This window comes from Nelumbo nucifera, chromosome 5 (assembly GCF_055504915.1).
Source record: "Nelumbo nucifera cultivar China Antique chromosome 5, China Antique-T2T, whole genome shotgun sequence".
Taxonomy (NCBI): domain Eukaryota; kingdom Viridiplantae; phylum Streptophyta; class Magnoliopsida; order Proteales; family Nelumbonaceae; genus Nelumbo; species Nelumbo nucifera.
In genome coordinates this window covers 46,340,399-46,443,092 of record NC_142653.1, presented here as the reverse complement: position 1 = coordinate 46,443,092, position 102,694 = coordinate 46,340,399, and the positions used below count along the sequence as shown (strand labels likewise).

Here is a 102,694-nt window from a genome sequence, read left to right as displayed (position 1 = left end):
AATTTTGCATGATTTATAGGGTGTTAAGGCTACGGAGGTTGGTCAGTCTCCGAAGGTCTCACGGGGATGGCTGTGGGGAGAGAGGAAGGGAGAGGATGACGGTTGCTGAGGATAGTGGGAGGAGAGAGGAGAGAAGTAAGAGTCTTCCTTGTGAAAAACCCTAGGTTAGAGTTATGATTACATTCTCTTTGGGGAAGAATTGCTCTCCCACTTTTATAGAGAGAAAGTTAAGGTTGCGAAGGAAGAAATTCTTTCCTGTTAAGACAGGAGATCTTTTCTGTTAGGAAAGGAGATCTTTCTTTTTGTTTGACTATTAAGGGATTTAGAGAATCTTATCCCTTATGAATTCTCTCCATATGTGACCCTAGTATTCCGACATGGCACGGGTGACATCATCATTTGGTGTGCGTACCCGCATGTGTAATTAAAAGATGTACGTGTAATTGGCATTTATTCCCGATCTACTATGATTCTGCAATTCTTGTAATGGTGTTGGGTTCACCGCAACTCTGTGTGTGTTCATGGTTTATCATAAATTCATGCATGTTCAAGGTTCATTGCAAACCAGCACGTGTCTTAGTTTTATCGCAAATTCGTGCTATCCGAAATTTATCACAACTTGTCTTGGGTATGATGTGCAATGAACTTATTGCAAACATGCGATAGGTTATGGATTCATCACAGGCGTCCACGTAACGTCGGCTTGACACCCTCTGTACTCTATTGGTCTTAGTGACCACTATGTACCTATACATGCTTTCCTAGTTTCGACGTCATAAGATAAATAGTATGGAAATACAAAAGAAACACAAGATTTATAGAAGATGATTCAAGTAGAAGATAACTTGGATTATAAGTAAATTGGTTGGAAATTGGTAATGGTGGTCCTCACTTCACTATTAAAAACTCTCCCCCTTTCCTTCCAAATAGAAAGAGAAAGAAGAAATAAAGATAGAACAATATGATGAAGTGGCAAGTTAAATGTGTCTTGAGTGGTGGAGAAGGGCTCACTTGGAAGGTTTCTTACCAATTATCTTTGGGTCACCCCTATATATAAGTTTTAGGTAGGGATAGTGGGGGCAAAGTGTCTAAAGGTTGTAAGAATATGGGTGTTTAAGGAAAAAGGGAGAGTGAGTGTATTTTGGGTATTTCAAGGGTTCTCAAGTGTAAAGTCCAAATGAGATGAACTTAGGGATATTAGAAGAAGGGGGGGGGGGGGGGGGGGGGGGGGGGTATTGAGGATTCTTAGGGATGAAACAACCCAAATGGTATGAACTTGGGAATATCATACTTGGGAATGTTCTAGGTGAGAGGAAAGGTGAGGGTGGTATATTTTGGATAGTTCAAGGGTTCTGGGGATATTTTTGTAAAAGCTATAAGAAGGAAATATACTTAAGGGTTGGAAAATTTGGGTGGCCAATATTACTTCTAGACAAGTTATTGTGTCAAATCTACACTACAAAAAAATTGTGCAGGCCAATGATAACTTGTAAAATGAAATGTTGTCCGATTTGAAGATCAGAGAAGGAATTTTATGTGAAGGTCTAATTGGTCTAAAGAAGGATACAAGAGATTCAAGGGTCATAGGTCCCAATTAATAAGAAAAAAAATCTTGACTCGATCAAGGGATAAACAAAAGTGTTTTAAGATAAAACTTGATAGGCAAGGGTTTTAGGGCATTTGGATTCTTTTGGTGGTGTCTAATTGGTTAAGTGGGGTTTTCTGATGAGAAATTTGCAATTTAAAGGTTGTGTCCAATTTTGGGGGTCGATAACCCAAAAGAAACATATGCATAGAAAAATGTCAAATGATAAGAAACACATTGTTAATGTTCCCTTGTCAGCAATCAACCTACCCAATCAAAATTAAAAACTATCCACACAGCTGCATAGTTTGACAATGTCATTGCAATCCCATCACCTCATGATGGAAAGACTTTCCAATCTTCACTATCTCATAATGTTTTAATGCTAGTACATTCCATGACAAAGTGGTTTTCTTATAATTTCAGATGCGAAAGTAATTTGGGCGCATAGTTGTGTAAGTCTAGACACGTTAGGCCGGGTTGTGCTTAACCCTTACCTAACCCAAGTTGTTAAACCCCCAACAATGACCCTCAACCCAATGACTTCAGGTTGGGTTCAGGTTGGACCAGCTTCTTCACTTTTTGTTGTTAAAATCTTTCTACTTCTTATCTCACTTTGATATTATTATGTACACAAACACTTGCTATCCCCACCCTTAGATTGTGTAGTCTCATAAAACAATAAGTTTTAAGCCCTCCCTAACATCCTTTTTCCATGCATCCCATGGGGCCCGATAGGTAATAATATAATTAGTGAAAATCTATGTTATGGGAAAGATATGGTACATGAAGAGTTTTAACCAATCAAAACCCACTCATGAATTTTTATAAGTAACACCTAATTGGCTATCACGTTTGTGATACCAATTGATTGGTCAAAAAGTTTTTAAACATCATATCTTCCCTATATCATAATCGAACCCAATTAATTGTAATTTACTGGAAAATGTGGTTTCAATGGAGATGCCAACTACTATACATGTTGTAAACAGTATATAAATTAGGGGTTGTTTAGCAAGTCATTTTTGAAAGATCTTTTGGAAGCTTTGACGATCAAACGACAATGTGAGCTTTTACATCAAGATTTTAACAGTTTGAAGACTATTTGGTTAAAGCGCATTTGTCTGCATGTCCTTCTGCACAAAGATGAATTGAAAAAAAGGGCACAAAACTCCATTTGGGACTGTGTTTTTTTACAGTTAACCAAATAGCCTGAAATGGGCTTTCCGTGTCTTTTTGGGGCTGTGGTTTTTTACAGTTAGATCTTTTTCCAATTAAAATGGGAAAAGACCAAAATGCAGACTATTGGGCTTCTAAAAATTTGACAGCTCGCACAAAAAAGACACCAAACAGAGGCTAATCTAGGAAAAAACAAGAGTATGCATGTTCGTCATAATGGGTGGAGTAAACAAATAATTGCTTACCATTTTCTCTTGACCAAAAAGACAAGTAGGGGGCTGAAAAAAAAACTACCAAATTTCCTCAATGAGTGTTTAATATCCACTTACAAAACTGAATTGCATGCAATCCTTCATATGGTATAAACTAAAAGGTAGGGCTACGATCAAATCAAATCAGATGTAGAAGGATTCAAATTTGATTTGTCTTTATTTAAATTCAAATCAAATATCTATATAAATTTTGTATTCAATTCGGATTACAATCAAATATTGAATAGTATAAATAGATTAAACCATAAATGATCAAATAGTGTATATTATTAATAAAATGAACTGAAAATGACTACGATTAATGTACATTTAATGAATAAAATGAAAGGAGAATGACGGTTCAGCCCAAGGTCAGAATTTTGTAACCTAAAGTATTGTTGGGTAGGTGCCAGGTCGAAATTGATGCCAATTCATGAACAGACATTAGAGCATAGAGTGTGGATTGTTGACATATTGAATATTTATAACTCTGTAGTGAAAATCAAAAATCTGCATTGGGCCTGTCTACACTTTTCCATAAAATGAATAGAAAATCAATTATATGAATCTTGAACCTATGACAACATCTAAACCCATCTTTCATTTACACTTTTTTCCATTTGTTCCTTCTAATATTTATTGCTTTTACCTTGGCACCTTCAAAATCACTTTCTTTTCTTCACTTATACACACTAAAATAGATGTCCTTTTGATGAATACTCAACATCTCTATTCAATTCTTTGTTCTTCTTCAAATCCCATGCATTTTGTTTTATTGCTCCTCTTCCTCTTTCTTTACCTAACTAAAATTCTCTTCATTTCTTCATCCTTTACGTACCCTGCCTTGTCTCTACCTCTCTCTCTCTCTCTCTTCTTGGCTGCCATGTGTTTTCGCACAAAGCATCCAAGAGGGGAAATCTCTCTCTAGTTACATTCACTCACCAAAACCCGAAACCCCATTTAATTCAGCCTAGTTCTTTGCTACTCGCTACACACAGCAAGTGACAAAGAGGGACAATTGTAAATATAAAAACATTTTAATTCTTTTTTTCTTTTTCTTATGGGCCCCACCCCTCCTTTCTTTTTACATTTTCCTTTCCTTTCTCCCCTGATCCCTCTTCCTTCCCTTTCCCTTCTCCGCTCCCTCCTCTCCTCTCCCATATATTTCCTTCCTTTCATTCTCCCTCTCTTTATCACCATATCTTCTTTGTTTTTTTTTTTCTTATTTTAATTTCCCTCATGCTTGCCATTCTTGCTCCCAAATTTTCTCTCATCTTCCCCCTTCCTTTTCTTGCTTCCCTCCCCAATGTCTCTTAACAACCATCTTAAAATCCCTAAAATCAGCCCTGAAGAAAAAAAAAAAAAAGGTTGGGAACTTCTCCAATACTCTTCCATACAACAGAGCAACACAAAGTTCATTTTAGATCCCAATATCATCATTTTCGATTTCAGATCGGCACCAAGTGATTAACATCCTTGCAGTAGCAATCCACTTTTTTTCTTGTTTCACTTGGGTAAGCAACTATAGCAACCATCATTAACAACTTCACAACAGGGCTTCTGTAGCCCACCGTCAACCATTCGCATCCATTAGCAATGCATGCCAGAGAAGAAGCTTGCCGTTGGCATGAGCAACAACTTATCACTGATAATCAGGAAAGATCTAAACCATTCTATTTAATACTTCTTCATTTGCTTCATTTATTCTAACTGTGCTACCACTCATTGTCATTGTTAAAATCATTTTGATTGGGCTGTATGCAGATAGTTTGCAGATAGCTAGGCAGTCTTAGAATGCTGTTTTGTTGTTGATTTGCAACCCCATTGTCTAAAAACCTTATGATTCAAACACACCAATAACATCAAGAATCAAAAAATATATTCTTGGCTTAGCTACACTTCATATGTACGGTTTTAGACTTGATTCTGCCTTATAATATTGTGCATATTAGGAATAGATTTTATTTCTTGTCTTCATTTGTTAATCCTTTCCCTTTTCTCATGACTATCTTAGACTATTCATTTCTGAATATCCGAATTATTGCTCTTTTACTATAACAATTCAAATCTTCATTCTAATTGCTTCGCTTGTTGTATATTATACTTGTTATCTTAATGTCATTTGAACTCTAGATTTGTTGTATCTGCACCTTTGTTGACAAGTTTCATTTATTTTACTGCCTCTTTGCTCTAAATCCCAATTTATTGTGTTCTTTTCTTCGGTTTTTTCCTGACACAAAGATGCGCACTAAATTTAACTTAGCCATACTAGCTCTTTCCTAAACTCGATTACTTTAAATGTGACACAAAGTAGTCTCGTTAATGCAAGACTCCTCTAGAATCTAAATCTCTTCTAGACCCCTGGTGTTTTCAGTCTTGACCAAGACGAGGGAGATTGCCGAGGCGTATATGGGTCAGAGAGTCAAGAACATTGTCATCATTGTGCCAGCCTATTTCAATGATTCACAGAGGCAGGTGACGAAGGACGCCAGAGCCATTGCTTATGGTTTGGATAAGAAGGCTTCAAGTTTGGTGAAAAGAACATTTTCATCTTTGATTTAGGTGGTGGAACCTTCGATGTTTCGCTGCTAACCATCGATGAAGGAATTTTTTAGGTGAATGCCACTATCGGAGATACCCATCTCGAGGGTGAGGACTTTGACAACCAGCATATTTCAACCACAATGGAGAATTATGCATATAGCATGAAGAATATGATCAGGGATGAGAAGTTTGTTGGGAAATTGAACATTGTAGATAAGCAAAAGATGGAGAAGGCAATTGATGAGACAATGGGTTAGCTTAACAAAAATCAGTTGGCGCAGGTGGATGAATTGGAGTACAAACAGAAGGAGTTGGAGGGTTTGTGCAATCCAATTATAGCGAAGATGTACCACAATACCAGGGGAGTGGGGGTGACATGCCTGGAGGTATGGGCGGTGGTGCCAACATGCCGGATGGAGGGTATGGCTATGGCCAAAGCAACAATGGAACTGGTACAGGAGTTGGGCCTAAAACCGAGGAGGTTGATTGAAGTTCGAATGAAATCCTAAATTTTAAAATAAGATTTTTCATTTTTTTTTTTTTGTCTTTTTAGTGTCTGGTTCAACCAATCCGGACTCATACACTATATCCATATTTGTTCCTATTATTAACGGATGAAATTTAGATTGTAAGATTGATGGGATTGAATTCAAATTCAATCAATTAGATGCTATTTGCAGCCCTACTAAAAATCAGGATCCATTTCATTCATAGTATAGTGGGAATTGGAATTGGAATTGGAATTGGAATTGGAATCAAAGTCCATTGAAATCAGGTTACATTCCCTAGGGACGGGAGAGAATGATCATTTCCTCAAATAAACAAATGAAATTTCCACTAGGAATCACCAATAATGTAATTGAAATTCTAATTCTGCTCGATCAAACAATTAGAATCAAATTAAAAGTTACAATTCTGATTCCAGACCCATTCCCGCAACCAAACGGACCCTCAGTTACCATTAGGCGTAATTTGCACGCACACGCTGAGACGCAGTCCATGGTAAATATGCACGGGTCGTGCAACCCGTTGTTTTTGTTTTTGACTTTTTCCTAACATTCTAGTGACTTGTGCAACCCGTCGATAGCTTGACTTGCTTTGTGCAGCTAATTGAAGTCTGAAAGCTTGGTTTCACCTTGATTCTTACCAAACCCCGTCCCGATGCTGGACACGTTGCAGCCAGCTGGGCTGAATTTCAAAGCGAAGCCCACCAGTCATTGCCAATGAGAAGACTATACTCCAGGTCAAGTCAAGTCTTCTTCTCCTCAACATTTTTATTTCAGTGCTACTGCTACAAGTCACATCACAACCAAATAAAATTGTGTCTTTCAATCTCTATTGCACTGCATCCGCCTCTAGCCCACCAGTTTTAAATCGTCATGGCTGAGCTAGTCCTGTAACACACATGGCCTCCCATCTATATCATTCTAGCCCGGCCATATCGGCATAGTTCGGCCACATTAGCCTAATTCGGCATATACGCCTTGAAACGGTTAATATCGATCAAGAGCTGATTTAGGGACTGTTCGTTTGACAGACCTGTATTTGCCCAATGTTTAGAATTCCTTCAACTTCTCTTGGAATCCCATTCCATGTCCTCCTGCTCTCCCTGTTCTTACTCTTGCTGGGGAACTCGCAAGCCAGGAGCTTAAAAGAAAAAGAACAAGAGATTCTACTGAAAATGAAGCAAGAATGGAGGAATCCACCATCCCTCAGCTCTTGGAATTCATCAACCAGTCACTGCAGCTGGACGGGAATTTCCTGTGTCCAAGGTTTCATCACCCATATTTCACTCTTTAACATGAGCATCACAGGAGCAATTCCACTACCCATCGCCAATCTCAGGAACCTCACCTACATTGACTTCTCCTACAACTATATGACTGGGGAATTCCCAGCCGTACTCTACAGTTGTTCCAAGCTTCAGTATCTTGATCTCAGCCACAACAGATTTGCTGGCGTTATTCCAGACGATATCCAAAGCCTTTCTGGTCTCATGTTCCTCAATCTTGGCTTCAACAATTTCTCAGGACAAATCCCAGTGGGAATTGGACGATTAGTGGCATTGCAGGCGCTCTATCTTGATTCTAACAAGTTTAATGGAACCTTTCCGGTAGAAATCGGCAACTTATATAACCTGGAAGAACTGTACTTGTCTCATAATGAGTTTGAGCCGTCAAGGATCCCATCGGAATTCACTCAGTTGAAGAAGCTTGTTCTTTTGGATATCTCAAATACCGGTCTGATTGGAGAAATTCCACATTCAATGGGTAATCTGTCACAACTTGAACTTTTGAAACTTTCATACAACAATTTGAACGGAACGATCCCCGATAACTTGTTTCAGTTGAATAAACTGAAGTTTTTGTTTCTTGGTAGTAATAGATTGTCTGGAGAGATCCCATGGTCAATAGGTAATCTGACGGATATTGAATGGTTGGTTCTCCAGGAAAACAAATTGAGCGGGACTATCCCTGCTGACAATCTGTTTCAGTTGAAGAAACTGAAAACTTTCTCTCTTTTTAATAACAGATTGTCCGGACATATCCCACAATCAATCGGTAATCTGACAGAGCTTGAATGGTTGACTCTCTCAAAAAACAAATTGAATGGGATGATTCCTAGTAATTTGTTTGAATTAAAGAATCTGCAGCTTCTGTCTCTTCATACCAACAGATTGGCTGGAGAGATCCCACAAACAGTCGGCAATGCGACAGAGCTGCTTGGCCTCGATCTCAGGCACAACAAGTTGAGTGGGACAATCTCCGGAAATTTGTTTCAGCTGAAGAAACTACAAGAATTGTATCTTTCTAATAACAGATTGTCAGGAGAGATTCCACAGTCAATCGGAGGCGTGATGGAGCTCAAAATATTGGACCTCTCCGAGAACAATTTGAACGGGACGATCCCAACTAATTTAGTTATGTTAAAGAAATTAGAGATTTTGATTCTTCATCAGAACATATTATCTGGAGAGATACCACAATCAATCGATAATTTGACAGAGCTCAACACCTTGGATCTCTCGCACAACAAGTTGAACGGGACGATCCCCAGAAATTTGTTTAAGTTGAAGAACCTACAAAATTTGCATCTAGCTGAGAACAGCTTGTCTGGAGAGATCCCACGACAAGTTGAGGCTTTGAATTTGATCAGAATTTATCTCTACAACAACAATTTGACGGGTACAATTCCAGAAGACTTTGGGAGATTGAACAAGTTGGAGATCTTATCTTTGCATTCTAACCAGTTACACGGAGAGATATGAAGCAATATCAGACCCAGACATCCCTCATGTTGGTCTGAAAATAAAAGAAAATTAAAACATCTTTATTTGATCTTGTATGTTTCATTTATATAATTTTAGAACACTGCTAAGAGAGAAACCATGCTGCATTTTCAACCCCAATAGAGACAGAAATAAGGGGGAAAGGGAAGGATATTGTTTAAACAAGAGTTAGAAGCAGTGCTGCCATATAGGCTGTTTTCTGTGAAAATAGCACTGATTTTGTTTGGTAACAGTGCTGTAAAACCGTTTTTAGCATTGGTCAATATTATCCAACATCCAAGATGATGCCACATCATTGTACCGCTGGCACCAATTAACTGTTTTCTGAGAAAATGTTGAATTTGTCGTTTCTTCATACCACACTTACCTGACTTCCAAGGTGTAATCTGAAGCAACGTTTTTTTTTCTAAAAAACAGTACCAAATAAGATGTCATTTTCTAAAGCACTGCTTTTTCTGATATGGTGCCTACATGGTGCTGTTTTCTCAGAAAACGGTATTGATGATAAACACCACCTTAGTTGAGTGCATTTCTTTTCTACTTTTCCTTGCTGGAGCACCGCTTTATGTGATGTGGTGCCTACATGACGCATCGATGCCAAACACTGCCTTACTTGAATGCGTTTCTTTTCTACTTTTCCTGACTTTATCTTTTTGGGCCCCAACAAGATGTTACCAACACAGCTTCCAACGTGCATGGCCTATATAGGCACATCTCATATTTCATGGAAATCATTTCTGAGATGTATTGTTATAGATTATGCCAGAAGCTTTGTTGGTAGCGTCTTATTGATAGCATATCCAAACTCTTATGACAAATCAAGAAATTAGACAAAAAAATGTGGTTAATCAAAATGCAAACTTCAAAAGCCTATAATTTTCGAGATCTATGGTTGCAAGGAACCAAAAACACCTTGTGCCATTATTTGTACCCAAAAGTCCAAAACCCCTTTTCTAGACAAATCCCAATTTTAATATTTTTATAAATAAAAAATATTTATGTATATTTAATTATAATTTATACCAAGTATGAATAAGTTGTTGAAGTTTCTGGAATTTTTTTAGGGAAAATTCTTAATTAGTATCCTTGTACTTTGGGTCTAATGTCACTTTGGTCCCCCAACTTTAAAATGCGATAATTCAGCATCCAAATTTTTAAAACGCAACAATCTAATAACTGTTGTTAACTAGCCGTTAAGTAGTATTTGAAAAAGACACAAATGCCCTTCAAATGTTATTTAATTTTCTTTATCAACCATCTAAACGTTGACAAAAAAATTAACAGTCCCAAATCTTTGCTTTTTCCATTCAAAAAGTTGTCACATTTGAGTGGCCATTCGGGTGACCCCAACTTTCTTGAATAGAAGATGAGACTGTTAATTTTTTTTTCATTGTTTTGATGATTAATAAAGAAAATTAAATAACACTCGAAGGGCATTTGTGTCTTTTTCAAATGCTACTTAACGACTAGTTAACAGGTAGTTAACCTGCTGGATTGTCATGTTTTAAAAATTCAGGTACTGAATTATCGCATTTTAAGGTTCAGAGACCATAGTGGCACTAGGCCCAAAGTACAATATGTTAATTGGGAATTTTCCCATTATTTTACAATTATGACAATTTAATCTATAGCACTATAAAAATATTTATGTATATTTATTTATAATTGCCCATCATACTCCCTATTTAAATAGAAGGGCAAAAATGTCAATTTAATCAATATGACATTTATTTATGGGGTAATTTGAGTTAATCCACCTGAGAATTCATAATGCGATCGTACAGGTCGAATAAGTGTCAAGAGAGGATTTCCATTTCATCGGGGACGATGCTATTTATAAGGGGGGATAAATACATTTAAAGGAATTAATAAATGAATTTAGAGGTAGAGTGGATTATAAAAATGCTTTTATTTTTCATTAAATCTATGGTACATGACGCCCCTGCTTTCCAAGTTGATCCTATTTACCTAATTGCCAAAAGTGTAAAATGCAAAATTCATTTATAATGGCATTAAAATGCTACTATTATCATTTTATTAGCGCACCCTAATAAGCAATTCATTAATGTGATAATAAGGTAATGATGTGATTTCTTTGGAATCTAGATCTTATCCCAACAAATAACTCTCTCAACACTCTTTAACATGATGTTTATTCCAGCGTTTTCAACCCGCCATTCACCCAATCGGTTGATTTGTTTAAACTGTTATTTGGTTAGGATTTTAGGTTTGGTTTAGTCAAACCCATTAAACGGTCAAAAACCATTGATTTGGTAAGAACCATCTGATTCGGCCTGTTCAACCGTTGACCCATTCAACCCAGTCACCGGATTACAGGTTGTAAATTCAATGCAAGTAAACTTTCAAAGGCCATAACTTTGCACTCCAATGTTTGATTATGGTGATCTTTTTCTATTATAGGTAACTTTTCAAGATCTCTGTGTACGTGCCTTACTCCACTATTGTTGCAAAAAGAAACTCCTTTTTTGGTCTCAAATTGCGATTTTTAATATTTTTATAAATAAAAAATTTAAAACTGAATTAAAAAACATAAATTAAATATAAAAATACATATAACAATATAAAACATAATTATACATTATTTATTAATAATATATACCTTATATATATATTTACCTTAAATACATGTGAGACGGTCTAACCCATTCAATCTGTACAATTAAACCGGTGACTCGTGACCCAGAGACAAAAATAGTTTACCTTCTAAATCGGTTTTTAAAACATTGATTTATCCACATATTAGATGTGTGCGACTCATGTTGAAACCGTATTAGGGAAAGTTTTTGTTAGAGGAGATCCCAACTCAACTTTTTGGGGCTACTTTATGTTTTGAGTCTCACTAAAAATTGAGCTTTGCTTGTTACAAGAAAAATGGTTTATCCCTAATTGCTAGTCTTAACACTCTTTCAGAGCAATTGGGTAAAACCGTAAAACTCTAATAAAAGAACAAGGAAAATGGAAAAAAAAAATACATACAACTATTTGCTTTCTTGATTATTCTTAATTAATCATTCTTAACTAATCATTGTATCTTCCAATGCAAATTTGGATACCAACAAACTTGACGCATCTTGGTGATATTTGACTTGGGCTTCTCTTATAAACTATATATAGTTGGTGGTTGAATGAATGCAAACAACATAAGGCCCTCCTCCCTTAGACATTTCCTTAGAATAACTAAGGCTTCATCATCAAAACTGGAAACCTGAAAGTGTAAAGACTTGATAAGATTCTTGTCCAAAGAAATTTAATTAAGAACGTTGCACAAAAGCAGGGTTGAGAATCTTTCATAAAAGAACTACAAGTAAGAAAATTGCTTATATGGTGGAACTTTTTAAGGGGAGAAATGACTCCCAAAACCTCTGGATTAGCATTTTAATACTGCCACCTTAGGCCTATGTTGGTAATTTTGCAACTGCCGGCTTTGTCTATCTGACTTTTTGTATGTCCTTTTCGTGTAGTACATTTTTTATACTTTTATCTTAAAGAAGACGTATTCTCTTTGAATCCCACTTATGACATGACCGGGTCTTTATATATAAACAATTAATGAAAAAATCTATTCTGCCACCCCCAAGTGAATTTGATAAAAAAACACCTGATTAATTATTGGGTACCGCTTTAATGATAACAGTTGTTTGGTTACAAGTTTTTTTTTTTTTTCAATATCATAGTCAAACCCTTGAGCAAATATGATAGTTCTTAAATTGTCATGTGCAATACTAGTACATATTATAAATATAAAAAAATTAAAATTAAAAATTGAACCGATCAACCAATTAACCGACTGATTCAGTTTGATACTTTATATGAATCAAAAGTACTGGTTCAGTTTCAAATATTCAGTTCACCAAATCGTGAGTACCCTTGAAAGGAGTTTGGGGCATGTTAAAAAGAAACCCGGTTGAACTTTGAAGTAATAAGAAATAATTTAAGCATCATTTAACAAAGAACATGACACTGAACAGAATAGAATGGCAAAATAGTGTTCATGTAATAGATCTCATCTAATTGCGACAAAAATTAGATGTTATGTTGATTTTTCAATTTGCAAGCTTAGCCTTCTGGATGCCCGAGTTTAAGCTTTCAAAGTTCTGAACCACTTATTCCAGTCTGAGAAAAACTTGTATCCCTCCACACCAAATGCTGAACCTAAATTGAAGATAACCCCATCCATTCTATGAAACCAACAAAATTATCTTACAATATATTTTGAAAAGAAAATGTTGGGGAAGAAAGTTTGAATTTTTCAATGCATTGATCACTATCCCACCATGTGTAGTAAGTACTTCACCACACTGCCTCAACACCAGTCACCATGTTCATGAAATTTGCCTAATCGTTTCATCCATGGCTCGCTTGAACCCTTGTCCTCTTAAAAGATAATAAACCAAGTTCTAAGTCTCGCAAGGTTTAAGATCAATCACTGTTGAGGCATTGTGGAATCATGGAACACTTCTTTGATAAATAGCTAGAGAATGACCCCGTACTAAGTTCAGATGGCCAAGGGAATTTACAAAAGCACCCCACGTCTTAAGCTCAGATGGCCAAATTTTCTATGGACTGTCTTATTGGTGGAATGTTCCACCTGGATGGCTCGAAGCCTCGAACCTTTCTGTTGTATTCCGTTTTGTTAGTCTAATATATTTTCATTTATCAAAACAAAAAATAAATATTGGTCCTTAGTTTATGGAATACGCAGGAAATTACCTCCCTTTTCAGAAAGAAGAAAACTAGCAAAGCAATAATGGATTTCATGATAATGTTAAAGAAACCACCAACTCCCTCGTCTGTATGCTCCTATTCCTATGAATTCTAAAGCAATATGGAACGATAATAGAAGTGCACTTCAGCACTTGCTTGATTATCTATCCAGACAAAGGTTTTAGTTCAAAGTTTTCTTTTTTTTTTTTTTTTTTTGCTTCGTATTTTAGAGAACTTGATGGCTGATATTTTTTGACGATCTACATAAGAAAAGATGAACAAAAAAATGGAAATGGTAGAAGTCTTAATGCTGGAAAATGAATACCATATTTGTTCGCAAGCGCCAAATGTTGATCATCCTAGGGTCTCCTTGTTCAAAACCATACAAGACCAAAAGTGCTCTCTAAATGCCCAACAAGATTAGAACCAATCCACAGAAGAAATACTGCACAGTTTTCTGATGCCACCGTGTTCCTCACCTCATGATACTTCAAACTCGGCCTTCCTCTCCTCCAGAAGCCTTAGCTCTTGACGCCAACCTTCCAATTTTGCCACCTTCTCTAACTGCTCGGGATTCATATCCTTCTGGTCAGTTTTCTGCTGTTGAGCTTCTGTGAATCGAATCTGCAAAATTTACAACTTCCAGTGAAAAGCAATCCCAAATACCATTTGCTAGAACTTTATGGGCGCGTTCGTTTTTTGTGAAATGAAGGGGGAAGGTTTGGTCATACCCAAACCATGTTCGGATTTCAAGAATAAGTGAGACCCACGGTAAATTTTATTTCCCGAGGTATTACTTAAAAGGTTCGCCGTTCTAGAGCTTCTCCCCTTCTACTGTTCCTTCTCCAAAACTTGACGAGCATAGAGGAGTTGCAGCAGCAGTGACCTCCCCAAACTCTTTCTCTTTCTCTCATTCTCTTCCCTCTCTCTCTTCTTTCACTTCTCTTCTCTCCCTCTATCTCTCTCTACATCATCCTCAACATCTACCGCTGTCAATCTAGATCCAGCAGCCACTACTATTTTCATAGCCACACCTGTTTCATCTAGTACTCTCGCCTGAAATCAACTATCCGATGGTTTTCCTTTCATCCTCACGATAGTGACCCACTTCACGTAGCACTATACATCGATTTCAGAGCGGTCCCCTGTTTCAATATTCCCAATCATCGATTTCAGTTTCAGAGCTACTCTTTTCGTTGCTGGTAGCACTATACATCAAAGAGTTTAGGAAATAGTAAGAAAAGGAGGATTCGATTGCTACTTGTAATCCCATTGCTACAGATCTGGGCGTCCCATTGTGAAGTGATTCTCGACAACAAACAGGTGTCATTCTTGCTTCTGACTTTAATTGGAGATGCCAGGATCCTCAGATATCCCCTTGAATGATTGATTTGAACCTATTGAAACCTCCTATATCTATTAATCCATATCAACAATATTGTTCTTGCTTTGCTTCAATTCCTTATGATATCCCTTGGCTACATATGACCTTCACTATATGATTTAGATCGTTGACAGTAGAATTTATGCAATTTGTTTTTCTATATTTTACGTGTCTTGATGTTTGTTTTGATGTTAAAACTATTGATGATGCATGGACCATAGGGGGAATATGGACTTACTGTTAAGGGTTGGGATTGTTAAACAGCCAAACTTCTTTCAATATTAATTGAATTCTTTAAACATAAGTTGGGGAAAAATTTATGGAGATGTGGTGATTAGTTTCCTAAATTGAGTAAAATAACCCAATAATCCAAAAAATAAGAAAAATAATGATAGAAGTAAAAATAATAAATAGGTAGAAAATAAAAATGGAAAATATGAATAGAATAAAATAATTTAATTAATTTAAATGGTTAGTTAAATAACAAAAGTAATAAACTAATGCAAAATGGGAAACATGATTTTTTTAGGGGGGAGGGAGATGGACAACATGAAACAGGAAATTTCATCTAGTTCCCCCAAGAAGAGAAAAATTATGCACACATCCCACTAAAAGAACTTTGTATTCTTACAGTAATTGTTTAAGAAGAATGGCTTATTCATTTTGCAGAAATTGTTTAAAAAGAACTGTTCTTAAGCACCGAAAACAACTCTAATTGCTCCTTGTTTAAGAAATGATCTTGAGGTAACATTTCTGTTTGGTTGTACAAAAACAATTTTCATGTTTGATTACATAAAGAAAATTAAAACGAAATTGATCTATTTGGTAAATAGAACATGAAATCATTGTCTTTTTTGATTAAGAGATGCTCACAGCATATTGACCTAAAAGCATATATGAAGCTTGGGTATCCAATTTGAACCCAACTAAGCCTAGCCTGAGCTTCTGCACAGGTTGGACTGGGATTTGGTCATGTCCTTCCTAATAGCCAAAGCAGATTCATCCCTATCATGATAGAACAAGTTACTAGGAGTATGGGAAGGGAGAGGAATAACTGGAAATCCCATTTTTTTCAATCCATTTTACTGCTAAAATCCATTAAAATAGAATGTATATATACCAGGAAGCAAAATGACAAGGAGAACATCAAAGAAAACACAAAACCATTTCACTGTGATATGGTGCAATTCACAATTGCCATTCTGTTATGTGTGTGTGTAATGAGATGGATAAGGGCCAACGTAGATATTTGAATAAAACAAGAAAACTATTGAAGAAGTGCAAACCTGTTATTGTCAACAGCAAGGTTGAAAAGTGCCATAACTCCAAATTCCACAGCTTTCTCGTTAAGATCATGAACAACCAACCCCAAAAACCGACAAGGGCCTCAACAAACCCATTGGTTCCCATAAAAATTCCGGCCTCTTCATCATCCTTCAACAAGTGTCGTATATGTTCCACTAGTTTGAATTACATCCTTAGGTCATTTCCTCCATACAAGACAGTCAGGAAATTCTCATACATCTGAAACAGGTCTAGTTCAGAGTTTTCTTTTGGGTCAGGCACATTTTCAATCTCATTTCTTTCAATCTTCTCAACAATCCTATTCTCCTCAACAGGCACTACCTTGATTCTCTTCAACTTATAGGAGTAACACTCTCTATGGATCTAGAATTAGTTGATTCGCACTCAGATAATGCAAGCCTCCAGTAGTTTAAATCAAGACTTGTGAATTTTCTTGTTCCAGGTATCACTAAAATGTGGCAGCTGCAAGGCTTGCACAACACATTGAGAAGGGAAATGAAAATGGGCTATTTATCAGCATTGTGGCATCATGTTCAAATCTATGGGTCCTTATTCTAGATGCAAGCATTGGTTTCACTACTCAATTTTATGAGCTTTCACCTTATTTTCTTCATAAAGCAAGTAACTACTTGCACCTTATTTTATGAGCTTCCACTGTTTCATGTTCATGTTTGGGTATGCTTGGGCATGGACAAGTGGGTTGGTGCGTGAGGGGCAAGGAGTGTGCCTGTGGCTTGACTCAATTAATTTCTTGAACTTGTGACAATATCATGGAATGCCATCAAGAAACTATTAAATTGACATAGCTTATATTCCCATTGACATATTATCAGAAGAATTTCAAAGAAATCTCTACTTCCAACTTTACCTTCTCTAGATATGGTTATTATGTTTCTCACTAGTATTAAAAAAATCACATTCCTTGAGTAAAGCACAAAAGTAGAGTTGATTCAGTTCCTAATTTTCAAGCCTTGTCTTCTGTTAAGTTGATTTGTTTCATATGGATGGAATTTGTTAAGCTTGTTAAGTGAAAATTCTGCAACTGGGAAAACCAATATAGTTATTTATGTTTTTTTTCCCTTTTCTTACAGGTTTGTAGCAGATGCCTATATAGGGAAGTGTGACAGGGTTTGGCCTACTGACCATATGCTGATCAAATATTGGGATTTTCTCTGGTTATTAAGAAAATACCAAGATTGAGACTTAGTGAATGGAAAATGATTTGGTTGTTTACATGGTACATAAATTTAAGAATGTCAGATTTTTGTGTTGTTTGAAAAATGTGAGAGCTAGATCTATATGATGTTCTGGTTCCTTGATCGCTGAACCTTGAACCACAGAATACAGAATCCATGTTTATATTCAGAGTACACAAAATGTGAGAGATGGTTGTTTACATGGTTCCTGGGTTGGCTTCTATCCAATCACCCCCAATCTTATGACAATCCATCTACAACTACAGGGGAAAAGGAGAAAAGGGGGAAACCGTAGAAATAAGGGACACAATGTGTATGATTTGTATCACATGGACTTAAGCTCAAAGGATAAAATTGGCAAGAGGTGAAAATGATAACAAACTTACCCAGGAAAGTAGGTGTTGCAAAAGAACATGGGAAAGTAAGGAAACTCACTTACCTGGATAAATTAAACAAAAAAATAACATGGGTAAGTGCACTTACCCAGGTAAATGTATTTCCGAAAAAAGAACAGGGCCTATATGTCAACATTACCAATTATTATAGGCAATCCGGATAAATGAAATATGTTTGTGTGTGTGTGCACGTGCGCGCACGTGTGTGTCTGTACATATGTGTATGTGAGAGAGAGAGAGAGAGTAGAAAGAGAAAGAGAAAGAGAGGCTACACCCTACCAGTGACATTGTGCAATAACCATACACGGCAGGAGGAAAATTTTCTCAATCATGTCATTTCAAAGTAATCTACAAAACTCAATGTCCTTTTTGGATGCAGAAAATGTGATACATGGTTCAGGTATGGGGGAGAGGCATAGACTGGACCATTATATGTATTGTTGATCCAAAGGATCCACAATGTCAGTCCACGTTGTGTTAAATTAGTCACCATAAGTGTCACATGCATACATGTACAACTGTATAAACACAGTCCACGTTGCAGAAAACTGTTTACCAATGGCCATTAATCAATCTTCCTAATTTTGCATCAAAACGGCTAATGAAACTGAATGCAACTGGTTAAACTGTTTACCACGTTGCAGAAATTCACTGTTCTTACAATGCCACTGGTTAAACTCCTAATTTAACTCTAATAATCCTTTGTTAATCCTAATGAAACTGAATGCAAAGAAATTAAAAATCAAAGTAGCAATTCATATTTGTACCGTTTATAGTAATTATAAAAATAGTAACATTGTTTTTAATAAGAACAGTGAATTTCTCGAAGATTGAAACTTAACCCAATTCTTAAAACACCAATAAACTAGAAAATAAATTTGAAAAAGTCAAAAATACCATATAGTAGAATATAAATCACCCAAAATTTCAGAAATTGCTTTTAGTTCAGGAATATTAAAAAACAAAAAAGTTTATTTCTTCTTCTGTGGTTTCTTTTCTTGCTTCCCATTTGCATCAGAAATGTTTTTTTATAAGTATATTTGCATCAGAAATGTTGATGGTTTAATGGTCCCTACTAGTTTGGCAGTGTAAATCTATAGAGCATATCTCATGCACATTTTTTTTGGATAAAACGTAATATACACAGTTACCTTACCTTAAAAAAAAAAAAAAAAAAAAAGTTTTGTATAGGGAAAATTCCCGATTAGTACCCTGTACTTTGGGCCTAGTGCCACTTTGGTCCCCAAACTTTAAAACACGACAATTCAGTACCAGAACTGTCAAAAATGTGCCAATCCAGTACCTGCCATTAACCGGCTGTTAAGTGACATTTGAAAAGACACGAATGCCCTTTGAGTGTCATCTTATTCTCTTTATCAACCATCCAAACATTGACAAAAAATCAACAGTCTCAAATCCTTGCCTCTTCTATTCAAGAAAGTTGGGGTCACCAGAATGCTCACTGAGACGTGACCCCAACTTTCTTGAACAGAAGAGGCAAGGATTTGGGACTGTTCATTTTTTATCAACGTTTGGATGGTTGATAAAGAAAATTTGATGACACTCAAAGGGCATTTTTGTCTTTTCAAATCCCACTTAATGGCTGGTTAATGGCAGGTACTGGACTGGCACGTTTTGAAAGTTCGGGTATTGAGTTGTCATGTTTTATAATTCGGGGACCAAAGTGGCACTAGGCCCAAAGTACATGGTACTAATTGGGAATTTTCCCTTTTGTATATTGGCTCTCTAATTTTGGACTGGTAGCCAGTACATCCTTAATTTCAAGACTGGGAAATTCAGGGATGGACTTGGGTTGTATTAGAATTATACAGGGATGTACGTACCTTTATCAGAAGAAAATGAAACATTTTTCCAGACTTGTATCATACATTTTCCATGTAATGAAACACTGATTGCAATGTCTTAGTTTCTTCCATTTCTATGTGGAGAGATGGAGGATGACTTGAACTGTGTGATCAGTTGCATGCAATCTTCATAAAGGGGTTGGGGTTGGTGGAGTTTCTCATAAGCTTTGTTTTCTGATCAGTAAGTTCCTTACAAACTTAGAGAGGCTTTTGCTTTCAGGATGACCATATTATATTCTTGGCTTGCTAAATTTGTCATTGAATAAACACATAACATTTTAACCAAACCTGAGGTCAAGGAATGTTTTCGCAAAAGTAAATCATAAATTTTCATTGTAACCTGTAAGCTTCCTATCGTAGATTGCACCCCTATTGTCTTTTTAGTTGCCTCTTATATCCCCTTTCTACTACTTTCAATTAAATGTTCCTAATATCAAATAAAAATGAAGAAGAAATTATGACAAGTAAAAAGATAGATGTGGTTAATGTTTCTGCTGATTCTAGAATTGCCTGCTGTCTATTCAACTAGATGTGGTGTGATAAAGAAATAAAGATATAGTATAGAAGACTAAAAGGGTGCTACTGTACACAAACTTAGGCAGCCCCTTGTTTTGTAGCCACAAACTTTTGCATATTGGAATTTGAATAAAGAGAGTTCTTTCTACTTTCTTCCATCTCCATAGCCAATTGATATTGAGTGAACTCTTCATTTTTTTTAACTCCATATTCTTCACACAATTGGTGGTAGGTGGTACTCTTTCTACTATTAGTTTGTTGTTTGTGAAACTTCTGGGTGATTCAATTTCAAAAAGAAGTTATTATATTGGCAACAACGTCCCTACCTTATAATTCCTAGATGTAAACAACATGCATATGTCAGAGTGAAAAAGACAGTCCTCTTCCTGTAAAACGGAGCTTTTGTTCCTTTCACACATTAAAGCAATAAAAATGTACTTTTAACTATCAAAAAGATACTGATACGAATAGGAAAAGGAAACTTGGAGGAAGAAAGTAAAAATTAAATAACAGAACTAACTAGTAAGAGTTTTATCAAACATAATAAAATGAGTACAAGAAACTGATTGACTTGGATGAATGAAATAGTTATCTTTCCTCAAAAAAAAAAAACAAAAAAAGCAAAAGTAAAAGTAAAAAACAAGACAACTCCTCTTGCACTTCAGCTCTCTAATGGTGCAATTTGCAAGAAAATACTGTAGAGTTAAATGATGAAGGTATTATCAGAAAAGAGATTGATCATCCACTTGATTTGAAACTACTTATTTGTCCAAAACAATGAGATTAAAGCCCTGTTCAATAGCGCTTAAGTCTTAACTCTTAAAATCCTCCATAGTCTCACCCCTCCTCATGCAAGTGAATCAGCCAGGGAATTAGTCAATCTACGGAGTTAAACAAGCTCTTCAACCTAGACAGGAAAGCTGTTGCCTCTCTAATGATTCAATTTATGATGGTCACTCTATAGGATAGGCCATTTGGGCTTTCTGCTATTACCAGGGTTCAGATAAATGACAAGCTACACAATTTATGCACTTTCAGATCAGATAAATCATGGAGGTTCTAACATGTTTGAGTCCACCTCCCTTCTTGAGGACCTTAGGACCATCAAATAACTAGGCTTCCTCTATATCATCCTTGAAGATGCTAAAAATGCAATTTCACTGGATCTGAACAAACCATGTACAGACAGAAGATGTACAAAGGGAAACAAAAAACTTTCCCGAAACACCAAACAAAGTCCCAAACCCTTGAAAGTTTACAAACATACTATCCTTAGACTCTTTACGAAAAGACTCCCCATCTCTAAAAAGGTACTATAATTTCTTCCTTTAAATTCTCCATGAACACTCAACCATGAAAGCATCTTTCCAACTACTCTTTGAAGAACTGTATCTAAAGAATTATGCTGATTATGGAAGATTCTTCTATTCCTTTCTCCAATCACCCAGAAGATTGCTGCTGGGATTACACTCCAAATGATTTTCCCTCTCCAAGTTAAGCCCTCTAAATTCCAACCCTTTAAGAAATCCTCCACTGAACTTGGACAATAATTTCTCACCCCAAATGTGGTCATAATTCTGTTCCTGATTAAAGAGAAAAAGGTGCAATGAAGGAGTAGGTGATCAGTTGACTCCTCAGCAACATCACGAAAGACACACCTTGTCTCATATAAGGTCATCTCCCCTTCTCAACAAATTGTCCTTCGTTACGATTTTATTCAACAAGGCTGTCCAAACAAAAAAAAAAAAAAAAAAACGCCTTGGACAGTACATTTCTGCACCAAATCCTGTTGACAGGCACTTCTTGCCCCCATGGATCAAACAAAGCATTGTAAAAAGATCTGACAGAGAAGGAAATTTGGTGTAAACCTATCCCGCCTAAAGTTTAAGAATTGTGTTGGGAAGTACTCCTTGGTAAGATAAACACCTGCGGGCCTGACCTCGGGCCTAACGCAGTAAGCCCGACTGTGTTACGGGCCAGGCTCGGGATTTGTCAAAAAAGCCCGGCCCAAGCCCGACCCGGCCCGACTCAGCATTATATATTTTATAAAATACATAATATGTATTTTATATATTATACAAAATATATAAATAATATAATATTTATTGAAATATATATATTTATAATTTAATATACATTTTTTATTTTTTTCTTTATAGTTTCTCTCTCTCTCTCTCTCAGTAGTAACAACATGGGATAAATTTCGGGCTCGGGCCCAGGCCCAGGCTTCGGGCTTTTTATGAGGGCCGGGCTCGGGCCCAAGTTGTAGGCCCGATGGTCGGGCCGGACTCAGGCTCGGGCCTTAGAAAAATCTGTTAATACAGACTGAAAGCCCGGCCCGGCCCATGAACAGGTCTACCTGTGACATACTACAGAAAAGGAGGCCAAACCCTTGTCTCTCTCCTCATGTGTGTTCTCTATAAGGCTAGTGATGAAACCTTGTCTCATTTATTAATCTTCTGTCCTCTTGTGGTTTGTCTTTGGGAATATTTCTGTTCTCTCTTTGGTTGCAGATGGTAAACCTTTCCAAACCCAACTTCCTAAAGACCCAAGGAAAAGAAAGGGAAAATCATGTGGAGGACCTTAAGAGCTGCCTTGGTTTGGACGGTCTAGGAGGAAAGAAACAGCAGAATTTTCAATGAGAAAAGTAGGTCCAAAGAGGAGATTATGGAAGCTATCTCAATGAAAACCACTCACTAGGTAAAAACATTGGAAATGTTCAAAGTCTCCAGTTAATAATATTATTAGAGCTTAGCCTGAAGTGGCGTAATCAGATAGACATACTGAAGAGGTAAGAATGGACTGGAAGCCCCTAACTGAAAATAAACTGAAGCTGAACTTCAATGGTAGCTCTATGGGCAACCCAGAAAGAGCAGGTATTGGGGGAGTTATCAGAGACCATCTAGGTTCAATGGTGGCTTTATATTCAGGACCAATCAGCATGGGAGATTCGATAAAGGCAGAAACTTTGGCGTTGTTACAAGGCTTGAGATTAGCACAGCAGCTTGGCCTTAGAGATTTGGAAGTGGAGAGTGACTCACAATTAGTGATCCATTGGTAAAGCAGCTCAAGGCAGCACCTTGGAAATACAAACATGCTTTCATGGAAATTGATGTTATTGCAAAGCAATTGAACTCACATTTCAGCTGGGTGAGAAGGTCTGCAAACGGGATGGCAAATGTACTAAGCTAAACAGGGAGTTTAGAGGCAAAATCCTTTTTGGGAAAACTTGTAAAATGTTACCAAAGGGTATTCGTATATTCAACAATTGTACAACTTTAATCTTCATCTTTAATGAAATCATTTGCTGATAAAAAAAGATCTGACAGAGAACTGTCCAGTCTTTTCCCACCTCTAAACCCTCTTATCCCTCCTATCCAGGCAGACCTGGATACTGTATAACAGGAGTAGATCAAGCATGGCATTAACCTCCTAATTGTTTAGATTTAACTATTTCATTTAAATTGAATCTCACAATGAGTTGATAAGGTGGGATATTAACTCACTATGGACAAGCTGTTAGAGAGAAGTTCTGCAAAGGATCAGGTCTTCAAACATAATTTCCTCTTTTAGTAAGTGCTTCTAGCCCTTCTAATTGGGTTCATGCTTTCCTCTTTCGATGAAATTTCCTTTTTACATACATTAAAGGACAAAAAGAAATAGAGGATTGAAGATTTCACCACTATGGGAGTTTGTAATAAACTCAGGAAATTACCTTCTTTTTTAGTGCCCGAATTCTTTTATCAAGATCTGGACCAGGACACCCTGGATTTAAGCTCTCCACTGAATCTGCAGGAGACATTGCTGGAGAGTTTTCTGAAACAGATAGCATGTTAATTTGATTTGCTGCCAATTCAACAGCTTCAGGTCTGTCATTCAAATCCTCAGAAGGAAGCACCTCTCCAGTTTTCTTCTCCACCTCGGTCTTCAAAGTTACATGCTTTTCCTTCTCAAGAGCAGCCTGCAACACATACTTGGTCAATCAAAGAAATAATAGAAATAAACTACAAGTAACCAGACTATGTCCATAAACATAACCTTCAAATATCTACTTTATCATATGAAACACCTTGAAACTTATGCAACAATCTAAGACTTCTGAAATTCACTGTCACTTGGTTTAGAATCTCACTCAGCATAAACATATATGTTTCTAAACTGAAAAAGGAAATGTGTACTTCAGATTGTCCTATTCTTCATCTTGATCATGAGATATTTAGTTAAACTATAAAAGACCCAGGGGTAAAACTTTAGTAACCTTAAGCACTGTATCAAGATGTTATGTGCCAATTTTTTTATAGTATAAAGAAATTTGTTAAAATAAAAAAGGTCAGCCCACCCTGACACTGAAAACCCTGTTCAGAATTGACGCCTTATAAATGAATCCCCTAAACCCAACCAAACTAACAGATTGAAACATAATGGAATCCATCAAAAAAACCAAACTCAAAGCTGAAAGACCCAACCAAGAGGAACAACCAATACCCTGCAAGAGCCATCCAACAGCCCAACCAGCACCCACCAACAAACACCAGTGACCCACATCAAAAACAGCCAACCCAACTCCATGATGCAGTAGCATGTGCACAGCTAGATTAATTTGATCCTCAATGGAAGCCCAGAAGAAAGTCATCAGATCTGAAAACACGAAAGAAAAGGCCTGAAAATAACTTTGGTCTCATGCCAAGCTCGTGAGAGAGCCTTGGGAGAAAACTGACAAAAACAGTAACTTGAGCCTACAGCTCAGGTAGGACCAGGCGACCAGCTACCTCAGCTGCCCCCTAAGGCATGCCTAGTTGAGTATTGCAATGCAATGAGACCAAGAAAACTTTCATCATTCATTTCAGAGTTGATTTCTTTAGAAATTTGCATTTAGTGACAATTCTGTAATTATTGACATATGTAGCTAGGGTTGAATCTCTCTAAATTTAAATATTTATGGGTGTTTATTAGTGTACCAGGGCCAGAAAGGTTTTTTTTTCCTTTTTTTATAAGTAGGGCCAAAAAAGTGTTATAGAAGTTTTGTTCAAGTTGTCTTAGTCAGGTTTGGTGGTTAGGTTCACTTATGTGACAAGGACCAATAGAAATGTTTCTTTTCAAAGTTGTAGTAAGATAAGGAAACAGTCTAGGGGTTTCTGACGCTCCTTTTATTTTAAATAACTAGTGGAAGGCCATCAGAAATTAGAACAAATCAGTACAAGAAATGAAGGTGAAAATTAAGACTAAATATGATGGTTGAATGTTTTATTGGGTAAAGCAATGGGAGAGTTAGAGTTTGCAAGGAGAGGGAAAGATGAGGGAAAGATTCTCTAAAGATTAGAGAAACAAGGAGAGAAACTGTGATTCTGGAAAATGGTGCAGCAAGCTGGTTCAAAGGTTTTGTAGACAGAGCGATTCAGTTGGTGAAACAACCAGGATGGAAAAACACACTGAAATTGGAAGAAAGGTTCTACCAGCTGGAACAAAGAAGCATAAAGGGCTGGTTTCTGATGCTAACAGAACATTTTGGTCGAGAACAAAAACAAGTTATCTGTATCCCAGAAGGTAAAAACAGTTCAGGTTGGAAAGCTCTTGCAGGCTTGCTACAGGAGTTTTTTTAAGTAGGGCGATTGAAACTAAAAGGCTTGAACTGAAAGTAGGAGAAAGCCCACAGGAAAGCTAGGAGATAAGTTTGCAGAAAATGGAAGAAACCAAAATAGAGAAGTTAGACCAAAAGCTACCTCCGGTCTGCCGATGGCTCCAAGGATGGCTGTTAGTGGTGGGAGTGAAAACTGGGAGAAAAAAAATGGTAGTTTTGTTGAAGAATAAAGTGAAAGATTGGAAGGAGATTCTGAATGCTATTGCAAGCAAACTAGAGCTAAAAGACAATAAAGCTTAAGCCCTTCAAACCCAATAAAGCCATCTTGGAATTGGGAAGCACAAATCTTAACTTTTGTACAGTGGAGACCGGTGAAGGCCTGGTTATGGTTGAAAACTGGTGCCCTGCTTGCAATGATAAGAGCACTAAGGAGGGAAGCATCATTTTGAAGATTCTGGGCCTCCCTTTCAACTAGTGGTTGGAATCCATTCTGGATAAAGTCACAATAGCCTGTGGAGAACTCCTGGAAGCCATTAATATAGTAGACCTTCAAACTGCAAGAATCAAAGTCATAGGTATGAAGCCAGAAGCTGTTAGGAACCTGCCTAACTCAGGGCTCTTCGAGGGGCCAACCTCCTGAATTCTTGGAAGGAGAGAGAGAGAGAGAGAGAGAGAGAGTTTAATGCTGAAAGAGTCGTTCCCTTATTCCTTTTCTGCTCTACTACTTATAGTTTTACAACCTTGATTGTTACAATTGTTACAAGTGGATGGCAGTTGTTGTTACAAGTGGATGGCAGTTGTTACAAGTGGATGGTTAGTTGTGCTGATGTGGCCTCCTCTTGTAAAACTGATTAACTGCCTTCTGTTCCTCTTGTAAAACTGATTAACTGCCTTCTGTTGGTCTGTTCCAGCAGTCTTGACAGAAGCCATGCCTCGACCAATCAATTTACTGGTTGATGGCGTTTGGTGCGAAATGCCATTGTTACATGTTATAATTTTTAATTATGAGAATTATAAAATAAAACAAAACTACGAACTATGAAACTTTTTTGAGCTCCGAAGTCTGAACTGATTAGAGAAGAGAAAGCTAGGAAGTCTCCATTTTTTTTTTTTCTTTTGAAAGAAGGTAAAGTATGATTTTATTAATATAAGGTCCTGTGTACAAAGAGAAGCTGTACAAAATGAAGGACCTCAAAAAAAGGTCCTGTGTACAAAAGGCTAGGAAGTCTCCATTGTTTCAGTCCAATTCAACAAGGGATCTCCAGGTAAGTCAAACCAAACATTCTTAAACAGTACAAACGTTCCTGCATTTTATTTTCTTATTTTTAAGGAATATTTTTGGGAATAAAACAGGGGCTCCAGCCCCCTTATTTCTTCTTAAACAGGGGCTCCACCCCATCTTTTCAAATCTTTCCTGTATTTTTTGCATTCTTTTTAATAATGTTTTTTTGGAATGAAACAGGGGCTCCACCCCCTTATTTTTCTCTTTTTTATCGCTGCATTCCTCCGTTTCTTCTACTGCTCATCTTTGGCTAGTAATTAGTTGCTTCTTATTTGATTTATTGAACTGTTAGCTAAATATTGAAACTAATATGTTTAAATGATGAATATATGATGGCAGTTTATATTTTTACATGAAATTTATACTTGAAGATTTTGTTTCTGATAGTTAATGTACAGGATTGTTGATTGGTATACAAAGCTAATAAACCACCTTAGGAGGGGTAGGATCTATAGATTTTATATTTTCAAATTCCATCGCCTAGGCATCACCCCTGTGGTCACCTAGGCACCTTGACAACTATGGAAGTGGAAAGTCTTGGACAAAAAAGGATAGCGAGGTTTTACGAAAAAGGAATTATTTCAAATTAATGGCTGTAATAAAGCAAGTGATCAGTCAAATCTCAAAAGGGGAGAACAATAGTCCCAAACTTTTAATGGAAATCTGAGCCGGGTGGAGAAGAACCCAATGGTTGTGAGAAAACCATATGTGAGGCAGTGTCAGAAGGGACTGATGGCTTGGGGGTTCAGTTTGATCGCGTGACTAATGGCCTGGTAACCCAGCCATGTGACACCTAACTATCCACATGACTGGAGGCCTAAACCAAAGAACTCAGAGTGAATCGGGCCATTGTTTAAATCTGATTGCTGATTTGGCAAATCGGGTGGTAGATCAGTGTTGGTACCATTGTCTTCTATCCCTGCAACAGGGAAACCCGAAGCCATGGGAAAGGTGGAGAAAAAGAGTCAGAATGGATAAAAAGGCAAAAATCGACAAGTTCAGCAAACTCATTTCAGAAGTCTTTTCTCCTGGAGTGGAAGCTAAGGCAAGAGATGCTGGCTACAACCCAGAGAAACCCAACACAAGGTACAATAGAAAGAAAGAGGAAGAGGTTTGAAGAGTTTAGTGATTGGAGTGATTCACAGTTTGAAAGTGTTGAATCCCCGTCAAGCTTAGTAAGTGTCGACAGTTCCAAAGCCGGAAAAAGAAGGAACGACGAGCAGTTGGAAACGGCTTTGCTATTCGAAGAGGTTTCATCTACTGGTTTAAAAGCTACACCTAATGAGGTTAGGACAATGCAATTGCTGACAGACTTTAGTACCTCTACAGATAAGGATGGGTTAAATGAATGGCTAAATCAAGAGCAAAGGCAGGTTATTTGTTCTTGGAGAGTTGGACTGAATAAATGAGGCAAGTTTTAGTGCATCAAAGGTTCTTCCTTTGGAGTCCAATCAAGGAGAAGCTGAAAACGAAAACAACTTACAAGAGGTTTCCAAGGAATAGGCTTATGAAAGTGTTGAGCATGAAGCTTTTTTTCCCTCCCCCCCTTTCCCTGTTTTTTTTCCTACTCCATTGTTTTGTTCTAATTTTGTGGGTTTTGATTGTGAGTAGGGAGGTAAGGCTACGTACGGGGGTCTCCTTGAAGGACAAAGGAAAGCCGAGAGTAGGAGGTAGGCTAAAGGCTAGGGCGAATGAAGTGATAGAATGATTCTCCCGTTATGAGTTGGACCCCTCTTTATAGGAAGAGATCCCGAGGTCCCGAAAGGGAGGAGCCAAAACTATTTGATTCCCATTAGGAAAGGGAATCTTAGATTCAGTGTCAGTTGTTAGGGAACACTACTAGGGTTTCGCCATGTCTTATGAGATATCTCAAGGATGAGCTTTCCTTTCCGTCTGAGGATTCTCATAATACACGTGTGCTACTTCCTTTCGTGACCCTCTTAAACCGATGTGGTGCGAATGACGCCACTACTTATCTCGTGTGTCCTTTTTAAGCCTACGAAGCATCTCGTCACGTGTGTTGTAAGCAACGCACGTATTCCTTTTGCTTGTTTCTGACCTGTTATGAACTTGCATTCGTTGCGGATGTGCAATGAACTTAAGATCATCAAGGTCCGCACGGATCTTGAGATCATCGCAGCTTATTTCGGGTCATAAGCTCATTGCATGCCTACGTAGGTTCTGAGTTCATCGCAGATGTGCGATGAGTTATAGACTCATCGCAGGCATTTGTGTAGTATTGGTTTAACCCCTTCTATGCTCTGATGGTCTAGGTGACCATCATGTACCTACACTGATCTTGTTCCTGGTGGCTCAACTGTTGCAGGTCCTGTTCATGCCTAAGCCCAGAATGCTACTTAAGACAGACTCTCTTGAAAAGAGGCAAGAAGAGGGTGGAGTAAAAGGAGAAAGGAATGAAAGGAGGGAAGAAGAAGTAGTTTTCAACCTAATCCAAGAGAATTTAAACAATCTAGTAGAAAATGAAACAGAAGTAGGGGAAAGGAAGTTAAAGAAAAAGAATGAAGGGTGTGATGTATAAAACCCAAAAAGGGGGAAGAGATGGGTAAAACCCAAAAAGAAAAAAAACAAAGAGTTGTTGAGGAAGTTCAAAAGGGGAATGAAAGAGGGAGGAATTTAAAGAAAATTCAAAAAGGGGTGTGGTGTATAAAAGAAAGAAAAAAGAAGGAAAAATGAGAGAAATGTTTGAGTGAATTAGAGAAGTTGCAATGTGGGATAGACTACAATAAGGTAGAAAGTGGAAGGACGGATAGAAGACAAGTAGGGAAGTAGGGTGAGGACTGGAGAAAGATGGAAACCTTAGTCTTGATCATGGTTTAAAATGTCCTTAATTTCCCTAATATTTCCATGACATTTCCATTTCCATTGGTAGCGACATGAAATTTTACTAGAATTGGCATTTCCCCAATGAACACTACCAGAACTATGTGGAGTACAAGAGATACTTTCCACAACATATTTCCATTTCTACTTCCATGGGTAGTAGCAACATGAAATTTTACTAGAATCAACACATTCCCTAGTGAACACAACCAGTACTATGTGGAGTAGAAGAGATAGTATTATAACATAAGTTGGTGACAATATTGTAGACATGTGAAGTAACAAGTTATTGTCCACCTAACTTACATGATTACAACTTCAAGCTAGCTCAATATTCATTTCAAACATTAAGTTAAATATTAGTTTTTGTTTGTGTAATAGATTATTTGGTTTATCTATTACAACCATGTAAATTTTCTCTGAGTTCAAATTTTGCTTTAACTCATTCTATCATGAAGCTCTGAAAGGTTTACAAGGCAACTCCAGAACATACTCTTTTGTCTATAACACCTTAGTTTCTTAGCTTTGTTTAGTGATTTGGAATAAGATAATAATTTAAAAAGGTAAGATAATGGCTCTGTATTGGCTCTGTATTCAGGTCCAGTAGGAGTTGGAGATTCCTTAAGAGCGGAAATCTTGGCACTACATCAAGGTGTAAAACTGGGCAAACAATTGAGGCTACAGCAGATTGAGATAGAGGGGGACTCCAAATTGGTAATTGGATGGATGCAATCAGGGCAGCTGGGAATTTGGCAGCATAGACAGCTGATAAGGGAAATACTTAGCATAACAAGGGAGGTGGGTGTTATTCATCAAAAAAAAAACAAGGGAGGTGGGTGTTTGTTTCAAGTGGGTAAGGAGATCAGCAAATGGTTTTGATAGAATTCGGATCCGTACCAAAATTAGTTTAAGAATAACAGTAGAAAGAGATAAAAGAGAGAAGAGAGAAGAAAGAAGAAGAGAAAAGAAGAGAAGAGAGGAGAAGAAAAGTCTGGTTCGAACTAGAGAATCCTTTCTCTCTAGTCAGCCAGGTTATATTTATAGTTTTCTATAATAAAAACAAAAAGTTTGTTATGCCCCTACTTAAGTATGGGACACATCACATCAAACATAGATAAAAAGACTGAACTACCCTTATACAATCGATACTAACAGGTTTTGCTAACGCCCTAACAAAACAAGGGACTGTAAGGGAGAGACTTTACTGGGCAGTGCTGTAATGTTTGATGTTTATTGGATCAACCTTTTCTAATTAATTTATCTCTAAGGAAAGTTATCATTTCTGATCAAAATAATAATAATAATAATAATAATTTAAAAGGTGTGCCTATGACTCTTTTATCATCATTTCATAAAATATCATTCTATATTTTGCATATTTTACAATGTTTCCACCATGTCTATAATTTTTAAAATATTTTCATACGATATTTCCAACATTTCTGACATGTTTCTTATATTTGGATGACCGCCATTTCCACCAACATTGACATTATAAGCCTTGGTCTTGATTTCAGATGAAGATCATAAGTTGGAATGTCAAGGGATTAGGAAGTGCTAGGAAGAGGAGTGTATTAGAAGCCTACTAAAAAAAGAGAAGTCGGATGTGGTTATGTGCCAAGAAACAAAGCTTCCAGAAGTGAATAGGAGGTGGATAAGAAGTATTTAGGGGTGGGGGTGTAAGTTGGGTTTTTTCCCCTTCTTGGAGGCATCAAGAGGAATTTTGACATGTGGAGAAATGAGGAGGTGGGTTATGTAGAGGAATTAATTGGGCAGTTTTCAATTTGAATAAAAACTAAGAGACAAGGATAATAAACTCTGGGATTTGACAAATGTTTATGGCTTAAACACCTATAGAGAAAGAAATCTGTTGGGGGATTACATCTAGGAGATGTTTCAAAGAGGTTTCTCTTAAAGTGTGTGCACAGAGAAGAGGAGGTGGGAGGTGGAAAACTAGTATAATAAGGGAGGTTTAGATGCAAAAATGAGAACCAACTTCTTGTTCAGTAAGGCAACAATGACAGGGGTGTGGCCAGAGTTTGGACATTCGAAGGTGAAGAAGGTAAGTGACAAACTGGTGGTTGTCATGGAATCTACTGGGGTGGAGGTAGACGTGAGAAGAACCTTCTACATAACTGCCTGGTGGGAAGGTTTAGATGGGGTATGGGAGTTAGAGATGTGGAGGAGTGGTTCGGAGGTTTCAAAAAAGGAGGGTGTGGTTCGGAGGTTTCAAGAACGTTGGTTTTAGAGGAAGGGGAGAGCTTCCTCTCAAAAGCAAACCAAAGGAGATCCCACCCAATTTACCGATGATTCAAAAGTTACAGGTTCAGGTGTCACCAACCTTGGTCGCCAGAGGGGTTAAAGACGAGGGAAGGGGAGGTAATGATTTGAACCATTCGATTTCAAAAGAATTGGACAGTTAGGATGGAAGAGGAGGGGCGCATACTGAGGAGGGAGTTCAAATTTTAAATGGAGTAGGGATCAGGTGTTAACCTTCAATAAGTTGAAGGATTTAATTAAAGAATGCCTCTTAGAAGACCAAGGGGCCATCAAGTCAGATGGTCAACAAAATAAAGACAGGGTGCCTGGATTGCCTCATTTGGGTCTAATGGATCGGATGTTGGATACCCAAAACCATGTGGAAGACCCAATTACCCATCCAATTTTAATTGGATCTAAAACTAAGTTTAGGCAAACTCCAAAAACAGTAAGTGAACCCTGAGCCCCCTTTCATGGCTCAACCAGTTATAGCGTAGACCACACAGGTCCAGCTTGGCTAAGTCTTCCCCCAAAGCAAACCAGAGGATCTCATCACCCTATCTCAGGTAAGAGCCTAGCCCCAAGCTCGTCTAATGCAACAACAAGAATTTTCAAAGGACGTATTGAGAGCAGCTCCCACACCGACTCCCCATCGTCGCCCCCTCTGACAAATATGACTAAAGTTGCGGAGAACTTCAGCTCCCTCTTGTTCGGCTGGATGAAGACTATCTAGAAGTAACTCCTATAGCTATGGTGAACAACGAGGAGGAGGTTTCTCTTCAGGAAAACACGATCCTTGCGGAAGCCAATCTAGGTAGCAGACAGAAAAGCAATGGTGGTGTGGCAACAAATGAGAGAGATGTGATCCCAATGAAAAGCAAAGGAAAAAAATGCGGTGTTGATGGCCGAGGGAGGTAAGCCGATAAGAAACTCTTCTTCCTCTTCTTGGGCTACTTCTAAAATGCTGGGCTTGGAAAATTTTTGGGAGTTTCGATGGAGGGTTTAGAAGACGAAACAATCAAATACCTAGAAGGGGTGGAAGAAAGAATCCTCATGGAGAGAGGGAAACGCGTAGCCAGGAACGGTGAGACTTCATCAAGAAAAAGTAGAGGGCTGATGAGGCTGCTGACATGGGGTTTAAATGACAGGGTTGGGAGTAGTGAAGGGGTGTCGAGGGGAAATAAGTAGGAGGGAGAAGTAGGAGTGGGTGGGGAGTTTTGTTTTTTGCTTTCAATTGTCGTGGAACTAAAAAATCCTTTCGTGGAATGGTAGAGGTTAAGGTCAAGGAGAAGGAGGACGGTAGTCTGTGATGCACTTAAGAGGTCTAAATTGCATAATTGCATATTGTTTTGCTGCAAGAAACAAAATTGGAGTGTGGATGCAGCAGTAATATGGAGCATGGGGGGGGAGTCAGGAAGCTTTGGGGGCTTAGTAACTCTCTGGGATCCTCAATTTGGCAGATTGGTGTCTTGTAGAATTGGACTGTTTTCAATATCAGTTGTAATGGAGCTTGGCGAGGGGCAGAAGTGCCAAGTAATAAATGTCTATGGTCCAACAGAATCCAATTTGAAACCTGTCTTCTGAGAGGAGTTAGCACAAATGGGAGGTTCCCTCACTTGCCCTTGGGTTATTGGGGGTGTCTTCAATTTGACTCATTCTAAAGGGGAAAAAAACTCAAGGACCAAACGAACAAGGTCCATGAACTTGTTTGCTGATTTTGTTAGCACGTTTGATCTTATGGATCTCCCTTAGTGGGGGCCAAATACACATGGACAAATAATCAGGAGAACCCGACAATAGTAAGGCTGGATAGAATAGATTTCTTGTCTCCTCCAGTTGGGATGAAATCTTCCCAGAATTTAGGCAGGTTTCCCTTCCCAAGCCACTATCAGATCATACTCCAATTCAGTTGGTCTGTGGTGGTAGAGAGAAAGTCAAGACACCCTTCAAACTTGAGAATGCCTGGTTTGAAGATGAAAAGTTTCATCCCCATGCTGAAATCTGTTTGGTGTGAATTACAAGTGGAAGGAACCAGCTCTTTTATCCTTGCAAGGAAGTTGGTGCCAATAAAGGAAAGGACAAAGATTTGGAAGTTTGAAAACAGTCTGGTCTTGGAAACTGAAAAGACACCCTGCCTTAGTACAATAAAAGAGATTGACAGGGCTGAAGAGTTAGGCCAATCCCCGAGGACCTAAGACAAAAGAGAAATCAGGCAAAATTGATCTATGATAAACTGGCAGTTAAAGATGAAATCAGATGGAGGCAGAGAAATAAAATTTCTTGGTTGCAGTTAGGTGACAGAAATACTCACTTCTTTCATAAAATGGCAAATGCTCGGAATAGGTCTTCTCTAATTAGTAAGCTGGAATGGGATGGAAATACGAGAGAGTCAGTTGCTCAAATTAAACAGATTGCTACAGCTTTCTATAAGAGGCTATACAAAGAAACCTGGTCTAGAAGACCTCTTCCCTCAAACTTACCCTACAAGCAATTGAGTGGTGAACAAAAGCAGTGGCTTGAGAGACCTTTCACAGAGGAGGAAATAAAGGCTGCAATTAGCATGATGGAAAGTGAGAAGTCCCCTAGACCCGATGGTCTAACTAATCTCTTTTATACTAAATGCTGGGATTTTGTTAAGCAAGACTTGGTTAGTGTATTTCAGGCCAAAATGGGGGAAAAGTATAATATGCAAACTAGATCTAGAAAAATTTTATGATTTTGTGAACTGGAAGTTCTTTTTGGAGATCTTGGAGAAAATGAGTATTGGAGTTAGAATGCAGAAATGAATCAGAGGATGCATCAGTTCTTGTCATTATTCTATCTTGACTAATGGAGGTTCAAGGGATTTCTTTCAGCTAAGAGGGTTTTGAGACAAGGGGACCCGCTCTCTCCTATGCTTTTCACTTTGGTGGCTGATGTGCTAAGTAGATTGATACTAAAAGCTGATGAAGTAATCTCCTTGGAGATGGAGAGTGGGAAGGCAGGAAGTAATTGTGACTCACTTATATTTGCAAATGAAATCATCATTTCTGTTTTTGAGTGTTGCTCTAGATTGAGAATAAACTTGGGGAAGAGCTTTTTGGCTTGAGCAAATTTACAAGAGTTAGAAGTATTGGCTGACTACTTGGGATGTCAATTAGCTTCTTGCCCTTTAGTCTACTTAGGTCTACCCCTAGGTAGGAACCCAAAATCTTTTTTTTTTTTTTGGAAACTAGTTCTAGAGAAATTTGCAAGGAAGCTTGTAGTTTGGAAGAGAAATTATCTCTTTAGGGGAAAGGATTACCTTGATCAGATCAACTCGGGAAAATCTTCCTATTTATTTTCTCTCTACTTTTCGTATCCCAATCAAAGTGGCAAGGAAGCTAGAGAAAATCATGAGAGATTTCCTTTGGGAACCGGAAAGGAAAGGAAAAATCATTTGGTGAAGTGGGAAGTAGTGTGGTAAAACAAAGAGCCATGGGGGGTTAAGTTTAGGAAATATGATACATAGGAACACTGCTTTACTTGGAAAATGCTTGTGGCACTTGCCTCAAGAGAAGGAAAGTTTGTAGCACAAAGTCAAAGTAAGTATTCATGGTACTTCAAGCAATGAATGTGATGCAAAGGTGTCACCTCTTGCTTCAGCTGCTTCTCCTTGGAAAGCCATTTATGAGGTACTCTCTACTTTCTTATATTTCACATACTTGATGTAGGAAGTGGTAATAAAGTCCTTTTCTGGGAAGATGTCTGGTTGGGTGATACTCCCCTAAAATCTCAAAACCCTTTGCTCTATTCGCTTTCTAGTCTTCAAAAGAAGCCCATTACTCACACTTTTTGGGAAGATGGCAAGGTTACTTGACAAAGTGTCCTACCATACAACTCCAAATGGTCACGAAAAAAGTTAATGACTTCTTCCTTGGATTCCGAACCAGAAGAACATGATTGTGATACAATGTGGCTAGTAGTCTCCTGAGATAACACATTTGCTGAATTATACCTCTTTTGGTTCTTCTGAATCGGTTTCTTACCCTAACCTAATTCTTTATTCAACTCCTAAGCCCACTTCGGCTTTCCATGACGATCCTAACAAGTCTTTCTGGTGTAACTAGAGTCCATAGACAGCTGACATTGAGTGCACCAAAGTTTATCCTTGTCCTCTATCCTTTTCTGAGAATCACCCTTCTTAAAAGAATTACCACCATTTGTATTTGCACCTCCCCTAGCTACTAAAGCAACCAGATCCCCCTCAGAAGTATTCATCACATTTATTCTACTCCATTCTATCTACACCAAGGCATAAACTTCTTGGACTGAAGAAACTGTTTACCTATCCTTTTGTTTATGTTCTATGCTGTTAATGGGCCTTACTTATGTTATGTTTACTTAAGATTAATTGCCCAGTTAAGGGCCTCTCTGTAATTACTGTAAACTAAGTTTAATGAAAAGGAATTAGGGTGTAAGAGAGGATTACATTTCGAAATCTTCCTCTGAACCCTATTTGCCGCAATCTTCTTCATCTCTCTTCTTGCTTCTCTCTTCTGCTGTTCTCAATCATCTTTTAGACTGATTTTAATTAGTCCATTAGTTTCAAAGGACTGTTTTTCTTCTTGGTATCAGAATGGGATCTCCTTTTCTCTTTTTTCTTCTTTTTCTTCCCATACATAGTGTGTATGGAGAACTGAAACGAATGAGTAGCTAAAAATTTTTTTCTTCAGCCCAGTTGTTAGTGAATTTTTGGAGAGAAGAAGGCTGTCTTTGTCATCATTCTGACAGTCTCTAGTATTTTGCCCAAAACCCTAATTAACCGGAGAATTCTGCTTGCGGGCCCCACAGGGAGTTTGATCTTGGCGCTCAGTGATTAAAAGACTTCTTGTTCTTCATCTTGAAGATCAATTCAAGCAGCTTGGTGTTCTGTGAAGTCTACAAGGAGCGGCTGGGTTTTTTTCTATTTCTCTCGGGTTCCAGGTGTGACGCAGTTAACAGGTACGGCTGCATAGAGGTTGGTTCTCAGCATCTATTTTTTTCCTGTCTTCCTTGATTGTTAATTGAAGTTGTTAGAAGTTCTTTTGGAGTGTTTTTAAGATGGATACCTTGGGAGTTGAAAACAAGCATGTTGTCGAATCCGGACAGGTTCCAAGGGCTCCTATTGACTCTCTACTAGGCTATGACCACGGTCAAGCTAGATGGAACCAACTATCTGGCATGGTCACAATCAGTAAAAATTCATGTCTGCAATAGAGGCAAGTGGGGGTATATCTCCGGGAGCAAGAAAGCTCCTCCAAAAGATGATCCATCTTATGAAAAATGGATGCAAGAAAATTATACTATCATTGGATGGTTAGTAAATTCGATGCAACCTCAAATCAATCAACACTATTTATGGATGAATTCAGCAAAGGAAATATGGGACAGTGTTGCTGAAACTTATTCTCAGAAACTGAATGTGGCCAGGGCATATAAGCTGAGGAGTGATGTGAATAATTTAAGGCAGGGGGGCTGAAATCCCTTTGGCAAGAAACTGACTTGATGGAAACTGTTGTCTGGGAAAGTACTAATGATGCTGAAACCTACAGAAAATTAGTTGAGAGAAACAGGGTTTTTGAATTCTTGACAGGGTTGAATCCCGAGTTTGACTTGATGGAAACTTATTCTTCCAACCCTCCGGGAAATTCAACTTCTTCTGCATTTGCTCATTCAGATATACCGTACATGGGCTACTACCAATCATGCAACTATCTCAGGTAATCGTAGGATCCCTTGGATTATTGATTTTGGTACTTCTGATCATATGACCAGCCTTTCCACTTTGTTTATTTCTTATGATTTGCTTCCTGGCCGTGATAAGATCACCCTAGCCGATGGCTCTCTTGCTCCCATCTCTGGCAAGGGAACCATCAAGGCTATAGACTCTCTTTTACTTCCTTTTGCTCTTCATGTGCCCAAACTAAATACAAATTTGTTATCTGTAAGTAGACTAACTAAGTTTTTGAACTGCAGTGTTAGAACTCCAGAACAGAATGGAAATGTTGAAAGAAAAAACCGACACATTGTTGAAGTTGCAAGGAGTATCCTATTTGCCTCACATATTCCTACAAGATTTTGGGGGGATGTTGTTCTCACTACAACCTACCTAATTAACCATATGCCATCCAGAGTGTTTGGTTTTAAGTCTCCTTCATCCGGGTAAGGACCTTTTTTCTATTCCACTTCGTGTCTTTGGCTGTACTTGTTATGTACACATTCCAAGTACCCAGAGACATAAATTTGAATCAAAGGCCCACAAGTGCATATTCCTTGGTTATGCCTCCACACAGAAGGGTTATTGTTGTTTTGATCCAAAGTCCGGAAATTGGTATGTCTCGATGGATGTCACCTTTGATAAGTCCTCTCCTTTCCATGAACCTTCTCTAGATAAACATTGTTCAAAGGGGGAGAATTTGTCACAATTGTTTGCTCTCCCCCTTCCTGTCCCAGTTGAGTCTTCTTTTGAGCCTCCTTCTATTTCCAATGAGTCAAGGAAGGAACAGTCATCTCATGCTCCTTCCAATATTCCTATTCCTCCTCTGTTACCTCCTCGTCCTCTCTTTAATCCTAGGTTGTACCAGCAACAAAGAACTAGAAGTGGGCAGATTGTTTCCTCTACATCACATGAGCCTCCTACACTTCCTGTTATAGAAGAGACAACAGGTACTGATACAGTCCTTTGGAGCCCCCTTCCCAGATCTTGATGTCCAAATTGCTATCAAGAAAGGTAAAAGGAAGTGTATTGCACATTGCATTTCCAAACACCCTTCTTATAGTTTGCTTTCTCCTTCATGTTATGTTTATCTTTCTTTTGTTGCTTCTAACCCAATACCTAGGTCAGTGTCAAAAGCTCTACTGTTCCAGAATGGAGGGATGCTATGAGAACTGAAATTGATGCCCTGCATAAGAATGACACATGGGAAGTGGTTGATTGGCCTAAAGGGAAAAAACCAGTGGGCTATAAGTGGGTTTTCACCATCAAATACCATGTTGATGGCACCATTGAAAGGTACAAAGCTAGGCTGGTTGCAAAAGGTTATACACAGACATATGGTATTGACTATCTGGAGATCTTTGCTCCTATTGCAAAGATGACTTCTGTGAGGGTTCTACTATCTCTGATTGCACATTCATATTGGCCACCTTATCAGCTAGATGTGAAAAATGCATTCTTGAATGGGAGAATTACATGAGGAGGTCTAGATGTCTCTTCCACTGGGGATGTATGACACAGATATGGAGGGAAAGGTGTGAAAGTTAAAGAAGTCTCTTTATGGACTTAAACTGTCACCTAGGGCATGGTTTGAAAGGTTTAGGGTTGTTCTTGTTAACATTGGCTATATGCAGACTCAGTCTGATCATACCCTCTTTGTGAAGAGGAGAGGCTCTTTGGTGGTCTATCTTATTGTCTATGTTGATGATATAATTGTGACTGGTACTGATCTAACAGGGATTAATGATCTTAAATCTTTTCTTCATACAGAGTTTGAGATCAAAGATCTGGGGGAATTGAGGTACTTCCTTGGCATAGAAGTAGCTCGGTCTGAGGATGGGATCTTTATCTCTCAATGAAAGTATGTGCTTGATTTGCTCACTGAAATAGGCAAAATGGGTGCAAAACCAGTGGCTACTCCTATTGATATGAGTCACAAACTTTCTACCTCAGATGGAGAACTGTTGAAGGATAAGGGAGTTTTTCAGAGGTTACTTGGGAAAATGCTCTATCTTTGCATGACTCAATCAAATATTGCATATGCTATCAGCTGCATTAGTCAGTTCATGCATGCTCCCAAGGACACTCATATGGCAGCAGCAGAACGAATTGTGTGTTATTTAAAAGGTTCTCCTGGAAAATGAATTCTATTTGCTAAGCATGGTCATATGAAACTGGAGGCTTACACAGATGTTGATTGGGCCAAAAACATTGATGATAGAAGGTCAACTTCTAGGTATTGTAGCATGGTGGCAGGTAATATTGTTTCTTGGAGAAGCAAGAAACAATCAGTTGTTGCCAAATCCTCAGCAGAGGCAGAGTACATTGTCAAGGCTCATGGAGTTTCTGAGTTACTTTGGCTTTGATCCTTGATGGAGGAACTGGGTGTTGACTATGATAAGCCATTAATGTTACATTGTGATAATCAAGCTGCCATCAACATGGCTCACAATCAAGTGCAACATGATAGGACTAAACATATTGAAGTTGACAGACATTTTATCCGAGAAAGAGTAGCTTCTGGAGAAGTTTGGCTGTCGTTTATTTCTTCTAAAGAACAGTTAGCTGACATCCTTACCAAGGAAATCCCCAAGGCCAAACTTCAGCATAATACTGGCAAGCTTGGCATGATTGACATCTATGCTTAGCTTGAGGGGGAGTGTAGAGAGAATGGGCCAAATGGCCCGTAGACTGTTTACTTATCCTTTTGTTTATGTTCTATGTTGTTAATGGGCCTCAAAATGGGCCTTACTTATGTTATGTTTACTTAAGATTAATCGCCCAGTTAAGGGCCTCTCTGTAATTACTGTAAACTAAGTTTAATGAAAAGGAATCAGGATGTAAGAGAGGATTACATTTCGAAATCTTCCTTTGAACCCTATTTGTCGCCATCTTCTTCTCTTGCTTCTCTCTTCTGTTGTTCTCTATCATCTTTTAGTCCGTTAGTTTTAGAGGATTGTTTTTCTTCTGAGATCTTTACTTCCTAAGATCTGCACGCAAATAGATTGATACATAGGATTCAACCCTAAAAGGAAAGCAAACACCCTCTGTTGAGACTTGAGAAGCTAGGGTTTTGTAGGTTTTGGCATCATCATCATATTTTCAATTCATGTTTTGATAATGATCTAACTCCTTCTAGATTGAAGTCAGTCTAAGTAGTACACTAAGAGACTTCTCTCCCCCTGTTTACATGTGGATGCAGCTTGCAACTGATGGAATTTTGCATAGTGCCTTTATTATAAATAAGTGGATTTTGCTTGTTCCCAAATTTCAATAGTTATATCAGCCCACATAAAGTTTTTTCTCACCTATGGTAGCATAGATACAACCAGCCATGACATCACCATACCATAGTTGTCAAGGCAATGCCTAGGCGACAAGGCGCCCTTGGAGACTCGCCTCGCCTAGTCGCCAAGGAGTTTTGCATACTATGTAATAAAATACTTTTTATACTGTTATTGTTTTGAGATTATAATTATAAGATAAACATTATTAAAGAAAAATATTGCTACTGTGTTTATAAAATAAACAGTTTTGCATATTGTGTTTATAAACTAATCAACACAAACATTGCTAGCTGCTGTATTGAACCCTCAGGTTGTGTTTGGTTTGAAGGAAAAAGTAGGGAAAGGTAGGGAAACCCATACAAGATCTGTAAAGGTTTCCCTACCTTTCCTTTCCTTTCCCTACTTTTTCCTTCAAACCAAACATACTGTCAATGACTTCAAAGTCTGAACCAATAAGTAAGGGAAGAACTTAAGATTTTGTCTAATCAACACAGTTCTTTTTCCACATCTTCTTCTTCTTCTTCAACCTTTTCTTCTCTTCTTTTCCTATAACAAAAATAGGGGTTCAGCCTCTATATTTTTTGAATTTTCTTCCTTTCTTCTTTTTCTTCTCATAAATATGTTGATTTTCTAGACATAAACATGAAGCTTCTTATGAAAATTATGGATAGTTATTAAAGAAAGTTGGTTATGGAACCTAGGGAACTACCCAAGGATATGTGATTTTTACTTAAAAAAATCCATCGCCTAGGCGACTAGGCGACAAGGCGCCCCCCTATCGCCTAGCCTCGCCTTGGCACCTTGAAAAGTATGAACCATACTATTTTCTTGGTCCCATTTGTCATGTCCTGCACTCACAGATTTTGGTTCTTTAATTTTTCCATTGATATATCCTAGCCATGGTTTCAAACGTCGTGAAATGTCGCTAATGTCGCCCAACATATGTCAATGTCGAGGCTCACCAACATGAAAATGGATGGTAATATAAAAGTTACATTATTTCGGTCGACATTTCCTATATTTCGGAAATGTCGACCAAATCACTCCAAATAACCAAAAAAAAGGCAGCTTTTCCTATTATGTCAACAAGATGTCAATAATGTCAACAGGATGTCAACTAATGTACATTAATATATTATATTATTATAATAAGTATATTAATATAAATTATTCCATTAACAATTTCTATTTAATATTTCAAATAAAATATTTATAAAAAAGAATTAACAAAATATAAAAACAAAAGAATAAATTAATTACTTTATAATATAAAACATAAAATATTTTTCAAGTAATCAAATATTAACTAGTTAGTATTTTTTAAAATATTTATTAAAATCAGAAAATGTTTATTAAATTTTTTAATAAATTATATTCTACATTTAATATAAAAAATCAGAATAAATTTATTAAATTTTATACTAAATCATAATTTATTATAAGTTTAGTATTAAAAAGAATAATAAATTCATTAAGTTTTATAAGAAATCAGAATTTATCATAATCTTAATACTACAAAAAGGAGAATCAGTTTATAAAATTTATAATAAAACATAATGTATTATAACTTTAATATTTAAAAAATCAGAATAAATGTATTTCTACTTACTAGTGTGAAATAAATATATTAGAATTTATAATAAATCAGAATTAAAATTAAGAAAAGAAAATATCAGATAACCTTGTAAAAACATCAAAATGCATAATAAATCAGTAAATCGTCATTTACTAATTTGTTATTGATCTTTGTTTCTTAGCTTTATATAATGGTTGGGAATAAGATAATAGTCTAGAAATATGTATTAATGCTTCTTTTATCATTTTACAAAATATCATTGCATATTTTCACATATTTCATAATATTTCCACAATGTCTCTAATTTTTACAATATTTCCCATCGACATTTCTGACATATGTCCTATATTTTGGTAAGCGACATTTCCATATTTTAAACCTTGAACCTAGCTTTCCCCTTCCAATGATGTAGAGTCTAATTCTCTTTAACCACTCTAGATGATTAAGACCATCTAGAGGAATAACAGCCATGGGAAAGCTCATGTTCACACTCCCATTCAGTCCACCTTGACTAAAGGACACACCCAAGGTAACTGTATCTTCAGATGACATGATGTATCAACTAGAATTCATTGTACAGACAAACACATCCACAAAAAACACTAATTCTGGTAGTACAGCCGTACAGGCCAGCACTACTGGGAGCCAGAAACACTGTGCTACAGAGTTTTCGAAGCCCTACGATCGCAGAGATTTACTTAAAAAAGGCCACATACCTGGGTACAAGAGGATCACACCAGATCTACAGAACCAAAAAGCTCTATTACTGTTGTTACAGCAACAACCAATCATACCAGATCTACAGAACCCACATACCTGTGTACAAGAGGATCACATAATCCATACAGGTGTTGGAAAACACCCAAAAAAGAAATCACAGCATTCAGCCACCACAAAGAATCAACTTTTATTTTGGCACACAACCAAGAAAAACAGGGAGAAGAAGAGACAAAATGCTCTCAGACCAATCTGATATAAATCCAGCTGAAATCGATCTGGAAATCCTCAAGAAAGTGATAAAAAATAGATAAACAGGCCCACAAAGACTATTCTGATACCATGTTTTCTTGATTAAACTAGGAGAAAATAAGAAGAAAAGAAGAACGAATGAGGAAGAAGAAAAAAGAGAAGAGAGAGAAGAGAGGAAGAGATAAACAGTGATTAGAGAGCCAAAAAGCTTACTGGCAGTGCCAGCTTTCTTATGTATATATTAGGGCAACAGAATATAACATAAAAGTAAATAAAAAGACCATAGCGCCCACTGGTGGCACATGCCACATAACTATTGACAGATTTAACACTAGAAAAGTACAGGTGATGCCATCCAACTACAGTGAGGGAGTTATTAACAGGATCAAAATTGAAGAGCTTAAAGAGAAGAAGCAAGCTCATCTGCGGGTGGTAATGTGGAATGCATGTAAGGAGAGAAGCCTTAGAAATTTCAATAACAAGTGCTGAACCCCTATACTTTCCCATTCATCCACAATAAGGTAAACAGGGAGGTTGAAAAGCCTGGAGTTGATTCGTAGAATTTTTCCTCTTAGGGAGATGTGGTTTTTCTTCAAAGCTATAAGGAATTTTTTAACAACTGGATCCTAAAAAAAATAACTCTAAGGTCACCACCATTGGGAGTCCCAAATATTTTAATGAAAAGCTGCTACCTCACATCCTAAGACACTAGCACAACCCTCTACCACCTCTAGTTCCATGTAGATCCCTACTAAGCCACATTCTGAGAAACTTGCTCTTAACCCAAACACCTCCATGCTCTCAAGTATGGTATTTAAGCTTTTCATATCCCACTAAATCCTGAATTCACAAGGATAATGGTATTATCTGTGAAATGCAAATGAGAAACCACCTTGCTATCCCTACCCATCCCAGACCCTCTAATGACAAGATAGGATTAGCTGAACGTGATAGCTGTTAAGCAGGCTGTGAAACCAATGATAACACTCCAGACCAGTCATAAAATACATAGGGCCCACAACCACTCAACCTCTCTCTATGGGCCCCATATGTTTTATCACTGATGTGGGGCGTTATCATTGGTTCCACAGCCATCAGGTTAAGGTAATCCCAATTCTCTAATGACATCTCTCTCATGAGCTCACTCAGAAAGTGGATCAAGGTTTCCACAATCAGGATACACAGCCGCACTGGGAGTTACCTTGACTTAATCTTCTTGGTGCATTAAAAAACACCTTGGAGATCCATTTATTATTAGGGTTGAGAAGTGGGTAGACGAGACACATTCCATCCAACTCACACACCTTCTACCATAACTATCTTCCCCATCAAAGTATTTAAAAATCTGGTTCACAAGATCATAAGTTTTTTTCTGTTTTTAGATCTAGTTTCTAAATGAAGCCCTTCTTCTCAGGTACCTATGTCATGAAAAGCTTCATAGGCTACCAAGATTTGATCTAGTAAGCTAGTCTCCAAGAAACACTGGCTAACTGAACTGAACATATATATATATATATATATATATCTGTGTGTGTGTGTGGACTCCCAATGACCTCCACCAAATCAAAGTACAAAAGCCACCCCTAAACCTCCTTCTCGAACACTTCCTCCTGCCGTTCATCAGCCTCATTCCAAATCTCTCCTCCTTCCCCCACTATGACTTTCCTCTTCCTTCTTTCTCCTCTCAAACTCCTCAAAGGTTCTTCTAGCAAACGCCTCACCACCTTGGAAAAACAGACCAAGACTCTTGCCAACCTCCACATCTCTATCAATGGTATTCTCTAGGGCCAAACTTCCTTCCCTCCCTCTCCAACTTATCTTCTGAAAGTACATTGTTCATTTTTAAAAGAGATTCATTCCCATCCTCCCTTTTCTTCTCCTCTTGAGACAAGGTCACCAGCTGGGTCTCTGACCTGATGGGGACTTGGGACACCACCCCACCAGACACCTTGAATGTTGAGACTCTTGACTTCACTCCTTTTCTATTAAACAGCCTTACTTCTTTGTAGGATCTGCCCCAACCAAACCAAGCCTCAACTGTGATAAGACTTTAGTCATGTGAACAATGTGGGAATTACATGATCCACAAGGTTTCTTAGGAGCCACCTCATCAACAGCAGAATTTTCTTTCTCTTCGATCTTCCTCCTAAGCCCAAGTCAACACCTAACATTCCAATCACCACTTCCTTAAACAAACAAAGATCACCAATTAAGACCTCGTCTTGGGAACAGCCCCTAACAACTGCATCTTCGAATTCACCCCCTTCTTCACCAACTCCAATTTCTTTGTCCTTTTTAGCATTACCTTCTACTCTTACAGCTGCCTCCGCTCCAGCCCCCAGCCCAAACTCCACCCCTTCTGCTTCTTCCCCTGATTATACTTACAGAATAACCTGCACATCAAGTTATCAAATCTCCAATTCAAGGAAAAAGAAAATGGCCCAAACATAAGAGGTAAAACAAGTAATTTCTTCATTAGATAATAATCCAACCACTAGTCAGCTTTACTATGGAATAATATGATGAAGAATCGGTTAATTAACAAAATAACCAGTGGTGCTCTATCATTGAAAAGAAGGGTCTCCTTCAAACCTTGAGTAAAATTTTTAGACCAGTCTCAGGGCACAAGTTAAAACAATCAAAAGTCTAAAGTTGCTCATAGATACCCATTAATCCTTACTTTGGGAAGAATAAAATGTATATGGACCTCAACTTGAAATAGAAGAGAGAACTGTCTCAAGGCCATTACTATCTGATTAGGGGATTGGAATATGGTCATTTGGGCTTCTTTTCTGGATCAGACAAAATTTGGTTTTCAGGGTTTGTATTTTGGTTGCAGAATTTGGCTGTGTTGTACTTCTTGTGTGATTAGTTTTGAATGTTTGTATCTTCTTACTGTTGTATGTTGGTAGGGAAGGTATATCTGTTGAGCATCAATGGATGAGATCTCAGTGTTTGAGTGGTGCCGAGTTTTTGAGGTTGGTAGGGCTTCATGGTGGTGCTTGGGCCACAAAGCCCATATACAGATTGCATACTCTTTTTTCTTTTTTTTTCTTTGTTTTATTAAATTTTCTTTTTATTATATCAAAATAAAATGATCAGAATCCAGAACCAATAAATCAACATTAAAGAAACTGATAATAACCCCAAACAAGGGACTTAGAAGATTACCAACCAGCTCATAATGAAGCAAAGCAACGAGCTTAACTGAATCAAAATGCATATATACCACGAGCCAATGGCCCAATGCAAGCACCTGGTTGACTGCCCAACTGAACCACATAAAAGAATCGCTAAGGCATAAGCACATACATGTTTACACTTTACAATGAAAACCACTGTCCATATTAAAACTCAGTTACCACCCCATAAGCTAGCCTTTTCTGATCCACCAGCATTCTAAAAGTATAAAGTATGCCCTTCACCCAGTTACCACATTGGCTATTTCCATGTCCTCTACCACAAATCTAATAAAATGTTGAGCAATTTTTTCAGACTTGTCACTTCAACACTCTCCGTCTAATAAACTCATGCTCTAATGAGAAGAACGCTAACAGTTTTAAGGAATTCTAGAAAAATGAGGAATTATAAACATTTCTTAGTTACCATATTGGCTGTTGCAAGTCTTCCATCCCAAAAGATTAAAAAACAATCTTTAACGTAGAATATATATAGAGACACACACCAAGGAAATAAACCAAGCACCTGGTGCTTCTTCTCCTTCTTTCTCTCATTCCGCTTAGCCGCCTTTGTCTTCGGCTTAGCATCCAAAACCGGGTCATAACCCGGCGGGACCTCCGGCGTGGCCATGCTTTTCCTAAACTGCATCAAAAGAAAACACCATCGGCTGCAAAATCCCCGACGATAATAAGCGAAGACAAAGACCGACTCAAAACAGAGAACGTCAAAGAAACCAAAAGGGTTGAAATTTTCCGCTCCTACCAGAGCACCTTTGGATTGGTAGATTGCAACTTCATCTTGAGGGATGTAGCCTGCCCTAATCCGAATGGCTTTCCTCAAAGTACCGTCTGGTCTCCTCGTTGGCGCCAAAATTCTCTCCCCTTCTTTTAAGGGTTTTCCCAGAAGAGCCAGTTGCTGTTTCGGTAGTTCGTCTTCTGTTCCTCCAGTGGAAGCCATTAAAGAATGTCTTTGAAATCACAAAAACGAAGGCTCCCTCAACGAGCTCGAAATGAAAGAAACGTCGGAACCAAGGAGAAGAAATGGAACTTGGGTTTCTTTGATTAATTGATTTTCCTCTCTCTCTCTCTCTCTCTCTCTCTCTTCCTGTGTTTTTGATGATTTTTGCTGCTCTTGTCGTGCTAGTATGTTTGAGGGGAGTGACAGAGGGTGAAAGAAGGAGAGCTGACTTGGAGAGCCACTTACAGTAAGAGCCTCCATGGCTTTGCTTTTCAGCTTTTGCGCCCTCGTTTGTTTGTTGAACTTCTGTGAAGTGTGACGGTAAGAGACTCTTACAGTTGACTACCTGCCACGTGGAGAGCTGACTTGGCAATTTGAATAAACGATAATCTCTGCCACTTATCAAAGCTGCCATGTCTATAAAAATGTCCGTCAGGGAGGACTTTCAGCTTTACAAATCGGGGCTTTCTCGGCTTTATAAAGGGGGCCCATCCAAAAGGCGTATATGTCACGGGGGTAGTTCTGGAGTGGAAGAAACCTGTGCAGCAGGTCAGGACAAGCCTTTGTGTGATGCGAGGTTAAGAGTTGTCCAATGAGATGGCTCTACCAAGGTTAATAGCACTAGATCATGACCTCAAGTCGCATGGTCGAGGCACTCAGCTGGTTCTGGCCGGTCCATGGGAGGCATCGCTTACGTGCTAAATGGGGAAGGCCATGATGTGAGGCGACTGGGCACCTATGTGATGGGTCTCCTGTATGCCGATGATGTAGGCACCTGTGTGCCAAGGATGATAGGCAACCGCTTGGGTTGGAACACACCCATGCACTATGGGCAACATGATAGCTCATTCAACTTAGCCAAGGGGCTGGCATGGTGAAGGGTCATGCTTGAGCTAGGCCCACATGTCAAGCCTCCCTTCAGTATCAACGGCGCAGTGTTGATCCATGCACTGTCCCCATGAGCATGTGTGCGCCCATGAGGAACCCTGGTAGCCATGCTAGCCATTAACCAGGGCCGCCCCGCAATAGATGAAGGTCTAGGAGTGCCAAGGTTAGGCACCCAAGGAGGTTGACCACCCCTCCTCAAAGAGTACGTTAAGCTTTTGGTGATTTGCCTGAAGATAACATCACTATTCCCAAAAATCTTACAAGCGAAAATGGTGATGGTGTCCCTTAACATAAGCCCGCCATGCGTAGGCAAGGCTAAGCTTGTGTCAGACCGTGGCAGGCTCCCCCACTCAAATCCATTGTCGTCCTCGACAATGGCTCCTTCTGTGAATAGGCGTCTATGTCCCACGCCATCCACTTGTCTGCTAGTTCTTGGGCTCGTCTGGCCAACCCGGGTCTTGCCTATGTTGGTGTCCATTTATGGGAACGGAACCATTTCACCATGTCGGCCTGCCTAGACTTCACCCCCTGTGTTGAGATTACTCAAACCGCACGATGGCTATGCCGTTGAAAGTGTGTGAGAAGAGCCCTCAAAGAAATTGTGTGTGATGCTTCACGGAGGTCCGCCCCATGTATCATCTTTACCTCAAGGCTCGACCGTCTTCTTGGTAGCTTTTCGGTGGTGCTACCGAACATGTTGTGATAGGTTTGCTCTTGTTTGTTGGCGTGTGTCCTGGGTGTACCCTTTCACCATGCTGGTCTGCAGACTTCACCTCGTCGTGTGCGGGTTATTCAAACCTAGTCATGGCTTATGGTTTGTTGGCCCTCGAAACTACACTTCACCTCGCCGGTTTGGGCTACATCTTCGCTCCAAGAGGGCCCCAATGTGCTGCTGCCTCAAGGAGATCTGACCGCAATGTGCGTGAGTGTGGCAACTTTTACCCATGATGTTGTCAAACATGCACTCGCCTTGTGATGTGTTGTTGTTGCTGTGAATATTCCGCCTATGTGTTGAGCTGAGCATGTCCTCCGATGCATTGCCGGTGTAGGGCCACCATGCTCCAACGGCCAGTGTACCTACATTCCTATCATTCCAATATTGTGGCTTCAACCAATGACCCATCTGATGCAAAACTATCACTTCAGTGATATTCCTTGACCAACCGTCGACACCAACCAATTTCGGGCTGTTGTCCCTGCCTTAGTAGTGCCTCAGACAAAGCTACAGAACAATGGCTCATCCGTCATGAAACCAAGATGTAGGCGCACCGCCCACAACTCACTAAAATGAACAGCAACTGATGTATGTGAGAAAGCATGGCACTCCCCCACTAAAACCACCACAATATGCCTTCCACGAAAACGCTCATGTGTCTGCCCCCGCATGAGCACAGCAACCAATGTGTCTGCCCCCATAAGGGTGTAGTTTTTGGGGTCACTGGAATGGGGCCACGAATGAATGGCCTCTTGCCAGGCCTGATGTGTATGCTTGCTTGCTTGTACCCAAGTGGAAGTGCCTATGGACCGCACCCCACGATGTGCAGCTTGTTGAGATGACCGCTTCAATTGGCTCTGTGCTAATCTGCTTTGATACCAACTGCAGCAGCAGTTGGCTAGCTCGCCTTGATACCAACTATCACGGGGGTAGTTCTGCAGTGGAAGAAACCCGTGTGGCATTCAGGCCTAGGCAGGCCAAGACAAGCCTTTGTGTGATGCGAGGCTAGGAGTTGCCCGATGAGATGGCTCCACCAAGGTCAGTAGCACTGGATCATGACCTCAAGTTGCATGGCCGGGGCACTCGGCTGGCTCTGGCCGGTCCATGGGAGGCACCGCTTACGTGCTAAATGGGGAAGGCCATGATGTGAGGCGACTGGGCGCTGATGTGATGGGTCTTCTGTATGCTGATGATGTAGGCACCTGTGTGCCAAGGATGATAGGCAACCGCTTGGGCCAGACCACACTCATGCGCTATGGCCAACGAGATAGCTCATTCAGCTTGGGCAAGGGGCTGGCATGGTGAAGGGTCATGCTTGAACCAGGCCTGCATGCCAAGCCTCCCTTGAGTGTCGGTGGCACAATGCCGGTCCATGCACTATCCCCATGAGCATGTATGTGCCCATGAGGAACCTTGGTAGCCATGCTAGCCATTAACCAGGGCTGCCCCGCAAGGGATGAAGGTCTAGGAGTGCCAAGGTTAGGCACCCAAGGAGGTCGACCACCCCTACTCAAAAAGTACGTTAAGCTTTTAGTGGTCTAGCTGAAGATAACATCACTTTTCCCAAAAATCTTACAAGCGAAAATGATGATGGTGTCCCTTAACGTATGCCCACCAAGCGTAGGCAAGGCTAAGCCTGTGTTAGACCGTGACATATAGGCAATTTCTAGAAAGCAAAAGGTTAAGCCCTCCCAAACGGGCCCATATCTATACCAAGCGCTGACAAGCCAAGCCTCGTTAGCTCAGTGAGGGATGGCAATCTGACCAGCCCCCGCCGGGGCCCTGGCGCCTTGCCTTGCCCCACCCCGGTCGGGGCGGGTTTTTTCACCATTGACCGGGTTCAAGATATGTTATTGTTTATGAAATTTAAATTTTTATAGGTATTCTTAAAATTTCATTAATGTAGTTATTTCTAAATTTAATGGATTTTAAAATAATGTAATTAACATTTAAGATTGAAAAAAAAAGCAAATGGTATCTATTTCTCTTAATTCAAATTAAGACTCAATTGGTTTGGGCAAATTAAAGCTCAATCCGAACAATATTTTTAGGTAAATTACTTGTCTAAGAATTTTAATCTTTATCGATTGATTTAAATCAATGTTATTAAGATTTTGGATTGCAAATGGCATCTATTTGTCCGAACACTCAATTGGTCTAGACAAGTTCAAGACCAACTCAAGCATTAGATTTAGGTGATTTACTTGTCTATGAATTTTATTTTTTCTATAGATAACTTTAAATTTTATTGTTATAAACAAGATTATAAATGATATTTATTTGGACTATTTGTTTAATTTCAAACTCAATTTGAAGTGTAAGCCTTTAAGTGGTTTGGATCAAATTAGGGATGGTGAATTAGTGATTTTGTGGGAATTTTTGGGTACCTGATCCATCCCAAGTTCCCAACTCTAATGGTACCTATTTATACCCAATTTTAGATTAAAACAGTGTAGGGTTTTGGGATGGGTTTGGGTTTCGTCCTTTCTCTTTAAGTTACCTCAATACCCAATAGGCCAATACCTAAACATGTGTAAGTGTGTACATATTATTAAGCATAGGAAATCTTTGGTGTTGTGGTGTGCCGAAAAGATATGATACTAAAAGAGTTTTGACCAGTCAACTCCCCCCTAGATTTATCGAAAAAGAGCCCATGAATTTTAATAAAAGAACATATGATTTATTTCCACTTTTATGAAATTACTTGATTGATTATAAGTTCTTCTAATATCATAGTCAAACCCTAATAAATATATCTACATGTTTTACAAGAATTAAGAAATAAAACTGGTTTAACAAAGTTTGGGACAAAACGGATGATAGAACATCACTTTTTGCGCCACTATAAGAAATAAATATATCTTGTATGTCTTTTAAACTTAAGAGGGAATCACATTCCACTTGTGTGTAGTGGTGTCAATTGGATGGATTTGGTCCAACACAATCTAGTCCAATGTGAGGCCATTGAGGCCACTTATAAATGGATTGGACCCAACCCAGTCCAAGGATAAAAAAACCGTTACGTATCGCCCGATACGTATCATATCAAGCCCTTCCCGATACGCCTCTATAGGGGTTGTATCGGGTTAGGGCCTAATTCAAAGGGTAGCCAGGACTTAAATCGACCCCTCTGAACCAAAATAAAAAAAAGTAGAACTTAAAAAAAAGGGTCAATACTGGCCAATACATCCTACCGGCATATCGACCAGTATCGATACTTTGAACCTTGATCCAATACAAACCAAATCCAATCCAAACCATTAAAATGTAAATGGGTTGGGTTGGATCCAATCCAAACCGAATGAAATATAAAAAATTATATAAAAGCACTTTTAGCATTGAAAAAATACTTTTGTAAAAGTACTTTGATAAAAATACTTTCAAAAAAGTGCTTTTGCAAAAGCACTTTATTGAAAGTACTTAAAAAAAGTGCTTTTGTAAAAGAACTTTTTGAAAAGTAGTTCCATAGACTTTTATAAAAGTACTTTCTTAGAAGTGTTTTTATAAAAGTGCTTTCATAAAAGTACCTTTATAAAAGTATTTTCATAAAAGTGATTTTCTAAAAGTGCTTTCATAAAAGTGCTTTTATAAAAGTACTTCTATAAAAGTACTTTCATAAAAGTACTTCCAAAAAAGTTTTTTTGTAAAAGTGATTTCATAAAAGTGCTTTCATAGAAGTGCTTTTATTAGAGTGATTTTGTAAAAGTGCTTTTATAAAACTACTTCTGTAAAGGTACTTTCATAGTGCTTTTATAAAAATGTTTTCGTAAAATTGCTTTTATAAAAGTGTTTTCGTAAAATTGCTTTTGTAAAAGTACTTTCATGAAAGAGATTTTATGTTGTTTTCAGTTTTGATTGATTTCAAATTGGACAAAGGTTTGTCCTTATGATCGGATCATCGGAAATTTAGTTTAGGTCTAATTCAAACCAATAAGAATATAAACCAATTTATTTTGGATTGGCCCAATCCAATAATTATAATGGATTGTCCAAATCCGATTTGATAAGGTTTGGATCGGATTGGATCCAAATCAAAAGTGGTCAATTGACATCCCCACTTGTGTGATGACAAGGTTTGGGATAGTGAAAATGTTGGAATATTGGGAATGGAAATTTTCACATATACCCTATTTGTTGCCATCCTTGGATCAAATCCCACTATCATGAGGGATAGTCATATAGGGTTAGGAAAATATATAATATATGTTATATATATATATATATATATAGATAGATAGATAGATATATCAAAAGTTTCCCTTTTTGAAAATGAATATAACAAAAGTTGATAAAAATTATAATATTATAACATATAGATTGACCAATGACTAGTATACCCTTTGAAGACATAAAAATTTAGAAATAGGATTTTATAAGAAGAATTTACAAAAACAGAGGGGAATGTAGTCGTGTCAACCCTTTATAGGCATTAAGAGTTGAGGCTTAAGACCAACCCAATTACCCTAATGGCCAAGCCCACACATGAGCTAGTCTCACAACCATTTTGGGATTTTTGGTCTTTTCATTTTCAAACTTTTAACTTTTTGTAGAGTTTGAAGTCAAACAGAATTAGAAGTTGGAAGTTGGAATGCATAATGGGGTTACTTAAAACCAAATCTAAATTGTCCAATGTCAAACTCCAATATATATTTTGAACCTTTGAAAGTTTGAAAGGGACAAAAGTTTCAAAAAGAATGGAAACTCAAAAGTCAAAAGACTCAAAAATACAAATTACATACAAAGACGTGAAGAGATTCTTGAAGCCTGAAGATTTTGATATACATCCCACTGGACACCACAACCTAGCCTACCTTTGTGAAGCTAGTGGCAGACGGGCTGAGTTTATTGAATACACACCTAGACGAGGCCCATGCAAGCCACGCACGTGAATAAATCTCACACTACCTGCAGGTTGGGGAAATCAGAATCATGGGGGTAAGGAGATTATTCCATACGAGAATGGCAGGTTGTTATAACAACCCAACTTATATATCCTTCTCTTCTTCTTTCTCTGAGCATGAATGAAATAGTCGATCCCTAAACTTGTCTCTCTTCCTATGAAGCAGTGAGCAATGCCACTAGAGCTCAAGGATGGACTCATGCCTCTTCTCATTGGCGGGAGGAAAGCGACACTAATCCAGTATTAGAGCACCAAATCTCAAGTGGAAACATGGAAAGATTGGAGAAGCAAATGGTCGAAACAAAGCATCACCAAGAGCGCATCGACCAACCACTGGAGGAGCTATTCAACAGGATAAGTAGCCTCACTCCATCGAAAAGAACCAACAGACAAGCCCCTCTAGAGGAGCTAAATTAACACAATCTTCGACTGTAACTTAATATGTTGTAAACTTTCAAAGGCTTTCGACGAGAACTAAAGGCTTACCAAAAGAACACCTTGTGGGTTGTTTTGTGGCACGATTGGAATCGGAGAAAAATCGTTCGAACTGGTGACTCTAACTAGAGCCATTCGGTTATCTCGATTGGAGGAAGAGGGATGGGGGCTAGGAGAAAGGTTGCAGTGAGGAGTGAAAATCCAAAACCCAAGCTATTCCCGAACCAAAACCTAGATGGAGAACCTCAGATGCCAAAAGTGAAGTGATTAACACCAATAGAAGTTCGAAAGAGAAGTGCCAAGGGGCTTTGTTACAATTGTAACGAGTTGTTACCCCTCAGTACAAAAATATGGTGCAAAATATATTATGGATCATGGCTCATGGGGCTAGAGGAGGAGATATAGGAGGAATCAGGTGGCCAAAAGAGTACCTTGACATAACTAAAAAGCAAGAAACTCCACTTGAGATCTTGCCACACAATCACTGGTATCAACTCTTCTTAGTCCACGTGAATCAATGGTACTCTCTATAACCGACCCTTATCAATCCTTATAGATAGTTGGTAAATTAAAAAATTTTTAGACCCTCAGGTAGTTGAGAGAGTGAAACTCTCTCCCTCTAATCAGGCTTTTGAAGTCATGGTTTCTACTGGACAAAAGCTATAGGGTACAAGCAAATGCCTTAAGGTACCCATCAAAGCCCAAGGTGTGGTCATAGTTATTGACTTTTATTTATTGCCATTATCTGTATATGATGTTATTCTAGGCATGCAATGGTTGAAAACTTTGGGACCGGTTCTTTGGGACTTTAGTGCTCTGTTTCTCTAGTTCTTTGATGGTGATGGGGCCCATGAGCTGAAGGGGATAAGGATACCTAAACCCAGAACTGTGGAAATGGATTAGAAAGAAAAGGTAGTGGACAAGACCCATGAAATATTCCTATTACAACTGATCACTCATACCCAAGAAAAGCCCAAGATGACTGTGGACCCTCATATAAAAGCATTATTGGATTCCTACCCAAATATTTTTGTAAAACCAGTAGGCCTCCCACCCCTTAGAATACAAGACCATGCCATTCCCCTCCTGGAAGGCACCAATCTCATTTTTGCTCGGCATTACTAGTATCCCCATATTCAGAAGAAAGAAGTTGAACTTTTGGTGAAAAAGGTGCTACACACTGGAATTATAAGGCCTAATACTAGCTCTTTCTCCGCCCCTATTATTCTAGTGAGAAAAAATGGAGGGTGGCACTTGTTTGTTGACTACTGGGCCCTCAACAGTGCCACAATAAAAGACAAGTTTCCCATGCCCATAATAGATGAATTATGTGGAGCCAAGGTGTTCTCTAAATTGAACCTTGGTTCAGTTGTCATCAAATAAAGATAAAATAAGAAGGCATACACAAAACCACTTTTAGAATACATAAAGGGGCATTATGAATTTCTTGTCATGCCCTTTGGGCTAAATAATGCCCTGTCAATTTTCCAAGCTTTGATGAAGAATATATTTAGAGATCATTTGAGGAAATTCATCCTTGTTTTATTTGATGGCATTCTTGTTTACAATGAATCTTTTGAAACCCATCTTCAACACTTGAAGGTTGCATTAGAGATCTTCAAGCATTACCAACTATTTGAAAAACTGAGTAAATGTCAGTTTGTTGTACCCATAGTAGAATATTTGGGTAATGTAATATCGACCCATGGAGTCAAGATGGACCCTGAATAGATTAAGGGGAACCACTTGGCCTAGGCCTAAATTCAATAAGGGATTAAGAGGTTTTCTTGGGCTAATAGGGTATTATCGTAGATTTGTGAAGGAGTATGGAGTCATTGCCCAACCCTTAACATAGCTCCTTAAAAAAGGAGAATGGAGATGGACGAAACAAAACAGCTAAGCTTTTGAGCAGTTGAAGCAAGCCATGGTGATTGACCCTATGCTTACACTACCAGATTTCTCAAAGAGTTTCATTGTGGGGAGTGATGCAAGCACAATAGGCCTTGGAGTTGTACTATCCCAAGGGGGTAGGCCCATAAGGAATCTAGGCCTATCTACTTACAAGGGGTTGTTAGCTGTGATTTTGATAGTTAAAAAATGGAGGCATTATTTGTTAGCTACAAAATTCACAATTTTGATAGAACATAGAAGTTTGGGCTTTCTCTTGAAGCAGAGAATTCACACCCCCACCCAGCAGAGATTAATTACCAAGTTATTGGGCTTTGGCTATGAAATTGTGACTCAAAGGGGGAAGGACAACATGGTGACCAATTCTCTCTCTCGAAAGACTAAGGAAGAGTTACTCGCCATCTCCCACCTAATTCCTAGTTAGGTATAATCAGTTTAAAAGGGAAACAACCTCAAGCTCATAACTATAGAAGATTATTATGGAGATTATAATGAGAACTCGTTCCAATTAAATTCAAATACATGAATTGACTTTTATGGAGGAAGGGCAAGATAGTGTTAAGCTCAGAGTCTAAATTCAAGAGTGTTTTGTAAGAGGAAGCCCATGAGTCACCTTCAGGTGGCCATTTCGGGTATCAGAACACCATGCACTACCTCAAACAATTTTGTTACTAGAAGGAATATCACTTTGAAGTGAAGAAATGGGTCCATAAATGTGAAGTATGCCAAAGGAACAAGACTAAAAATGTAAATACTCCTGGGTTATTATAGACTCTACCACTACGAGAACGGATTTGGACTGACATCAACATGGGATTTATAGAAGGATTACCCTCCTCTCACAAGAAGACCTCCATACTTGTGGTTGTAGATAGATTGTCCAAATATGGACATTTCATTGCTTTGACTCATCCCTTCTTGGCACAAGACATTGCTAAGGTTTCATGAAAGAGGTGTTCATATTACATGGGATGCCTTCCTTGACCATCAGTGATTGTGATCCCACCTTCACAAGCCTTTTTTTGGAAAGAGTTATTCAAACTACAAGGGACCAAATTGTGCATGAGTTCAGCCTATCACCCATAATCGAATGCCCAAACTGAGGTATTGAACAGAACCTTGGAGATTTATTTAAGATGTTTTGCAAGCACACATTCACACAACTAGGCCAAATGGATAGCGGTTGTTAAATGGTGGTACAGCACCACCTACCATTCCACCTCCAAGCTTACACCATTTTGAGCAATGTATGGCATCCCACTACCTATTCCATTGACGTACATTCCTGGTATTGCAAGGTCACAATCAGTGGAAGAAGAATTTCTGGAGCGAGACAAAGTTTTATCACAGCTCAAAGAAAACCTTGCCCATGCAAGAACACTATATGATGGTTAGGGTTGATAAACACAGAAGTGAAAGGGAGTTTGAAGTTGGTGATTTGGTTTATCTTCATCTCCAACCATATAGGCAAGCCAACTTGGCTCTAAGGAAATTCTAGGAGCTTGTTGCCTGGTTTTATGGGCCTTACAAGGTGTTAGAGAAAATTGGCCCATTGGAATATAAACTGGACCTGCCACCAGGCTGTAAACTCTACCCTACCTTTCATGTCTCATGGATCAAGAAGAAATTAGGGAGCCAATGCCATTCCATAACTACTCTACCTCCTTTTTACACTGTTGGAACTATGTTGCTCTATCTGAAAACTATACTAGAGTGTTGAATCATCAAAAAGGGGGATAGAATAAGGGTTGAGATGTTGATATAGTGGGAAGGGACCCAAGTTTCGAATGCTACTTGGGAGGACTGAGAAGTTTTGAAACAAAAATACTCTAGGGCCCACTTTGAGGACAAGGCTTATCATAAGGGGAAGGGAGTGATATACATCCTACTGGATTCCACGACCCAATAACCCACCTTTGTGGAGACAGTGGTAGATGGGCCAATTGAGTTTATTGAACCCACACACTTGGACGAAGCCCATACAAGCCATGCACATTAATAAAGCCCACATCGCCTATAGCCTGAGACTTAAGCTATTATTCTACTTTATTTTGCTTGTTTATTTCCTATTAAAAAGGCATATAATCATTGGGGAAATCATGGGGTAAGGAGAAATCCTACTATTCTTCTTTCTTTGAGCATGAATGAAATAGTTGATCCCTAAACTTGTCTCTTTTCCTTTGGAGTGGTGAGCAATCTCCTTATAGCTTGAGGACGGTCTCGTGTCTCTTCTCGCTAGTGGGAGGAAAGTGGCACTAGATTCAATGTTCAATCCAACGTTCTAGTCATCTAGTGTTTTTTAATTCTACTATTTGTAAGATTTTGTTCTCTAGACTAGCCGAAGAGATCCTTTAGTTCTGTTGACTCACATTTTTCTGGGTTCTCTTGATTGTGCCTCAGAAGCCGCGAATAACAACCGTCACAAATAAAAGAAAGAAACAAGAAAAAAAAATTAGGATATTCATATAAACCGAAGCCACCCTTCCATGTTGTAGACTAGTTCTTGAAATGATAGCTTAGATAGGACAATCTCTATGATGTCGAAAGGATCTAGATTCTAAAATAACTTTGAACGGCCATAGTTGTTTCCAATAATGAATAGCCTTCATTTTTTATCTCATCATTTGTTAAGGCATCAAGACAAATAGCACTAATAGCCCGACCTTGTTCTGTAGTGGAACTGTGTTTTCTCTCGAGTTTGTATTGCTCAACCTGCAATATTTAGAATATTACTTAAGTATAAGAGTTGATATATAGCCATTTCATTGTCTAAAGTTTCCAAAATTAATCACTAAGGCTGTGTTCAGTTTGAAGGAAAAAGTAGGGAAAGGAAAGAAAAGGTAGAAAAACCTTTACAAACCATATAAGAATTCCCCTACCTTTTCCTTCAAACCAAACATAGCCTAAATGATTTATTTGCTCAATTTTTGTTGCTTGTTCTACAAAAAGATTTTCAAGGCCTCTCTCTCTATAGTTTCTATTGATGAAACCATTTTGATGTCCTTATTAGTAGAAAAGGAGTCATATTAAAATAGAATAAACAAGGAAAATGAGGATTCTGAAAATCTAAAAAAATGCTTATTAACTTGAGCAGGCATTTTAGTTGTCGATTGATCAATCTATACTTTCTCTACTAGCATGATCAACATATTAAAGTTATCTTGGATTTTTCTTGAACCATTAAAGTATCTTGATTTGTTTTGAATTTGATAGATGTTAATTTGAATAGCCATTAGAAATTATTCACTTGAATAATGAATAGTTGAATACTTGAATCATAAAAGTTGGAATTTGGAAATTTTATCTTTGTAGATAACTTGATATCATATAATTTACTTTCAGACGTATGATTCATTAAGAGACAGTAAAGTTGTTTACTGTTGACATTTGGTTAATGGTGAAAGGATTTCATATTATATTATAATATTATATAATCCGAAGAGTTTTATTTTAGCAATTGTATTACGTTAAACATCTATTTTAACAATTTTATCATGAAATAGCCTTGGCTTCTCTCTTTGTATGCATATGAATTTTATTTGGTTCTTGTATTATTTATTTTTATTCATTTGTAAATTGTATAGGTTGAATATGTCATAACAAGTTAGCTCCCAACATTCTATACAAAGTGATAATTCCATTCCATTAACCCCAGTTGATAGCTCTAGACCAAATGCACCAGATGCAAGCTCAAATCCATCCATATAAAAGGAGACGATGGAATATGGAACCATTCTTTCTTTGATCATTTCTTGAACTCCTCCCACTCATAATATATATATAATGGGCATTAAGAGGCTTCTAAGATTGCAGCTGTTTTTAATAACTCCTTTGCTGGTGGCATTTGGATTGTGGTCCACTTTTCTTTAGCTCTTGTTATTAATTGATGACTAAGCATTAAAACTTTTCAATATTTAAAAAAACAAAAGGGTAATTTTAAATTGAGGCATTTTGTTTTCTTTTTTATCATAATTTGTTTATGTGGTGGTTAATTCATTTATGTATTTTTTCTAGTATAAGAATTATAGTTTTATTTTTTTTTAACATGATAAATATAGCCTTATACTGTTACATGGTATGACTAAAATTTTAGTATTTATATATGTCATCCTATTTGAATTTAGGTTTTTTAGGAAAATGAGGTATTATGATTCCTGAGCTTCATGCTTTGATACTTGTCTCTAATGCCTCTAAATGTCCATACGATGTATTCTAACCTTTCCTACACAGGAGAGGATTTTACATTTTACCCTAAAATTTAAATGAGCACGAGAAAGGTGCAAACAACAAAAGGAAAGACATTAAGCTTCTGCAGTCTTCAATGACATGGCCCATGCAACAAGGTAGTGTGGAATTTGCCAATAGTAGCTTAACAAAAAAGGGGGAATCACTTTCAAACAAACAAGTTTATGGGCAAAGAGAAGAACATAGAATACATCAAGTGCCTTTGCCTCCTCGCTGACACAACAGGTACACATACAGCTCTTCCATATATGAAACGCGAGTTCACTTTGGCTGTTTTAAGATCCTCTGCACATGACATTTGGCTAATTCAGGTCCTTATTTATCGTTTCAGCTAAAAAAAAATTTGAGTGTAAAATTCCCACACTCATGACTAGACCTGTTCATGGGCCGGGTGGCCCGACAGGCCGGCCCGGCCTGGCCCGACTCCCGGACGGGCTTGAACAGGATTTTTGGCCCGCGGGCTTAACCTCGGGCCAAAAAGCCCGGCCCGCATAAAATTCGAGCCGGGCTCGGGCTTTGCTAAAATAGCCCGGCCCGAGCCCGGCCCGACCTATAGTTAAACCTAAGTAAAAACCCTATGTGATGTCTATTTGAATAAATTTTTTGATTTGAGGTCATTGATTCACTTGTAGATCCATTGTTCATTTAAATAGGGGAAAAAAACATTTAAATTAAAATAGAAAATGTCAGAAAATTTTGAATTTCTTTTATTAGGTCGGGCTTCGGGCTCGGCCTCGGGCTTCGGGCTTTTCATCAGGACCGGGCTCGGGCCCAAATTGTAGGCCCGTTGGTCGGGCCGGGCTCAGGCTCGGGCCTAACAGTTTTCTGTTAATAAAGAGTCAAAGCCCGGCCCGAGCCCGGCCCGGCTCGGCCCATGAACAGGTCTGCTCATGACTAGATGTCATTCACAGCATGTTACCAAAACAGCCCAGGCTGTTAAAGTTTTTCCATGGAACGCCCCCTATGATATGTAAAAACCATACCCATGCCAGCCTAAAGTGGAATAGCTGCACCATCCAAGTTGATACAACTCTCATCCGGCAGCACCTAGCGATCCAAAGGAGGACTGCCAGTTGTGGGCCAATTGGACTCACTTGTAAGCAGGCCAATTGGACTCACTTGTAAGCAAGGTTTAAAATTTTGATATGGTACATTTTATATTGGGCATTTCGGATTACATTGCTAACTCTCGAAATCTCAAATAAAAGATGTTTTAGAACTTAGAAACTTTCAAGGGGTAGGCAAATCTAAAACTAACCCTAAACAATTTTCAAAAAATCTAAAGAAAAATTATGAAATATCAAAACATCTAATACGCCTGTTCGTATCAGACATATCGATACTTTAAACCATGCTTGTAAGCACAAAAGAGTTTGTAATTAGTAATTCTAGAAAGTGAGCATTAACCGTGGCAATAACATCTTGTGGGGAGAAGTTATCTATCCATCCCTTAAAAAACCTTATGACAACGCCATTTCCACGCATGCCAAAACACTACTGTACAGGAAAAGGAAAGAGCCATCGCTGTCGCTGACTACTGTATAACAGGAGTCCGGATCTGCCGACGCTGGACTCGTTTCTAACCCATAGAAACTCTCTACTCTCTATTTGGCAGAAAAACTTTAGCTGTTGGGGCCCAGCCTATGCTGTTAAGAGAATTTCTGAGAATGCTACATTACCATAAGAATAGATAAATTAGTAATTACATATTAACTTATTTTTACTAAAAACCAAAGCATGAGCATGAATAGGTGAATTGCCCAGAACGTGCCCAGCCCAAGAACTGTTTCAACAGCCTATACTGTTGGGCCCCAACAGCCAAAGTTAACCCCTATTTGGCGTTTTGGTGACCGAAAAATAAGGCAAATAAGTTACCAACGGCTTGAACATTGTTCCTATGGAGAAGCAAGAATGTTGCTCGAGGGATCTAGTTTCCATAGAAAGGAAGCATAACAAAATTATGTTGAACCGCTAAATGTAGAGCATGCCTTTCTCCTGCAACTTCTCTCTTCTGAACTATCGATACAGCAACAACTAAAGTAATAAGCTAATTGTAGATGACCTACAAGTAGGGGCGTAAATTGGACTGGATTTGATCCAATCCAATCTAGTCCATTATAAATGGACCAGGTCCAATCCAATCCAATGAATGTTTTAGACCAATTTGGACCAGTCCAATTCAATGTCTGGATTGTCCAATCTGTTCAAATTCATTTTGATTTAGATTAGTTTCAACTCAAACTTGTTCCATTGACACATATTCTTTCTTATCTTATATCAATGGACCAGATATTGGCTTAATCCAACACAATCCAATATAAATTTGTTATGGACGGACCAGGTCCAATTCAATCTCATAAATATTTTGGACTGGATTGGTCCAATCCAATGTCTTGTTGGTCTGTCCAATCCGTCCAAATTGATTTTGGATTGGACGGGTCCAATCCAAAACCGCTCCATTGACAGCCTTACCTACAAGACGACTTGAAAAGCCTTACTTACCATTCTTGTGATTCCACATAACTGGTAATTCCATTTCACTTCCCAGGCTCCTAGCAACATCTTAGCATGAGCTTGAAGTTGAGAATTCATGTTCATGTAGGGTATGTACATAGCATGAACACTTTAAGTCTGTAACCATTTATTTCCACCTTATGATTGAAAGATAATGATTTCTAATAACAAACCACAAAAAATTAGAAAATATTTATTCTATAATACTCGGTTACTTGCAATTTACAGAGAGGGTTGCCTTGGTTACATAAATGCTATAACCAGAGCAGAGATAAAAGCAAGAGAGGCCAAAGATGAGAGAAATGGTCACGGTGTTTGCCATAATTAAGATTAATATTACAAGTACTTGATCAGCGCCCAAATAACCACAGCCAAAATCACAATTCCAATTACTGCCAAGAGCATGCACATGCAGGAGCAACCCCCCTTGGTCCGCTTATTCAGGATTGCCAGTCGCTTTTGCATTCTCTGCCACAATAAGAAAAATTTAAAAGAATGAAGAAAACTTTAATAGTTCATCCAAAGGGAAATGATGAGAGATCTTGATTCAAGAAATGGTAACAGAAAAACATAACATCTATCTGCCAGCATTAGCGACTTCTCAAAAGATAATTTTTCCACAAGAGACATCGAGTCCTAAGAACAGAAATGGAGCAGCAATCTTCATTGAATCTTCTGCTAACAAACTTTGAGATGAAGGTACTTACCCAATTTATTCCATCAAATATTTGGGGTTAAAGAGTTTGATTTCCACACAAGTAGACCCCAGCGGTTAGGGATTTTGATTTTTCTCCAAAGTATTCTTTTCCGTAATGCAAAATTTTTTCTTTTCAGGTTATTACAAATATAAAGTGGAAATGATCTATCCCTTCTTGCTTATAAGAAATGTCCCCCAACCAAAAGAACAAAACCTCCAGTCATTTTGTTCATGTATGCCAACCTCACTAAGCTAATAATGAATGATTGAAAATCATAGAGATATTAAGTCTAACCTGTAGCCTGGAGTCTGTTGAGTCCACGTGTTCATCCAATGTATCCTGCACAATAGAGCAGCAGACATAAGATTCAGCAATTAATATAGACATTTGGAAAAGGAAATGACCCATAGACAGAAAACATACAAGGAGCCTAGTATGTAGGCTGAGTTCCTCGTTCACTGCCAATGCAATATGTTTAGTGCTTAATACTGTCTCCTCCAATTTCTCAAGGCCTTCATCTTGTTCTGCTTCCAGTCCAATACCACACGTGTTCAGATAGGCAAACCTAATGATAATAAAGAATATGAAAGAAGAATGTTCTCTGATGAAATCGTGAGAACTTACCTTTCATAATTTGTCGTTGAAGGCCCACATGGCCGTAATTGTCCAAGCCAGTTGTTCTGCTCATGACATCTGTTGGCTTTGTATCTGGTCCTAGCAAGCTGTCTCTGTTAGCAAAATTGGACATGTTCAATGTGGAAGCCATTTGGTTGGCTTTTGATCTGAAATTTGCAAGCATATCCTGACGTCGATGCATCTCCTTCTCTGTTCTGTCCATTGGAATGAAACAGAGCATAAACAAGATCAAGAAACAGAGTTATTTTTCAATGAAAAAAACAGCTTAAGAGCTACTGAGTTCAGATAATAAACTCAAATTTACAACACCAGAGTATTGTGGGAATGACAAAATTTGATCCCATCTGTCTAACCTGATCGGAGTTATTGAAGTCCAGTTGGGGGAACATGGATACAATAATTATGTTAATAACTGACACCCAAATCTAAATGATATGCATGCTCAACCATGTTGACAAATATGGGTTCATCATCATCTAAGCCTTATCCAAGCTATATGGGGTAAACTACATGAATCCTGTTTTCCCTTGCATTATCCATTGTTTAAATCATTTCTTGCTACTTCAACCCATTATATTTTTTGATCTTCCTCTAGCCCTTCTAGTCCCTTGAACTTGGTTCCTTCAAATATTTAAAATAGAAATGCCTACTTTTTGATTGGTAACAGATCAAAAAGCTTTATTAGAAACAACTGAAATTAGTACAGATAAAACAAAACAAAGTTGGGCTTTCCCCAAAGAAGCATGAACGGAGGTAGCCCCCATGCTACTGCCTTGATCTCCCCTAACAATACATAACTAATCCCCAAAAATAAATTAAAACTTAATCCAGAGGGGGCTAGGTTCCCAATAAAGTTCATGTCTCTCCACAACTGCCCTAGTAGCAGAATTTGCCAATGAATTTGCTGATCTCAGGACTACTTGAACAAGCGGTTCAGTTTTTTTTTTTTTTTTCAGTAATCCAGAATATCATTTCATAGAGCAAACAAACTACAGAACACCAACAAACAACAAGAAGAACTCAACAAACTAACAGTAAAGCCAAGAAACCAAACACAGACAAGAGATAGCATACCAACACACTACAACCCAGACACATTACAAACTCAGACAAAAACTGCTTATGACTCCTATTACTACTGCTAGAGACACCCAGAAATTCCAGATTAACAATGTTTGACGACCAAAAAGGAAAAACATCAAAATAGAACAACCTAAACTTAAGACCAGATTTTGCAATGGCATGAGCAGCACTATTTGGGCTTCTCTAGTCCATTTGAAAGTGATTTCCCTGTTCTTGCACAATGCAGAAATATCTTTACACAAAAACCAAGATTGTCAAAGAACACTCCTTGCTTGGATCTTGCAGATAGCTGATGACTTGAAAGTCACCACTTTCTACAATAGCTCTATTCCAATCCGAACTGACCAGAACCTTCACTGCTTCCAAAATAGCTACAGCTTCTGCCATTAAGGGAGATGAAGCCTTTCACGTGTCTCGATTGCCCAAGTTGACTATTGCTGTCTTTAATCCACTAAATAATCACTTTGAACCCCTCCAAGAGTGCTAAGCTTTAATATAGTTTCCAACCCCAATAGGGTCCATGATTATTTCTAAAAGCTCCTCTAGTTCCAGACCTCCCTGGGTTGCATAGACTACCTGAAATTTAATTGGATAGAATTTGGAATGTTTCTAGTTGAAAATAAGGACACAGACTGCCATCCTCTCAGTATGTCATTTGAATTGAAAACCTTGAATTATTCCTTTGTTAAGAACCAATGTGATACCCCAAATATAAATTAGTTCAATAAAATATTCAAACCTTCTGAGGATTGCTCTGTGTTGGGGAAAATTTTAGCATATATCTTTTTTCTTTTGAGAAGATAACTTATTTCTCAAAAAAGAACAAAAAAGAAAAAAAAAAAAAAAACTTATACTATCCATCAATGTTTAAAAACATGGAGGCATGAGGACCTTAGGATGCATGAGGCTTAATGCTCATTGGCTACCAATTCAAAAAAAAACCAACTTGCCTTGGCTTCTGTGTAGACTGTAAAAGTTAAATCAAGGTATTGGAATCATATAATGTAAGCTTGTTAGTTTTTTCCTTTAATCTTATACACATGCTCTTACACTAGGATACTTAACCCACATGAGTTACCAATTTTTTCTAAAAGAAATCCAACTGATATGAGAAGAAATTAGAACATGCATGACAAGGGCATCTATCTATCTATAGTGTGTGTGTGTAAGATTCCAATGAGATAATAATACAATGCAGATCAGATTCTTGAGGAAACTAACAACAGAAAAGCTTGCAAATTACATAAAGAAACCTTAACTATAATAAAGCACTTACATAGGTTGCTTGCTTGGTAGCTTTGATAAGATAGACTGCAAGCTATCTAGTCTGGTCCCTAGGATTGTAATCTTCCTTCTAATGGCTGATGAGTGACGTTGTGTTTCTGGTCCTGATGGGGGAAAAGAACCTCTTTCAGAGATCATGCCATTGATGTCATCAGCAAGCTTTGATGCTTCACTAAATTCCTTCATCCATGAATCTGAAGAAGATGCCATTGCAACTGAAAGAAACGGAATTAACTAGATATGAGTAAACATTCCAAGATGAACACATATAAGCCCCAACTATATTTATGAAGATCCAAAATAGAAACATTTAGGGCCGTGGGCCAGCACAGTGAAGCCATAAAATAGGACCGTGCTGGCATGACCAATTTTATTGTATTTTTCAATTTCATTTTATTATTTCATATATAAACCATTGTATACATCAAAATTCATATTGAATAAAAATTTAAGATGTTTTTTTTCAATTTCTTGTCTATCTTGTTAATTTATTTTAGCTTTTCATTTTTTTTTACAACTCCAGGCATGTACTAGAATATACACATGCATCTTTTATCATGATATGCCTGGTATAGACATTGTTGTACCTCAAGAAAATTTTCTGCAATACAATTCCAACCATAACCATCCTTCCCATGGTTATTTGGTTATGGGCTTAATTTTGTCCAGCATCAAGCCTCCTACTACTGAAAATGTAATCCATCTACTACACCAATAAGAATATTCTGAATTCCAGCATATTTATCCAATACATGGTTTTCTTTCTATCCTTTTTTCCGTTGGCATCCAATACATGGTTTTCTATTTAAAAAGAAAAAGAAAGAATTCTGTAAGTTAAAAGCTTCAAAATTGTGTGTACTTTCCATCTTCAAATCTGCAATTCCAGACATTAATGCTTCTAACAATATAACTTCAAATGGTTATAAAGACATATCAAGTAATTTCACACATTCAGGTTTAGATACTTCCCAGAAAGTCATCCATCCAACCTCTTTAAAAGTTGCCACTTTATTGTTTCCGCAGTTGGATAACAACACAAACCAGAAAGGAGTTTAGCAACCACAAGTGCTCAACCAGGGAAACACAGACGCGAGAAAACGCAAAACAAGCCAGGCACGACTACTGAACTAAGAAAATTCTAGATTCTACTAGCACGAACAATTAATGACTCCCTAACAGATTTCCTCCCTTATCTAAAACAAATCAGCCAATGCCATTAACCATAGTCCAAATAATCCTGCTGCTAGTTAAATCAATTGCCCAACAAATATTTTCTAGCAACTAGTAACCAGACCGGCAATCACCTTCTTAACTACATTTAGCTAAACGGAGCGCAAAAACTCTAAACAATCCTGCAAAGTCCTAAATATAGAGACAAGAAAAATTTAACACCCTAGTAATGAATCGGCTACCCACCGATCACACAAATCCTACAAAAATTACGTAAATTTCAGAAACCAAAGCAAAAAAACCAATCTCAAGATTATTCGAGAATTCAACAGATGGAGATCGTCATTATGAACTTCCATATGGAAACATGGAAGGATCAAGATTATACAGAAAGAAACATAAATTACCTACGCGTTGGAACGGAATCTGAATTCGGTAGGTAGAGGGGAGATGATCGATTGATCAATAGTGGTTTCAGACTGTCCTTGTTAGTCCGGTGAGGTAGACAGCGAGATTTGAGACGACACGCGAAACCGACGCCACCGATATCCGGCAGAGTTCGTCTGAGCTTCGTCGTCCAATTTGGAAAAAGCGAAATTCCTTAATAATGACTATAGTTAACGGAGGGAAAGAGACTAGTTCTACCCTGAGTGGGAATCAAGTCCTCTGTTTCCAAGGAAACAGGGATTCCCTATTCCGAGCCAGTACCATTCAGACACGTCACGACACTCGTGTAACACGTGATCGCTTTCTTATGCGGAAAATATGGAAATAAGAAACAGGGAGAAGAGAGGGAAAGCCATACCTGAACTTGGCTCTGCAAACGTTGTCTGCTTCTTCGTTGCTCGACTTCTCTCCCTTTTTCCTTTCAAATCGTTGGAAGAAGCAACAATTTGCGAAACAGAAATTGCTATGCCGAGAAGAAGAGAAGAAGGAAAAGATTAAAGGCTAGAAATAGAGTAGAACTCTAGAAGTTGGCGTCGTCCGGACTCCAGCCTCCAGGCTCTCCAGAGTCCAGCCTCCAGACTCCAGAGAGAAAGCAAGGCACTAAAGGCGGTCCGTATGATGTTCTCCTACTCTAACTCTCAAATTTAAAGTGTAGTTCCATCCAACCGTTTAATAGGAATCTTTTGTCTTCGATTTGCCATTTCTTCTGGCAAGGTGAATACATCACATCAGTCCTAAAAGTTATCCAACGGATATAGCGCTCCAAATTAGCAAGCCGTGAATTGGTCTAAATAGTGTTTTCTATATTTTGTTGACCATGGCGGTCGAACCGATGCCGGTTAATCTGGGAAGCTAACTGCATCCCGGGTTTGGGACGGTTGTGATCTTCTTATTAGTTATTAATCGACAAATTATACGGTTCAACCGTTCGCGAACAACCCGGTGGACGTCCGATTCGGTTTTTAAGACATTGGGAGGTCTTCACACCATCACATGAGGGTTGGGCCCTTTCTAACAAATGGATTAGTATTTATATGATCCATACCACTACAATGTGGGCCATGGAGTATGGGTGTCAAGTGGATATAGGGTGTAAGTGGGCCTGACTGTGGGCTTTTAAAAGTAAAATAAAAAGAGTGATGTCGCGAAAAGCTCGAGCTGTAACCTGTAATGGACCACTTTTAGCTCTGGCTTTGTAAGGTATGCTCCACAACACATAGAAAGTCTAAGAAGTTATGTTTACTGAAAAAGCTAGAATTCCTATATGTTTTTGATGGTGTGCAATTCGGCTGGTCCTAGCTGTCAACGATCTTGTCTCTTTACGGAGCTACAGGGAGCCTAAAACAGAGAAGATGAGGAAGCTCCGGGAGGAACCCGATATGAATGCTCCGAAGCTCAAGTTAGAATTCTTTAAAAGGCAAGATAAAACCAGATGGCGCAAAGTTCACGTACCTTGTTCTTGGGGGTAGGGAGCCTTTTATAGCCACCTCGTGCACTCACTCTTAAGCTTCTGTCAGGTCGGGTACGATTACCTCTAGTCTCCTGCCAGTTCGGGTGTCATCCCCTCTGCTGGTCAGAACCGCCACTGCTCTCTTTTGTCGGAGTCGTCTCTGTGATTGGCAATGATGGTGGCAGGTGGCGGTGGTAGGTGACCGTTGAATTGCGGCTGTCAAGCGTCAGATCCCAAGTCAGTCAAATGCGTCGCCCTTGGATACGGACCTCCTCAGTGTCAGGTATGGTACGTTTGTTCAGTTCGGCGTCTCGGAGGCGAAGTGCTGGAGTGGCGAACGAGGTGAAGTCTTGAGTTCGGATAGGGGAGTGTCCCGAACTGCCATGAGGCGGGCCAGTTTGAGTCACTGCCTTGTGTGGCTCGGGGCCAAAGGAAGAGTTCGGGCTCCTCGTAGGGAGTTCAGGCTCCTTGAAGGGAGTTCGAACTGCTGGTTTCTTCCTTTTGGTGCTTGCGCCCTGGGTGCGCTGTTGTGCCGAGCTATTTGCTTTTGCCACGTGGAGTGATTGCGATGTCGGGCCAAATCTTCCTTCATCAATTGCCCCCCACTCCTTGCGCTAAGGGTCCTGCCCTGGCGCGGGGAGTTCGCAAGGTGTCAGGTGGATTTGCCCCGTATTTTGAATCTTGGTTCTGATGGCGCAAGGTGCGTTGTCAGGGTTCCTTAGGTTTCTTTAAGCGCCCAAAAGGTGGGAAACGTGCCGACCTGCCTGAACGCTGATAGACGTGACGGCGCGCGCTTTATTTCGAAATTTCAAAAAGCGTGCCGCTTGGGAGACGTGACAGCAGGCGTCTTTTCAAATTTGAAAACGTGCCGCTGCCGCTTTTATTGTGAGGAGACGTGCGCTGGCGTTCCGTCAGTTTCGAAAAGACATGCGCCGACGCTTTGTCAGTTTCAGGAAGACGTGCACCAATCACGTCTCGGTCTCAGGGGACATGCGGTCAGTGCGACTGTGGGCCGTCGGATTGGCTTTGATCTAAGTCGTCGCTTTTCGGTCACTGTGAGTATAAATAGCGGGGGGGGGGGACCCAGTCGTTGTCACTTCTGTATTTCTCTCGAGCTCGCGTCCAGGTTTTTTCAGTTCGCATCCAGGCTTTTTCAGTTCGCGTTCAAGGTTTTTTGCTCGTCTGAGCTCCCATGGTCTATAGCCTTTTTCCGAGTGAGTACTTTCCTGGAATCCATCTTACTCCCCGATGTCTAGCTTGGATAGCTCAGATAGTCCTTCAAGTGGGTTTGATGCAGGTTCTACGAACCGAGTTGCATCCCCTGATAGCTCTAGCGAGCCGGAGGTAGAGCTCGAGGAAGAGTTCAAACTCGTAGGCCGAGGCGCCTCGGGTAGTTTGGCGTCCACCTCTCGTCGGGGTCGAATGTTAGACAAGTTTGGCCCTTTGACCATGATGCTTGAGGGGCTCCAATCCCTTATTACCTACTATAACTTGCCCGGGGAGTACGCTTATTTCATACCTTCGGGTAGCTTTCCTTGGGAACACGGTCCTGATGAGATCGTGATATTCCGGGAGCAGCTCATCACAGGGCTGCGATTGCCTTTCCATCCCCTCCTTGTCGAAGTCTTGAACCACTTCGGCGTGACGATCGGCCAGCTTCACCCGAACTCCATTCGAAATTTGGTGGGGACAATCTCCTTATTTTGTGAAGAGAGCTTTCCTTCGGACTTAGAGGTTTTTTCTTCAATCTTAATGCTTAAGAAGCAAGCGGGTACCCTCCTCGGGCGTAGGCGGGCATATTACTTGTCTCCTCGCCCGGGATTTAAGCTTTTACATGAACTCCCCAACAAGGTCCCGGCATGGAAGCGGGACTATTTCGGGGTGCGAAGTGTGCTGGGGTGGCCGTTTTAGACCGGGTGGGGGATGGCCGCTCCTGATTTCGGGGTCACGCTTGACAAAGAGACAGCGAAGGGCCTCCGACAATGGGTGCGGCTTGGGCTGAAGTGTCAATAGTATCTGACAGAGGCCAAGCTCATTGCGGCCGGCCTGAGCTCGGATAGGTTCTTCACTTAGAGATTCTGTCTTGTTGTCTTTCTTGCTTTTTTCTGATGGCAAACTTCTTTTCGCATGTGTGATGGACTTTCGAGCGACCCGTGGTGGGCACTTGTTCCAAGGCATGAAGAGGCGGAAGCGGGTTGCTAAGTGAACTCGCGCCGAGTTGCCCCGGGATGCGGAGCACGAGGTGCCGGACTATCCGTCAGAAGATCTACCTAGGGAGCCCGAGATGGTTCCTCCAATGCAGGAGCCAACAGGGGTCCCTTATGCTGAGACTACTTACACAGGGGCTTCTACATACTCTGGTGCTCCTGCTAACTCTGGGTCTGCTCATACGCGAGCTGGGCCCTCAGGCTCAAGGGCCCCGGGGGATTTCAGGAGTGTGCTGTCGCCGACCCATGCTCTTTAAAAGAGTAAGGAGGCCATTTTCCCCGAGGAGGTCGCGACGTGGACTGATCTCCCTCTACATCAGGTGGCCTGTCGTGCTGTTACCCATGCCATGGTGGTAAGTGATCTCCCTTTTTTAGAGCTCTTTGGCTTTCGTTTTGTTGGTTCTTTTGATCACTCGGTTCTTTTTGGTAGGTGAAGTATTCTATTCACGCCTTGGCGGTCCAGGTGGAGAGGAGCTCGAGGCAGGCGCGAGCTGCCGATGAGGCTCTTCGCGCTGCTGAGACGACTTCGCGAGCTGCTGAAGGGGCTGCTCATGCTGCCGAGGCTGCTACTCGTGCTGCCGAGGAGGCTGCTCGTTTTGCACGGATCAGGCAGGCGAGGTCTCAGAGAGATGCCGAGGCCATGGGAGTTGTGGTGAAGCACATGCCGGACTTGAGTCTGGATCTGCAGCATCAGGTTGAGTACCTTCAGGGAGATGCCAAGAAGATGCCAAGGTACCGAAGATGCCAAGAAGAAGATTGTCGATGAGTACATTGCTTCGTCGGGCTTTGACGATCTGATGGTGGATTCATACATGAGGGGTTTTAAACTAAGCCGGTGGATGATCTAGAATACGTACCCCGAGCTCGATATTAGCGTCATATCCACTTCGCGCATAACTCAGGAGATGGCCAATGCTACTGATGGTGAGCCAGATTCCGAGGGCGAGGTAGGGCCTTCGGGTATCGTTGAAGTGCCTTCTGATAATGAAGAAGTAGCTCCGGGCTTGTAAATTTTTTTTTTGAAATGTACTACCTTACTTTGAAATGGAATGAGTTTCTTTTGGTTAAGTGTTGGTTGTTCTTTCTCCCGAACTGAACGTATTTGCCGAACTGACCATACGTTCGATCTGTTTCCTGCCCGGGTTACCGCACTCACGCGGCCTGTTTTGGTGGTGATTTTATCCACTTCGCTTGGTGGTCTATAGGTAGTATAGCCTTAGGTTGACAATGTTCCATGCTCGGGGTACTTTCTTACCCACTAAGGTTTCGAGCTCGTATGCCCCTCCCGAGTGCTTTCTTTACTCTATAGGGTCCTTCCCAATTTGGTCCGAGTTTGCCCATGCTGGGTTCGGGTACCATGATCTTACGGAGAACCAGGTCGCCAACACGGAAGCTCCTCTTCTTTACTCTGGCATTATAGTACCGAGCTACTTTTTGCTGGTAGGCCGCTGTTCGGATGTGCGCGAGGTCTCTTACCTCATCCAGCAGGTCGAGGTTGGTGCATAATTCGTCTTCGTTTGTTTGGTCGTCATATGCTTCTAGTCGCAGTGTAGGTATTTCGATTTCCGCCGGGATTACCGCTTCGGTGCCGTAGGTGAGGTTAAAGGGGGTGTCTCCCGTGGCGGTTTTTTCCGTAGTTCGGTGAGCCCACAGGACACTTGGTAGCTCGTCCGCCCACAACCCTTTAACTCGGTCTAGTCGTGCTTTTAATCCGCGGAGGATGGCTCTGTTCATTACTTCTGTCTTACCGTTTGCCTGCGGGTGTGCGACCGACGTGAAGTTCTTACGAATTCCCATATTTTGGCACCATTCTTGGAACTTGATATCCTCGAACTATTTGCCGTTGTCGGAGATCAGTACCGGAGGTAGCCCGAAGCGACATACTATGTTCTTCCAAAAGAAGTTCTGTATGTTTCAGGCTGTAACTGTTGCTAGAGGTTCAGCTTCTATCCACTTTGTGAAGTAATCTACTGCCACCACTAGGAACTTTCTCCCACCTGTTGCTGGCAGGAATGGCCCTAGAAGGTCGATGTCCCATTGTGCAAAGGGCCATGGACTGGTGAGGTACTTGAGGTCGGCAGTAGGCTGATGGTGGATATTGGCATGCATCTAACACTTGTCGCATTTTCTGACGAGCTCGACGGCTTTTGCCTTCATCGTTGGCCAGGTGTCCGCCGCACAGGTGTCCGCCGCACAGACCTTCATGAGTGTCGCGGAGTACGAGCTCGGCTTCGACAAGTCGCAAGCAACACAGGTAGGGGAGCGTTTAGGATCATCGGTACAACCGTTCGTCTATTATGACGTATTTGGCTGCCTGGCGCTGCACCCTCTTGGCTGCATTGCGGTCCGCAGGGAGGGTTCCATCTAGCAGGAAGCTCACGAGTGGGTCGATCCATCTCGGCTCTGCTTCAAGGACGGGAGCGACCTCTTCTGCTCCATCGAGAATGCTGGGCCGAGGTAAGTCCTCTATGTACACGGTTCTCATGGCGTTGTGACTCGTGCTGGCTAACCGGGACAGGGCGTCGGCCTCAGTGTTCTCTGACCTCGGGATTTGCCTGATGAAGTGTGACTGGAAGTTGAGCTACTTTTGCCAAGTATGCAATCATAGTGAGCTCGCGTGCTTCGTACTCGCCTATAACCTGGTTGACCACGAGCTGGGAATCACTGCAGATAACTACGTGCTTTGCTCTGACCTTGTGCGCTAGGTTCAGCCCGGCTTTCAGTGCCTCGTACTCCGCCTCGTTGTTGGATGCCGCGAACTCAAAGCGTAGCGCGTATTCCAATTTCGTTCCGCTCGGGCCGCATAGCACTATTCTAGCCCCGCTGCCCTACTGGTTCAAGGAGTCATCTACGTGAAGGATCCAGGGCTCCTCATCCCAGTTCGCGTTTGGCCCAACTAGGAGAGATGCTACACTGGCTGCTACTTCACGGGGTTCAGACTCTATTGGCTTGGGAGCTCCGAGCTCGCCCGAACTGGGGATCTCGGGCTCGACCGGCTCAGGGGCTTCGAGGCTAAACGTGCATTCGGCGATAAAATCTGCCAAGGCTTGGGCCTTAATAGCAGTTCTTGGCTTGTACTGGAGGTCGTACTCGCTGAGTTCGATGGCCCATTTTGTCAGTCGACCGGAAACCTCGGCCTTGAGTAAAACTTGCCTCAAAGGTTTGTCAGTCAGGACGATGACGGTGTGAGCCTGGAAGTACGGGCGGAGTTTCTAAGCTGCTATCACCATTGCGTATGCTAGCTTTTCTATCTGCGGGTATGTTGTCTCTGCTCCCTGCAAAATTTTACTAACATAATAGATGGGTTGTTGGACCTGGTCTGCTTCTTTTATTAGTACCGAACTGACCACCTCGTCGCTTGCCGAGAGGTACAGTTCTAAGACCTCGCCTCCTCGGGCCGGGCTAAGGTTGGCACACTAGCGAGGTAGCTTTTTAGCTCGTCAAACGCGAGCTGGCAGTCTCGGGTCCACTCGAACCCTTTGCCTTTGACTGTTTTGAAGAAGGGCAGGCAGCGGTCTGCTGATTTGGACATGAAGCGGCTTAGAGCAACTATGCAGTCGTTTAGCCTCTGAACTTCTTTTACTTTCCGGGGTGGTCTCATATCTAGGATGGCTTTTATCTTGTCCGGGTTGGCCTCAATACCGCGCCGGTTGACAATGTTCCCTAGGAACTTGCCCGAGGTGACACCGAAGACACATTTGTTAGGGTTCAGTTTCATACTAAATTGACGCAGGATTTGGAAGACAGAATCTAGGTCTTGTATTAATTCCTGTGAAAACTGCATCTTGACGACCATGTCGTCTACATAACATTCTATCTTCGTGCCAATCAAGGGCCGAAACAGTCTATTTACAAGTCTTTGGAAGGTTGCCCTGGCATTTTTTAATCCGAAGGGCATGACCTTGTAGCAGTACAGGCCGAACTCGGTTACGAAGCTAGTTTTTTCCTCATCGAACTGGTCCATCCCGATTTGGTTGTAGCCCGAGTAGGCGTCCAGGAAGCTTAGCAACTCATGTCCCGAGGTCTCGTCCACTAGGCGGTCAATTCTGGGGCGGGGGAAGCAATCTTTCGGGCAAGCTCAGTTCAGGTCGGTGTAGTTGACGCACATGCGCCACTTGCCGTTTACCTTTTTCACCAGCACTGGGTTGGCTACCCAGCTCGGGTAATGGACTTACCTTATGAAATCTGCTGCAAGGAGCTTTTCGACCTCCTCGTCGACCGCCCTCCAGCGCTCTGGGGCTAAGTTGCATTTCTTCTGTCTAACGGGTCTGATTACAGGGTCAGTATTAAGTTTTTGAGTTATCAGGCTGGGGTTAATATCGGGCATGTCGGCTGCGGACCAGGCAAAAATATCTAAATTTTGAAGTAAAAAACTCACCAGTTCGGTTCATGGTGGTTTCTCGACGAAAGCACCGATCGGTAGTGTGTGGGCTGGGTCTGTAGCCGAAGTCGGGACTACGACCGTTTCCTCTGTGGGCGAAGCTCGTTCCTCGCCTTGCTTCGTAGGCCGCTCCAGTTCAAGGTTGTCGGCCACCTAGGTTTTTCCCTTCACGGCGGCAACATAACACTTGCGGGACTCGAGCTGGTCGCCCCGCGCTACCCCCACACCGAAGTCTGTAGGAAACTTCATTGCCAAATAGTATGTGGAGACCACTGCCCGCAGGATATGCGTAATTGGCCGCCCTATTATGGCATTGTATGGGGAGGGGGTCGCGACTACCAGGAAATCATGGTTGAGTCTGACCGCACAAGGCCATGTGCCGACTTCCACAGGTACTGTTATTTTTCCGAGGGGCCTAACTTCCTCTCCGCTGAAACCCACCAGAGGAGTGATCGCGGGCTTCAGCTCGCTCCTCTGTAACTGTAGCTGGTCAAATGCTGACTTGAAGAGGATGTCCGCTAAGCTGCCCGAATCTACAAGTACGCACCTGACCTCGAAGTCGTTGATCCTTAGTTTAATGACAAGCACGCCATCGTGGGGGTAGTGGGCCCCTCGCGCATCGTCTTCCGTGAAGAAGATCGGCTCTTCAGTCTTTGGTCTTTTTGGGTGGTTCTGTTCCTCGAGGGCCACTTCGCGAATTGACGTCCGGGCCGCTGCCGAAGTACACCCTGCTACCACCGAACCTCCCACAATTACATGGATGGTTTCCCGAACTGGCCTCTCTTTCGGAGGTTGTCGCTGCAACGGTTCAGCTGGTCTACTGCTAGATTCCGGGGCATCCTTTCCGTGCTCCCCTTGCCAACCTGCCTTATTGTTGTTATTATTGTCATGCTGTACAAAATTCCTTAAGTATCCACGACGGATGAGTCCCTCTATCTCGTCCCGGAGATTATTACACTGTTTGGTACTATGACCGTGGTCTCTATGGAAACTACAGTACAAATTCTTATTTCTCTCGTTCGGATTTCCCTTTAGGCGAGGTGGCCACTTTACGTATGGGGCGTCCTTGATCGTCATTAAGATCTCGGTCCGCCTCGTGTTTAATGGCGTGTAATCCGTCGGAACTGCTAAGGGAGCTCGGAACAACTGGTTCGGCTTCGGCTCCCGAGCCGGGTTTTTTCTGTTGACTGGGTTGGAGGGCTTGCCTTCCCTCTTTCTTTTCTCGTTCCCGCTTTCGGTTCGTTGGTTGATTTCTTCCTCTATTCTCATGAACTTATCCGCGAGCTTGAGGAATTTGGCCACGGTTGCAGGCTGGTTAGCTACCATGTGCCATTTGAACGCTTTGTGCGTTACTCCTCTCTTGGCCGCCGCGAGCTGCACCGCGGGGTCTAACCGCGGTATCTGTAAGCACACTTCATTGAACTGCTTGATGTAGCCCCGGATGGATTCTCCTTCTCTTTGGACTACTCCGAAGATGCTTTCCTCTGTTCTGGGACACCGCTTGCTGGTGACAAAGTGTGCAGTGAAGACCTGCACGAACTGGGCCCAGCACCTTATCGACCCGGGGGCCAGGTTCCTGTACCAAGTGCGGGCTACCCCCCTGAAGGTGGTGGTGAAGGCCACGCACATGCACGATTCACTGGCCCTGGCGAGGTGCATTTGGAACTGAAAAGCGTTAACGTGGTCGTTGGGGTCGAAGGACCCATCATACTTGTCCAAAGGTGGGAGCTTGAAATTTCTAGGCATGGGGACTGCCAGGAGTTCTGATGCAAGGGGGGAAGGAACTGAGAGAATCGGGGCAGCTCTTACCTCATTCGAGCTCGTCTCTTCCTTACCTCTGAGCTTGGGCAGGACACGGGTGGCAGTTCGTCGACTTCGCCGGCGCCTTCGTTGTTGAGTGGGCCTGGTACTGGCGCTGCTGGCCTCTGTGTTGCCGAGCTCGATGGGCCTGGGATGCTGAGTCTGCTGCCAGGGCGCCAAATCGGTTTTCCGTGAGCGGGAACTCGGGTTTGGAGCGCCGAGGTGCTGACCTTGCGGGCGAGGTTTCTGACCCGCCTGCGAGCTGCGAGGCGGGGGGTGATTTTTCTCTCTCTTCAGCCTGGGGACGAGGCTTGGCTGTTAGGGGGGTTCTGGGGCCAGGAGGTTTCTCCCTAGTGAGGGCGTCCACCCTGAGGGGAGGCCTTAACCGTCTTTGGGGCAGGATGCCGAGGTGGAAGCAGTGACTGGTTCAATGGTAGTTGGAGGAGCTGTTGCTGATAATGATGTTGGGAGATGTTGTGCAGTACTTGGTGCTGCTGGAGCTGGTGTTGCTGGAATTGTTGCATTTGGGCTTGCATTGCCCGCATGCATTGCATCAGGTCGTCCAACCGGTTTTGGCCGGTTGCCAGGGGGACGGCAGTTGGTTCAGTGAAGGTTGTCTCGATCGGGGGAGGAAAGGGGATGCTCATGGCAGGAAGGTTTATGGGCACCACTGCTTATGGCGCATTCAAGCTGGGGATCCCATCCACCGAAAGGGGGATGGTGAACTGTCCGACGCACACCACGGGGACTTGAAGTTGTTCCCCTGTGGTGTTTGTCTCCGTGCCACGTCCGGCGTTGCTGGAAGAAGCCATGAGTGTTGGGGTTTTTGAAGGAAAGAGGTTATGAGAGTTTATAGGGAGGCTTTTAGAAGCGTTCCCACAGACGACGCCAATTGATGGTGCGCAATCCGGCTGGTCTTAGCTGTCAACGACCTTGCCTCTGAACGGAACTACAGGGAGCCTGAAATAGAGAAGATGAGGAAGCTTCGGGAGGAACCCGGTATGAATGCTCTGAAGCTCAAGTTAGAATTCTTTAAAAGGCAAGATAAAACCAGATGGTGCAAAGTTCACGTACCTTGTTCTTGGGGGTAGGGAGCCTTTTATAGCCACCTCGTGCACTCACTCCTAAGCTTCTGCCAGGTCGGGTACAATTACCTCTGGTCTCCTGCCAGTTCGGGTGTCATCCCCTCTGCTGGTCAGAACCACCACTGCTCCCTTTTGTCGGAGCCGTCTCTACGACTGGCGATGACGGTGGCAGGTGGCGGTGGTAGGTGATCGTTGAAGTGCGGCTGTCAAGCGTCAGATCCCAAGTCAGTCAGATGTGCCGCCCTTGGATACGGACCTCCTCAATGTCAGGTATGGTACGTTTGTTCAGTTCGGCGTCTCGGAGGCGAAGTGCTGGAGTGGTGAACGAGGTGAAGTCTTGAGTTCGGATAGGGGAGTGTCTCGAACTGCCATGAGGCGGGCCAGTTCGGGTCACTGCCTTGTGTGGCTCGGGGCCAAAGGGAGAGTTTGGGCTCCTCATAGGGAGGTCGGGCTCCTCGTAGGGAGGTCGGGCTCCTCGTAGGGAGTTCAGGCTCCTTGAAGGGAGTTCGGACTGCTGGTTTCTTCCTTTTGGTGCTTGCGCCCTGGGTGCGCTGTTGTGCTGAGCTATTTGCTTTTGCCACATGGAGTGATTGCGAGATCAGGCCAAATCTTCCTTCATCAGTTTTCATTCAATCAAGAAAACGACTTTTTAGTGAAGCTAAAAGTGTATTTGAATTGAAAGGGCTTCGGCATTATCTTTACCAAAAAGTCGAATTTGCAACATATATATATAGTTTTAACTTCTGTTTTTTACCAAACAAGACTTCACGGCATTCTGAATTTCTCAGCTCATAATAGCATCAAATGGGAAAGCGGCTTAGTAAAAGCAGCTCAATCAAGTCCCGTTTTGCTGCGGATTTGGCCACAGGCGATTTGGAATTCCTTGTTGAAAATGAAAAAGGAAAAGAAGATTGATGGATAACAGGACAACCCCAAAGAGATAGTTTTGTCAACTACTGTTTGTGAAGTTGTGGTTGCAAATTCAATTAATGGTACCGTCGAAGCCACATTCATTGTTGTCGTCGTATGTCGTTTGTTTTTTCTTTTCTCTTGTTGCTAAGTATAATATCATTTTCTGAAACTTGCCTTCCGAACAAGGCTTCACCTTTGAAGTTTGAAGGCTAGACCTCGTCAAAAAATGAAAGTGGATATTCATAATCCATACCCACAAGTTTTAACAGATAGTTGGTTCAATTTCCAATGAACCGCTCATTTCCCTTTTCTTTCTTTTCTTGTTTTAATGCTCTTTTAATTAATTTTTCTAAAAAGTTTGAAAATTTGAAACTTTTCTGTGACAGGTGAACATGGGTTAGTCAATGGAGGACAAGGGTGCAATTTGGGCGGGTTGGGTTGGGGTCAGGGTCAATCTAAACCCAACCCTAAGATTCAAACCTTAGACTCAAGCTTGGTCCAAAGGTTTGAAGGTATTTTTTTGAATATGTTTTATTCGTTCATTTTATTCAGTTTAATAGTCAATTCAAGAGTAAAATAGATTATAAATATGTACAAATTTCATTAATAAATGTATATACATACATACATATATAAATGCTTTTATATAAATGAGACACATAACATGTGTGCATTTGTACATGTTTATGCATGGATGCGAGTTTAAGCTAATCATATATATAAATAACTAAATACAATTTCAGTTGTATATAATGGTATAAATATATAATATATGTAACAAATACAGAACAAAATATACAATGTAAATGTGTATAAGGATTAAAATATTGATATGCACAATACTTGAAGGGGTATCATTGAGTATTGATTTGACTAAAACACTTTGTTTTTTATTTTTATTATTTTATTTTATAATTATTAGAGGGTCCAACAGTGTGTTTTAACCAATCAAAACTCATCCATAAATTTTAATAAATAACACCTGAATCATTATCACGTTTATGCTTCTAATTTATTGGTCAGTTATTTTTCTCATATCATAGTTCAACCCTTTGTATTGATGCATGTTTTTTATTTGATTTCAAGGGCTACAAAATGGGTGTAATCCATCCCTAACCCAGGTACAGGTAGGATTCGATCCTAAGTCTTCGCCATGGTCAGTGGGTGCATCTATACGGATATGATACAGTTCATACTTTATTATACAATTTCATGTGGGCTCAGATTGTGTACGATTAGACTCGGGTTAGGCCTACCCAACTTATAGTCTATCAAGGGGAGCAACTCAAGTTAGGTTATCTCACGATAATGTCAACTCCAGCCCAACCGCATATATTAAAACCTTAATTCTACTCCAATCTGATCTTCAGCCCAAGGTTTTCATGTTTAAACAGCCTGGTCATAAAACCTCAAATTCTTTGGTATGTAAACATTCTTGCAAGACATAACCATTCATTTGCCTAGAAGCAACATATGTATCTCTTGTAGCCCTTCACCCAAAGACCGACTGGGTCAGCCCAACCCATAATATAGGGCCAAGATCAATATTTTCAATTATTTTTTCTCAGCCTCTGCTATACAATCATTCCCACATATGGGCAAACAAGAAACGATCCCATGATCATAAAACTCATAAAAATGATATAGAAAATCAGAATAAAAGGAAGAATGTCCCATCATCAATTATTTATTTATTTATTTTTGAAAAGTAAATACTATATTAATAAATAGAAAGGGAGATAAAGTCCTCAACCCTAAGTATTCCTTCTAGATAATCTGAACTAACAAAAGAAGAAGAAAAGTGATATTTAGCTAACTGGGATACCGCATGGGTTGATTTGTTAAAATGTCTATTTACATAATAAAAGGTTCCTTAATAACATCCTGGTTTTCAACAAAAGCCAATGGCATGACCAGGGAGAATTCATATGCTGCGTAAAACATTCTTATCAGTTGTTGAGCATCAGAACATAAACATACTTCTTCAAAATTCCAGTTTTGTAACCCTTGTAAAATCTGCAAAATAGCAAATAGTTCAGCTTGAATAACCGAATTAACTTGAGATGTTCATCCTCCCAATATTTTCAGACAAGTTAAATTTCGGGATAAAATAATGATGCCAAATGTAAACAAAGTCCGAATTTTCCCTGCATCCGAGAACACAATAAAATCTGTATTTTGAGATATAAGAAGAGAGTGCTTGCTATCCCTAAATTGATTTAAAGTAGATTGGGAATAAATAATACAACCCATAGTAAGTTGAAAAGAGTGTTAACCATCTTTGCAATTGACACATAGGTAAGATTTGATGGTTTTGAAAGGATTTTTCATTTCACGCAAACCAAATATGATATTGATGTAACCGTTTCTGGTCACATATCATTTTTTTTTTCGGCTAAGTACCTCGTCATCCCGTTTGTTCCTAGGTGGCCGATGACTCAGGGGCTGAAGTAGAGCTCTCTAGTGTAGTGCAACCCAACTGCTCCCTACAAGAGATGATCTGCTCATCTTTGTGGACGGTGGGAACTAAGGAACTCATCCTCCCTGCAGGAGACGATCTACTCATCTTTGTAGACGGTGGACATGGTTGATCTGCAAGAATTGAATCAGAGGACCCAGGGGTGTTTATCCGACGAGGTCACTCCGATGTCTAAGTCAACACCTAATAGTGAGCTGAAAATGATATTTTGAGAATGGGAGAGGTGAGAGTAGAGAATACGCGTCATTTTCCCTCTCTTCGCCCCTGGGGGGTGAGGCCTTTATATATTGGAGTCCTCGTGGGTTTGGTGGAGCAGTTCCTGAATTCCCGCTATGATGGGACCTATTTTCGTGTTAGGTGGGGATAAAGCCACTCACCAGTAAGGCTGCCCATTTCCGCCTAAATCGGGGAGTGGGTGAGCTAATATAGCCGTTACAAGTCACAATCCCGTAAAATGCGAGGTACGGTGGTGAGCTCCTCGGGGTTGTCATGCGGTGGTCGGTCTGACTCGGAAGCGAGCTTGTCTATGAGTGCTAGGCTGCTTGGTCGCGAGCTGCCTATTGGCGATGGTGGCGAGTTGCCTGTAAGTGGCGAGCTGCCTGTAAGTAGCGAGCTGCCTGTGAGTGGCGAGTTGCCTGGTGGCGAGCTGCCTAGTGGCGAGCTGGTTGGTGGCGAGCTGCCTGTGCAGTGCCGAGTTGTCTAAGTTGCCAGGCTACACGATGGTGAGCTACCTGTGAAGTGCTGAGCTGCCTGGTTGTCACAAGGTTGCACTTAGTTATTACGAGGTGTCAGGTGCCATAATGTCATTGGAGGGCCAAATCCGCCCTTATCATTTGCCCCCCACTCCCGAGCTGAAAGTAACTCGGCGAAGGGAGTAGATTTTTCCTTTTGGCCCGTAATTCGACGAGCTCGTAAGTGCTGATTCAGTTTCTTAGGCTCTGGGAGCTGCTTGGAAGCGAGCTACTCTTAAGGTGCCAAGGTCTCTGCCAGTTCGATACTTTAGCCCTTAGGCTCTAGGAGCGACTTGTAGTCCACTCTCCTTGACTTTGCCCATGCCGACGAGGCGGCTGGGTCTTGTGCAGTATTGTAGCCCTTAGGCTTTGGGAGCGACTTGTAGTCCACTCCTGGACTTTGCCCATGCTGAAGAGGCGACTGGGTCTTATGCAATATTGTAGTCCTTAGGCTTTGGGAGCGACTCATGGTCCACTCCTGGACTTTGCCCATGCCGAAGAGGTGATTGAGTCTTATGCAGTATCGTAGCCCTTAGGCTTTGGGAGCGACTCGTAGTCCACTTATGAACTTTGCCCATGCTGAAGAGGCAATTGGGTCTTGTGCAGTATTGTAACCCTTAGGCTTTGGGAGTGACTCGTAGTCCACTCCTGAACTTTGCCCATGCCGAAGAGGCGACTGGGACTTATGCAATGCCGAGGTCTCTATTTGTGAGGAGTTGGGCTGACCAGGTGTCGAGCTGCCTGTGAGGTGCCGGGCTGACCAGGTGCCGAGCTGCCTGGTGGCGTGCTGCCTAGTGGCGAGCTGCCTAGGTGCTGAGCTGCCTGTGAGGTGCAGGGCTGACCAAGTGCCGAGCTGCCTATGAGGTGTCGAGTTGCTTGTGAGGTGCTGGGCTGACCAGGTATCGAGCTACCTGTGAGGTGCCGAGCTGCCTGTGAGGTGTAGGGCTGACTAGGTGCCGAGCTGCCTGTGAGGTGTCGAGCTGCTTGTGAGGTGTTGGGATGACCAGGTGTCGAGCTGCCTGTGGGGTGCCGAGCTGCCTAGGTGTCAAACTGCCTGTGAGGTGCTGGGCCGACCCGGTGCCAAGCTGCCTGTGAGGTGCTGGGTTGACCAGGTGCAGGGCTGCCTGTGAGGCGCCGGGCTGGATTGATGAGCTTCGTTGCATTTTAGAGACCTGGAAGGAACTAAGAATTAGAGAACCCGGGGTGGCTAACCTGGTGAGGTTGCTCCAATGGCTAAGTCAGTACTCTCATAGTAGACTACGAGTAGACCTGTTCATGGGCAGGCCGGGACGGGCTCGGGCCGGGCTTTCACTTGTCACTAATGAAAATATACTAGGCCTGAGCCCGAGCCCGAGCCCGAGCCCGAGCCCGGCCCGACCAACGGGTCTATAACTTGGGCCCGAGCCCGACCCTGGTAAAAAGCCCGAAACTCGAGCCCAAGCCCAAAGCCCGACCTAATTGAAGAAAAAAAACAATTTTCCCTATTCAAATTAGAATTAAAAATTCAGATAGTATTTTTTTCTATTTAAATGAACAATGGGCCTACAAGATGGTATTTTTCCCTTTCTTTTATATTTTAAAACACACTTTTACATTCTTAAATCAAAAAATTTATTCAAATGGAAATAATCACATAACTAATTTTAAGTTTAACATTAGGTCGGGCCAGGCCGGACTATTTTGACAAAACCCGAGCCCGGCTCGAATTTATTGCGGGCCGGGCTTTTTGGCCCGAATTTAAGCCTGCGGGCCTATAAGCTTGTTCATGCTCGTCCGAGGGTCGGGCCGGGCCGGGCCGGCCCGTCAGGCCACCCGACCCATGAACAGGTTTAACTGCGAGCTAAATATCATAGTCTGAGAGCTAGAACTTACCTACTTGCTTCTGGGGTTGGTGCCTTTATACTGGCATTGTTTAGCGTGGGCTTCACGCACCATATCCGAGATTTCTGCGAAGTCGTCTAAGTGGTTCAAGATTCCTGGAGGAATCCGCCATGCACGTTGACCACCATCCAGATCTTTCGGCACGTGGGCCAACTTCCAAGGATCGTGGGAGTGTTTGGATATGCATTCCGAATTTGTCAGTGAGAACGTCTTGCAAGTCGTCAGGTCGGCGAATGTGCCAGGTCGCCAGGTCACCAGGTCGCGCCTGTGCCAAACTGCCAGGTCGCACCTGGGCCAGGCCGCCAGGTCGCGCCAGGAGCCTTGGAAGGTCTCCAGCTAACTTTAGGTCTCCAGCTCGCACAGGAGCCTTGGAAGGCTCGACCAACAAGGGCGCCCATGTAGTCTGTTAGCCGCCAACTCTCGCGGAAGCCACAAAGAGCTCGTCTTTGTAGAGGGGACCTCGCGAAGAGGACTAGTGAGGTTTTATCTGAATTGAAAGTAAAGTGGGTAGAGCTGCTTAGTCTGTTAGCTCCCTGCGCACAATCTTTGAGTTCATAAAAAAAAAGGAAACTCTAAAGCGAAAGCTTCAGTTTCTAAAAAGTGAGGGCTTAGCTTTCTGGGAGAAGAGGACTTAGCTTTTTGCAGGATGAGAACTTAGCTTTTGGTAGGATGAGAACTTAGCTTTTTGTAGCGTGTTCCCATAGACGACACCAATTGATGTAACTGTTTCTGGTCACGTATCATTTTTTTTTGGCTAAGTACCTCGTCATCCCATTTTCTCCCAGGTAGCCGATGACTCAAGGGTTGAAGCGGAGCTCCCTAGTATAGTGCAACCCGGCTGTTCCCTGCAAGAGATGATCTGCTCATCTTTGTGGACGGCGGGAATTGAGGAACCCATCCTCCCTGCAGAAGATGATCTACTCATCTTTGTAGACGGCGGACCTGGTTGATCTGCAAGAACTGAATCAGAGCACCCAGGGGTGTTTACCCGGCGAGGTCACTCCGATGGCTAAGTCAACACTTAATAGTGAGTTGAAAATGATATTTTGAGAATGGGAGAGGTGAGAGCAGAGATTACACATCATTTTCCCTCTCTTCACCCCTAGGGGGTGAGGCCTTTATATACTGGAGTCCTCGTGGGTTTGGTGGCGCAGTTCCTGGATTCCCGCTATGATGGGACCTATTTTCGTGTTAGGTGGGGATAAAGCCACCAACCGGTAAGGTTGCCCATTTCCGCCTAAATCGGGGAGTGGGTGAGCTAATATAGTCGTTACAAGTCACAATCCTGTAAAATGCGGGGTACGGTGGTGAGCTCCTTGGGGTTGTCATGTGGTAGTCGGTCTGACTTGGAAGCGAGCTTGTCTATAAGTGCCAAGCTGCATGATGGCGAGTTGCTTGTAAGAAAGACAAAGATTTGGTGCTTTCTATGCTAGAGTTTAAGGCTTCACTTGATACAATTTGGGAAGAAAGCGTCACCAGAAACCAATCATTTTCTAATACCATAAAGGATGCATTTGAACATCTAATTAATCATTTTCTAATACCATAAAGGATGCATTTGAACAAGGCAAGCTTTGTTCATTGGCCTCTTTTGTATTGTTAATGCAATCTCATTATCGGCTCTGGTGGTGTTTGTGGAGTAGATATTTGAGATCACAGGCTAATAATTGTTCAAGATATTCTCATTAGTGCTCACTGCCCAGAAGTGGAGTTGTGACATGAGCAAATTGGGGTGCCAAAGTAAAAGCTCCAAAGTTTTGGTGCGTTTATGAGTGTTCTACAAATTTTACTTCTAGCTAAGTTTTAACTATTGTGTTTTTGTGCATATGTATTTCTACACCAACTACTTACTAATGTCTGGCATATAGTTAGCTAACAACCATGTAGTGGGATTTTGAAGCAAGTGGACTCGAATGGTGTGCTTTTCTGTTAGTCATAATTTGCAAGGGCATAAAAATGTTTATGTTGGAATTTTACATGTCTTTGGACATCTTTGTCATTGAAAGTATGATCCTCTCTTGTGCAGAGATAGATTGCCAAGCCTACTTCAAAGATTGGCCTTCACATCTGATTCTTCATCTTCTTTTATAGTAATGTGAGTTCTATTGTAAAGTTCATTAATAGTTTTGTTCTTTTGTATAATATTTATGTTTCATGTCAACAGGATTTTGATATTTGGAAGTAAATATAGCTCAGATCTATTTAGAAGAACGATTCTTTTGTATCATATAGCTCATATATATCTATGTACAATAATCTCATGTGAACAATTCTTACAATCTTACTATAAAATTTATTCTATTTAGGACAAATTTGAAGTCTCATACTTAAATGTTTTGGCATTTAATTTCTTGACGGCCATTTACTTAATTGGAATTTGAGTAATACTATTTTTGATCTCTCACTCTCACTCTCTCTCTCTCTCACACACACACATGAGAAGTAGCCAGAATTTGTCTAGCAGAACAACATGAACACAACACCTTGTCAATCCACGGTCTCACCCTACTAAATGAAACACCATATCTTTGTTAAACATATAAATAAACATCTTAAAGGAGTAAGAAATTGAACTTTTTATTATTAAAGGATTTAAACTCTACCAACAAAGATCAGAAAAAAAAATTGGATAGGTCAAGTAGGTTGGAAATATGAATTGAAATTTGTTAGCAATTTTGCAGAACTAAATCTAACTCTTAATTAGTTACTAGGTGAATGGGGTAAAAGTTTGTAATGAACACTACCATTACTTTGCCACATCATACATAAAGAGAAGCGTCAATACCAAAAGACCAGTTAATAGCCTATAAGTTACTGACCATGAATACAAAATGCCTTTGAATCTGTTCACAATCACATCACTTGAATTTGTTTTGTATTCAAAAACCTTTCAATTCCTTTCAGACCATGTAAATAAAAAATCACAATGGTGCATGCTAACATCCATCTCACTTTACCATTCTCACTTGGTCTAGCTAGTTGTGAAGCCTTCAAAACTTATAGCACAAATTCGGGAAAGAAAATGGTGAAACAAGATTCATGCAGCTGACCTGACCTCATATAGTTAGGATGAGGCTTGGGTGATGATAATGAATCTTTTCTATTGAAAACATCCTACATGAGAACGAAGATATGATTTGTTCTCTCTTTATCAACTCCAAAGAGGACACTATAAGTGCTATCCAACACCATCCCCCTCCTCATCTGGTTGTACTTATCCAATGCTTCTACCTGATACAAAAAAGCTAATTTAGTTGCTTTACAAGTCTAAGGAAGAAAGTCCCTACTTTGCTCTTGCAACTCTCTAAGTTCTAAGTTCATTAATTTCACAACTCTTCTTGATCAATTGTGTGATATGGCAATAGATATACAGGAGCAAGAAGATGGATGACCTTGGATAAGGTACACAAATTAGTTCAAATTCATCCTAAGAATGAAAATGAAATTTAGTTTTTTTCCTAGATTGATTGTTGTCCTAGGCATCTTTATAATGTCTTGTGATTGTTAAGAAATCTTCTAGCCATCAAAAGGTAGAGCTATAAAATTGTACCTTCATGGTTACTTTAAGATTTATTTCTACTATTGTCAAATTCCTTCTCTTAGTGGTCTAGATAATAACATGCAAAACTATACCTTCATGGTCACTTAAAGATTTATTTCTATTACACATGGCTTAAATGATCATTGCTTGGTGTAATATATCCAACCTTTAACAACAGGCTTAAGTTGCCATTGAGATTTTTTTTTTTTTTTTTTGTGGAAAAAGGTAAAGTAATTTTATTCAATGAGAAAGCAAATTATAACAAGACTTAGACCAACTAGGTCTTCCTGGGCCCAAAACATATTACAAGAACATCCATGATTTAGTACAAAGAAGGAGAGAAACATTCTGACTTTTAAACTCCTCATTCACCGACACCCAGGAGCAAATCTTCCCCACCACTTTCTGCACAATCTCATATGGACTTTTTGATCGATTACAAAAAATTCTATTGTTTCTTTCCATTCAAATGGACCAAAGAACAGCCTATGGAATAGTATTCCAAACAAGCCTGCCTTTCTTGCTAAGACCCTCCAGTCTCCAACTCATAAACAGCTCCTTCACAGACTTAGGCATAGCCCAACACACCTCTAGTTTCTTGAAGAAATGTCCCCAGATTGAAGAGGAAATTGGACAGTGAATGAACAAATGATCTATAGATTCAGCACCCATGCCGCATAAAACACAGGTGGGATCAAGAATCTGAACACCCCTTCTCTCCAAGTTGGTCCTAGTTAAACATTTATTCAAAACCATTGTCCAAACCAGGAAGTTAACCTTGGAGGGATAGGTGGGGTTCCAAATCTGCCCATCTGGGAAGTTCTCCTGACCTGAGCTGCACATCTTAAGGAAAAGGGATTTAACTGTGAATCTATCATCTGCATTCCGCTTCCAAGTCCATTCATCTTCCATACTCATATCGATTCTTTGATTTTGAATCTGCCCCAACAGACCTACATACTCCTCCACTTCCCAGTCTAGCAAATTCCTCCTACACAGGGGAGTCCAAGTAAAGGAGCCCCTAGAGGTACTAATGTTATCAACAACTGAAGAATCTTAATTCACTGCAATTTGGAACAGCTGGGGAAAAGCATCAACCAAGGGGCTTTCCTCACACCAGGAATCCTTCCAAAACATAATTCTATCCCCTTTTCCAACTTTAAACTTGACCCCGTTCATGAAAAGAGTACTGACCTTAGAAATACCAGCCTAGAGAGAGCTACCCCCAAATGAAAGGGGATCAAGAGTTTTCCAATTTCCCCAATCCACACCTTACTTAGCCACAATGAGGCACCTCCACCAAGCATTTCTCTCATAAGCAAATCTCCATATCCATTTGCTAAGAAGAGCAGCATTGAAATCTTTTCACTTTTCTAACTCCCAAACCACCCTTCTCCTTAGGCTTACACATTTGCTCCCACTTAACAATGTGAATTTTCTTCTCGTCCTCCCAACCCCTCCATAAGAAGTTCCTTTGAAACTGTTCCAACATTTTTACAATTTTATTTGGAATTGGAAAGAGAGAAAGAAAATGTGTTGGGAGGTTGGACAGGGAGCTCTTAATCAATGTAACCCTACCACCAAAAGATAAATATTTAGCCTTCTAAAGAGCCAACCTCTTCTCCATTCTCTCAATGATTGGGCACCAGATTGAAGAAGAAGAACATTTAGCCCCAAGAGGTAGCCCCAAATACTTAACCGGAAGGAGCTCCATATGGTAGGCCATTATCTGTGCACAATCCTCCAAATTTACAACTTGACCCACTGGGATGATCTTACTTTTACTCAGATTGACTTTGAGACCCGTAAACACTTCAAACCAACTCAGAATTTGAAGAACTGTTTCCAACTGAGGTAGAGATGCATCCACAAAGCAGAGGGTATCATCAACAAACTGAAGAATATTAACTTTCTCATTACCTGGAGAAATAGCAAATCCATTCCATAATCCCGATTTTGCAGCCTCCTTACTAAAAAGAGTGAGGATTTCCATAACACAGATGAACAACAAGGGTGGCAGAGGATCTCCCTGTCTCAGCCCCCTAGAACTACCAAAGAAACCCGTGGACTGCCCATTAATTAGGACTGAAAATTTAGTGGTCTTAGTACAAACACTAACCCAGTTTCTCCATTTCTGGCCAAAATTCATACAATCCAACACCCTATCCAAACAATTCCAATTGACATAATCATAAGCCTTCTCAATGTCAAGCTTACAAACAACCCCCGGAATACCCTGTCTTCTCCTTGAGTCAATTAACTCATTAGCAACTAAAATTGAGTCTACCATATGTTTGCCTGGAATAAATGCACCTTGATTATTTGAAATAACATTACCTATCACCCCTTTCATTCTTTCTACGAAGACTTTCGCCAAAATTTTATAGAAACTGTGAAGTAAGCTAATCGGCCTAAACTCCTTAATATTCACAGCCCCCTCAATTTTTGGAATAAGGGAGATAAAAGTGGCATTTAGACTTCTTTGTAGGGACGCCTTTGCATGAAACTCCTGGAACACCTTCATCACATCTTCTTTCACAAAGTCCCAACACTTTAGATAAAACAGATTGGTAAAACTATCCGGCCCAAGGGATTTATCACCTTCAAGCTTCTTAATTGCTGCACTGACTTCCTTTTCTGTAAAAGGCCTTTCAAGCCAAATTTTCTGGTTCACTCAGTTGCCTAAAGGAGAGATTGTAGGGAAATGGCCTCAGCTTCCACTTTTCCTTATAAAGATCTTTATAGAAAGAGGTTGCAACTGCTTTAATCTCTGAATCAGATTCACCACATCTCTCATTCCATGTCAACTTCTTAATAGTTGAAACTCTAGCTCTAGCATTAGCCACTTTGTGAAAGAAATGTGTATTTTTGTCACCTACCTTTTGCTAATTAACTTTAGCCCGTTGTCTCCCTTTCAATTCCTCTTTCACCGCCAAATTTTCAATGTTGTTTTTTGCTTGAAGTCTTTTCAGCCTTAACTCTTCAGAAATATGACCAATTTCTTATGCTTTATCAATCTCTTCAATAATACCCAATAAAGCTTTTCTTTCAGTCCCCAACTTTAACTTATTCTCCAAGTTCTAGATTTTAATTATTTTTTTTATAGCCATCATTTTTTTTGCTAGAACAAAGGAACTGGATCCCTCCACCTGAAGTTCTCCCCACACTTTATTCATCAATGGTCTGAGAGTTTCCTCCTCATACCAAGAGTTTTCAAATTTAAAGGGAGCTTTGACCTTCTCCCTCTCCCCCAAATAAGCTGAATAGAATTGTGGTCTGAGACAGGTCTGGGTAAAGATATCTGCCTAAAGTCCGGAAAGATGTCCTCCCAATTTGAGGAAACAAGAAATCTATCCAATCTGACCAGGGTAGGGGTATCCTGGTTGCCACTGAGATTTTCACCAACATAAGAGGGTCCAACTAGAATATCTTACTAATATAACTAAAGTAAGATGTAAACTCTTCCTTGGCTGGATTACCATTCCCTTCCCAAGTGATTGTTCATATAGGCCAAGGCCAATAAGCCATCTATCAATAGAAACGATACCACAGGCCATCCACATTTCTCCTCATGTAGATCATAGATCTCCATAATATTAGTAATTAGCATGAATATACAGTTTCTTCTTGCAAAGGCAAAGAATTCATCTAAAGTTGCCCCTCTGAAGCAAAATTCTTTGTATGGTCAGTGCTTTAGAGAAGTGCTTCACTTGAGATAGGGTTCTTATGAAGGGTATGTTGTTGGATAGTGTAGAGTATGCATTATATTCTTGGGAGGTATTACTTGCTAACCATTAAAACTTTGAAATGACTTCAACCGTTTTTTAACGCTTTAACATTGTTAAGTTTCATAAGTGTTATTTTTGTGTCGTTTACTCGTTACTTAAATGAATGAATGATAACATTTATGTGTGGTTACTTGAACTTATATTTTTGATATTGGTTTGCAGTGGCAAAATTAGGAAAATATTAAATCACGAGGTGCCCAATTTAAAAGCCTACAGTAATAAGTTTAGAGGCACAAAGATTTAGTGAATCTAAACCACCTTAGAACTTTAAAACAAGTACGAGGATGCAGCATTATATGGTCTACAGTTTTGGTATGTATTTTATTAATAAAATTAAATATTACTATAATTATTTTTTGTTACTTATATATTTATTTTTGCCAATTCTTGCAGATTCAGCAAGAATGGACACAACATTAAAAAGTCATTGGTGAAGATGTGAACACATTGCAAATACTCTTTTTTGTTATGTTTATTATTAAAAACAAGAACACCATTTTAATATATTTCTGTTTGAAACAATTATTACTTTTGTCAAATGATAAATATATATTTTTTGTGTGATTACATTTAAGAATTTGAATGTTTTAATGAGAAGGATTTATTTTTTATGAATTAGTCTTATATTTGCATATTAGAAAAATCAAAAGTTACAGGTTGATAATAATAGTTATCTTATAACAATGGTTTGATAAAAGTGAAATGAGTAACAGAAAACCATTGCTACATACGGCTTTTAGCAATGGTTCTTTATAAAAAACGGTTATTATAATAATCTGTTGCTATATGCATCTTCTAGCAACGGTTTTAAAAAGTAACCGTTGCTATAGGCATCCTTTAACAACGGTTTTTATATTGAACAGTTGTTATAAGTATCTATTAGCAACGGTTTTTATATTGAACCGTTGTCTTAGGTATCCTTTAGCAACGGTTTTTATATTGAACCGTTGTTTTAGGTATCCTTTAGCAACGGTTTTTATATTGAACCGTTGTTTTAGGTATCCTTTAGCAACAGTTTTCACGTTGAACCGTTGTTATAAGTATCATTTAGCAACAATTTTACAGAATAACCGTTGCAACATATCTATCAATTTTATTTTTTTGAAATATTTTAACCACGGTTTTGTCCATTGCTATAGCTATTTAGCAACAGTCAATTTAGTGTCCATAGGTTAAGATTATGGCAACAAATGATGTTCGTAACAACGGTTTCATAAAACCGTTGCTAGAACCTAGTGCCACGGTGGAAAAGGCTTCGGTTTTGTATCCATCACTAGTAACACCATCCGGTCCCGAACCAGCTGCCTGATGCGGAACTCGTAGTCCTCGGCTGCTTGCCCCCCCCAGCACACCATGAGCCACAGATACAACATGCGCCGGCAGTATAGGGACCTGTATAACAGAAAAGTAGGTTATATCACAAGAGGTCAACCGACAAGGGTTTGAAAGGTTGAGATCTAATGGGTGCTGAGACAAGGTGGAGCTTTTTGAAGACGGCTGAGCTTAGAGTACTCTCATCAGTTGAGTTAGCCCAGCTAGGGTTTGCCCATGAAAGCAAGATCACTATTGAAGAAGGTGTAAGTTGAACGGATCACATATACTTTTCAACTAGGGTTTACCCATGAAAACCAGCTAGGTGCTAGACATTATGACATGCACGCACACACATGCTACACACAAAGGAGAGAGAGAGAACCTTGGAGATGAAAGCCTCTTTGGCTTGCCTGTAGGTACTGAGTGGGTGTTTCTTGGCCACAAGATTCTCCTCAGCCAAAAACAGATGCCACTTGGACCGGTCCAATGTTCTCATGTATGGAGCCATGGTTAGCTTCCTGCATCAGATCAGAGAACCAGAGGGATCCCAGGAGAATAAACAACCAACACATAAAATAACAATCCTATAGCATGAACAGTAATCTTTCTCTCTCTCTCTCATACACATACACTAACGAGAACCGATCGACAGAAGAAAGAGAAGAACCTCAAGAGGTTGGGAAGGTTTCCTCCTGAGAGAACAAGGGAAAAAGCACCTCTCCTTCACAGAGGCATCAGAGATCTGGGTCACATACCCTGCAAGCCCAGTTAAAAGCTCTTCGGTGCTATCATAGACTCTCACATCTGGATATCTGTTCTCCATTCCCGAGTTCCAAGCTTCCAGACTCCAGCTAGCTAGTTCCAGAGAGTCTGCTTCGCCTCAACTCATCTCCAAACTTTTGGATTTATCTACTATATAAAAACTGAGATTCCATGTCTGTGAGAGACAAAGAGAGATGAGAGGGGGATTGTACGGTGAGGTCTGCACTCACTCCACAAGAGTACATGAATCGAAGATGAGGTGACACTGTCGACGTTACGCCCACCTCCATGAATAGACGAAATTAAAAGTGTAATAAAAGTCGAATCGTTCTTTGTTTATGTTTGACCCCAGATCAGTTACACACAAAAGAATCGTTTCCTTCCATGGCGTCAAGAGATTCTAGTCTACTCCTTTATCTTTCATTGTTTCCTAAATTGGGAGTTAATTGGATAAACAAATAAACAGAACAAGATGTTTAACAGTTCTTTTGCCAGATGAATCGAAACCAAGAACAAAGGGGAACATAGAGATCAGTAATCATCAATTAATGTCGAAACTCCCAGGTCATAACCAGGAATCATGACTAATCGTTTGGAAAAGGGATAAGTGGACTGCAATGGACCTCAGAAATCTGAAATTGCAGCCCCTCCTAGTCTATTAGTAGCCCCTATAAACTACATCCTGCCCGTGAATTTGGCATCGATCCACGGGCAGGATTCAATCCATCCCTATAAATCTTAGCTCCACCCTTCCAGATTATAATTTGGCCATTTAGGGATATTCTAGGTAGCTTCCTTCAAATAGAGAACGTAGACCCCATAGAGCCTTGAGAATTACATGTTTGGCCTTTTACTTTTCCCAATAACATATCTGAATAAAGTGAAACTGGCTTGCTGGGCTCAAGTTTGATTTGAATTAGAGACTTGAGCTCGAGTTCGAGCTCAGTTCGAGTCAAAAGTTCAGAAGTTTGAGTTTGGCTACCTTTGATTGTAGGTTTCTCAAGAGTCAAGGTCTCCCTCAATTGTTGAGGTGCCAAACCGATGTCTCCCTTAGCTGTTGAAGTGTCGAGCTAAGGTTTTCCTAGGAGGCAAGGTGTCGAATTAAGGTCTCCCTTACTTGACAAGGTGCCAAGCTAAGGTCTCCCTTAGTTGTCAAGGTGTTGAGTCGAGATCTCCCTCCGTAACCGAGGTGTCGAGCCGAGGTCTCCCTCAATTGTCGAGGTGTCGTCTAGCTTGAGCTTGATTCGAATTAGATACTTGAGCTTGAACTCAGAAGTTTGAGCTCGACTACCTTTGATTGTAGGCCCCCTAGCAGCCGAGATTAGGGGTGAGCAAAAAAACCGAAAACCGAACCGACCAAAACCGAACTGGTCGGTTCAGTTTTAGTTTAGTGTTTTTAAAAAACTAAAGATATCGGTTCGATTTCGATTAACCAATTGAAAAAAACTAACCGTTAACCGAATCGATCGGTATACATATTTTCTATATATTTATGTATATTATATATATTTTATATATTATAGATTAACAAGTACGCATTATATATATAAATATATATATTTATAATATATAATATATTATTTATTATTTTAAATATAACATTATATATATTTATAATTTTTATTATATATTTATATATATTTTTATAATAAATATTATAAAGTAAAAAAAACTAAAAAATCGAAGAACCGAATCGTTAGTTAACTGAACCGGTCAACCGGTTAACTGACTGATTCTGGTTCAGTTTCAGTTACCAGTTTTCAAAAACCGGTACTACCGGTTTGGTTCAGAAAAAAGCCCCACGGTTCAATTACCCGAACAGTGAGCACCCCTAGCTAAGATGTCGAGTTGAGGTCTCCCTCAGTTGGAGAGAGAGTGACATTCTTGTAATTTATAAGGAGAGAGGGAGAGAGATGTCATTCTTGTAATTTATAAGAAAAAGAGAGAAAGAGAGTTGGTAGGATAGAGTGGCAATCTTGTAATTTGAAAGAAAAAAAGCAAGAAAGAGTGAGTTGGTAGGAGAGAGTGGCATGCTTGTAATTCGAAAGAAAAAAAAGCAAAATAGAGAGAGTTGGTAGAGAGTGTCATTCTTGTAATTTGAAAGGAAAAAAAAACAAAATTTACTATTAGATTCCATTTCTTGGCTTCTCATACCGGGGCTAGCTCATAAACTATCAAGCTCAAGCTCGATTCGAATAAGAGACCTGAGCTCGAGCTTGAGCTCGGCTCGAGTCAAAAGCTTAAAAGTTTGCGCTCGGCTACATTTGATTGCAGGTCTCTCAAGTAGTCGAGGTGCCGAGCCAAGGTCTTCCTCAATTACTAAGGTGCCAAACCGAGGTCTCCCTCAACTGCTGAAGTGTCGAACTGAGGTTTCCCTAGCAGGCATGGTGTCAAGTAGTCGAGGTGCCGAGCCGAGGTTTCCCTCAATTGTCAAGGTGCCAAACTGAGGTCTCCCTTAATTGTTGAAGTGTCGAGCTGAGGTTTCCCTATCAGGCGAGGTGTCGAGCTAAGGTCTCCCTTAGTTAACAAGGTGTCGAGTTGAGGTCTCCCTCAATTGTCAAGGTGTTGAGCAAAGATCTCCCTTAGTGACCGAGGTGCCAAGCCGAGGTCTCCCTTAGTGGTCGAGGTGTCGTCTAGCTCAAGCTTGATTCAAATTAGAGACTTGAGCTTGAGCTTAGAAGTTCGAGCTTGGCTCGGCTTGAACTCGACTACCTTTGATTGTAGGTCCCCTAGCAACTGAGATGCCGAGCTGAGGTCTCCTTCTATTGGAGAGAGAGTGTGGCATTCTTGTAATTTATAAGGAGAGAGATGGCATTCTTGTAATTTGTAAGAAAAAGAGAGAGAGAGAGTGGCATTCTTGTAATTTGAAAGAAAAAAGCGAGAGAGAGAGAGAGAGTTGGTAGGAGAGTGGCATTCTTGTAATTTATAAGGAGAGAGAGATGGCATTATTGTAATTTGTAAGAAAGAGAGAGAGAGAGAGAGAGTTGGTAGGAGAGTGACATTCTTGTAATTTCTATGAAAAAATGGCAAAAAATACTGTTAGATTCCATTTCTCTCATCCTCAGGCCCTCTTAGTACAGATTTATATTGATATAGATATTGAGTACTATAGCTATTTTTGACGGTTGCTCCCCATGTATACCTCTATCACTCTTTGCATGTACAACATAGTTCTATAAGAACATCAATAATTCCATGGGTCCCAAAATGATGGGTTTTTTTTTCCTGTCAAGTTGTTTAAATTTAATTATATGCGAGGGAGGCTAATGGAAGGTAAACAATGTACTGTATGAGTGTTGAGCGTTAAAATATATGAAAAATTACGGATAGGCCCAATGTAGATTTTTGGTTTCAACTGTAGAGCTATAAACATTCAAAATATCAACAACCCACACTCTATGCACCAACGCCTACCCGTGAATTGGCATCAATTCCGAGCTGGCACCTATCCCAATAGTACTTTGGGCCTACAAATTCTGACCCTAGACTGAACCGTCATTAGAGGCATATTCATCTAATAATTACTAAATAAGTAATAAAGCAAGCGAATAAAAACAAGAGATTATAGTTTATATCCCACCAAAAAAATCAGTAAAATTAGTAGTGAAGTATAAATTAAAAGAAGAAACAAATTAAGATGTTGGTGGTGATCTGCTTTGTCTAACAAGTAATGATTTGTGTTCACCTAAAAGAAGAGCTATTATTAACATTAAAAACATGAAATGGTAAATAATATATGCAACAATATGACTACCTTGTGCATACATATTTTCTATAGGATTGGGTGCATTAGAATCTCCAAGCCTTACATAATTGTTCTCCAACACCTACAAGATAAGAGTTGTTAGCAAGATAAAATTGAAAAATAGGTCAAGGTATATAGGAGTTTGATTGATGGTTACCTTGTGGAGGTGGACTTTGTATCTAAGTGGTTGTATTACAAAAAGCATTAGTTATAACAAGAGAATTATTGTTTATCGAGTTGTTTTTCAAAATGAGGAATTTCTTTTACAGGTGTATATTACAAGAATTTTTATTTACATAAAAATGAAAATAGAATATGATGTATAGAATGTTGGGTTGATGCTCACATTTTTTGTGAGCTCTAGGAAGCTCATGGCCGGTTCAAAGGAGGAGAAGTTATCACCCATTTTTTCAAAAGAAAATGAACCCTCATTTTCATATTCAAAAAATTGATTTTATTGCCTCGATAGTAACTCCATTCTCCACCCAAAAAGATACTTAATCGAGAGATTTTGGATTCCAATGATTGGGAGAGGAAAGGTGTTAAGAACCGTTCTCTCCAAGCTATTGTAGCAGCCCAATGCAGAAGTTATTTAGGTTTAACTTGCAGTAAAAAACCAATCCAATGATTGCTAAGAATTTCCAAAATCTGGAAAAAAATGTTCCCAACTTCTCCTAAAACTGATTTGAAGTGATATTGAGTCTTAAGTACTAATTTCCCTAAGACCCCCACTTCTCTACCTCTTTATCTCAGTCTAAAAGAAGCTTAGAGCATAAATTATCCAAGGTCTCAAGACCTCCAACAACTAGCAATCCGGAAAATACAAACTCGAGGTAAAAGATGGAGTGAAATGCTTACCTCTTGTATGTAACCTTGTCAATGAGACTCCAACAATTGAACTGAACGAATGAGTCCTTGAATGAGCTTAAGAGAAGTTTGAAATGATAAATTTCTTAGGGATTCTGGGCAAATCTCATATTTGAAACATTGTGGACAGATTTGGAGTTTAAGTATCAAATGCTTAGAGGTTTTCTTACAGAATGGGGCACCTATAGGGGTTGGGAATGCTTCTTGGCTCTCTCCTCTATTTATCTCCTCTAAAAATCCTACTTCTAGAGTTTGAGTTAGGTCTCTATTTATAAAGAAAAAAGAGAACATGTCTAAGATTCACCCAATTAGCGAGTCTAGGTTTCAAACAAGCTTTTTTCATGAAAAATGCAAATATTTTTCAAAGAAAATAGTTTATAGTTTCATGCTTAGTGAAATGATTCTCCTTGATTTAGAGTTAGATTTTCATAAGTTTTGTGTGCCAAATGAGATTACAAGGCGTGCCTATAATTGTAGTCTTGTATTTTGGGTTGCTAGTGGCATAAAAGGTAAATTTGACTCACTAATGTTATTTTGCCTTTTCTTAGTTTTAAGTGGAGGTATCTTTGGGTTTGGGGCTTTTTTTTTTTAAATCTATTAGGCTCAATTTTATTGGTCCATGTATTTGAATAGGTCAAGCATGGATACGTCAAAATGGAGTGGCGATTTAATCTAGTACGCCAAAATGGAATATTTATAGTTTAACAATCAAACAAGTAAATTAGGTCATGAAATTTGATATGCTAGGTTTTTTGTTTTTTAGATCTTTGAACATAGTGGTGAAGTCTAATTGGCCATAAAAGTCCAGAATGATAGAGATCTATGGTTGATAAGCTCTGATCAACGAGATTTGTTAAAACATAATCTTTACTTAAATCTGATGGAAGTGATGGATCTTTGATGAAAGTGAAATTTGGTGGGTAAGCATTTTTGGATGTCTTGAATTCGATGAAAGTGATGGATCTATGGCCAGAGGTGTGTATTGAATGATTTAGTTTATATCAAGGTTTTGGCTTATGGCTCACCAACCAATGAGAATATCTAAAATGGAATATTACTTGTTTTTGGAGGAAATAGTGGAATTTAAGGTTGAATATGGTGGGTGGTTTAGTTTGGGTATTTTAAACTTGGGATATGATTTTTTGTATAGTTTAATTATAAATGTCAAATTGGAATATTTGTTGATCATATGGTTAAACAAGGAAATTTTGAGTTGAAATTTAGCGTATCGGCACAAATTAAGGTAAGGAGTCAGGTGGATGGTTCTAATTTGAGAAAGAATTGGTTGACTTTAGTTGTCTAGCTCTATTTGTTTAAGATTGTCGAAATAGAATCTTGGCATTTTTTAGATTGATCATTGTAGACTTGAGGTGGGATTTGGGTGTTGACCATATCTTAGCATTCTTGAGGCAATGAATGTGTTGGATTTGATTTTGCAGAGTCAAGGTTTGAAACGCTACGTAAATCCTATGTAGTGTCAAATGTTGATTAGGGTAGTAGCCTATGTAATGTCAAATGTTAATCAGAGTACTAAAGCTTATGTAGTTTCAAATGTTGATCTTAATGTTCTCGTTTGTTGTGTGGATTGCCAAGGTGAGAATTTTGAGTTTTTGCAAATCTCAAGTTGATCTAGTTGTGTTTTCATGTTTTAGGGTCTAAAAATAGGGTACAAAGAGGTAGGGTAAAGGGATCAAGCAAAAGTTAAGTGCTGATACTTGTGTAAGTGGACTTTCCATGGGAGTGATTGTATTAAAACATGCACTTATCATGTTTGGAATGGCATTTGTAGACGTAAAAGAAGTAATTAGGTTCATAGACTATATTTTTGATATGCTTGGGTGATAAGTTTTTATCTAGGTTTTCCAATATGCTTTGAATTTCAGATAGTAGTGTGTCACGCTCCCAATTAACATTGGTAATGAATGTTATTATTGGAGAGTATTGATTTGTAGGCTCGGTAAAAATTTTGTAAGGTTTCCACATACACACATGTATTAACTCATTGATTTGTTCACCAGTTGAATCCTATAAATTTGTTTATGGAAGTCTTATGAAAAATAGAACATATAACATGATTTATTGGCTAATAGATAGAATGGAAAGTTGGTAATTACATGAGAGACAATTTCCTTAACATTAGACACAAACTTCCTTAGTAAGAACTCTACTTGCCTATAAAAAACAATGAATTTTCTTCCCGTTATACCATATTGGAATCTAATATGCATTTTGTACCTGAAACAAATATGTTTATTGGTTTATTATATTTGCAAAATGTTTAATACAAATTGGTAAGTGAATAAATGGTTGTATTATCTTAGTATATGAGAATTTATTGGAATATTGCAATTAGGGCAAGTGAATGGGCTGCCAATTGGAATGACCTTTTTTCCACAAATACTAACTTTCTCAACATCAACAAAAGTGACATGTCTAGTTATTTGATACCGTTGTTGATGCACATGCAAGTAACTTTCTCTTAAATGTTAAAAATATGGCTATTAACCATGATTGTTTTATTTTTCATTAGAATCAAATATATACCTCTCATGTTGTAGAACTTAACAAATAATTAAATGATGAAAGGGTGACTACTTTTGCTAGTATATATTGTAATATTGGTCAAGCATTTCAGTATTATTCAACTTTTTTTGCTTATTTTTTTAATTGTGGAAAAAATAACTTAGGAGGAGGGGACATAAAAGCCTTATACTTTGAAAATCTATACAAGGTATTCAATTGGCTCATAAATTCTATCCAATGGATACAAAAAAATAACTAAAAACACATAAATAAGACCCATAGCATCCTGAAAGAGAGCATTACGGACTAATGGGGGTAAGCTATTCCGTGTGAAGAATAAATTATCTAAAGAAGAATCACACCCGACATTTGTTAGAACATCGACTACGACTTTAGCTTCTCTATAACATGGGTAATGTCAAAATA

General features: G+C 39.9%; 3 protein-coding genes, 1 long non-coding RNA gene and 1 pseudogene across 14 annotated transcripts; 2 read left to right on the top strand and 3 right to left on the bottom strand.

Moving 5' to 3' along the window:
• The first annotated feature begins 5,424 nt into the window (after nucleotides 1–5,424).
• On the top strand, nucleotides 5,425–5,816 carry LOC104589341 (uncharacterized). Its single transcript, XM_010247624.1, has 2 exons — nucleotides 5,425–5,547; nucleotides 5,631–5,816. The coding sequence occupies exons 1-2, from the start codon at nucleotides 5,425–5,427 to the stop codon at nucleotides 5,814–5,816; spliced, it is 309 nt and encodes a 102-aa protein (XP_010245926.1).
• A 5,880-nt stretch (nucleotides 5,817–11,696) lies between these two features.
• LOC104589326 (partner of Y14 and mago-like) lies at nucleotides 11,697–48,147 on the bottom strand. Of its 9 annotated transcripts, none has more exons than XR_016076669.1 (5): nucleotides 47,685–48,136; nucleotides 47,349–47,564; nucleotides 23,950–24,195; nucleotides 13,899–14,197; nucleotides 11,935–12,074 (listed from the first exon to the last, which is right to left on the bottom strand). XR_016076669.1 is itself a non-coding variant. In XM_088888838.1 (5 exons), the coding sequence occupies exons 1-5, from the start codon at nucleotides 47,877–47,879 to the stop codon at nucleotides 12,047–12,049; spliced, it is 738 nt and encodes a 245-aa protein (XP_088744964.1). In that variant the 5' UTR covers nucleotides 47,880–48,146; the 3' UTR covers nucleotides 11,987–12,046. The 9 variants fall into 9 exon arrangements, 8 of the variants coding, with proteins under 8 accessions (XP_088744962.1, XP_088744964.1, XP_088744963.1 ...); XM_088888838.1 differs by lacking the exon at nucleotides 13,899–14,197 and adding an exon at nucleotides 17,845–17,897 and having other exon boundaries at nucleotides 11,987–12,074; nucleotides 47,685–48,146; XM_088888837.1 differs by lacking the exon at nucleotides 11,935–12,074 and adding an exon at nucleotides 17,845–17,897 and having other exon boundaries at nucleotides 13,851–14,197; nucleotides 47,685–48,145.
• Nucleotides 48,148–63,666: 15,519 nt separating this feature from the next.
• Nucleotides 63,667–69,419, bottom strand: LOC104589325 (syntaxin-52-like). 3 transcript variants are annotated; one of them, XM_088889148.1, is made up of 7 exons: nucleotides 69,161–69,282; nucleotides 68,767–68,918; nucleotides 67,178–67,400; nucleotides 64,807–65,012; nucleotides 64,606–64,706; nucleotides 64,477–64,521; nucleotides 63,667–63,952 (listed from the first exon to the last, which is right to left on the bottom strand). In XM_088889148.1, exons 3-7 carry the CDS (start codon nucleotides 67,393–67,395, stop codon nucleotides 63,821–63,823), a joined length of 702 nt encoding a protein of 233 aa, XP_088745274.1. In that variant the 5' UTR covers nucleotides 67,396–67,400; nucleotides 68,767–68,918; nucleotides 69,161–69,282; the 3' UTR covers nucleotides 63,667–63,820. The 3 variants fall into 3 exon arrangements, with proteins under 3 accessions (XP_088745274.1, XP_010245903.1, XP_010245902.1); XM_010247601.3 differs by lacking the exon at nucleotides 68,767–68,918 and having other exon boundaries at nucleotides 69,161–69,419; XM_010247600.3 differs by lacking the exon at nucleotides 69,161–69,282 and having other exon boundaries at nucleotides 68,763–68,968.
• A 19,236-nt stretch (nucleotides 69,420–88,655) lies between these two features.
• On the top strand, nucleotides 88,656–93,650 carry LOC148791513 (uncharacterized). Its single transcript, XR_016076772.1, has 3 exons — nucleotides 88,656–89,130; nucleotides 93,220–93,369; nucleotides 93,451–93,650. It is a non-coding gene; the product is annotated as an uncharacterized LOC148791513 (long non-coding RNA).
• Nucleotides 93,651–94,289: 639 nt separating this feature from the next.
• LOC148791512 (putative 6-phosphogluconolactonase 1 pseudogene) lies at nucleotides 94,290–95,194 on the bottom strand (annotated as a pseudogene).
• Between the last annotated feature and the right edge of the window lie 7,500 nt (nucleotides 95,195–102,694).

What these genes read in the sequence shown, in the direction of transcription:
- LOC104589341 (XM_010247624.1), top strand. Translation starts at nt 5,425, where the DNA reads ATGGGTCAGAGAGTCAAGAACATTGTCATCATTGTGCCAGCCTATTTC. An exon ending in ATAAGAAGGCTTCAAGTTTG is followed by an intron (nt 5,548 to 5,630) that starts GTGAAAAGAACA and finishes GGAATTTTTTAG; the next exon opens with GTGAATGCCACTATCGGAGA.
- LOC104589326 (XM_088888835.1), bottom strand. Translation starts at nt 47,879, where the DNA reads ATGGCTTCCACTGGAGGAACAGAAGACGAACTACCGAAACAGCAACTG. An exon ending in GACTTGCAACAGCCAATATG is followed by an intron (nt 24,196 to 47,348) that starts GTAACTAAGAAA and finishes TATGTGTTGCAG; the next exon opens with GCTGCTCTTGAGAAGGAAAA. An exon ending in TTCGGGCACTAAAAAAGAAG is followed by an intron (nt 14,198 to 23,949) that starts GTAATTTCCTGA and finishes TAAATTTTGCAG; the next exon opens with ATTCGATTCACAGAAGCTCA.
- LOC104589325 (XM_010247601.3), bottom strand. Translation starts at nt 67,395, where the DNA reads ATGGCATCTTCTTCAGATTCATGGATGAAGGAATTTAGTGAAGCATCA. An exon ending in TCAACGACAAATTATGAAAG is followed by an intron (nt 64,707 to 64,806) that starts GTAAGTTCTCAC and finishes GACTGGAAGCAG; the next exon opens with AACAAGATGAAGGCCTTGAG. An exon ending in GCCTACATACTAGGCTCCTT is followed by an intron (nt 64,522 to 64,605) that starts GTATGTTTTCTG and finishes TCTATTGTGCAG; the next exon opens with GATACATTGGATGAACACGT.